The following is a 127449-nucleotide window of genomic DNA, read 5'->3' as shown; positions in this document are numbered from 1 at the left end:
TCGTCAGATATGACAGAAACATCACATTATGTGGGGTCTAACTACTCTATATAGAAATACTGTAAATTAAATCAATTATATTTCATATTGTACAAGTAACCAAAACAACAATACATTTTTTGATCGTTCAAACAAAAAATGTGGGCGGAACTGCATAATATAAATGTTGTAATGACTAGGAAATGTTATTAAATGAACATGGATTTTGTCCTGGTCTATCAACACTGGAATGGCATCATGAGAGGGTTTGTATTTGCCCCGTGTGGAGAGGAGGAACAATCACAGCAGTCAATGACGGCTTAAATTTACATATTGGCATGTGACTATTTAGTTTATAGGAGGAAACAGGTGCGCTTCTCCTGCACTAAACATTAGTTGGGTGATCTGCAAAAAAGGACATGCAAGTGTTGTTGTAAGACATAGTTTAAAAACATGACCCTATTCTTTAACTACTTATGTATTCAAGTTATTATACGTAGTCGTATTTCTGGCCACCCAAGTCCAATATTTTATAATAAGTCATTTATCAATCAAAGCTATTACTGTAACTGTGACCAATGACAAAAGCAGAAAGGCCGGCATGTTTATTACCAAATGACGACAGAGTTTTATATCTTTGAGAAGAAAATAAAGAAACATGAGACCAGGGTGCAACAGAAATTATTTAAGGCTCTGTTAAATCCTCAGCTTCAAAAACAAAACAATGTACCATATATCCTGAAAAGTCACAAAAAGCGAAAACTAGTAGTTTAAAAGTTTAAAACTGGCTACCCATGTCGTTAGTTTTTAATAAATATGTTACTATAAGAAAAAGAAAAATACAAAGTTAAATCGGATTAACTGTGCCAGAACTTTTATCAAACCACATTGCTGCGAGAGTTATTTGATGACAAGAAATCAGCGTCTCCTGAATTTAAAGCAACACACGTCATGAAGTCAAACACAAATATGCACTGTGAGCTTCCTTTGGTCGTTTCCAAAATCATTCTCCCACAGACTCCTCGAGAAAAACTGAAAATGGAAGACCTGCGTCCACGTGATTCATGCCTCGTAAAGACTTTGATAGAATTCAGGCTAAAAACAGTAAAATGGCTCTTCCTTATCACTCCAAGTTGATTTAGTAGAACATTTTCAATTTTGAGCATGCATGTTTTCAGATGAGTTTAGCTGCTTCAGGCTACTGATATAATAAAAAAGTAAATTCTTGATGTTACAGGTTTAATCCACAGAGTCGTACATCCTGTCTAAGTTTCCTAAAGCTAAAAAAACTCATTGTACACGCTGCTGTAGTTTGTGTCAGTTAGAAGAACTATTTCAGACAAGATTCGCAAAATAGAGCCAGCAGCATACCTTGGCAGAAAACTGGTCGAAGTATGCATGCTTAAAAGTCAAAATGTTTCAATGTTATGAAATACTTTGTCAAATTCCAAACTTCAGACACAATACAAGTAATAATAAAGTATATAATAGTGATTAGAGCAGCTTTAAAAAGAAGCTGCAACCTCACAAACACTCCTGCTTATTATATCAGGGATACTTCCGACTAAAAGGAGAAAAAAAAAAAGACTGAAATTCACAGATGGCCGTTCTTGCTCATTACAAGTCCGTCAGTCCGACTCCGTCCTGGATCATCGAAAAGGCCGTTAAGGTTGCAGCAGAAACGTCTTCTAACTGTTATGATATCAAAAATAGGACAGACGTCTTTCCTGTCAGATGCTCTGTGATAAGACGGTCAGAAACCACACTGAGCAGAAACTCTACCAGCTGCGGTAAGTTTTTGTCAGTTTGTCCCCAGGTTCATGGTTCATCAAAATCCTTGTGGTGATCCAGACAAATAAGCATCTATATTAAAGAAAAGAGAGAGAAAAGCAAACTGTTTATTAATACAACGATTACGTAATGGCTATATCTGGCATATTCAGTTTGCAGCTGTGTGCTTAACACTGGCAACACCTCTCAGAATCTAAAGTGAACTTCCTGTTTTGGAACATTATTTCTTTTTCAGGATGTCACATTTTCCTCTTTTTCCGTCTCTGTTTCATTAGTCTCTACGGCCCCTGAGCTGCTCATACAGTTGTGTTCTTCGTGCCACATACTTTCTGCGATCTTATGATAACAAGCTTAAACCAACGTTTTTTGCGGATCTGCACCGCCCACTCGTCTTTCTCACTTCCAACTGGACCTCTCCTCTCCCTCACACTGCACTGAAACGCCTCACAGTCATCCATTCGTCGCATTTCTCATCAGCTTGTGAACCATTTTACATTGCAAGGACATTTTAGCACATTTAGAAAATGAGAGAGCTGCCAACTGTACTGTGCTCATGAGCTCTTTGGGGCAGCCCGTATATGAATGCAAGCATGCAAAGGAGGATGAGAATGGCCGTGCTTGTACCTCTTTCTCACTGCACCACACAGGCTGTGCAGCACTGTTCCTGCTTCTCCGGCAGTGTGGAATAATTCATCTGCCGGACGATCTCTGCGAACAGCTCGTCCACCATAGTCTTGCTCTTGGCTGAAGTTTCAATAAAAGGGCAGCCCCACTCTTGAGCCAGAGCTCGTCCGTCTGCCCCGGCAACCTCACGCTCAGATTCCAAGTCGACTTTGTTCCCGACCAGGATCAACGGCACCTTCTCAAACCGCTTCACTCGCACTATTTGGTCTCGCATTGGTCTGATGTCCTGATAGATGAAAAGGGAGAGGATATGAGTGGTTTCTCATAAAAACCGCAGGTTATTTGTAGCAGTGAGAGAAATAGTGAGTTAACTAAGAGAGTGTGAAATGTTGATGTAAAAACAACACAATGCAAAAACCAAATACAGACATATTCACAGAAAATGTAAATAATCGAGTGTGGCGCTGAACAATTAAAGTAGGATTTTATTCAACAGTTTAATTGCAAACGGCTTTCCATAGTTGTCGTCTGATTTTTGGTATTATATAATTTACTGTTAGTAGAGAAGATATAAGTTTAATATTCTGCAAAAACAATATACAATAAGAAGTAGAAGAGCAGTATAGTATATAAATAGTATATGTATAAAATTAGTAAGTAGCATGGAAACTAGGACACACTTTAGGCCTTTATCATAAAATGTTCCCTTGTATTACTTCGTCATAACACAAGTAATTATGTCTCTTTTAAACCGGTAAATGGTCTTGTTTATTTTACAAGTGATTGTTGTTGTGGCAATTCACTATTTTGAGTTATCTGTTAAACCCAGTAAGTTGTGGTAACTACGAGGCCAAAGAGGTGTTCTGCTTTTCCTGCACACATTCTAACTAGGAACCAGTTTTGCACGCTTGGTAGCTCAGGCTGTGAGCCAGTTAAATAATGTAACATACTTTCACGTTTCTTGGTAGTTTGACAGAAAGTCTCCAAGATTGTAATGTCTATAAAACATCCCTCAAAACTTTGTTTGGAAATTCACCAGATACCTCAGAGAAGCCAATAATGTTGTCACATCACCGTTAGAGAATCATAATATTACTACATGTGAAGATTGTATTGCACTATACTTTTGCTCTGGTTTATGCTCTTAGATGCTTGTTTAATAAAGGAGATGCACTTATGACTTCTGGTGACTAGTAGTTCTCTTGAATACCTATGTTGAATACACTTATTGTAAGTCGCTTTGGATAAAAGCATCTGCTAAATGACTGTAATGTAAATATAATGTATTGAATTTCACATCAAATGATTGTCATAGAGTAATAAAGTAACATTTGAGTGCTGCAGGGCTCAGCAATTAGATAGTCACACCCTGTTTACATGTTATCTACCTAGCAGTGAGCGGTTTTAAGGTGTGCTGTTTAAGGTGTGTGTGGTGACATCAGGTACCTGGAATGACTGCTGGTTGACCAGGCTGTACACCAGGATGAAGCCCTGTCCGTTCTTGATGTACAGGTCCCTCATGGAGGCGAACTGCTCCGTCCCCGCCGTGTCCAGGATCTCCAGCACGGAGGGGGACGAGTCCACCTCGATCTCCTTCCGGTAGAAGTCCTCGATGGTCGGGTCGTATTTCTCGATGAAGGTGCCGGTGACAAACTGGACGGTCAGAGCGGACTTACCGACCCCGCCGCTGCCCAGCACGACCACCTTGTACTCCTTCATGGGGCCGCTGGAGGCTAACGTAGCGGCTAAACTTAGCTTCACTGCTACCCTCGCTGCGGACACATCTACGAGGCCCTTCAGAGAGCCGATGTGGGGGCAATACTCAACAACAGCTCCTCTGCTTTCACATGCACACAGGTGTGGCGCCGATTCAAAGTTGAGGTGAACTGGCGGGGTTATCTAGCTCGCTTCACGCGGTGCCATGCTCGAGCCTCCAGACTTCACATCGGATCCGACCAGCCTCCGTCACCCGGGACTCATGGACAGACTTGCTGTCTAGCTGCAGACAGCAAGAACCGGGGACACACACACTACACGTCCCCTGTGCACGACATGCCAATCCCTGCACACACACATATACACTCACACATATACACTCACACACACACACCAGTCCGCCGGTGTCGCAAAACGCAGCGCTGGTCGCGTCGGTCCGTCCGGGCCTTGTTCTGGTTCCGGCCCGGAGCCTCCTATCGCCGGACACACCGCGGGTTGAGCCTTGTTGTGTGAGGGTCCATCGGCTGCAGTGTGCGGCTGCTCCTCCGTACGTTCGTCTCCGTGCAGAGGAGATTTGATATCAGAAAGCAAAGCGTTTCTTTTTTTTTTCTTCCACCAACTGGTTTCCTGAAGCTAAAAGTCTGGTTTCCGCTAACGACAACCGGGCGTCCGGTGTGACTGTTGTCAGAATAAGAGCATCCTCTCTAAATACACGAATGAGCTTTACAGGTGCAGCAAAGCATGACTCCTATCACCAAGTTTAGTATAATCCCATGGAAAAGATCATTCCATTTGTAAATATAACATTTTACAAGTCAGATGTTTTGATTTAAGGTCATGCAATAAAATACAAAAAGTTGTGGTTAAGATAAGATAAAATAAGATAATCCTTTATTAGTCCTGTAAATTTACAGGATTACAGCAGCATAGAGGATAGTGCAAACAAGAGACATAGTAAAAAAAAAAAGTATTATAAATAAGCAAATGAGCAGTAAAAAAACTGAAATATTATATATACAGACAGAAACTATTATAACTATTGTATTGCACAGTGTATTAGTGTCATGTGGTCTACTGGGAGTAGGAATACATACTTGAATGAGTTTTACAGGTGCAGCAAAACATGACTCCTATCACCAAGTTTAGTATAATCCCATGGAAAAGATAATTCCATTTGTAATTACAGTACCAGTCAAAAGTTTGGACACACCTTCTCATTCAACTACTTTGAAGAATCTAAAATATAAAACATATTCTGGTTTGTTGAGCATTTGTTTGTTTACCACATAATTCCATACGGTACCAGTCGAACGTTTGGACACACCTTCTCATTCAATGGTTTTTCTTTATTTTTATTTTTGATTCCTATGAAGGAACACATATGGAATTATGTGGTAAACAAACAAATGCTCAACAAACCAGAATATGTTTTATATTTCAGATTCTTCAAAGAGAATGAGAAGGTGTGTCCACACTTTTGACTGGTACTGTATGTGTTCCTTCATAGTTTGGATGTCTTCAATATTACTCTACAATGTAGAAAAAAATAAAAATAAAAATAAAGAAAAACCATTGAATGAGAAGGTGTGTCCAAACTTTTGACTGGTACTGTATAACATTTTACAAGTCAGATGTTTTGACTGATTTAAGGTCATGCAATAAAATACAACAAGTTGTCTTAGAGTGGTTAAGACGCAGACCATGGAACTGCAATTTCCCTAGTTCGTTGTTATGTGCCATAGGCTACCAATCCTCCCACTCTCTCTCCTCTCTCTATATTACTGAATGATAAATGGCAAATGTATTTGTATTGCTAAACAATCATTTTGATTCAACCTATACCTCATTTATAAAAGCTAAAATGTTCAGATGTGTCACAAGTAGTTATTTAATCTATACTCTTAACACAGGCTGGAAATCATCGTTTTATTTTTGCTGTCCTCCAGAGTATCATCTTCTCTCACATAGCTACAGCGATGTAGAAGTGAGTGTGTCAGTACATCGTGACACCACAGTTGGGTGTGGTTTAAGATGCAACAGTATTGAAACTTGTGAAACACAGATTTAAAACCTGTTATTAATCTACAAAATGTATAATATGTACATTTTAAGGTTGATATGATTCAAGTTTTTTTCCTTTTGGTTTTCTTTTCAGCACATGATGCTTTAAAATGTGGCTCCAGAAGGATTTGGTCAAAAACAAGTTGATTGATTTGTTCTGATATGTAAACTTGCAAACGCCATAATTACTACTAAACATTGTTGACTGGAAATTCCTAGAAGGTGAAGGTATTGACCTTTATCATTTTCACAAGTAATCATCTAGACACTTGCATTAACGCTTTGGAATTGCAGTTCCTTATACAATATTTTAGTATACTGTAAGTCTATGATCCCAAGACATCCATGACTTTAACTGTAACAAACGTTAAGTCATAAAAATATCATCAAGTCATACAAAGGAAAAAGCTCACACTTCAGGAGATACGTGGAAAATGTCTCTTTAAAGGTGACATAAAAAGATAATAAACAAAACACACCACAAGAGGATCACAATTATGTGTTTTATTAAAGGTCAAACAGAAATAGCAGAACTCATCATAGGCACAGTAACTTACTCTTAATAGCTATACACTGCAAAATAAATTGGCATGTAGCACAGCAGCACATACAAGCACCACAAGCAGAAAACAGAGTGAAACAATAGATGACGAAACAGCAGTCACTTTCAAGTCTGTCCTAGAGTGTCAAGAGAGAGTATTTCATATGGCTTAGTCCTGAACAGTCTTTGGCCCTCTGTATCTTCCATGGGTTGCCATTCAGTCTGCAATTATACCCAATTTAATAATCACTCACCCTCCCAACAAAGGATTTAAATAAAGGGATACGTTTTACACACAATACACGTGCTGTTTAAAGTCAATACGAATGCAGAACGTAAAAGAACAACTACATCTCGCATGATAAAGGCACAATTACAACTTAATTGTTTTAAAATAATGGTGACAATAAATCAATTTCAAAACAAAATCACAGCCTTATTCGCTTGTTTGTAACTGAAAACCCACAGTATGATAATTCCACTCCACATGTGGAGTCAGAGGGCTGTGAACCGACTCACCAGGATGACTCAGTCAATCCACCACTAGGACTAGGTGCCATGGCAACAAAAACTCTGGCTTTAATAGCAAATGAAGGGCTTCACATGTTAAAATCTGCAGGAATAGAATTGCTTAATGATGTTGCTGCTGCTGCTGCAAGAATAACATGGCAAACCCCATCTTTTAGTTTTGTTTGTTTTTAGCAATTTTGACTTATATCCTGAGGAGAATTAATATTTATTGTTGTTTTGGATAATAACATCAAGGGAGCAAAGAATAAACCCATTTTTACAAAATGACAAAAGTAAAGTGATTAAAAACCCTGTGAACACATCTCACATACATGTCCCTCTGTAGTCAGATTTTATTATCTGCTCCACTTTTCTAACTGGCTGTTCTATTCAGCCTGCATGTGGAGACACTCTTTATTTCGGTGCATTTCTGGAGAGAGGAATGCACCTGCAATCATCAGTCTTTAAGGACAAGGTTAGTACTGGTTTATCATATATATATATATATATATATATATATATATATATATATATAGAGCCAAACTGACTATTTCATCTGATCAACCTCTCTTTTTTGATGTCAGGGTCAGATAATACAGTAAATGAACAGAAAAAAAAAGCTTTTTCAAAGCAAATCATTTGTGGTTTACAGCTAGGCATTGTCATGCTTGGCAAAGAACAGGGCTCTAGCAAACAAACAAACAAACAAACAAAAGGACAGATCCTTCAGAGCAATCTTTTTATACTGTAATAAAATGATATATGACATACTTGTATCATTAACAATACATTGATTTGATTTTTAATCAACTCTTTTATCTATATTTATTCAAAATAAATTTAGAATATTTTGACATAGTTATGTACATAAGTGCAAACAAGGTGAACATCACACATTCATATACACCTCAGCAAGGATCGACATCACCCAGCACAGCTGGGCAGAAAGAGACTTCTGAACCACCGTCTTGACCAAAACTGAAACAGAACTCTATGATGAAAGCTCAGCCTCCATACGGAGAAAACTGAGTGAGGGCCGTCCAGTCTGCAGGAGGTAACCAGTGAGGATCGCTGACTCGTTTGATTTTACAGAAAAAGAAGGTCTTTCTATTAGTCCACAAGTCTCTTTACCTTCCTGACAGATAGGTGTTCGCTTTAAAAGCCAAAGTCCATTATTATTTCTCAAAAACTCCATGTACAAGAACAGAAAAAAACAACATTTAAGTTCAAATAAACAAAACAAAAATAAACACCTGATCTCCCCTAAGGACCTTTGGATATTACAAGGACTTATTTAATCACGTCGCAATAACAAGACAAACTAATTAGACATTCCCTTTTTGATTAAGTTAGTGATGTATGTTATTTTAATTATTGTGAAAAGAAAAAAAAATCACAATTAGGGTAATAGAAAGGTAGCCATGTTGTCATTTTGTTGCCACAGCAACAACCATTACCAGTAACAATGACTCCGTCATTGTATACAAATGATTTTCATATTATATTCTTTTTCTTGTTGGTCTACACAAACTATTAACTATGTATAAATTAGGTTTTTTTTGTTATTATTTCCATGCTGTTTTTTATGTCAGTTAAAAAAAGCTTAACTTACCATTATTACATGTCACTTTCATACACAGCTATCACATCTTTATACAGTGATCAAGAAATAAGGCCCTTTGTTTGTGCCCCGGCAAAAAGAGGTATGCTCGGGACTTAACTGTCCACATGCTAAAGGATCTGGTCACTGGCCACAACGATCAGAGCATTTAGCATATTCCAGAGTTATGATTCATGACTGTATGAGAAAATACAGCGAGGCCTAAAGGAAATCAAGTACAAGAGAATGAGAAAGGGAAAGAGGTTAAAACATTTTTTTCTTGTGCCACACACTCTTTTACATTAATACATACATTTAAATGTAATTAAAAGTTCAAATGCCCTCAAGAGGCACAATTTATTAATCAAGTATTCTATTTTTTTTCTGCCTGACAGCATTTAGTGAAGGCATAATGATGTGAAGGAGGGAGGAGACGAAGGCTAGAGGAAGGGGGGATTCTCTTGGCTGAACTAAGTTAGTTTTTAAAAGCTGTAAGATTAAGACAAACTAAATTGTCTGGACAAGACTTGAGAAAAAGCAGCTGCTCAACATTCTCAAAAACAAGGAGACAACTTAAAAGGAGAAGTACGTTTCTTTACAGAAGTAAGCTAACAGGCATAAAACTGGCCAAGTAACGTTTGAACCACCACGTAGATGAAAAAGTAAAGGATTTGGGGAAACGCTTATTCACTTTCTTTTAGAAGGTTAGATGGGAAGATTTATGTCAATCTCACGTCTCTGCGGTATAAATGAAACTTGAACCAGGACACAGTTAGCTAACTTAGCATAAAGAATAGAATCAAGGGGAAAGCTAGCCTAGATCTGTCAAAAGTAGAGCGAGACCAATAAATCAGCCAATATTAGCTTATTATAGAAATATTGTATTTGTGTATAATTCAGATGATGAGTAAAAAACAATTGCAGTACACACATGCCAAATAAGGTCTAAGGTCATTTAAAAATAGGGTCAAAATGTTTGTCTTGTTTTTTTATGTTATAAAGTTATAATATGTTGATATATGTTATACATTTTTTAAACTCCTAAATGAGTATTAGTATCGCGCTGAAAAAGTACCAGTTGAGCTATAGTTCAAAGCTATAAAAAATATGCATGGTGACACTTCTACAGCTCACCAATTAACTAAGCTAAGTGGCTGCAGGTTCTAGCTTCATATTTTACACACAAACATCAGAGCAGTATTGAACTTCTCATCTAACTTGGAAAGAAAGTGAATAAGCTCACTGATCCTTTAAGGGTACTAAAGGTACAGTAGTGATCGGGGCTCCCTGGTGTTAAAGGGCATTCACCCACACAAACTCATGGTCCATCTGACTTGACCCCACTGAACACAATCGTCAGTGTTAATGTGTGGGAAGCCAGAGAGGGATTACATCCTTTTGCAGCACTAGCAAACTCGTACTGGATGGTCTGTCTACACTTTTGCTTCTATATACGGCCTCCCCAGTGGGAGTGAACAGAAAAAGGACGGCAGCACACGGAGCACGGACAAATCCACATTATGTGAAAAATTAAAAAGAAAAAGCTATAAAAAAGGGTAGCATGCTGATTTTCTCAATTTTGCCTCATGGTATACCATTGTTTATAGGTACATTTTGGGCACTTTAGGTACCTACAAGGGAGGGGTACAACAGCTGATTAGCAAGAAATGGTACTGTTATGTACCAGTACGGTGCACATCTGTACTTCAAAAAGTACAATTCTGCTCTACCTTTTCCGAGAGTAAAATATATTTTCTAAAAGTTGTCACACCATCCATTGACATTAAATATAAATCTATATAACAATACACATACTTTAATATGTCTTAGCACAGTTTCAGCATGGTACCTACAGTATGTGACCTCAGAAATAGTAGATATATAGTGAATCGTTACATTTCAACATGCCGGTCTTTTAAAAAGGGCATGTGGAGAGTTTTTGCATTAGATACATTCACGACACAATAACATTATTTAAAATTAATAATGTTCAGTGGGAAATGCCGTAATATCTGCAGCATTTACAACTAACCAAATGTGTGATTCCTTGTCTTTTTAAACACACCTAAGTATGCACAAAACTCACTGATCTATTTCTTTACATAAACGATAAGACAGCACAGCTGTCTCAGAGAAGAAACTAGTAGAGATGTGATTTACTGTTATAATAACGTACCAAACGACACATTTATCTTTGAGCACTGGTCTGTTCTTACAGAGTATTGACTGTGGTGGTATAAGGAGACTTGAAAGAGGCACATTTGAATTTGGATGAAGGTGATTTCAGCCTTACAGTCATTTGACATCCAAAATCCAACTGGTTTGTCATTTTTTTTTCCATTAGACATCAAACGGACGATCTATTCCTCCATCTCCTGACTTTACCATTACTCAATTATGTTCATAAGAGCTATTGATGCAAAATTCAGAGTCCTACTACTTTCGACAAAAAGGACACATCAGTAGAAAAGACGGCACATTATAAAGTCAGACAGCACATTTTCAAGTTCTAAGCTTTCTCCCTGAAGAGCCATAAAACATAAAACTGTTGTGCCACGTATTCAATCCAAAAGCCGCATGAAGGGAAAGAATTACTCAAACAAACTACCTTTTTAAAACACATCTCTGAGTTTGAGAGGGACACATACGATTTTCATATATTGCATTAAATGGGGCAGCTCCTAGTATATACCAACCACCACTTGGCACACACAGTCTTTAGGCACAACGTCAGGACACAAATCCAGCTCCCATCTGGTGCAATAGCTCTGACATCAGGTGTTAAAGTTGCCAATTATGAAAAAAAATTCGGACATATAATTTTGTCTGTATTATGTTTTCAGGTAAGTTGAACAAACACATGAAATCTGGGTTTGTGGCAAGTAGTAAAACTGACTTTGTAGATTTTACACCACGTTTTGATATCAAATCATGGAGGAAACGGGACAAACAAACCTTCCTTTTCAGTCATTAGACAATTACCCAGCACAGCCACGGCTAAAGATACTGAATCAAAATAAAACTATTTTAATAGTTTGTTTCCTAATTTAAGAAATTAGGGGCCACATTTTTAAAGATCACTCCATCAATTAGTTCTTTAATTTTGTTGCATTAGATGAAAAGTAACGTCTCATTTTTTGCTATTATCCTGTCAGCACCAGATACTGACTGTGAAACGGGGGGATTAAAATTTAATTCATGAAACAATGTAAAATTTAAATGTCGATCACTGTAATTCCTACATTTTCTTACAATAGGAGCTATAAGTTGATACATTTATGTAACAACAGCTATTGCCTTTAATAGAAAATGACGTATATTGATGTATGCTGTTAGTGTTTTGAATCATTTGTGGAACTAAGTCTCCTCTGCAGCTGAGCAGATAAATCAAAGGCACAAACAAATGAACAACAACTCATTGGCATTTCATCAGGCAAGATGAGGCCATGAGAACAACACAAATGTTACAATTGTAGCCATCTTGAAACGTAAACATGACATGGAATGAAACACTCTTTCATTTTGACAATACGTACTGGTTGTAGACCAGCGGCGGGTCCGTTTTCCGCTCGAATGGTCTCAATTTCCAGAATTAGGTTTTCAGAGTTCTGACTTTGGATCAGTCAAAAGTGTTGGGTCGCATCATGTGATGGCTCCATCCCATAAAGGGCATGTAGTCTTAAATGTGTGTGTGTGTGTGTGTGTGTGTGTGTGTGTGTGTGTGTGTGTGTGTGTGTGTGTGTGTGTGTGTGTGTGTGTGTGTGTGTGTGTGTGTGTGTGCATGTCTGCTGCACTTTTAAGGTGTGGGCATGTATGGCTGTAAGAACGAGGGAGCTCTATTGCTCAGCCTGATCAAGTCAGTATGCATCAGGATGGCTGCTGTAAAGCAACAGTAATACGTCCAGGCTTGTATTGCGTGAATCATCGCAGCTTTTCTTACGTTCATAACATCGTATAAGAAGTTTCACACTCAGTGTCAGTGTGCGCTGTAGGCGAGGCACATTTTTGCTGCATTCAGAAAAGATGACCGCCCTGGTAGTGCACATGGTTTTAGGGGCTTTAACTGGGGTTTCGGGAAAGGCTTACTGAGTTTAGGGTCACCGGAGCAGCCACCAGCAGTTTGGGGACGGGACAGTAATGGGTTTCCATGGGAACGCACTGGAGCTCCACTGGATCAGGAGTCAGCAGCTCGGATGGGTCTACTGGAAGACAGAGAGGGAGGGAGGGGGGAATTAATAAAGTAAAGCCAGTATTTACTTTTAACAAGTGAGCCAAAACAGGACCATATTTGTATATATTTACGTTTTTTGAATAATTATTACTATCGTTGCTGGAAATGAAGCCCCTAACAGCCATTACATACTAATTTCTGCCAAATTATGTTCGGGATTAAGATTCTCCCTCTTAAATTCATTCTTTAATCAAGATACAAATATAAACTTTTAGACCATGAAGAGAAATGAAAACTCCTTAAAAACCGTGTTGCACTGAAATCGGATTGGTTGATAACAACTCCTTAAAGTAAAAAAAATATGTAAACCTATCAATTGCAAATAAATCTTTTTTTATATCGCAATAGCTAACCCCCCTTGCTATTTGGATAATTTTACCATAAAATGTGCCCAAATCTGTGTGAAAGAGTGCAAATTAACACTGTTTGTAAAGCGGAACTATAAATTATAAAAGGGTTTCTACCAATGCCAGACCAAATACTGTTTGTCCATAAATTACATAGAAGACAGAGACAGACATTGTAGACAGACACCAAACTACGACATTTAGATGAAAACAATTGCCTATTTTAACTGTTATCATTTGCTCACACCACAACAGACTGGAAAGTGAAGACAGATGAAATGTGAATATAATAAATGTGACTCTACGGGCAGGTGTTTCTGTAACCTGATGAAAGGAGACTACGAACAGGACTCAGACCTAGTGGGCTAAAAACAAAAGAGAACTGAAACGAAGGAGCAAACCTGATTCGAGGCGGCGGATTCAGCGAAAGGAACATTGGTGATCGGGGTCGAAGCCGACGAAACAGTGGAGGTGGCGGCACCGTGCATCATGGGAACTTTTATTCAGGCGAGTCAGACGAAAGACAGAGGACGAGGATGTGGGCGGGGAGGAGGGGGGAGGGGGAGGACAGGAATGATATGGTTACCATGGCAAAATGTGTCGGATCAAAAGTCATGGCACAAGTCAAGTGATATTGCCAGGATGAACAAATATCAAGACACATGCAAACAAAATAAAAGATAAAGAAAATTACAGTTTTAATTAGCAAAAAAAAAATGCACTGTTCCACTAACAAATGGTAGTTTAACAAACAAGGCAATACACAATCATACAATCTAATCAGACTGGAGTATCTGATATATTGTATTCAAATGGACAGAGCATGTGTATGGAGGGAGCAAATGATCCATAAGACAGAAAAAAACCTTTCAATAATGTCACAGCTTTAATCTTACAGTAGTTTATCTTTTATTTAGAAAGAGTGGATGATCATAAAAGCTGTGATTTAGTTATTATATCAGATTTAGTGACTGACTTTGCAAGATAAATTTCCACATCTCACTTAACTTTATATTCAACTTATAAATGCCCTGCGATGAACAAATACAGCCCCAATATTTGCAATCTTTCACACTAGTGTGATCTGCTTTCTACCAAGAAACCCCTGATGATGTCAGCAGGGGTTATATCAGCATAGAGAACCTGTGAGTTCCAATACTCATACTACCCTTTCTATTAAGTATGCCAGAAAAGAGTCAGTATGCCTCAAAACATAGTATGTCAAATGCAGTATGCCAAAAATACTAGGATGTCCTACTGCATCTGGTCAAACTTTGCAGTATGCAAGCAAGCATGCTTTTCTGGCTATTCTGACCCACTATCCCCTGGCCAGTGGATATATGAGCAAGAGGGTCAAAGTTCAAAGTGCAATGTTTTGACAGAGTAGTATTGCTGCGTTCCATTTACCTCGGAAATCAGAAGTCGGAGCACGGAACAACGTCACACCCGATTTGAACGCGTTCCAGTACAACAATCCTGAAATACTTAACAGGGTTTGCTCCAGCCAGGTTAGCTATTATTAGCAATACCAGTTAATAACAACACATTACGTCTGTATTTTGCTCATACAAACACTGTAGAATGTCCACAGACAGAAGTTGGACAGTGCTTTATGTATGACTGATTTAATGAGACACAAATAGGACAGACGTACTAATAAACAGCATATTACTACAGGTTTTTAACAGGTGATAAAAGGAGAAGCCATCTTGGATTTTGAGGTCAGGGTTGGGTGGGTTCGTTCGACTTCAGGCTGGGTTTCAGATGAAATTTCCGACTGCAAAATCAAAAAACGTACAACTTCCCAGTTAAAATAGAGCGCAGCAGTTGTCCCAGTTGAATGCATACTGCATGCAACAGTACGTACTTCATAAGGGCAGATGAAGTATGTACTAAATGTAAAAAGTATGTGATTTGGAATGCAGTGTCAATATCTTTAAAGCTCCTGTACGCCCACACAGGTGTTTACACTTATGTTCCCTAACTGGTAATTTTCTAAGGACTGTGTGGGCGAATACAAAGGCATTTAATGGAAATCTCCCTCACACTTCTGCAGTATTTGTTGTCCTATTGAGGCCGGTCAACGTACACTGTAATCATTTCTAATAGTACATAGAGTTTGGTTACTTCCACCTGACCAGAGATCTTAACACCTGTGTGGGTGTGCAACCCCTTTAGAAAAAGCTTGTCTTATAAACTTTGCAAGATCTGTGCATTGAACAGTTAGTGGGTCAAATAAAATGATGCTCTTGGTTGCATTATGGGAAATATAGGATCTTGTGTTTTTGGGGCTAGACCCAAACACGGCACTAAAAATAAGGATATCTCAATTTCAGCTTCTTCATTTTTACGAGGACAGCTTTAAGCTGCAGAGTTCCTAACTGGGCCAAAATAAACAAAAATCAGAAAGCTGGACTCCAATGGTAGCAGTTGCTTTACCCACGAGCAGCAAAACACAACCTGGAAACTTAATTTCATTGTTAATTATAACAGAACGGACACGTTTGTTTCTGCCTCTTAAGTTTCTACTTTCACTGACAGGGATAATATATCACTGTCATAATATCAGCATGCAGCAGCGGTAAATGTGATGTGGATGGAGAACACAAAGACACACACACACACACACACACACACACACACACACACACACACACACACACACACACACACACACACACACACACACACACACACACACACACATGACTGCCATGATTTGTGAATGCGATTAAGATCAGCTTACAGCGGCTTCTTCTTTGTGTGTGTGTGTGTGTGTGTGTGTGTGTGTGTGTGTTTAGATATAGATGATCACAGATGAGAAAACCTGCCTCTAGATTCTATTTAGGTTTACAATTGTACTGATAGACTGGAATAAAAATGTAAAATGACTAAATTGGTTTAAAAAAAGATGCATTGGAAATCTTCCCATTTTGATGAAACAAAAATTGACTGATATTTTCAGTATCTGATTTGTAAATATTTTCATCACACAGCCACAATTAAAACTAAGAAACAATGCTCCAGACTTGGCTCAACTAAGACCAGCGTAGCTAATTTTCTGGGAGGTTTAAGGGAGCTCGTACAGGCCGGGTTTGAGCAGGAATAACCAACAGGGAGTCCCCTCACCACAGCCTCTGGGCACTGGGGTTTTCATAAGCCCCACTATGGATGCATGCACACATGTACACATACCAGGCTATCACAGATAAATGATTGAATGACTTGCTTAAACAAAGCATGACTCGTTAAACAAATAGGACATCAATGTGAACACAGACGAAACACAAAGACATGATGCAATAAAGAAGACAATGGGATGCAAGCTACAAGATGAATGTATTTACGGTCTTCAGCAGCTAATCCGATTAATCAATCAATCATCCAATAAGGGCTCCTGTCCACTAACACATACAGTATAGTTACTGATCTCCAGCTATGATACAGATAACCTACCAATGTCTCCTGAGGGCATCAGAACAGAGCCGGTCACGTTATGTATAGGCACATAGAAATGGATGAACGCGGAGGAGAAGGACAGCAGGAAACAACAAGCAATAGGGGTCGCCGGCAAAAGCAGGTTGAGGCGAATCAACGGGTTCAGGTTAGTGCAGGCAACACGGCCGACATCGAGGCCGTCACAGTTAGTGCACATGTGTGACGAAACGCAAGGACACGCAAGACACTGAAGCTTTGATCAGCATTAGTATCTTTTCGAAGTGGTATATCAAATCAGCAAGAAATTAAGATAAAAACATAATTTAGGCATGTGGCATATCAATGATCCAAGTCTGAGAGCCTGTTTCTTTACAGTTAACATGACATGACTGTAAATGTCCCCGCTGTGGGACTCATAAAGGATTATCTTATTTTATGACACCTGGTAATGTCAATTGTATCATTACATGCTAAATATATGTTAACAAAATGCATTTTCATAAACACTATGTTCAGTTTTTTCACTGGCACATCTTCAGTTTCAGCTAGGGCTGCTACCAATGATTCATTTTTCCATCAATCGATTAATTGCTTCATATAGAAAATAGTTTACTTTGACAGCCAGAGGTGCCAATTTCATACTGCATATCATTTCTGACCAACAGCTTAAAACTAACTTTTTCTGCTGTAATTTCTTCTTCTAAACCTGTCCTTCAAATCTAAATTAAATCCTTTAAATCAAGTCCCTCCTGATCAATTAGTAACAACCAGCTATTCAGTTTATTCAAAAACACATGAAAACCCAAGCACTGTAAAAATCACATCATGGGACCTTAAATAAGGTTGAAAGTAGTAGGACTGGTGTTGGATATCTCCTTTGATCGGTCTCACTTTCTTTCTTTATGCTGCCAGCTGCAACACTTTGCTTTTTAAAGAAAATAACCTAGAGGAACCTGCAATGCATGCACCCACCAGTCCATTCACAGACAGTCTCACATAATGGCTCAACTGTGATGAGTTTATTGTCTGTTTTTTGGACTGATTACTGTAACGTTACTTCAACAGCTCTCATCACACATCAAGCCAGAGTGAAGCAAAATGCAAGTAACACAACAGAAAGTGTACAGAAGAGAAGCAAGGCGTGATAGAAGAAGTAAAAGCCAGCAGTTAAGATATGTAACAAGTAGTAGTAGATCAGTAGAGCAGCCACAGCATGCAACTGTTACAACTACACCTGCAAAATAGGCGTATATCTGTATCCCACAGTATTACCTAATGGTCTCACATAAAAGCCCTAGAATTCGTCTGCCCACAATGAAACTCCATGACTCCAGTGTACCTCCTACATGTATGGTAGCTGTATGGGCTGTGTTTCAGTGTGTGTGGAGACTCACCAGTGGAGATGAAGGCTGGCTGCTGGAGCTGCATGTTAGCCAGCGCTTGCTGGTAGTGGAACATGCTGGGGTTGAAGACGGCGGCGGCAGCTCCGTTGCTCTTCTCTAAGATCTGCCTCTTTGGTTGCTGCTGCATGGCACCTGGAGGCAGAACCTGAAAGGAGAAGAAACCTGTTATCTGGTGTTTTCTCAGAATAAATACACAGTGGGCTCTGTAGACTCAACATCCAGTTGAAGTGGATGTTTCTGTTTATGACCACAAGAGGACACTGCAGTATCGCAGATAAGCTGAAGTGATGTAGGACAGACCAGAGGTCAGGCCAAGATCGAAATGGGATTGTTAAGTTTTCATTCACCAGTGCTGAAACATCAAACTACAGCCGAAGATAACCAAAATATTTTTTTTGTCACACACACATTAGGACGTGATTTCAAATTGCAATTTCAAAAATGTATTTGTTTTTGTTATACTGCCTGATTATCCTGATTAATTTAACAATAACTCAGTGAATAGCAAAATCAACAAAAACTAGATAAATGCCATAGTATATAAACCCTTGATGAGCTTCTGATATCTTTCATACTATTTTGAATCTTTTTTTCTAATACTGCGTTTCGTGTTTTTCAGCATCAGCACCGCAGATTGACCTGATTATGTTACAGCTGTTCTCAATGCTAACTTTAGCCCTTGTAGCTGAGAGTACAGGCTCAGACAGAGGCACAGTAGCAGACATTCATGAAAAAACATAATCCCCAGACTACATTATCAAATTTCAAGCTGGCTGAGGGATACTGCGATACCCTGATCCTTCATTGCATCAGTAAACAATATCCAAGTAGAGAACAAGAAAATCTTCTACAGTTTCACAGCTGTATTAAGAAGATATGGTGAATGTACCTTTTGAGAAGGTCATTATTGGTTTACACCTTCTGTGTTCAGCTTATCATAGAATAGCATTTTATGTGGTTTTTTTTGGTATAAAGAACAAAAAGTCCTCAGTTTTTGGACTCACCAAGCCTGCGGACGCTGTGTTGTGACTTGCTTGGTGCTGTGCAGCCTTGATCCTGGCCTGCAGGTGAGCTGGCGGATGGAAGTACTTGCACTTGTCTCGGCTGCAGCGGCCTTTTATGTAGTCCATGCAGACGATGACAGAGTTCTCACTGCAGTCCACCATGCCGGCCTCCAGAGGGTGAGCGTAGCGGCAGTCGCTCTCGCCCCGCGTGCAATTACCACGCTGGAATTCACGACAAACCTGGGAGGGCCAGCAGGAGCACTGATCAACATTTACCTTTCATCACACTTTGGCCAAACATAGAAACACAACAACTGCGCGCAGGCCGCATACCTCCAGCTTGTCTGTGCGCACATGTTTTTGTGCGGAGGTGCCGTTGCCCATGGCTGCCAGGCCGGTGGGACTCCCAGGGACCAGCATGGGAGTACTGGGCAACAGCTCAGGCATCAAGCCCATGCCTGGGCCCATGTGGCTCAGATATGGACTGAATGCCATACTGGGGCATGTTGCCAGGGAGGGCGTCATTGGGAATGTTGTCTGAGGGAGGGAGAGGAGGGCAGAGACGAGATCGACAAAACAAGTTATAGCAGAGCTTGAGGAGAAGATTTGGTGGTAACATAACAAGTACTGTGGGTTTTGTTACGTCAATGAGAACCATGCAGTTACCCATTGCTATGCCACTACTAGTTTAAACATTTAACTAACCTGTGCATGAATAACATGTAAAATGATCTGCATGTCTCTTTCCAATCAGCAAGTTTTACATTTCCTTTTAAAAGGTTGACTAATACAAAGCTACCTTCACTGTAGCTGAATATAACCTCTGCTGCATCATAATCTACTGTACGCAAGATAAAACAAAAATCAAACAACCAAATGAGTTATATCTGGCAGAACATACTGCATAGTTCTCACTGTAAACTGACAGGAAGACATATTTATATTTAAATAATAGACAGAAGAAGGCTAATTTTTTATTCCCTATTTTATCTTATTGGAGGATAGAAGATAGAAGAAATGAATTGCACTAGCATAAAGTCAAAATAACTGCCACTCAGTTGCTGGCTAAAACATCACTCACAGTACACGGAGTGCAGTTAGTATTTCAATAAATAAACCACATTTTAAAACATATTGCATTAATTGTAAAGATGTAGTTTTAGTGTGAGCTGCTCACAATGGGCTGCAACTGCGTTCCAGGCAGCATGAACTGCATCTGTTGAGCCAACATGGCTGCCGTGGCCTTCTGCTGGATCAGGTTGTTCCGCCCGTTAATCTCCAGCTGGGTTTTCAGGTGTGGCGGGGGGTGCAGGTATTTACAGTTCTCACGGGTGCAGCGCCCCTGATGAGAGGAGAGGAGGGAGGAAAGATGAGTGTGACAGCAGACAGCCGGTGTGACACTGAGCATAACGTGACACTAAATCAATCAGGGTGTGGCTTGACATGGAAAGCTCACCTTTTTGCTGCAACTGATCTGAATTAAGCAGAGCACTCCTCAGTATAATAAAGTACAATTTGTTAAACTAAGAATGAGGAATCAAGCGTGTTTACAGAGCAGAACTACGTACGATAAATTCTGGTGTAATAAAGCATTAATATAGTCCCAGAAGACTGCATTTCTGATAATTCATGAGATTTGTGAAACCACTTTCATCACCAAAAATATGCGACGCTGGAATCAACAACAATTTGTGCAAAACAGAAAAGTAGAAAATTGAACTGGCTGTCATGCATTTCTTGTTTTTCCAAGCAAATTAGTTAGAGCCATTGAGCCAGTCAAACTGTACTTTTCATTTTATACCGTAACAACTTATTTTATAGTAATGTGAAATGACAGGTGGAGTATTTGAGCCAGCTTCTGATATTTCCACAGAGGCACAGCAGATGTCAGATAAACCTAACTGACAAGAGATAAAGCTGGAGAGTAAAAACACATGCTACACTCTCAACGTCCTGTACAACAGACTTTGAATCTGTATCTCTACCTGGTACTTATAACTCATCAAAAAAGCTACAACATATATATATGACTGAAAGCAGCACATGCACTTGTTATGTTCAGAGAAGAGCTAAAATGGGATTTGATGGAAAACAGAGACCAGTGAGCTCATTTTATTCTAATATCAATGTTTAGTTTTACTTACAGTTGTACGGAAACTTGTATAATACTGTCAGTGTTGGTGGATATTTTTAGATCCTTTAAACACCACAAAGTAACTACACTGATACACAATGTAAGCGGAAGTCCTGTATTGAAACTAATATAAACAATATCAGCATAATGTACATAAAAAAGTATTTCATGCAAATCATATTATTAGATAAGATTAGATTATCGTTTTTTTCATGACCCTTATTACTCTTTATTCATTATAATTAACCTTCACAAGGTCAGAACATGTCTGGCTAACATGAGGTTTAACATCAAGAGAAAGTTTTTATTAAATGTTTTTAAATTTGAACATTGAACCCTCAATAAAAAAAAAATACATATGAAAAAATAAACATACTAATCTACTGAACACAGAGAACTGCAACACAACTACTGTGTTCATGAACAAATGAAGCATGTTGGCTGTGCAGCCATAGTCTTCTGTTGGGTATATGTGCATAGTCAAAGCATTCCTATTTGTCTTGTATGCAAAGCTTCATTCAGCACCTTCAGGCTTAAACAACGACGGCAGGAGGTTTGTGTGACTGCAACCAAAGTCTTACATATGAGGAGCAAAGCAGATTCCCGTTATAATTAATGTAAATAAAACAGCAAGAAATAGTTATAAAAACATTCGCAGAGGTCATATAGCTCAGCAATATTGTGGGTTATAAATTTAACTGAATATTGGATAAAAGTACAACGATGTAGAATTGAAGTTGTAGTTCCTCTACAGCTGTGAAAGGCTGGATGCAAAACAAGTGTTTCCCTAACCTAACACTAACTTAGGTTGCTATAATTCTGTATTTAGTCAGCTGAGGCTTCTTGTAATGAGGCAGCCACAAACCTTTTTAATCAGAAGTACCTTTTTATGATAATTTTACCACTTCTTGTCAACCCCTTAATCAGATTTTGAGCCACTTGTCTAAAAGCCATTCATTTTGTGCCAAAGCGTCGTTAAGGCAGTGTCCTTCCTCTCTTCCGGAGTCTGTGTGGAAGGTGAAGATGGTGCTGCAGGAACACTGCAGGTCAACACAAAAACTGCAGTCTCCATTAAACCCCTGGGCCGACGGCAGCTGTCTGGCCCTGCAGATGAGCCGTTAACCCGCTAAACTACCTCCACTGAGCGTCAGCCACATCCTCTGTCGTTAAACCACACCCTCACAGACCGGCTCATATTACGGGAGGGTGAGAGTGCCGCACAACTGGCAACGGAGAATAAAAAAAACTCTGAAGACAAACTGACGTCATGGTGCAGAGACTCTGACTGTGATGGATGATGTCGCGCTGAGATGAGGACACATAAAAAAAGGGCTTCAGTAGCAGGAATGCTATATAGGACAAACTGCAATGTCTCTTATACCAGCATCCTGAAGGGATTCACACGACCTCACACACCAGACAAAAAGCATACAAGCAAAACACGTAGCTGCTTGAAAAGTGGTCAGAATGGTACACGAGGCTTACAAAAACACTCTCGCCTACACTGGAGATACATGTGAGCAAGCTTTGCGTCAGCGAGCTGTGTGTTTAGGGATGAGTCTGTAATGAGGAGTGAGTCCCATGGGCCCAGCAAGACTGCTCAAACTCACAGGGAATGAAAAATACCTATTAATGAGCATAATGACGCACTTTATGCATCGTGTCCTACAAAATACAAAAGTTGGACCAAAACATTGATACGGAAACAAAACATTTATAAAAGCTTTGCTTTGGGTTGGAGAAAGAGGCCAACGAAACTTGGTGTTGAGGAGAGTAATGGGTCAGGAATCTCCCTTTGGTTGCCATAGCAACACACTACGCAACACAGAGAAAGTCCCCGTTAATACAGTAGTGTGCTGTTGATGGATTCAGAGAGCAGAGAGAGGTGAGACGTTGATTAAATCTAATGATGAATAAACAGATCTAAACTGTTCCCATATTGATATGGAGCAAGCTGGATCTTCAGTTAAAATCTTCCGCGGCTGTGGCAGAGTAGTGGAGAGCAAGGTAGTTCTCCAATCAGAGGATCGGTGGTTCGATATCTGGCTTCAGCAGTCGATGTGTCCTTGGGCAAGACACTTAACCCCAAGTTGCTCCCGAAGGCTTGCCATCGGTGTGGACTGGATGATGAATGTTAGTTAGAGTCTGATGGTGGCACCTTGATGGTAGCCTGTCATCAGTGTGTGAATGGGTGAATGATATGTAATATACTACTGATTGTAAGTCGCTTTGGGTAAAAGCGTCTGCTAAATGACTGTAATGTAAAATGAGTTCTGGTTCATTCTTACCTGACAATGACTCAGAGCTGAGACAAATAATCAATCAGTCTTTTAGTTGATCGACAGAAATTAAGTCGGAAACAGTTTTGTTAATTGACGAATTGTTTGACTCTAGGGATGGCAGACAATAAAGTCTGTCCTACACTTTGGTTCAGACTGTAATCTCAACAACTATTGAATGGATTAAGAGGAAATTTGGTACAGACATCCATGGTACTCTGCCGATGAGTCATAATCACTTTGGTGACCTCCTGACCTTAAACAGAGCCTCACAGAGCTGCTAGTAATTCTTTGTTTTGTTCATCAAAAAATGACAAAAATATGCTGAATCCAGCCTCTCAAAAGAGAAGATTTTCTGCTTTTACTCTTTTTATATGATAGATAGTGAGTATCTTTGGGCTTAGAGTTGTTTTATGGACAAAAGCAGCACTTTAGCATTTTAATCTATTTTCTCTCATGTTATACAGCAAAAGATTTATCGATTAATCGACAAAGTGTTCTTCAGATTTATCGATGATGAAAATAATTGTTAGTTGCAGCCTAACCATGTCGTCCAGAAGTGACACTGCTGTTAAATCTGCTGTACGTTGGGCAGATGTGATGTCCACACTAATCATTTGAGATGACAGCAGCACTCCGGTTAACAAGGTAAAAAGAACTAGGCGGTGAGCTCCCCCGCCGCCCACCCCCCTCCCCTGCAGCAGGTTCATACCAACGAGACGGAGCTAATGGACGAGCAACAGGGAATGACAGAGGTCGGCTTGGACCGGGCCGGAGATGCCAGATATGGGAGGCACAGAGAGGAGGGGAGGCCATTAGCAGATAAATCCATAAAATTAACAAAGAAGGGAGGGGTGGGCGGAGAGCAGGAGGAAGGAGTGATGCTGTAGAGCATCTCGAGCGAGGTGCTTCTTTGTTTTTTCCAGTTAGTCGACCAAAAAACGTCTGTCAGCTGAGAATAATCCTGACCAACAATGGGGATACAAACACCGCTGTAAAGAGGTGGTTGTTGACATACTGTGCTGGCAGTAAAGCCCTGCTGCAGCTCCTAATAAAAAAAGCAGCTTTGACCTTCAACTGTCACCAACTTCAGTTCTTTGTCTAACAACATGACCCCGGGGCTTCAAACAATCGAAAGTGGCCTTTAATGCTTGTTCATTGCCTTTGGTACAAAGCAGCTCGCCTCTTCCTCCCATCAATGCAACCAGTACAGAGCCAGGCTGTTGCTCTGTGCTAAAAACAGCCGTGCCACTCAGGAAGATCAAACTATCCAATGGGTACTCGCTCCTGTGCTGTTGCTAGGCCCCCCTCTCCGATTCGCTCCCTCTCTCTCCCTCTCCATCTCCCTCCTGCTCTGGAGGACATAACACAGAAAAATGGCTGAATAATAAATTCTAACTCAATAAACGAGGAGACAGCAGCTGCACTCAGACAGAGAGCCCCTTGTCTGGGTCTCACTTTTTCTCTGCATGAAAGACCGTCGAGAAAAACACACACGCTGATACAGAAACAGCATATTCTCTATTTTAGCGCAATCGGCCACTGATGGTCGGAGCTTTTCTAAAATGCAGAAAAGCATCATCACTTTTCAGACTGTTCGTTTTTCCGCTGTGTATGGATGGAGCTGGTGTTGTGGTTCTGTGGTGGAGACGAGAGTCAGGAGAGCAGCTGAAGTGATGTTGAGGCAGCACGATCCACAAGCCCACATCACTGATGGACGGGAAGACTGTCGGCAAAGTGGTGTCACCAGAAATTTCCATCACACATTAGCAAAATGCTTTTCATAACCAGAAGACTTCCCTCTGTCATTGTTTTAAGTATCTATATGTGGTTATTTTTAGAGAATCAAATGATGCCTGGTTTAAATTAGGAAATTTGACATTTATACCACGTCCAAGGAAAATCCCCAATTCTGATTGGCTATAGGGTGTGAATTAACTTTTTATAACCAGACATGATAATCAGCCTTCTATGATGCAGGTGCTTGATGAGTATCAAACTGTAGGTAAAGTTAGCAACAACAAGGCTTAACTGAAGAGCTTGGAGCTAGGGTTATTTGTGCAACTAATAAGAGTGAGAATTGAATTTCGAATGTGTTTCATATTTGTGAGTCTGGAAAGTAGGGAAATTACATCCAATACAGTCACAATTACAACTTGTCGGGTGTATATAAAACATAAGACGAAATGTGTCCAACATCAGAGACTTTTAAATACCATCTATACTGTGGTCACTGTCCCTTTAATATAACTGGTTGTATTACATCATTGTAGGCAAAGTTGCAATGAGCAAGACTGCTTTATGGCAGTAAAAACCCCTAACTTTCCCTTTTGTGTTTGTCAGTAATATGCCATCTAATAGAGAAATATTACCTTCAAAGAAAAGTATATAATAATATGCAGTATATAGCTAAATCATAATAAAAAAGCTATACTGTGTTAAAAGGTTTGATCCATATCAACCTTTTCATCACTTTGGACAATGACAAGACAAAAGTTTTATTTTCAGATGACATTCTCAAGATTTTTAAAAGAGATCATTCTGCGATATACTTTTTAAATTGTTAACAAACTTGTTCACCATAATTCACGATATTAAAAACCACATGATTAGAAGGATATATAGAGGAAATAAGAGAAAGTCTGATAAAAATGGCTTTGAAAAACGATGTGAGGGTAAAAAGGGTGGATCAACTGACCAACTGACATATTTGTAAGGTTTCCAGGAAGCTGAGGTTATGAGCCACCCGCACCCTGACGCATCTCTAGTAACAATTTAGGTAGTAAATGACACCCTCAACGAATGTCATGCTTATTTTATATATTTAAAGGGAAGGTGGGCCACCTCACCTGAAAAAAAGTACACCTTTGCTTAAAAAACATGACAGGAAGGTGTTGTGTGTTAATACTTTGCAGAGCCAAAAGGCATCAACTACCTTAATACAGCTCAAATGATGTGTTTAAACAAACACGATGTGTGATGTCTGGTGCATTGTTACCTTCAGTGAGTCAAAGCAGGCGATGACTCGGCCGTTCTCCACATGGCAGCTCCGGGAGGGGTGAGCAAACTTGCACTCGGCATCAGACCGCGAGCAGGTGCCTCTCTGAAACTCACGACACACTTCCAGGGTCAGCCATTTGGTGTCCCGTCCCATGGTCATGCTGACAGCCATCAGAATGGCTCACAAACACGGAGCGGCGATGAGGGCAGATGGACGGAAAACTGTCTGATGGGAGCAAAGGGTGACTAATAGTGATCCAAGAAAAATCCCCAGCAAAACAGAAGCAAAAATATTTTCTGTTTTTCCTCAGGGCAAATACGGAGCCAGTCCTTCTGGTTGGTGTATTTTAGGGGATGTTTATTAGCTCTTCCTGGGAAAAGTGGCAGCTGAAGTTTGAGATAGAGGGGGCAGACTTTGAGCAGAGGCCAGCTCTGTCTCTGAGAAAAAAAAGAAAAAACAGGAGCTACTCTAAGGACATCACTCTGGCATGTGACACTGAGCGTCAGGGCCTTCACCTGAACAGACTGACGCCCACCGTAAGTCCCTGTTACGTTCACGTCAACATGGCCAGGGCCGGGGCAGTCGCTGTAGTTACGTCTTAACCGTCTGAGAAAGAAGACTTCTGTAGAGCAAAAACAAAAAGCAGAACCTTAAAGGGTTGGTGTCCTTGCGGTGATGAGACGAGGTGGCGGCTCAGCTCAGGCTGTGTGGGGACTGCAGCTCAGCAACGTGGGATGGATGACTCTGTGGCTGTCAGGATAAAATATAGCCTCCATTCAAGGCCAAACACACACTGAGCCACGTCCTGCTCTCATCCAGCAGCCTAACAGCAGCAGACGACCCCTCGCAGTAGGCACTTTGGAGTTCCACTTCCTTATCTTATTTCAGTCTCTTTCTCATCCCTCCTTCGCCGTTGTCGATTCTTCTGTTGTCATCCTCCTCACTGGCCTCTCTTCTGCATGGCCTCGCTTGTTGTCTCGCTGTGGACATTAAAAACAGGACATTAATTCAAAGCACTAGCAAAAAAAAAAGCAGCCTGTTGAGGAGAAAAATGTTAATGTGAAGCTTACAACCTTGTGTGGAGGTTGTTTAAATCGAGGGTGGAGAGGACCACAAGGCAGGAGCGTGGAAGGGAAAGAGCCAAAGAGAATAAAGCGAGGACAAACAAATAGCGGAACAGAGCATACGGGAGGGAGGGAGGCAGCAATGAACAGGAAAGGGCAAGCTATGTCTTGATTAAGTGATACAAGAGAGAGAGGGAGAGAGAGGGGGAGAGAGAGGGGATGGAGGGAGATTGCAGGCAGGACAGAGACGTCACTTCAACTCCCCTGAGCTCCACGGAGCAGAAAGTAAATTGACAAACTTGGAATGAATCATGCTACAATTTACTGTAAAAAGCGGTGTCCTTGAAGTCGCACCGGCTGGCACGTGTGTGGTCGACACTGATGATTCCCAGACAGTTATTAATGTGAAGGGGAAGAAGTAGAGAAAGGGAGAGACAGGGCAGAGAGAGAGGGAGGGGGGGCTGTAGTTCTTCACAACTGCAGCTGCTGTGCTCAATGCAAGGCTCCAGCAAATCAGACAGACTTTTGCTGGCATGCAGAGCACGTCACCGACCAATGACAGGGCTGTTTCCACAGCGGCTCCTCCCTCCACAGAGCCCGTCCTTGTTCCTCCCAGGATTTTTTCACAGTCATGGCTGAGCCACATGCTTGTGTTCATACTGTACAACAACTCTGACTCCAAACAGCTTCTCACAGACGTTGAGGAGTGAGTCTTGTCTTATTCAAACATAGGACTATACTGCAGTGTGATGCAAGTAGAGGACATGCATGCAGCCTGCTGTGCAGGGAGCAGAGCGACGTGTCCGGACACTAACTGAATACAGATAACAATCAGTGATGGCTCAATAAAGATACACTCAGATAAGATAGTGTAAAGTCCAAACTGCATTTTAGAGCTGGTAAGAATTGAAGAGAAGACGGTCCTGTATGAAACATGGTAGTACATTAATGCACAAAGTGAATAAACAATAGGCGAGATGAAGGAGAGGAGGAGTACAAAAAAGTAGGAGGAGGAGAGGAGGGCTGGAGCAGATATTATCAGTCCCTGCGTCTGATGGCGACAGACACAGACGGAGGAACCGACAGGGGGGGAGTGTGAGGGAACGAGTGTTTGTGTGTGTGTGTGTGTGTGTGTGTGTGTGTGTGTGTGTGTGTGTGTGTGTGTGTGTGTGTGTGTGTGTGTGTGTGTGTGTGTGTGTATGCATGCAGATACACAGCCTAGAAGGAGAACACTGCAGTGGAGTGGGAGAAGGAGGGATAAGGGGGAGGTGGGAACTGAATTGATGCACCCACCTTCAAACACAAGAACAAAGACACATCCCAGCCCAAAACAAAAAGAGAGGCAGGAATGAGAGGTGAGCAGGTACCGCAAATGCTTTGCTTGCTTAACCATTATGCTTGTCTGTGCCTCCTCCTCCTCCTCCCAGCCCACCTACAGATCGATAGAAACTTTTCTCAGGGGGACAAAACAAGCACTCCTCCTGCAGCTTTGCCCGTCCGGCATTCAAGTCCACATCAGTGTCAAGTGCCCTTGCTTACGCACACCCTGACGACGCAGCTCAGCAATATGCAACCTGCATCATCAAAACGCTCCTCAACAACACTCTTCACTTCCTCGCCTCGCTCTCGCCAAACCAGACACCAAATGGCGCACAGTTGCCATTACGACAATTCTTGGAAAGCTGCGTAGCTAACGCTGGCTCTCCTCCAGTGCTGTTCTAGTTTATACAGCACCCTGCACCATTAAGTATACACTGTAATGACCTTTCAGTTGCTGGTATAAACTGCTGTGACTCTGCTTTCCAGGAGATTCACCTTAGGGAAAATTTCACCAACTGTTAAATCAAGCTTACACTTGTTATCTTTCTCTTTGGCCCCTAGCCTGGCCTTTATGGTTACTGGAAGACAATGCAGGCAGTTAAAAATAGAGAAATCATGCAACGGCGTGATGTCTACGTTGCCAACTTAGGGTTTGTGTTTGTTACAGCGTGATCATGAACAGACAAAATGACCCCTTATTGCATTAGTAAGCTAACAGATCTGTTTAATCAGTTAGTTTCTCATAAGTGGGTATAACATTGACCTAGGGCTGGGCGTCATGGCCAAAATCTTCTATCACAATATGAGTCATTTCATTTCTCCAAAACAATACATATTATGATATAGCATGTTTTCAGGTCATTCAAATAGTCAGTATTAAACAACCACATGGTTTTGTATACTCTTCTGTGAATAAAAATACTTGACAAATCAAAAGTACTAAATATTTTCTCATTTAATTAAGACCTTCAGTGCAAAATAATCAGATTTTCTAAGAAATCTGAGTAAAAAAATGCTTATTATAAATTTAGACAACATCATTTTGAGTCCCAATAACACGAAATATGATGATCATGATATGATTCCATTAAAATACAATAAAAGATCATATTGAATTAATGCCGAGTCCTACCTTAACGTTTGCATCTTTATTTTTTAAATATTAATGTCAGCATGCTAGCATGCTTATGATTGGCAGGTGAAATGTTTACCATGTTCCACGTGTTGGCATACAAACGTTGGATAAATTGCACTAAACAGAAAACTCTTAGTCATGAATCTAAATATTGGAGAAATGACTATTAATGATGAAGAAGAAAACGGAAAGTATCACCAAAGTTACTGTATATCATCCTGGGGGAGACGTGGATGTGTGTAACAAATTTTGTGACAGTCACACTTTAAAGCAGTTATGTCAACCTCATATTGGACTACAAGAAAAGATCACCAAAGTTGTTAGGATTCAACATCTGGTAACCATGAATTTACAAACTTTGTGTCAATCCATCAAGACGATGTTTCACAGCATAAGTCACAAAGACTCATCCTCTGGGGACCATGAATGTTTGTAAAAAAAACATCATGGCAATTATTTCATCCAGCATTTAGATATTTCAGTCTGGACCAAAGTGCACCGATAGATCAACAATTCATAAAGCCTCACCGCTAGCTTGGGTAAAAAACATTCACCCCACCAACAGTTTGGTTTGACTCCACTGTGTAAGTAAACCATGGGACTAATCTGCACATTAGTCAATGAATACTTCACAAACAACAGCAGACTGGTAAAAACCTCCACATTAAATCCAACAGCACAACGTCTTCATAAAAATGTAGAATTTATACAGATTACTGTCTTTAAAGATGTCACAAGCTTGTAAGAAACCTTCATGGGGAACAATAGAAACAATAAACATTTTTGCCAAACATGTACAAAAACAACACTCGCATGAATTGTCTGCTTTAAACAAAATATGTCTCCTTGCATTTCATTTATGTTTCATGTTATAACCAGTCGTATTTATTTAAGAGATAGCACTCTGTGGAAATGCAGATCCTTCAGTTTGGAATCAAACACAGATTGCCAAGCCGCAATATTGCACAACAGTACTCTACCTATGATAGCATAATAAAACGAGGAGGCCAATAATTAAGAGGCAGATGAAGTGAAAGGATACAAGTTAGAAGTACTCTTATAGCAAAACACTGCTGAAGAGCTCTGTTATTAAAGAGAGGCTTGATGCTGCATGCTTGAGGCAACATTATTGCGCTGTGTCAGCCCACACACCTCAACTATCTCAGTGTTGTCCCTACAACATGATGATTGGGTTAAAGCTTCAAAAACAAACCACATATAAGAAAGGATGAAAATAGGCCTCACTGTAGCTATATGTCAATACATAATTTAATCTTATAATATACACGGTTTGGTTGCAACTGATGATTGTTTTCCTCCAGTGAAAAATTCCCATAACAGCTTTTACCTCAAGGATCCTCACATTTGAGGAGCTGAAACCTGAAACAGTTATCACCTTTTATTTGTCATGCTATTCAAATGTTTTAATTGTCTAAAATTGTTTTATAAATTATTTTAAATGGTCTAACATTACCTAACATTTAGGGTATAAAATTTCGATCACTGTGTTTGTTTGACACATCTCAGGATTCAGTGTTTAAAAACTGTTTTTAATGCTGGCGTACCCGGCCCTGTCACGCTTTAATACATGAACCTGAAAATAGTTGCAGATTGTTTTTAGTTGTCAACTAATCCATAAATATAATAATAGTTTCAGCTCTAATATACTTTTAAAAATGTAATTAAATGAATATTCAACTTTATTCCCACATAGCTATAAGAACTGTAATAAAGAGTGTACATAGTATACAGAAATAATCCTGGCCTATTGAACTTGTCCAGCCTTTACAATGCAGCATAAACAATAATTTGCAGGGATGCGGCATGGTGAATAAATACAGAGCGCCCCAGTTATAACAGTCATTATGCTGCTGCCGGTCCACCAGGTGCCTGCAGAGAGAAGAGGGGCTCTAGCAGTCAGTAGGTGGGGGTCAACATGTAGGTGGAACAGGATGGGGGGGAAGTATAAGGAAGACAGAGGGGGGTTGGTTGCTGTTGACTCCGGCGCACTGCGTCCATCATCAAACACAGTGCACCAAAGGGCTACCGACAGTGTAACCTTCACCGGAGCTATGACGTCTGCATTATGGCCGGTGTGCAGGCTGGGTGCCACCTCCACAGACCGCACCTTATCTGCTCACACTAAAAGATAGCCTTACATCGATAAAACTGTTTGGCATGCATTAAGTCCTGTGTAATGTGACACATTAACAAATAAACAAATACAAAACGCATTTTATTTGTCCTCTTAGATTTTTCCGTTTGCTATTTTCTTTTGCACGATCATGGTATAGGCAGTGGGGTATATTAAGTGAGTTTTTTGCCAGTAGTCAAGAGCAATTTTGGTGGAGTAGAAATTTTAAAATTCTACTGTTGCACTTTTTTTGAATTCCTCTAATTTCAGTGCATTTGATAAATGGGACAAATGGGACATTACAGTATTATAGGCTAATACAGCAGGTTGACAGAGAGAAGAAAGGCGTTACAAACCCCCCAAAAAGCCATGTTATTAGAAGAACATTCATGTGTGCTTAATGCTAATTTGAAATAGTTCAGATAATTAAAGATGAAGTGGCAGTAGTAAAAATATCACATTTGGATACATCAGCTAAAATGGAAGAGGTGAAAGACCTTCAAGTTAAGTGCGAGCGCTAACTTTAAGAACTGAAAGAAGTTGAATTGTCAGTGTTTGGAAATATAAACTTGCTTCGTTATCACACTTTTGAACAATTGTGAATTTATCCAGATGAAGAGCATTTTGTTAATATGCAAAATAAGGTTTTTGGCTGATGATCATTGTTTAGTTCACTAAACAGTCAGCTCTTTTGGGAGAAGCGACAAAGAAAAGTACAGAACAGGATAACGTTGATGACAAGGTGATTGATTAAAAAGCACAAGGTGGAAGATTCATAAATCACAATGAGAGTGAAAGCTACCAGCCGGGAGGGAGGGAGCAGAGTAATTAGGTTAAGTATCAGTAATCCTTTCAGCTCATTAAAGCACCACAGTTCCCATTCAAGCAAACATACAACAAGCCTACCCTATCTAAAAGGATAACGTAGACCGCAGGAAGCATGCAATACTTAAAGTTTAAGTTTCCTGTTGCACTTTTAATTCAGAAAAGAAACTGCATGTAAAAGGTTTGCGCTGGAGCATTCATTTTACTTTGCTGGTTGTGAGCTGAGAGTTTCACATCAGTGGGATTATGAACGTTAACTGTGTCGATATCATAGTTGAACCAATAACGTATCATCCGCATAATATTTCTGATTCCTCATTGTGAATTGTTTTATTTCCACCATAAAAAAGGGCGCTTCCCAGACAGTTAATGTGTATCTGTGTGAGAGGGGAAACAGGTTATGTGGGAAATATGGCTGCATGCCCACGTGGGTTTGTCAGTTCATCAGTGTTTATATAAAGTGAAAAAAAACTAGCTAGACTGGTGCAGAGTCCACAGCCTGCCGGGCCCTGAACACGTCTTAACTGGCTGTATTAATAGATGAGCCAAGATGATGGCACTGGAGTCACGTACAGCATAGGTACTGTACAGGCAAGTATTGACAACACAGAATGCGATGGTGACTTAAGTATCTTGACCCCTGAGGGCACATAAGGACTCAACCTCCCTGCACCGCATGCATGCACTGAGGCTGGCTGCAAGATCCTGCAGACACACAGATAGATAACCAGGAAGGAATCTGCAGGTGCTCTTCACTTCTGCCAACTGTAATAAAAATATATTATTACAGTTAATAGCAAGACTTATAAACTAATTTCACACATTTTGTTTTTGTTTTTTTGCCCTTCATTCTCTGGCATGGCAACAAAAACACTTAGGAAAAAAAAGATATCCAATGAAATCCATGCACATTGCATTCAACCAAACCCTTGTGTGCAGATCCCACACTCAAATATGACAGGCGGATATTTGTATCCCCACAGCCGTCAGCTCTCAGCAGACCTACCCAAAGCATTTCAACTGAATATTAGCACTGTTGTGCCTGTGTGTAACGCCGAAATTACGTCCGTAATTAACAATAACAAAGGCAGCTTTTAGCTTCCACGCAACAGGCATTTTAAATGACTGCAACATGGCTTAAATATCAAACTAGGCAGCGGTATTATTGCTGCAAACTGCGCCAGACGTGCTCAGCCTCTTACCTGTTTTCAGTCCAGTCGGATTCAGATTTCTTCTCCTATATTTACGTCGGTTTCAATGTTTATTTTATGGCTTTATTTCCACAAAAGACGCGTATTTAGTCTGATGTACATTCAGTATTGCCTTGAAGTGAAAGAGGAATATAATCTGAAAAAAAGCGCGCTATAATAAAACCAACGTGTGACCGCGGCGGAGGGAGAGAGAGAAAGAGAAGAAGCAGCGTCTGTCTGGCAGATGAAATGTTTTGCTGCAACTCAAATTTGCTCGGCTGCAACACAGACTGAACACAGCAGCAAAAAAAAGAAAAACAGATTTGGAAAAAAATAAAGAGGGAGGAGGGGAAAACGGTGAGGGTGGAGTTGGGAGAGACGGAGTGTGTTTGCTTTCGTTTTAGATAACATGATTAGCGTTGAGGAGAAATCAAAGTCACGACCAAAGCACGGCAGGTTATCAAGGTAACAGCTCGGCGGACGTAAACACGGAGCAGGTAAGTTTAGTTCACCAATACGAGAGGTGGTCACGACATCTACACCTGCTAAATAGTCAACGATATGCAAATATAAAAGCTTCAATTGATCCAAACATGAATTGAGTTATGCTTGCAGAGCAACATGCTTCCCTATGAATCAAAGGCCAGAGATGGGCTACTTGAGTGTTATAATGGTTTTATATTTCAGTGCTTTTTTGGGGGTAAACGTTGAGGACTGTTTTTAGGTTTCTCATTGTCAAATTTAAATATACTGGAACTTGGTTTATATATTTTGGTTTATAGGATTAACAGCATATGCACCGTAATAATACATCTTAACAATGCTATAAGCTCCATAAAGTCTTGAGCTTTCATTTTTAGTATATTGCTAAGTAATTCTTCAAAATCTGTCCCAGCTGATCCCTCTATTAAATCCATTGAGGATTGCACTGAAAAATGTTTTAAATCCTATCCAGCCAAATTTAAGAATAAGCTTTGGTGTCAATTACCACCTCAGATTCTCCACCAAGATTTCATTTACATTATTCTAGCACTCTCTACTGGTGTTCCAGAGGTTTGCAAGTGCAAAACAAAAGCATGCAGCCTTTTTGCACATGATCAGACAAAAGGACATCAGACACAGAAAAACAATATATTTCAGTATGGAAAGAGTAGACAATAGTGCAGTGAATGTAAAATCATTTTTTTTTTTATAAAAAACAAAAATTCAGACTTAAGACACATTCAGTAATTTTACAAATGAGCAGTTAATGCTACACAATGAGGTATCTATGAAAATGCCTTTCTCTTTTTTATGTTACTTATAGGACACATAAAAACACAGGTACATTGTAAAATGTATGCATTTCAGACAGGACAACATTTTGGCAAACATATAGATTGTATATCACAAACAGTAGCATATTATTTAAAGATACAAGTATTAAATTGTTCTTTTTAACAAAAAAAAAAAAAACCTCACTCGAAGCTACATCTCAAGAGTTCAGATGTGTTTAAAAGACAGAAGAATAATCTAGAAGGCTTGTTTGATCACTGGATAGTAAAGCATTGCAGTTACCTAAACCAGCCTCTCTTAATGTCAAACAAATGTATTAATTATTCATATCAGTTGTGGCAAAGAAATACATTCAGTATCAATAAATAAATGTGTGTCAATGGTTCATGTTAAGAAAAAAAAAAAGACAATTTAGTGGAAGGCATATACTAAAAATAACTTTGATTAATGAACAGACAAGGCAGAACATGGCACACTTAGTATTAAGACATCCTGCTGCTTGTTCCAGTCACTCGCTACCACTGCTCCACATTGTCCATGTAGTCCTCCATGGTGCCGTTCTCATCCAGATCCCACCAGTCTGGGAGCAGCACTTCTGACTCCTCACCGTCTCCACCAGCCTTTCCCCTCATCTGCTCCTCAGTTATTACTGAGTGGCTCAGAGGGTGATGGGGGGCATCTGTGGGCTTCAGCTGCCTCCCCTGCTTTGTCGCGAGCCTGCCACGGAGCCGCCTCCTCTCCTGCTGCCGCCTCGCCCTGGCCTGCCTGCGCTCCTGCTGCCTCGCCACCTGGAAGCGCTGCAGGAAGAGGTCACGAGCATACTCGTAGAGCTCCACGTCCCATCGGTTCAGCTGGAGGATTCTGTGTTGGGTCTCGTTGGGGACCTCGACACCGGAGGCCCGTGTGCCGTTGAGCTGTGTGAAGGGTGCGATGAACTCCAGGTTGAAGGTACGCTCAAACAGATACTGGGTCTTACGCTGGTACTCTGTCAGCCCGAAGAAGGCCATCCCACGTAAGTTGCGTTTGGCGCTCTCCAGGAGCACTGCCCAGCGTTCTTCCTCACTCATGGTGGAGACGTTGTAGCAACCCACCAGGCTGAGATCAGCCAGCATGCGAGTTTGTCGGTTGTTGGCCAGGTTGTAGGGGCAGTCCATGAACTCCTGCAGGGAGCAACCCGACCAGTCGTCTCCTGAATAACAGCTCGGCAGCTCAGATAGCGTTGGTGAACGTCCATCACACACATGTAAGGAGGCCCTCCATGTAGCACCACGTTGCACGTGACGCCACTCGCTCAGGTAGCGTGATACTGGGTCTCTTAAGATGGTTATGTAGTAATAGTTCCTACTGGAGAGAAAAAAAGACAACATTATGTCTGTAATAAGCCAACCTTTAAAGCCTTGATGTTACCATCATAATGCTTGGAGAATAGATTAGTTCGGCAAGAAGTTCCTGCAACTGTTCGGTTTGTGTGTAATAAAAGTGTTTGTGGAGAAGGTTAAAGTAAGGTTTGTTATGAAGATTTGTTGAAAGAGCAAAACATTTTTTAAGAACCAGGTAATCACCACCTGCTTGCAGTGTTAAAACTTCCACCAAGGGTCACATTCACACCCTCTTCACTCTATGAAGGTGAAAAGCTACATCAATTGATCCAATTGTGTGCCATTAAATATGTATTACATCAGCAGCTGAAGCATGCAGCACATGTAACGTCAAAACGTATTATTACAATGCAGATCACATTCTTATATGCAGTAACACCCTGAAATCCCTCCTACACCAACCTGGGCAGGTCAACAGGAGCCTCTCGAGAGTCCATGCGTGACGGGACGCATCTGGTCAGCTCGGTCCAGTCCGCGTGGAGCCCGCAGCTCCAGCCGGTGGAGAACCGGGAGAACAGCCAGGTTTCCTTTTTACCTGGCCGGAAACAGGTACATTTCTTCTGACCCGCGTGACACTCGCAGGGCCTCTCGAGCTGAATATTTCGCACCAGGTGTCGACCAAACGTGGTGCCACCGGTTTTCTGAATGTGCAGAAACACAATCACATCATCTCCTTTGATGTTGAAGTCCACAACACGGTTTAAATCGACCTTGGTGAAATTGAAGCGAGGGACAAAGCGGACCAGAGCGCCATCTTCTGCGATATACGGGTCCCTCTGGAGCCCGTCGTGGATGTCGTTGCCACTGCTCCTTGAACCAGTTGCCCCTCCGTCCTTAAACCACGAGCCCAGCTGGTGCAGCGTCTGGCACTCGTTCCTGCTCGGACACACGTACTGGACCATTATGACGCCGAAGAGCAGCACCATGAGCAGGACGATCAGGAGCCGGTGGTGGCTGCTGCCGCCGCTGGACTTCTCATCCATCTTCTCTCGGTGAACAACACAACATCACTCAGGCGGTCCGGGCCCCCGCCGCGGCTGGGGGACCTCGAGTAACAGCGTGTTATGTTCGTCTAGTGAAGCGAAAACAATAACAATGCAGCCGAGCGGATAACTGCGGCTGCAAACACGGACGATGGCTGGTTGTGATGTTTTCTGTATTACAGTTGAGTCATGACTCATTTGGAAATAAAAGTAGCTTTTTTCCCCCGGTAGCATTAGTTGTATTTAAGCGATCATCTTCCTTGCAGCCGTAACGTTTAATCCTTGCCTCCACTGCCAGCGATTCTTGACCTTTCTTCCCAGCAGCCTCTGCGCTGAAAGTGGGCGTCAGAATTACGTCACAGTGTGGAAGACACCACCGTCCGGAGAAGTGCAGTTAACCCAACAACCGGTTTAAGGTTTTTCATGCTTTTGAGCTTTTAAACCTCAATCACAGATAAATTAAACACCGTACGACATTGCTGTAAGCGTGTCTTCAAATACCACATGCGGGTGTGTGTTGCTCTATCGCCGAAATAGCTCAGTTGGGAGAGCGTTAGACTGAAGATCTAAAGGTCCCTGGTTCGATCCCGGGTTTCGGCATTTTGATGCAGCCATAGAACCCAACTATTTACATTGGTAATTTTATGCAAACAAATCAAATGCTGATAGCCATTTATGCTACGTTTTAAAACATAAAATTACCATTTGTTGCACCGTACCAAATTGCTATTGTTATTATAATGTAATCTACTAAATTGATTTACCGTTTACTATCAATTCAATCCATTTTCTCCTCAATTCTCAACTTATTCTGATGAGCTATTTGTGATGCACAAATAGCTCATCAGAATACCATAGGGCCTTGTTTCTAGAAAGGCAGCCTTTCTTATATAGCAAATTTACGAGAGTGTCACAAACATCATGTTCATTCAATTCTGTGGGTATTAAATCCAGCACTATATGGGATTTTTGTGAGCAAGGTTCTGCATTAGAGCCAGATTTAGGTCTCTTACATGTTATCACTCTTACCATGTTTCTTTGTAACATTTATACAAGACGTTTAAAACCCTGCACTCATTTGAATCATCCCTTTAGAATAAATGCTATTGTAATTGGGATTTAAAACGTATATGTTGTCTTCCCTTTGTATACTATAAAGTCGATTTTTAAAAAATATTTCCCATATATAATTAATGTTTATTAGGCTACATTTAAGTGCTTTGTGGTAAAAGTCAATAGTTATTGCAGTTTACAGATTAAGCACTTGTATTTTAGTTTCTCTCATTTGCATTGTGTGTTCTCTTCTCACTCATTGATGTTTTTTTAATGGTCTGCATTAGCATCATAATATCTGAAGATGTCTCCACATATTTTTAGATGATTTTCAGAAAAATGTGCTTCGCTGATCGACTGTGGATGGGGGGTAGTAGGCTGATCTACAGGGAAGAATTTCACCCCAGCTCCACCCACCCACATTCCTGTCTAGCAAACACAGTGGCATCCAGTCTGGACCCCCATGGGGCTTTTAAAAAGACATACTTAAAATGCAGTGTGGACCTTAGTTCTATGGACTGGGGGCCTAATATCAGCCCTGGTCCTGTAAACTAGCAGCTTCTTTAACTTATAATATGATCTAAAATATCTGTGTCTGTAATGAAACCAGCATGACTTCAGGATTCAGGATGAGGAAAAGGTTGCTTTTGTAACAACTAGTTAGTGTAACAACTAGTTAGTGCTTTTTAAGAGTCTGATTAAAGTGATTAATCAGCCCCTTCATCAAAGAGGTCTACTGATAAAAAGAGGTCAGTTGGTGAAAACAGACGTCACAGCGTCGTCACTACGTCACTGCTGAACTTTCGAGCACCAATGATCGTTTGTGTGACAGATGCTTCCCTCTGCTTAATTATAAAAACGAGCTCTCAGTCCAAATAAAACGGGGAGTTGGATCCATATTTTTAAATACTGTTAATAGAAAGAGTTGGTTTTAGGCCCAGTTTGTTTGTCTGTTGGTAAGACATCTGAATGACTGCTAGACAGGTTTAAGAAATGATAGACCATTTCCATAGCATATGCTTGTATTGTTTTTGGTGCGGTTCGGATCCAGTAAATTACATCTTGTTTCATATTTAATTTGAAGCATAGAAACTAAATCATACTTTTCCTGGATTTGTTCTTTTAAAATGAATTTAAATGCCTGGGTTTTTTTAAAATCCAAAATGTTATAAATGTTGACTTCTTTTTTTAGATAAGATAAAATAAAAATAATCCTTAATTTGTCCCGCAGTGGGGAAATTTACAGGATTACAGCAGCATAGGTTATAGTGCAAACAAGAGACATAGTAAAAGAAAAACAAGATAAAAAAACAAGTATTATAAATAAGCAATAAAAACAGTAAAGCATCCACAGAAACTGAAATATTATATATACAGACAGAAAACTATTATAACTATAATTGCACAGTGTATTTGTATTGCACAGGTTTTTAGTGTATTAGTGTTAGTGTTTAGTTTACTTCTATTGTCACAAAGAATTTTTAATCAAGCATATATACATTATAATAGGTTCCCATTTTCTTATGGGAATGGCTTGAATGTTAACTAAATTATATATCACATATCAGCCTGAATGTGCATGAATCATATCAGCCTGAATGTGAATCCTGCAAATTTCCCCGCTGCGGGACTAATAAAGGATTATCTTATCTTATCTTATCTTATCTTATCTTATCTTATCTTATCTTATCTTATTGTACTAATTCAATTACATTTTATCTGTGTGACACTACATTAAGCCCAATAAATGAACATTATTCAGCAATAAGTGGTATAATATTCCTGGATATGAGTTCTAAACGGAGGGCGTTTCATACAGTTATTATCATGCTATATAATTATTAACTTGTTACTATTTGGACCATAATGGTACGGTGATGATTCGTCTTTTCCCGTCGGAGTGAGACCTCCGGCCCTGCTGCTCCTCTCTGAGGGGCGTTGTGTAACAGCTGAACTGCGGAGCCGTGACCCGTCCCCGCCCTGCCTCCTTTAAATACCCTCCACCACGTTGAACCGCTACACGGACAACAAACAGGGAAGTGCTGACATTAATGCATTGCATTGTTTTTAAATCATCCTACGACTTGCATCGTTTAGTTCTTGCTCGCCTCGTACCATGGAGCTGGACCGGCGGCTGCTGCTGGCTCACTGCACCGCTCACGCCCTCTCGATCGCGGCGGGCTTGCTGGTGGTCGTCCCCATGGCTCTGAACGGCTCCGCGTTCAAAGGCCGCTGCGCACTCTTCTCCAGCGGCTACTGGAGGACAGAGGACCGGGGAGAGCTGACGGGACAGCCGGGAGACGCCTCTCACCTGGTGGTGCAGCAGTGGGGCCCGCCGGCTGCCTGCCAGTTCGCCACCTTTGTCGGTATTTTCACGGTGCTGTACGGAGCAGCGCAGGGCTGGAGGAGCCTCTTCTATCTGCACGGACGACATGATGAGTGAGACAACACGGAGCACTAACCCTGATTACACTACACTTACTTATGCATTACTAAAGTTACCTGAAATGTTCTTTATTTGACCACTATTACATGTGCATAAAGTAGTCAAACAGTAGGGATGAAGGATGTAAACAAAGAACATCATTTTGTACACATCTCTTCATCCCAGTTTAAGTGGGTATGATGATTGATTAATCTATTTGTCTATGAAATGAAACAAATTGTGATAAAGTGCACATTCATATTTCTTTGAGCCCAATATGCTTTCTTCAGATGCCTTGTTTTTTTCTGACCAACACCCCAAAACCCAAAGAAATTCCTTTCATTATCTGATATGTTTTCAGTAAATCATTGCATTTGAGTTGCAGGACCTTTTTGCTTGAAAATGGCAATAATGATCATTCTTATCAAAACAGGTTTCAGTTAATTTGATGGAAATTAAACAAACAACCAACTAATCATTTCTGCTCCAGTGGGTGTGTCTTCCCACATATCCTACACATAGCTTTTATTTCTATGTTGATATCAATAGTACCGTTTGTCTGATGGCTGTCTGTATGTGTGTTTCTGCTCAGCACCCTGTTTTCGTCCTTCCTGACCGTGCTGCTGAGTGTGTGCGTGCTCTTCCTGTCTGGAGGGGCCAGTGTTATCTTGTCTCTGGGACTTGTCTCCTGGTGTGACACCGTGACTGATCACAACACACGACCATACAGGTACATTGTACGACGGTGGAACATCCTATATGTAATAAACTGATTTCCAAACCAAAAAAAGATCAAAACAAAACAGAAAAATGCTGTTTCTCACCCGTTTTGCTTTGTTTGTTTTCAGCTGTGCAGAGTCCCAGTCGGTCCCACTTTACCTGGATGTGAACACCTCCTCTTTCTACACAGAGCTCAATCTTGCACAGGTATGAGTGTTTACAAATACACACATACATACAATAGACTGCTAAAGTCCCACTTTTAAAGTAGTAAATGGCAGTAAACAGAATTTATGCTCATTCATACTTCTGTTTTTTTTGCATTTGTCTTGTTTGTTAAATAAGAAGCTCCCATTATGAAAGAATGTTGTTTTAACTTATGAATACTATAAAGAACATCCATAAACAGTATATCAATATTGACTGATAAGCTTTTTTTAATGTTGAGAATAAGGCAGCTACTATTTATATATGCGTCCCAGAACAGAACAGAAGCGGTTGTAGTTATTACCAGGAAATCAAATGAATATGCCAAAACAAAAGTTATTATCTCTATGAGTCGACCTACAACAACATTTATAGCTGTGTCAACCTCATCCACACTGGTTTCTGTGACACCTTTTCTGTTTTCTTCCAAGGCTTTTGTTGTTTTTACTTGCTCTTGCAAAGAACGATAACGTTCCTACTCTTAATCCCTTTAAAAAAGTTCTGATTAGCTCTTTATATTTACACACACATCAACATTCATAGCCTTGATTTTGTCATTATATAAGTGTTAATGTAAGCTTAATTAATCACATTTTTGTTCCTCAGGCCTCTCTGTGGTTAGTGTCGGCTCTCTGGCTGGCTCAGTCCATCCTGGCGTTCCTGCGGCTCTACCACTCCCACAGCCAGCACATCAGCGGGCCGTGTCGTCCCCGAGAGAAGGAGCTGCTGCTGGGACACAGTCTGTCCGACAGCGGCTCCCCGACACCTCCACATCCTCCAGCAACACCCACCATCTTTGTCTAACTGAGAGAGATTGAGGTAGTGATAAACAACGTTACAGTTAGCTTTTAGATGATAATGTCTACCCTGTATACAGTTCTCCTTACTGCATGTAGAATATGGACATGGCAGTGTGGCTAAGGATATAATAATCAGTGTTATATTTCGATTTAAATCATAATTCATCATCTTATGTAATAAGAGCCTGACCGATAAGTGGTATGGGCGTATATGACAGCTGATATTTAACAAGAAATGTCAGTATAGAAATGCCAAAGAAATGTTTTAAGTGATTTATAAACAGTGTCTCTGTTATATATCTTGTGATCCAGAGCGCACTGACACATTTATTTTTACCATCCAATAAGCAGTCAGGCTATATTATGTAACGACATGATGACGTTTGAGCAGAGCCAAAAAAAAACGTACTTTACATTAAACTGCCACGTCTCACTCAAGCGCCACAACTTTAGAGTTACAGTTTGTGCCTCTAGTATTTATTATATTTGAGTAACCGAACTAAGCATCTGTTCTTCTGAATGATCATAACCAATTTCCAAAATCCTTGAATATTCAGTTTGCTTTGAGATAAAAAAAAAAAAAAAAAAGATTTTAACTGGTTTACCTGTCTAGATAACCGGATAACAGGTAGAGCACTTGTTGATGAACTGTTCCAAATATTAAACACAACAAGAGAGGCTAATTTAGGCTTTTTTTTATTTTGGAATAATGTGTGATCGCTCCTAGATCGAAATATTGAAGGTTGTCCTGTTCTTCCCATTCTGCTGAGATTACATAATTGCATATCTCTTACTTGTTTTGTGTTACATAAGAAAAATATCAATGCAGTAAAGTGTAAAATTCAAGCAAGGTCAAATGTAATATCCAGCTAAATTTTTTTGTTTGGAATTGGCAGTAGAGTTTCAACCTTGAAAGCATATTTTTTATCGTGCAGCAGACTGGAAATCTTTTCATCTAAATGGTTTAAAGGGACTAAATGATTCAGGAAAAACCCTCTGAACAGCACTTAGTGTTGTTAAACAAGCTTCTGTTTTTTTCAAGGCTGTGCGGGAATTTGTTTATTTGAAGCTCCGATGTAATGAGGATACATGAGAGCCACTAACTGGGACTAACTAAACTCTTTGCTGGAACAAAAGGGATTTTACAGAATAAAAAAGGCACAGAAGCAGATGTATTTATTCATCTAATAACCACAGTGTTATTTAGAAGCTAATAATCATTATGGTCATTTGACTTAATGACTTCACAAGGAACCAGATGGTGTTTTTTCTTTCAGTCCGTTTGGAATATATTTAATATGCATGTTGTTTACATGTCTGCTGACATTTTGCACAGTTGTGTCGTCATCAGGGAGAAAACACTTTGTCGACTGTTCTGAGTGTAAAATTCAACTGTAGCACTGAGGCGCTTTTATTGTGAAGCATGTGGTGAGAGTGTGACTGAGCCACCAGTAACAGGCTCACTGTGTGAGCATGACCCAAATGTTCTGTTGTGTAACGGAAGAAAATCACTGCTGACCGTCTCTCTTACTGCAAGGATTTTTATCATGATGTCGTTTGTCTTGAAGCAGCCGCTCGCAGGGCGTTAATGAAGCAGTTAAATCGTCTCAAATGAAACTTGTAGAGTCTGCAGAGAATAATTTGGAGGTAAACCCTAAAGGATCTGTGGTAAGTTTCATATTGAGATAGATATGTGCGGAGCCCAGAAGGGTGAAGTGAAGAGGAAAGAAGTTTCTGACTTTTGTGAGGTTTTTTTTTTAAAACAAATGATTTAAAGTTAAACTTCCCTCCTATTATCATTGAACCAAGTGGTTGTTATGACACACGGACGGCGGAGCAAGAAATCTGAAGTAAAGAGAGATGAGACAGTAATGTCATTTGAAATGTATTGTAATATAGGAAATGTTTTGTATTATACCTGACAGTGGTCTTGCTTTTTACCTCTTATACCTGTTTGTGCTCATTCACATTCATGCTTTTTTGCATTTGTCTTGTTTGTCAAAAATAAAAAGCTTCCCACTATGAAAGAACGTTGTCCCAACTCACATACTTTATAAGAACATCCATACGCATCAATGCTGACTGATAAGTTTGCCTTTTATTTTAAGTTGAGACATTCATCTCTAAAGGAAGGCTGTGACACACTTTATATCTCTTGAATTTTAAAAAAGGAACATGACTAGAAAAAAACTGCCTTTAAATATACAAAATGTAAACGGAGCAGATAAGGTCAACAAGATTAATATGTAAATTCAATCAACTTTTACATTTTTCTTATTATTTCTACCTCCTCACATACACACAAAAGTAAAACATTTTTTTATTATTCTCTGAAACACAGGGGCCCATATTTCTGCAAAAAGGGTACTTTAACTTCTGACATACTTTTGTACTTTTACTTGTAATAGAGTATTTTTACATTGATGTGTTGCTGTATTGGTACAATTACTTCAGTAAAGATACCGAACACTTCTCCCACCACTTTCACTGTCTGACAAAAACAATTGCTTTATAACAGGATCAGTCTTCATCAATTCACAGCACATTAAAGTAGCCTTCGCATTTTAACCTGAACAGCATTTGTGGAAACTAAGTACATTTAGTGAAGTACTGTACCTAAGTACATATTCAAGGTACTTGTACTTTACTCAAGTATTTCCATTTTATACAATTTATCAATTCCACTCCACTACATCTCAGTGGTATATATTGTACTTTTTACCCCACTATATTTATCTGACAGATTCAGTTACTTTTTAGATTACAGTTTTTTATCCACTCTGTGTCCAGTGAAAACCATGTATCTCCAAATGTGGTGGTTTTGTATTTTTTCTGAAGAACTGAAGGATTAAGTGTTCCTTTATGGGTTGAGAAAATGATGATACTTCTTAATAAAGATAAGGTATTTAAAAAAAATCTTGAATCAGATGGAAAATGCAACATCACAAAGCTGAAAACAGGGATGTTTTGTCTGAGCATGAAAATTTGTGTTTTCGGAGATATAAAATGAGCACTCCTTTAATCTATAGCATTGAAATGCATCATACACATTAATGCAGCTGTAGTTATAATCCAAAAAAAACCGTCATGCGTTATAGTGAAACACTGACATAAAAGTTTTAACAGCAGAATGAGTACTTTTACTTTTGATAGTATACTGATAATACTTAAATTATGGATTTGAATGCAGAACTTTTACTTATTGTGGAGTATTTTTTACATTGTGGTATTGGTACTTTTTCCACCACTGCGGAACAATACATCTGGTTATTGTGTTCACAGTTTTGTTTTACTTTATTAGTAAATAGCGGTGAAAAAAAAGAAAAGAATAAAGCCTAAGAAAATGTGGATCATCCATGTTTCAACACCGGGTGTAGTACCATTCTTAACCATTTGGTGGCAGCATAACCCCTCCGAGTGTCTAGTCTACCAACATTTAAAGTGAAGAAGAAGAAAAGAGCCAATCACAAACCAGGGCACCACATTGAACCAATGAACTGATGTTTTTGATCCAAACCTCTTCTCTTATGTTTCAGTTTACTTTTAGTCCCTTTTTTCTTTCCTGAAGTTGTCCTCACACGGTAGAAATGAAGCTTACTGACATCAAAAAGTTAAAAGTGCCCGAGCTGCGGTCCAGACTCCAAGAACTCGGGTTGGACAACAAGGGGCTGAAGGCTGAGCTGTTGGGCAGACTGTGGTCCGCGTTAGAGGCAGGACAGGGTGAAGAGCTAAAACTACAACATGACCGCTCACCGACACCTCCAGCTCCGGAGGACGTCCACAGACCGACAGGAGCTGTTGTCACGGAGCGATGTGGACCAGACTTCACCCGAGACTTCACAGACAGCTCCACCCAGACAGAGACCCACACCGGCGTGCCTTCACCACAACACGACTCAGAGAGTGTGTCAACTATACAACACGACTCAGAGAGTGTTTCAACTATACAACACGACTCAGAGAGTGTTTCAACTATACAACACGACTCAGAGAGTGTGTCAACTATACAGCACGACTCAGAGAGTGTTTCAACTATACAACACGACTCAGAGAGTGTGTCAGAGTGTGTAGCAGGGTACCAGGCGGAGGAGAGAGGAGCTGAGGTGCAGCAGGGAGGAGCAGAGGATCCTGGAGGAGAAAGGAGATCATCAGAGGAGATGGGCAGAGGAAGAGCTTTCTACGAGTTCAAGGAGGAGATACGATACAAAAGGTAACACTAGAATAGATTTCAGATGGCAGTTTTGTAAAGAAGCATTTAAAAGTTTCATGCTCACCCAAAATATGCACTTAAAGTATACATTTGGATTATACTACAGGTATTTGTGGACTGTTGGTTAGGTGCAGAGCTGGAAAGTACACATTTGAGCACCACTATTCACTCTTTAAGAGCAAGTTGAAATACTCAATTATAAAATAGTGGATTTTGATTGACCAATGTCCCCTAATATTTAAGGTTCCCTCTCCATAATCATTTTATATTGCACCACTACTGTGGGGGGATCTATGTATAGACGGGAGGATGAAGTAAATCTTTCAGTTGTACCAGAAAAGAAGAACAATGTAGAAAAGATAGGCTGTCTGAATATGCAGATGAGACAGTGTGGGAATTAAACATTTTGACAGGGTTTGGATTGAAACATAGCAAAACAATACTAAACTTGTCTTTAAAAATCTCTTTAGGGACTTTTTATGTAAAGGGTGTTGTAATGCAGCACATTTGTCTCTTTCTCCTCTCAAACCAGAGCCAAATCACCTCCAGCTCTAGTGGACAGAGAGGAGGCGGAGAAGGAGGATGAAGATAAAGTTAGACTAGATCCATGTAAGTCTTTGGACAACACGCACCACACCAACATGAAACAGACTTCAGTTAGTGAAATTGATTTAAACTATGATAAGCATGTTGAATCCCTGACATTCTGTTGTCTGCACAGACGACAGTCACCTCCACTTTGAGGTGGGTCCTGATGGCTCATGTGGCCAGCTGCGGTTCTGGGCCCGATTCCCCTCGCTGTGGTCAGGATGCAGGCTCACCCACGGGGTGCTGCAGGGCAGGGTGGGCTTTGAAGTGAGACTGGAGAGGAAGTTGTTCACTACACAGCTGGAGGAACAAGAGCACATGGATCCTTGTGGCCTGAGAGTGGGCTGGTCTATGGCCAACACCTCTCTAATGCTGGGTAAGAATTAGATTCATTATTAGGTTCATTTTAGAATAATGGATTTGAACATAGCAACTTTTGGAGATGTGTTATTGTTGTTAATGTCCCTTTCTTCTTTCCCTTTATTGCTATCTAACTGTCTCATACCAGGTGAAGATGAGTTCTCTTTTGCTTATGACGGGCGCGGTAAAAAAGTGACAGGTGGGAAGGAGGAAGCGTTTGGAGAACTCCTCTCAGAGGGAGACATCATTGGCTGTTATGCTGTAAGTCACACATTTCTCTTCAATTCTTCCTCTATTTGGATTCTTTGAAACTCTTTCTGTCTTGCTGTTGTCTTGTCACAAAAAAATAGAAAAATCTATTTTCTAAAAGTTTGAGTTATTTTTTTCTGATCCCAACTGTTTGTTGTGTGTGTGTCCTGTTTACACATGCACATCGACAGTCCTTCTCCACAGACGGTGCCGTTGAACTCTCTTTCCATAAGAACAGTCGTGTCATGGGTGAGGCCTTTTCCCTGGAGGCCTCTGTGCTGCTGGGTCGTCCTCTGTTTCCTCACGTTCTCTGTAAGAGCTGTTCAGTCAGAGTCCTCCTGGACCCCACAGCTCCTCCCTGGTACCCTGGTCCTCCAGGGTTCACACCGCTGGCAGCTCTCTCTGCTTGGCAGAGGGTGCGCACCACATTGCCTCCTTCCTCCAGAGCACAGTGTGAGGTGAGAGACGGCAACTATCCATCCAAAGTATTTCAATTTGGCCAAATGCAGAATTCACATTATCACATGGTGTTTTTTATGCATCCCTGTGGGGCTGTATATCTTAATTCGATAAGTTGACTAATGGGTTGTTTTGGTCTTAGTTGACTTAGATTTCTTAAGATGATTAGTTGTTTTTTATGCTTTTTCGTGCTAAATTACTTATTTCCAAGAAACTTATGAGCACATCTCCAAGGGGTGCTTTTGCATAATTCTTTGTGGATAAACTCCGTTTTACAGATCTGAAGATTAAATCAACTCATCGATTAGAATTTTTTTTATTTAAAAACATTGGTTCATTGGTTACTCCTTGTGGTAAAAAGGTTTGTTGTTTATGGACCAAACGACAGACAGACATTACCATCCCTAGAGCCATGCTTGCTAGTGTGGCTACAAAGAACATCTTTTCAGAAAGTAAATAAAAGTATTCATTACAAGTTGTTGTATTGTAATCGTTCTCCCCCTCTCCCTCCAGGTGTTGTTGATGGTTGGTCTTCCCGGTTCTGGGAAGAGCCACTGGGCCAGGACTCACATGAAGCAGCACCCTGAAAAGCGGTACAAGCTGCTGGGCACTGAGGAGCTGCTCGCATGCATGATCGTCAGTCAAAACTCTCGTCTTCACTCTCGTGCTTTATATTCACATTCAAAGGTGATGTTCAACTTCTGACCAGCTGGTGTGTGTGTGTGTGTGTGTGTGTGTGTGTGTGTGTGTGTGTGTGTGTGTGTGTGTGTGTGTGTGTGTGTGTGTGTGTGTGTGTGTGTGTGTGTGTGTGTGTGTGTGTGTGTGTGTGTGTGTGTGTGTGTGTGTGTGTGTGTGTGTGTGTGTGTGTGTGTGTAGAGTGGTGGACAGAAGGACAGCAGGCTGCAGCAGGCCTCTCAGTGTCTAACTGATTTGATCAAGTTGGCTGCTCAGACTCCGGGCAATTACATCCTCGACCAGGTAACTAACACTTCCATACTGAACACATCAATTTAACTCTGAAATCTCCTTTTAAATGATTTTATATTAACATATTTTCAAATATCTTTTTTCAGTTTGATAGCTGTTCAGTATTGTTTTAACAAACTCGTCATATAAGCATAAGCGTGTGTAATTAATTATTAATTGAATCATTGAAACATACTTGGCCATAACAGTACTTGGACTTTGTATTCCACCTCCTCAGCTCTCTTATCATATTCTCTTTTTCCCATCTCTCTTTCTAGTGTAACATCCTCTTCTCTGCGCGGCGTTACAAGCTGCAGCTGTTCACAGGCTTCAGGCGGCGGGTGGTGGTCGTCTTTCCCTCAGCGGACGAGTGGAAAAGACGACTCGCCCTGCACCAGATGAGCAACGGGGAGCAGATCCCTGAGACCGCCCTGCTCAAACTCCAAGGTGTGACTTGTGCACATTTTATTAGGAAGAATACCATCTAAATTAATCATAAGAAGATACCTCAATGCCAATTTAGGGACAAAGAAGATTTGGGTTGAACTGGTTTCAGCAGGTGATCTGAAAGACGTTTCTATTGGGGATGGAAACTATTCATATTTACATTAAGATATCATCTCATCTCTTTTGGAGTCATTTAATTAACTCCCCAAGGAGAGAAACAAGACATATATTTTGGTGGGTAAAAAGAGGTGTATTAGCCTGATCATTTTGTTATCATTATTCTATTTGAATGCTGGATATCTTAAGGGATGTGGGAAGCCAGTTAGAGGTCTTGAACCAGGCTTGACGTGTTTGAAACTTCACTACAAACTGGAGTCTCTGGTAATGCTGACAATCAGGTAAACCAGGGACGGCACAGTCATATGAATGGGTCCCATGCAGACTGAACACCACATACACCTTGTTTTCGTCTACTACAACTAAACCTCCCCCTCTCGTCTCCAGTGAGCTGCAGTCTTCCGGAGCAGCACAGCGACCTGCTGGAGGAGCTGCAGTACGTCGAGCTGCCTCAGGAGGAGGCACAGACGCTCCTGCAGGAGTACAGCGATGAGGCTCGCAGACTGCTGCCCCCCGTCCCCAAACAGGAGAAGAAGAAACACCGACTTCAAAAGAAGAGACCCCACCCTCACGGCCCTCCATCCTCCCACAAGATCCAGTGGACCGGACATCACGGTGAGCGTGAGAAATGGCGGGCAACATGTTGGGAGACTTGATATTTTAGGATGTTAGTTGATCTCTTTGTTGTCCTCGTAGGGTGGAACGACACAAGACTCAACATGCAGCCATGGAGGCAACAGCCAAGATATGTGAGTGTTATATGACTGGGAAATCCTCCACAACAACCCTCACTGTAACATCATTTGGGGCTGTTGCTTTGTCGTTAGCTAAGATGCACTTTAAGGTTGAAGAGGTTGTGGTGTCCTGAACCTCATCGTCTTTTAGAAATCAACCAAGTTCAGTATAAAGGAAGATTTTTACACTTAATTTGAATTATATCTAAAATTTCTTATTAAGGAAACTCCATCATGAGTATCAAACTAATGTAGTATTACATTTGAACCGTAAAAATTGCCATAGTTCTTTTCTTTACTTGGTTTTAGGCTGAAGAGGTCAATTTATAGAAGCCACGGCTTAACAAATACACCAGTGAGGAGGTCATAAGGTCAGTAATGTAGGCACTAACTTGAGGCTTTAATTTAGTCAGAAGAAGATAAATTATAGATGTATTGTAGGAACAATTCCTACTGCTATTTTAATCTATATAATAACCTTAATCACGATTTATTTCTTCGTGGAACGTTTGGGTTAGCTGAATCTAAGCAGTCGGATCAAATTTGAGCATTTAGCTGCTTCTTAAACAGCTGAATGATTCTTATTACCTCAGCAACAGCCTCCTTAAGTTTTCCTTTTTAACCAAATCTCATTGTCTTTTTATGTGATTTTCATTTCAGTGGAGTGTGCCTCATCAGGAGCAGGGCTGCTACTACAGAGACGCTGGTTACAGCGGATATGAAGGTTACTGGTGAAGAAACAGATGCCGCTGCACATCTGTGTTTACAAGGACAATCGTTCTACTGATGTCACTTCCTAACTAAACCAGCAAGAAGTTTTTTAAGAACTAGAGACTACAGAATATGTTGCACTCCCTGCTTTGACCAATCAAAGATAATCAATTTTGAGGTTTTTAATCATTTCTACTGGCAATAACGACATCACTTTTAAGGATTTTTTTATTCAAAATATTTTTTTAATTCAGTCATGTTTTTACAGTTTACAAACGATGAATCATACACAGTATTTTGTGAACACCAGTATTGGTCAGAGAGTCAAAGAGTAATAAATCCCTCAGCTCTTTGTGTTTGTACACATTTGGTTATGTGGATGTATTTTTATGATGCGGTCGGCTGAGCGTCGTGTCGTCTGCTCTGGCCTCGCTCGCCGTCTGGCTTCACCGTCTGATAAAGCAGCACGGCTCCTTTAGCTGACGGACACAACTCCGACCACAGAGGGCTGCTCCTGTCCAGCTGCATCAACTCCTACAAAATTCAGGGAAAACACGATGCAGTCCTGTGTATCTTTTTATAAAGCGTACTCTGCTTCTAATGCGACTGCCAAAACAAGAAAGCTCATTCATGAGTTGATCTGTAACTTGAGCTTACTCACCGTTCTGCCTATAAAGATGATATCTGTGGACTCACTGGCCTCCGCTCCTCCTTTCCAGTACAACTTTCTGACTTCATCCGATGTCAACGAGCAGCTGAGGACATTACAATAACATAGACTCTACATTATATATTTATAAAGGTTTTCAAATCAAACTTCTATCCTGTAAATCAAAAGCGAGGGAATGAGAACCTGACGTAGAACTCTGCACTTGGTCTGCCGGCGCTGGTGTGATTCAGAGCGACGCCCATCAGGACCGGCTCTCCGAGGGAGCTCAGAGGAATATTCACCTGCAGAAGGACGGAGGGAAGCTTCTTAAGTTAATATGGTATAATGTGGATTTTCTCTATCTACTTCTAAATTGTATTAAAATGCTGGCCGGGCTCTTCAATATTTTGGAAAATGTGAATATTGTTTCATATTTCCTTTACATTAATACAAGAAAAACAGGTTCAACAATCAGTAAGGTGCAATATCAGCACAGAAAGTCAATTTTCACCAATAAATGCTTTCTGATAAATTTGAATGATGTTATGATCACTTATTATTCTACACAGAAGTTTCAAGTGCAGCCACCACAGTTAATCTGTCAGAACAGTTATTTTTCCTTGTTTTAATGATCTTTCAACGAGTCATTTGCATTTGTCTTAAACCTGCTGATTTCTTAGTTTATCACTGAAGGACAGAAACAGTCTGACCCTGAACTTGCTGAAACAGCTGAAACATTTAAATGATAAGTTGATCAACACAGTATTAATGAACAACAATTTTTAGGATTAATGAATCATGTAATTCATTAAAACGCAAAATATTTAAATATTTGCTGGTTCTAGGTTTCCAAATGTGAGGATTTGATGCCTTTATTTGGCTTATGTTGTAATAAACTGAATATCATTTTTTGGATGATTGGAGAAGTAATTTGAAAATACTTTTTTGACAAATTTCTGATATTTCAAAGACTAAATGATCAATCGAAAATAAATCAACAATATTAAGAGATTACAAAATGTTAACCCATTTGTTATAATCATTGCATTTATTTACTAACAACTTATCAGGAAATAAAGAAGCATTTAAAGCTCTGCACCTTTTTTTTTATTCTATTAAAGGAACAGTGTAGTATTTATTTATTTATTTAACCACCATTTTTCTACAGTAGCTCAGAATGGATAAATAAAACACTGGTTATAGATAGGGAAATTTGTGTTTTTATGTTTTGTATTGGCAGCCATAGATCTCCATTCTGCAACCTCACTGTTGGATGCCGCCAGATCCTACACACTGCACCTTTAATCATGAAAGTTTCTAAACATTAACTTGACATGAACTAAAAAGCTGAGAGTGGACTTTATTTCCCCCCACCTCGTCTCTGATCTCGGCGCACACGGACGAGAACAGCTCCATGACGACGGCCCTCTGCTGCATCATGTCCACACTGATCTGCTCCTCACACACAGCCTGGCCCAGACGCTCACACACCACCTGAAGCGGTGCAGCGATGGTGTTAATAATACATATTTGAATGACACTGAATTCACTTTCATGTACTTCACCTTTGGCTCTGGGTGACCTCCGGGGATGTCCAGCTGCCCCCCTGCCTCCGCCACCCTCTGACTCCTCCTGATCAACACCACCTGACCGTCGTCTGTACACAGGACGCCACCCACACCCAGAGGCTGAGCCAGCAGAGCCAGAGGATCCCCGAACTGCACCTGTCCACGCTGACGAAGCTCTGCCACGTGACACGACCAGTTTGTTCCCAGGTAATCTTTGTAGCAGGTAAGGCCTAATCTCAGAGTGAGGAGCGGAGCGGTCTCCTGGTCATCTGTGTTTTTGGATGGACGTTCAGCTGAGATGATCTTAGATTCACTGTAAATGGAGGAAGCTTGTGAAAATGCACCAACACTATCTACAATTTCTCTCTGATTCACAGGTCTACTTATTTTGTCCAAACTGCTCTTCTGAACAGCATCATGGAGAGAATCATTGATGCACAAAATCTCATCCATCCTTTGTCGACTGTGTTTAAAATCCCCTCCCTGTTGCTCCGCACAGTCTAAGAGGGGCATGGTTGGTGGATGAGTGTTGGGTGGACGTTTGGGAGAAACAGAGGACGATGAGGCCGAGCAGAAAGAGTGCAGTCTGAATTTGGACCCATTGAAAAGCCACGGCTCCTTGGACACCCGCTCCGTCCACACCTCCTCTATTTGTTGCTCCAGGGACGGATCCGTCTGCCTTTTGAATCTGTGTAGACGGAGAGGAACAAAACAAACTCTTCAGGTTAGAAACATTTTGTCCAGTGTCATACTGATGTATTTAAGGACAATGCTTGTGTTATTCTATATTTCTTATCATCAACAAATCCCATAAAAAACATTAAGCCTGTCACATGATATTCAGTCATCGACTTATCGTCCAGAGCTCCGATGTGGGAACATTTTGCAGATTTAACCGAATGAGAGAGAGGAGTGTTGATTTTACTTTATCTAACTTATAGCTAATATGTTGTTACTTTTTTATAACAAAGGTTCAGACTATTAAGGAGACTGATTGGCAGGATAATGCCTGCTAAAGAATGAATGACTCTTTATACCCCTGTGACAAATATTTAATATTTAAGTGGAAATGTTGTGAAAAGAGCTCAAGAGTCCATTTCATTAATTGTTTTGATAGTGTAGTTTTATTTATTTAGAATATTTTAATATTTTTTCACTTTCAAATGTCTGAATATTCTTAAGAATTAGAAGCTTGTTTCTCTTTGAAATGGCATTTTTTCATTATTATGTTATTATATCATCATTATATCAGTGGCATAAAATGGTCTAAAAGACAATTATATTGTTTATTGTTCTTATTTTTGGGACAATATATCGTCCCACAAGTGGCTAATAGCATCATTACAGGTCTACTATGTCGGTGGCCCACTGGGGCTGAAATGAATCCCAGATCCCAATATCTATGTCACATGTTTAAGCCATTGTTTCTTTTAAGTAGAAAGGCCTAATAATGATATACGTATATGGTTGACGTTTCTACCTTTCGGAGAGCTCCACTTGTACTTGAGACTGAAGCAGGCCCCTCCAGGCTGCACAGTGCAGCAGCACAGAGACCTCAGAGTCCGTCATCTCTCACTGTGGATTATCATTGAAGCCTTTGATTTGTGTCTTCACTCGCACGGCTGCAGCTCTGTACGCCTTGTTCTCAGCTGTTAACATTTTACACAGGAAAGAAACAAAAAACTGTAAACATGTAAAGAGCTGAATCAGAAACCAAAGTAAATAACTCCATCGAGGTCAGGAAGCAGACCTTTGTCAGGCCTCTTCACCACTCCTCATACACAAACACACACACAAAGTACACATGCACATATTCAGAGATTAGTTCTGGGCAGCACAGGTCATTGTTGATCAATTTATAACGAGCCGGCCAGTAACAAACCAGTTAGTGTATTTCTGCACAGCATTATCAAAGAAAGACGATACGATGAGCCCCAGTCTTGGTTGTTGTTTCTCATTCGTAATTGTGCAACAATTTACACCTTTTAATGTTGTAATGAGCTTATATATTGAGACAATTACTTCATAAAAAAAAAAAAAAAAAAAAAAAAAAAAGTGTTACAACTGTGAGACTGTGCTCTAAATTACTTTCTATTTACTTATGTTGACTCCTGGCATGCTTAATGTTAGTTTATTTTATTTCGTTTTATATTTATTTGTCATTTCCTTTAAATACATTTAACTATGTTATTTTTTATTTGATGCATTCTTTTTTATTTGTATTTTTTGTATAGTTGTATTGTTAAATGATTTAAAACAAAAAATAAAATATCTTATTTAAATCTAAAAACAGGCATCACCTGCAGTGACATCACCAGCTGGGCTGTGGCCAGAAGTGCAGCTTGTTAACCCGAAGAGCAGCATTGAGTGGTTTACTGCTTACTTTATAAAAAAAAACAAAAAACAACATCTTATTGATTTTAAGTTGGTGTAATGCGAACTAGAGATGTTTAGTCTTTTAAAAAAGAGCAAAAAAGCGAAAAAATCCTATTGTTTCTGTTTGCAGGCTGGTGTACAGTTTCTCTTTGCTGATTCATTTGAGTTACTTGAGTTCCTGTTGTTAACTGTTCCGATTGTTAACTGATAACATCAGAGACGAACTACTTTCAGTTCATCCAGCAGCTGAGCACAGACACAAGGAACCTGAGTATCAATCACAATGTATCATGTAAAGTGATACTGCCGCCTGCATTTTACTGTAACGTTACAAAATGAGCATGTGTTACTATTATAATAAGTTAGATTTGGGTACAAAAGTTGTTTGTATCTTACCTTCCTATGTGGAAGCGTATGCAAGGCAAAGATGAACCAAGTGAACTTTCTTCCTCTTTATTAGACAGACTGCAAACTGTGTTCATTATCACCATCCAGTGACCAAGAGTCCAAACAACAGGTCATCAGATATATGATACTGACAGCTGTATAATATACATTCTTACCTATATTTAAAAAAAGTACATGTGTTTGGATGTTTTCTATGGAGGACGAAAAATGACATAAGTATAAATAAATAAATGAATAAATAAATGTAAGTGAAAAGAAATGTAGAAATAAATGTAGGATATGTATTTATGTATGTCCTGTTTGATAATTAACTTTTATTTATTTATCTATAGATTAATGTATTCATTTCTATATTTATTTCAGCATTTACTTATTTATTTATACTTTTATTTATTTATTTCAGTATTTATTTAAGCATTTATTTATTACTGTATTTATTTAAACATTTATTTATTACTGTATTTATTTCAGCATTTAATTATTATTGCATTTATTTATTTCTGTATTCAAACATTTATTTAAGCATGTATTTATTTATTTCAGCATGTACTTATTTATTTATACTTTTATTTATTTATTTCAGTATTTATTTAAGCATTTATTTATTACTGTATTTATTTCAGCATTTAATTATTCTTTTATTTATTTATTTCTGTATTCAAACATTTATTTAAGCATTTATTTATTTATTCCTGTATTTATTTATATAATTATTTATGCATTTATTTATTTACTTATGTCATTTTTCGTCCTCCATAGTTTTCAGGATATAGTGGTTCGATAAGTAAATTATGTATCTCACCTCTGTAGGTGAATACGGAAACGATAGGGTTAAATCTCGGGGAACGCGTGCATGGGGCGTGTTTGTTATTGTGTCAAGCTGTCTAGAAGCAACAATAACTTCCGCTCATAATCAAAATAAAATTCCTGGGCAACGAGTTGGAAGAACAGTCTATGGTTGCAAGTCACAGTTAAAAGCAGATACTGCATATGAAAACGTGATCTTGACAAATAGTGTAAGTGTAGTTGTAGTTTTTTCTTAAAGAATATAACATTGTATGTAACGTTTTATTTTGAAGGGTACATCTTCTGGCTTCCGGTTTCATCGCAGCTAGCTTGACGCGGCTGAGTTTACGCAACAGGCCCACAGGACATCTACTGCTACGGACTGAGTCCTGCTGGGATCTCACTCTTGTTTGTTAAGTTCCGACTTTAACGCATTGTTCAGTGTGTTCTGCATCTTTCACACAACACCGCCAGATAAATGAGGTAATTATTATCAAGCTAACACTAGCACTGAGCAGCTGACGGACGGCTAACAGCTAGCATTAGCTCTGCTGCTCAGGACAAAGTGTCCCTGCTGGAGACCCCGCAGCACTGTGCGCTCTATTGGATCGATTATTTCATGTATTGATCCATGTGCAGTCTGCAGCAGCCTGTAGGTGGTGGTGTGGCTTATGGAAGTATATACAGAAGTACTTTTTAAATTCAAAGTATGTTTACAACTAACTATACAAAGTTGCACGAAGTGAATGATAAATGTTGTTTAAAGTGTCAGAAGACAGTAAGAAAGGTGCTGTGACCAGCTGCTGGTGTCTTTGATCAAATACATTTACTTACCTCATCCCGCTGTTGTCTTGAGTCAGATCACGTGTCAGCAGATGAGGGGAAACCTGCTGACTGCATCGTTTTTCAATGGAAACACACTAAAAGGTAAAAACAGGAAATTTGTCTTAATAGCAACTTTGACCTCTTTTTCCATCAACAGTGTATCTTTTTTATTTAACATATCAATATGTTTTCAAGCTTAATAAATATATATTACCTTTTAATTACATTTACATTTTTTGAAAATATGTAAATTTTTCCTCCTATGGCTAGTTAGTCCATAAAATCTATTTAACATATGGCCATGGTTGGATGTCTTACCACTGTGGTGGAAATTAATGGACTGCTTTAGAAAATATGAACATGATCAGCCCTTTTTTAAGCATACTGCCTCCAGTGTTGGTTTTGAATAAATGTAAACTTTAGATAAAAAAAATACCAGACTGTGTCCTCCCAACAGAAGTAGATTTACAAGATTTATTTATTAAAAGTGCAACATCTATATTGTAATATGCTGTGAGGCTGACCACTTGGTTAATAATAAGTAGAAACATTTAAAGATTTAATGCTCTTTGTATCATCAATGATTTTAACATCTTTCCTCTTTGCACAGGTCCTCTTTGTGGAACCTCAGACATTTTCCATCATGCAGTTGGAGGCTCAGCTTCGTCTTTGTCAGAGTTGTCTTTGGTGCTACAAGAGCGGGCTGCGTCTGCTCTCCCAGAGCTACGCACACAGGTAGACTTTGTGTAAATGGGTTGAATTGAATCAGAATGACTGAAAACATCTTAGTGATTGTGTTCAGGTTCTCTGCTTTGTATTTTGTTTGGTTTTGAGTTATTTGCTCTCTCAACCACAGAAAAGCTGTGAATCACTACGATCGCCTGGGAGTCAAATCCAATGCGTCCTTGGAAGAAATTAAAAATGCATTTTTTGACAAATCCAAGAAGGTAAGTTACTATTTTATTAACAACAACATGTGTCGCCACATGGGGGCAGTCTTTCACAGCTCAGTTTCTACTTTTGAAATGTTCCCACAGTGGGCTTCCTGACTGTTTGTTTTCATGTTATGGCTCCCACTGTAAATAAGGATGTGCATGTGTATTTACCTTGTGGTTTTGGCATAATTGAGGGTTGAGACAACTCTCCCTTTAGAGAACATAAATATGGATGTATGTACAACTATGCATTTGTGTAATAGAGAAACATCCCAATTAGCACCAGATGTCTGCACCAGAATATATATTGTGGTTAATTGTTTGGTTTATACCTCGTTAATGTAATTGACCCATTCATCATGCAGCTGCACCCAGACAGCGACCCAACCAACCCAGCGCTGCACAGCCAGTTTGTGGAGCTGAACGAGGCCTACCGAGTGCTGAGCAAAGATCCGAGTAGGAAGGAGTATGACTTTAAAATCAGACATTCATACGGTGGTGGCCAGGCCTTCAGATCTGACTCCAGTCACAGCAGCTACAGAGCCAGGTGAAGATTTACGCAATCTGTCAGTTTGTGCTTTCTTATAAATCTCACCTAACCTGACCTTCCTCCTCACTCTGTCACATGTTAATGCAAGGGGGAAAAAACAATTGGCGGATTCTTTGTCAAGAAGACATGCAGTTTCAACTTCAACACTATGACATTGTGGGACATTCTTTGTAACACTCTCATTGGACCTTAAGTGCTGCAGCCAAGCTGAATGAAGAATTTATCTCTGTACCTTCCCAAAGAAAATAAACTACCCCTGCAATTATTGACCAGATTTTTGTATTTATATTTCTAGATAATCCTTAATGGAGGTTACGTAGTTTAAAGGGTCAGGTTATTCTCAACCTTGCGCACAAGTCCATAAACTTTGCTTTCCACATTGTTTCTGCACGAAGCATAAACCAATCTTCAGGAAACTGTGTTTTCGGGTCGTTGTTTTTTTTAAAATTATTGTTCAAATAATTTTATATTCCGTTAACCAGTTGAGATTTAACATCTCAAGTTTTCCTAGTTTTTCGGAAAAAACAAATCAGTGAGAGTTTACTGCCACACAGCCAAGTGGAAGAATCAGAACTAGAAACGGTTTCTTGTCCATAAGAAGTTGGTGCAAGTTCACTAATTAATAATCCTTCAGACTTTCCAAAGTAAAGACTCAGTTAAGACTGCTTTTAACATTTGTACCGTCTGTCACACCTCCAGTTTTTGACTTCACCAATCATGATTAATCTTGATCCACTTCACCATCAGTACGAATACCCAGGAGAACTTTCGTTACTGGGAGCAGTTTCGACAGTCTCAAGCACAGGAGATGACGGCAGAGGAGTGGCAGAGGAGGAGGACGAGAAACTTTCGCCTGGTGGGCTACTGCTTCCTCACCATAGCACTCAGCATCGGAGCCCACGTCGTCTTCTTCAGGTACAAATCCGACACACAGTGAAGACACTTTTAAAGGGAAAAACTATAAAGCAGTTAAAAGGTGAATGTTAGAAAGACAATAATATCCATCCATCCTATTTCCTGACATCCCTCTCTGCTCCGTGTTTTTCTTTGCTGCACGTTCACTTCCAGGTGAATGGGGTTATTTGTTGACATGTCTCTGTGCCATGTGTGTTGGCACAACCTCGTGACATGTGACCTTGTATTTGTTTTCACACATTGACTCTGTGCCACTTTTGTTTGTGGAGATTCGCTTCTTTGTGATCCGAAGAGCTGTTATAACAGCTGTACAAACTCGTAAAGACAACGGAGCATGCAGAGTGCCTGCTGAGCGACGAGTTTTTAGGCTAAGCAAAGTTATTTTGCGAGTCATGTCTTAACTAAAGTGTTTTTCCGACTCTCTCAGGAAACTGGAAGAAGTTCACAATAACTTCATGGACGAGAAGGATCGAGCCATCACAGAAATTTACAATGAATCCAAAGAGAAGGCCAAGTGAGTGCACACACTTCATTATTTTTTTCCTCTGCTTGATGGCACATTTGGGTGGTATCAGTAAATTTGTTTGGGTTTTGTGACGTCTATTTCTGGAGCTGACTGTAAAGGTGTCTTCTGTGCTGTTTCTCAGGGTCAACGGTTTTAAGAAACAGACAGAAATCCTGCGGCGGAAACATGCCGAGTTTCTGGAGAAATACAACGTCCGCAATGATGGAGACAGCAAGTAGGAGACTCTCCAACTGTGCTCCGAGATGATGGAGTCTGAACTGCCAGCAGGTGGAGGGCTGCTGAATCAAAGTGGTACTTGTTTGTAGGATTTTAAAGTTTATTTATTTAAAGAAACATGTTGATGTGTTGGTCCTCAGGTGTGATGCTGAGGACTTGAAGACACACAGAACATGGGTGTGATGTGGGAGGGTTTCATCTGGTCGTACATGGGTTTCTTCATCAGACTGGACCTGGTCTGTTGAAACATCTATACTTACGAATTAATATTTGAAGTGATGTGACGGTCAAAAGGATCCAGCTACAGCGTGCACACAAAGTTAAGGATCCATAATGAACACATTTAAACTGCCTCTAATGAACTCACCGGGAAATGATCGCTGTTAGTCTGGCTCACAGACAACAGCGAATTAACGCCAGATGACAGTGGATGAGTTGATCTACTCAAGACCAAACACACCAGCTGCATTGCCAATAAGTTTCTTGCTGAAAGAGACTTTTATGGATATAAATAATATATTAGTTTGCACACAAGAACATTTCGGTGATATTCTCTAAGGTTTGATAAGGCTGTTCAGGGGGAGATTGAGGAGGTCGAAGTGTAACACGTGCAAAGTGAAGCGTTTTGGCAACAATAGTTTGTCAAGCAAATTCGTTAAAACATGCTACAATGCCTGTTTACTTCCGACAGTTATGGATCTTGGAACATCACCATCAAACTCCTCATTGTTCCCTCTGTTGAACCAGGGTGTTACCATGCATAATGAAAGGTCCTCGGTTTATTAGAAACAGTCAGAGAAGAAGGAGGTCAGTGTTATGACTCATAAGGAGTGGTGCTGAGTAATTTAAATATAGTCCCAACTATTGTATTACAAATGAGACTATGAAAATGTTCACATTAAATGGAAAGAAGTACACTGGTTATTTCATCACTTTTATCCTCTCAGTTTTTCGATATAAGAGATTGTTGCCTTATCTTTTACTTGAAGGGACGTCGGAGGGAAATTATTAAAAGATAAACTTTTTCTTATCAATCATTACTTCTCTGTGTTTTGTCTCTCATTCACATATTCGGCTCTGGTTTTTGTAATACAGAACAGACTACAGACACTGTGTGTGTGTGTGTCTGTCTGTCTGATTAAAACTATTTTTCTCCAGTGAACATGATTTCCTCTGAAGAATCTCAGACATCCAGATGTAGACAGTTGCCTTTTAATGAGCAACCACACAGATGAGTCAGTACTGTTGTAGACAGATAGTATCTAGACAATAATTGATCATTCCGTCAGAATTCAGAAATCTATTTTCCGTTATACTCTTTTAAAGTTCATTTGAAGAGCGCTTTTAAACCTCTTATCTCACATTTCGGAGCTGCAGATGGGATTAACTGGAAAACTGACTTTACCAATACAGTACACAGCATGTTTATTTACATATTTACATTCACATGAAAGATCAACTTCTATGAAACGATTCATAAGAACATCCTGGGTGCACAACATTTGTTTGCTGCTGACATCATGGAAAAATGCTTGGTTTCTAGTTGTTCTTTTAAAAGAATACATGCACAAGTGAACCTATGAAACTACTGAACAGAACTACCATGTGAATTGTGTTTTAAGGAGAGATATTGCCTTTTTCCTTCTCTGTGTTCTTGTCACCAGCGGCCCTTGTCCTGAGACTTCAGCTGGAGATAACATAACCCTGCACAGTTTACAGACACTCTCACCCTCATGTGGCGTGTGAGTGCCCTGTCATAACCCAAACACACTATAATGACTGAGATTCTGGCATGTCTCCACACACACACACACACACACACACACAGACCGCAAAACCAGCTATGAAAACAGCTCTAATTGTCTTTTATCTTCATTTTAATGAGCTGCATAGGTAGATGTGTCAGATTATACTCCTGAAATAATACCCTGTGTGTCTCTCACATGCATGCCCTCCTATTTATCATTTGGAAAACAGTAGAACGCGATACGGAGTTGAAAATAAATCATTGATAGAAAAGTGACCCTCAGACTTTTACACCATGCTGCCTCATTTTAGATAATTCTGTCCCAATACAAACATTTGCAATGAGTTTTAATTAAATAAGTAGATAGGTAGGGCAACTTCATATTTACTGTGGTAACATTTAGAGGGTCAATAATTAATGTAAGAATAATATTATTTCCTCACCAGGGCCGTAGCAAGGATGTTCGAAATACCCACGACAGCTTAATATCAAACCATCTTCTGACATCAAAAAGGTTGAAATTATTAATTGTTTGAGAATTTCATATTTTATAATTATATTGCCCATACCAGAAAACTAATAAGTCTGCAACTGACAATTCTTTTTCTCAATTAATCATTTTGGTCAATGAAATGTCAGAAAATAAGGAGAATCCCTACTGGAGTACTCAAGGTGACATTGTTTATTTTGTCCAAAACCATCAGATCACCACAGATGAAATAATAAAAACTAGTGAGCACCAGTTCAATTTTTCTCAGCAGATGACTTAAACGATTTATCAATTATCAAAAACGTGCAGATCCATTTTCTCTGAATAAAATAGCTGCTATTCGACCTATTGTTTCAGTAATATACCAGAATCATTAGGAGAATATAAGCCCAACTTGTACTGAGCAAAACTAAAAACCCCAAATTTGCAGAAATCAACCCGAGGACATGACCTCAGTGTCCTCAGTAGCAGCTATACGTCCCTGTTCCCCACTTGCAGAGGGGCCCCTGAAGGCCCCCCCACTGTGAGACCAGCAGAGACGCTGCACCTGTATTCAGTCCGCCTGTCCCGTTTGGAAAAAGTTGGCAGCGCAATGGTTACGCTGCGTGCGTCTCAAGGGCAGAGGAAATGAGGAAACCGATCACAACAACTAATGAAGATACAAGCCACTCCAGACCTCTCTGTCTGCGGACTATATACCCTGCTGCTCCGGCTCTGCTGTAGCTGTGCTGCCATGTCAGCGGAGGATGTTATTCCAGTCATATTTATAAGAGGATAAATAAATAAATTTTTAAAAAAAACGGGAAGATCATATTTTTTCCGTGGGAGCGACAAATGTGGAGAGACTGACCGAGCCGGGGAGCGGAATATGCGCCACTGTCGGGCCAAGGCGTCGGATGTTTTAGCGGATACATGTCCTGTAGCTGGATGATGTGATTTCTCTCTCAGCCACACAGGATTTTAATGATCGCACCACGTTTCAGCGGGAATCTGGATGCTGGATGCTCCTCATGTCACGCCACCCCGGACCCCCACGCTGGTTCATTGGGATCTGGACCAATAGACAGACCTAGAATAAATATAGGAAGGCATTCAAAGTTTTTTTTTTATAAAAAAAGAAATCTGGATTTTAAGCTTATGGTGCCACCATTAAATGGAGAGGCATATTTAATTATTACATGAGAGTGGCAGATTTTAAAGTCTGAATTTTTGAATTAGTGGAAGGAGGGTTATTCTAGAAAACAGCCTATTAAAATATACAAACTATTATTCGAGTTTAGGTTGGGAACAGACTCCTTATATGATCATTTAGTCTCAAATGCAACAAGATAAAGTTATTATTCCAACACTGAGGATGCCACCCTGGGCGCCCTTTCAAGGAAGGGAGTCTGGAGAATGAAATGAAAGCGGGATTTCTGCGTCTTTAATCGGACACAGAGTCAGAGGAAGGAGATAGTCGGCAAGCCACCTTTCTTTTTTCCTTTTTTTTTTTTTTTTTTTTGGATTGGTCCAAAATATATTTTTGTGTTCCCCTTGGACTCCTGCACAATGGGGATTATGCTTCAAGTTATTCTAGGAATGTTTCAATTCCTCCTGCTAACCAGAATACCGACATCCCATGCCAAGGTATGTATGGGCCTACATTTGACCCTAAAGTCTGTGTGTCTGATGGTCAGCCTGCCATCAGAGATGAGCTTGTTCGGTTGATTTCAAGCTTTATAGACGGTCACTTGATGGACATAAAGTCACATCCTTCTGAGTGAATCTAGTCTGGTGGAGAACATGTGGGACTTTCAGCTGTGTGGAACTTATCCTCTCCTAGGTCAATGACATCTGTCACCTCATTCCAGTGAATGATTCATTTACTTTATAGCGACTTTGTGGTATTTATTGTCTCCTCTACATCACAAGTCAGTGCCAGACATTCTATAGTGAGTCACCCTATGCAAATAGTTTATACACTAAAGAATAATTTACCAAAGCTTTGTAGATCAGTATAAGCCATTCAAAAGACTAACTTTTGGGTCGCCAGGTTTGTTGGAAAAATCCTCCTCCAGCATGTCTTCTTAGGTAGCTAAATGCATCAGAGAGGCAGGGCAACAGTACAGAAATGGATTTATTTGCAGTGTTGTTAATTAATGTTTTATTAGTAGACTAGATGAAAGGAATAGTTTGACATTTAGAGAAATGGGCATATTGGTGCCATTCTTTGATGACAGGATACCAATCCGGTTATTTCAGTTCAGAAAGAAGGTTGAAATCAGAATACATAGCCTGCTCTGTCCAAAGGTCACAAAAAGTATTCAAGTATACAAGTGTAAAAGCAATGTTTTTTGCCAGTAACTTCTTCGAGTCTCCTCTGGTTGCCCAGCAACTAGAGAAATATTGGGGCACATTAATGTTATGTGTCGCACTTAAGGCCCAAACAGCAAATTGTCATTCTTACAATAGTAGTTTTTAGCACCAATTGAAACAATAACATATTATATGTTATTTGGTAAGCTTTAGAGGTGCTAGTAGGCACTAGACCCATGCTAGTTGTTTCCAGTCTTTGAGCTAATCTAAACTAAGCTAGCTAGGCGTGGCTTCATATTGAACAGGCATGAGAGTGGTGGAGGGTTATTTTCTATTATTTGTGGCTGCGAGTTTTCTGCAAGTTGACTTGTGATTAAAGGACTACTTATTTCAAGTGAGGGCGTCTCATTAAACAGTGGTACCAACTATCCTTTATGGACTTGAAGTTTGGCTTTGTGTCATTTAAAAAGAGGGTGGATATTATTATTTTTAGTTACCACTGATAAGAAATGTTCATGCTGATATTTTCCACACACAGCAGCAGGCCCACATATATGGAGAGACCTGCATATTCTTTATTTATGTCTGGAGGCCTGTATCAGGAACAGGCAGTGCTCTGCAGCAGCGTGAGATCCAGCCCTGACTTTGTGCTGCTGTAGCCAATGTTTTAGTAATGCATTATCCTAGACGCTACATGACACACAGCGGTGTGACTCCTCACCTGCTCACAGCCGCTGTCTCTCACCAAAGGCTCTCTGCTTTCATGCTGTCTGCTTCACCGGCAGATTATTGGGGGAAGAAAGGGGTCATCCTTATTTCTACTGTAGAGATGAGGCACAGTCTGGAGGAGATGGTGTTTAGCTGTAGGACACACACATTCTTGGCCCATCTGTGCTCTGGACGTGGTTGGGAGTTAGATGTGTTAGACGATAGACAGACAGCAAACCAGTGCAGATGTCACTGGGTTGGCACTCAGGAGTTAGTGTGTGTGTGTTTGTGAGTGTGTGGCTGCCAAAAGGAGGTAATCTTATCCCTATTTTAAAGACTGATACAGAAAAGACACACTTACTTAAGCTCACATCCTACCAGTCACAAAATGGCCTCAGTCCCAGCTTAACTCAGAATCAATGTGAGCCAACCAAGTGTGTGTGTGAGTGTGTGTGTGTGTGTGTGTGTGTGTGTGTGTGTGTGTGTGTGTGTGTGTGTGTGTGTGTGTGTGTGTGTGTGTGTGTGTGTGTGTGTGTGTGGCGTGTGTGTGTGTGTGTGGGCGGGGTGGGTGGGTGGGTACAAGGGGGTGGAGCAGCTAAAGGGGGGCAACTGGACAAAGTCTACATTCCCTTACAAGTGGCCTTGGTCTTCACACACACATAAGTCCAATAACGGCAGTGTGTGTGTTTTAGAAAATTCTGTTCTTTACTACTTAAGTAAAAGTACGAAGTAAGTATCATCAGCTAAATATACGCTAAGGTCTCAAAAGTGAAAGTGCTTGTTCAGCAGTAAAATGCCTCCTGTGACTGATATATAATTATATATGACATTATCAAGTTGTTGACAATGTGTGAACACCATTTTTTGGGCCCCTCCAAAGGGTGAAAATGTAAATCTGAGGGGTCATGAGATGATTCATGGGAGAGGACAAAACAAAGAAAAAACTAAGTTCTACAATACAAATCTGTTTTCATTTTTGGACTTTCCTGAAATCTTTGCTGTCATATGTGAAATTTGGGCCTCAGACAGTTATTCAATGAGAAGTTTTGAGGGTAAATCTTATCTTTGGTAGATCTGCTAACAACTCACCGACATTTAAAACATGACAAAGAGGCCCCAACTACACAACAAGTTAGGAACAACTGGATTCATATTTAATTATATTGTTTATTTTAAGGTTATCAAATGTTTTTCTATGTAAAATCTTAATCTTCAAATTAATGAGTAACTATATCTGTAAGTGGAGGAAAAGTACAATTCTTGCCACTGGAATGTTGTGGAGTTGAAGTATAAAGTAACAGAAAATGAATTTGCTCATATAAATACCTCAAAATTGTTATTTTCCCTCCCAGAGTTGATTATAGGAAACTTTATGTGAGTTTTAATTGCATGTAGACCAGTATAATACCAGTAAATTGTATTATATATATTGGGTTGATATAAGATCAAGCACCCTTACTCCCTTCAGCTCATTTTATGAAATAGTATTGGGTCTTGCTTGTCAACTCAAAGCTATAAACTGTAACAGTTATTTGTTGAGTAATCCAGTGGCAGATACGCTCACTATCTACCACTGCACGGCTACTGAAAGCATTTCAAATGCGGGTCAGGTAATGGACTTGAGGGCAAAGGTAGCAGGTACAACAAAAATCCAGCAGCTCCCTCCCTCATTCTGTTCAGTCAGCACAGTCATGTTGTCGAAAATATGGTTGAAAGGTAGACATGTTTATTTACATGCTTAAAGGGACCAATGGACCCGATGCCTGCAGGAAATATTTGAAAATAGAGCCCAGAATGAGGCATGTTTTATTGAGCCCTCAGACTACTGCAGGGCTTGTTTATCAAATTCAATAATCAAGTTCTTCCTTTCTATTTACCACCATGCATTATTCATATAGTCATATTCAGATGCCAGCTGTGAAATATTGTAGTGGTTTTTACTATGAAATACTTTGCACCAGCAGCATTTGTACAACAATGTCAAACAGGAAGTTGCAGGCAACAGATCAACAGTTAGATTACTGTTATATAACAATAAATTCAATTTTCTTTGTTGATTATTGATCAATAACAGCAGATATATGTTGTTACATGTATCACATGTATTTTAAGTTTAAAAACATAATGTTTTCCATAAGTCTTTTCATACAAAAGTACAAATTCACCCACCTTTTGACTGACTACTATTAGATCTAAGATTTTTGCTGGACTGAAATTCAACCACTTGTCATGACTCCAAAGTGCAAAGCTGAATGCTATCTAACAGGTCAACTTGACATGGAAATCTAAACTTATTGAAACTGTGCTTTTCAGAGGTGCTCATTACTTTTATATTCCCCCGTCCAGCTTGCTCACTGGCGGCCGGCAGACTCCCCAAAATCCAGGGAAGGTCGAGAAGGTAGGCTGTCCCTGTTTCTACAGAGACCCCTGCACCGCTGCATGGAGCTGATGGTGAGAAATAATAAAATCATAACTGCATTGATTTATCTCCATCAGTGCGGCGGTGGTTGGAGGTTTATTCACGCAGCGGCTGCGAGCCTCGGGACACTCTGGTGGAGGTCTGGAGGGAGTTGCCAGGGGAGACGCACCATCTCTTCGTCCCGTCCTGCGTGTCGGTGAGGCGATGTGGCGGCTGCTGTTCGGATGAGGCCCTGGAGTGTTATCCCTCGCTCACACACACAATCACCATGGAGGTAAACACACAGAAAAACACACACTAAATCACTACCTGCTTCAGTGTAGATGATGAATGTTGGAAACAGTGAGATGATGTGTAAATATTTTCTGATCTGTGTGCAGCTGATGAGAACCTCCTTCATGAAACATGAGCTCATTGAGCTGTCATTCGTCGAGCACAGTCAGTGTGAGTGCAGGTAATAAAACGCACAACGTCTGTTTTCAGATATACATGGTATACCTGTTTATGATGACCTCACTGCACCTTTATACTGACACGTCTGTTTTATCTGTGAGCAGGTTAAAAGAACAAATCCAGCCAACACCTACAACAAGGTAACACATTATGTTCTTCATGTTTTTCAGTTCAGTAAACTGCTTTTAATGTATGATTCATGTTGTGTTTTATATATTGTGTTTATTTTAAATCTCTTTTTCAAAGTGTGTTCATAAAAAGCTCTTAATGAACCAAATGTATTATTATTATGGTTATTATTTCCCCTTCCTCTTCCTTTCTTACCATTTTAATCTCTCCTTGTCTGTTCCTGTTAAATTGTGCGTGAGTGAGCTGTTGTTGTGAAATGTCATGTTCCATCGTCTCTAACGTGAAGTTCACTAATGACGCTCTTATAATTCTGCTGATGATGTTATTGATGCAGAGGAGGTATTCAGAGGATGAAACCCAAGTAGCCATAAGTGGCAATATAGTGTTGAAAAAAGGTTTCTTGTTATCGTATTCATTATCTGAGGACAGAAGGCTTGAAGCATCGTCAAACATCAAAACAATACCATAGTCACCTTTAATCCTTATGACAGATTATGTAAGGGTGAGTTATCCACGTTGAGGTTCAGTCAGGACTGACAGCTGTACACTGTGAGAGAAACATTTCAGTTGGATCCCTGATGTTTGTTTGTGTGCCTCGTACTGGCAGGTCCAACCACACAATCATATGATTGCATCTTTAATGTTTATGTCCTCCTACTTCCTGTTAGGATGGGGACATAAATAAAGGATTCCAATGTATGTGTGTATACAACGTTGTTTTCCCTTGTTCAGGTCTCTTGTGACATGTGTGTGACTGGTGACTTGGTAAATCTTTGCATGTATTTGCACATGTGTACATTCTCTGTGTGTTAGTATATGTGTGTGAAAGTTTGTTTCTGTGTGTTTATATCTGTGTGTGTGTGTGTGTTAGTGTGTGTGTGTGCCCATCAGTGAGTTAGCATCTGTGTGACTCTCCCTGCATCCCCTGGGACGGCCCGCATCCTGTTGTCACCATAGCGATGATTTTATCTCCCCTGCCATGTGCTCTCTCACAGACCGACGGAGCAGAGTCACGCATCCATGATAGTAAATCAGAGCTCCAAAGACAACAACAGCAGCAGTAGCACACTAAATTAGTTTATACCAGATGAGATTAAAGAGAAAGGAAAGTTACTCCAGTAAAGCCAAAAACCAAAGCAGTGAGCAGAGCCACTTTGTTGTTGATGGCACCAGCATACATTAAAGCAAATCAGATTGTGCTCAATGAAGACGAGGCACTTAAAATGATAAGGAAGATTGGGAAATGATTAGAGCTTGGTAAACGTCAGGCATTTTGGACATGACGCCAAAATTCAAAGCTACAGTTATTAAGTGTAATGTATCCAGAACATTGTCTCTCTATCTCTTCTGTTGGTAGCCCAAACTGACATCATTTCTTTGATCGATTTTTGTTAATGGCATGTGAAAGATAGTAATCAGCCATTGTTGGAGCCTCCTAGTCAGTGACTTGTATTTAGTATTCAGATATTTTACTTGAGTAAAAGTGGCAATACCAGTCTGTGAAAATACGTCATTAGAGGTTTTCAAAATGTTTTTTTCTTTTTCAAAATGACTTAAGACTCAAGCTGCTGAATAAATGTATTGGAGTGAAAAGTGCAATATTTCCCTCTGAAATTAAGTGGAGCAGAAGTAAAGTATAATTAATCTAAAATACTATAAAGTTAACTACAAGTACGTTAGAACTGTATAGAGGTACAACCCTAGTTGAGTAAATATACTTTCCACTACACGTCTTTGAAATACACATACTGGTATCAAAAGCACTCAATTATGCTTAATTTGGGATTTTTTTTTCAACTTCTGTCTTTGATACTTGAATTGACTTTAAATGATTGCAAATAATAAGTATATCATATGAGAAAAATATTCAAAACACACTGTTGAGTAGCTACAACAGAACCTATGATACTCTATGATATGACGAATAAAAAGTATTGCAAAATCGGTTGTAAGATGCAAAATGAAATACCGATACCGGACAAATATCATAAGATACCTTAGGATTTTTTAAAGAAATATTGTACCAATGCTAGAAATTATACACCATAGAATGTACAGTATGTGAGGTTCACTTGAACATCTCCACTTTGAGCTTACTGTTTTGAAAAGGAGATTTATCATGTTTTTTGAAGGCCTATATGTTTGGATTAGAGCATTACTATGCGCTTTGTGAAAACAATATTTTGAGATGAAATATATATTTTTTCTTAGTGCAGATACGAAACATGACTTTTGGTAAAAACAATAAAATATAACCGTCTTTTGATCCCTTTCTTTGAGAAATATAAACATGTTTTTCTACAAAACCCTTTTATTTTCAAAAAAGAATACAAACCTCCCAAATGTTAAAATCTGAACTTTTCCTGAAGAGAATACAGACTAAAGTTGCCAAAATTATGATCTAAGTCAGAAACAGTTTGCTCGGAAAACAAGTAAAGAAATACAAAACTTAGCAAATATTCAACTAGGACATGCAGCACATTGGGTTCATCCAAGGATACATTCAATATATTATCTGGTTTTAGTTTGTTTTTTGATGTTGCATGCATTTTTTGATTCGAAAAGGTGTCAAAAATATATCACCTGACTCCTTAATGTATGACACATTTTGTTTGTCTGATATTCCCAGGCCCTATCTGAAGCCGACAAGAACAGACAAGAAAAAGGAGAGAGGAAAGTCCAGACAGAAGACAAGTGGAGCCATCGGAGCTGCGTATGTTGAATATTCATTACACACATTTATTAATATATATTTTTAATCTAAATTATAAGCCTTAAATTTATTTTCTTACTTCTGTTAGTATTTCCCAGATACCATCAACTTAAATGTGAATATTTGATTAGAACAGAAACTAGGTTATGTGTTCTACATTATTACTGAAGTACAATTTGTTTTACAGCCACAGCAGTCAAGGTCTTCCTCGTGCACACAAACACACACACAGACACACACACGCACACTTACACACACACACAACCCTGGGACTCATGTCTGTGTAGAAAGATTAATCAGCTATATAGTAACAGTATCTAGCAAATATTCGTTGCTGTGATCAGTTACATTACATATTTGTATATTTCACGACACAGGCTGTTAAGAAGGTCAGTTAGAATCCTTCAAGGTCAATGAAAACATTTTGAAATAAGTAACCGTTTACATTGTAATCTTAGAGGAACAGGTGGGTTTGAGCTATGAGTGTCTGCTTCTGTTTTCTGCTACATGTACCATGATTCCCATGAGCAGTGAAGGATGAACGAGTTGGCTCTCTCTGTTCATCTGCTTCCTCGTCTCTTTGCTGTCAGTCATTTCCGGCCTCCGGGGGGCCAGAGGTGACTCGGTTTGGGTGTGATGTCCCTCAGCACCCATCCATCACTCAGAACCGGCTTTATTCAGACTCTGGCAAGGGTGAAATCTGTGTAATTTGCTCCCGAATGCCACCTCCTTTTTCCATGCCAGTGGCAGGCGTGGTCATCGGGGTCTGGACAAAGATTGCTCCTCTCTGCCTCATTAAGTAACTTCATTAAAGCCGCCAGCCCCCCGGGAAGACTGAGGCAGAACCAGCTCCAGTTAATGGAGCAACTGATGCAGGCAACTTTCTCAGACTCAGAGAAAGTACAGAGCGTCTAGAGGAGAGACTGAAAGCCTCATAGGCAGCTATGTGACTATTGCCATGGCAACGGACAGAAGCACAGGCCGACAGAAAGAGCAGAAAGTTTGTCAACTGCAAAGGAAACAGTATCCAACATTAGTTACACATCTCCCACACACACCACATTGTGTGGGTTTGTCTCAGTCTGGCACTGCATGTTTAAACAAGCAGTGCTTTTCATTTTTAGTCATGCTACCGCCGGGGTGTTGGATCAATAGCAATAAAGCTAAATCTTTTAGACCATGTAGCGTGGCTGTAGTCGTTTTGTCCGTGTTTCAGTGTGTCGATCCATCACTATATTACGAATTGTCATGAGTTATACAGACATTAATTGTCCCTCAGACTTGATGATCTCTTGATCTTTTCTGTACTACCACTATAAGGTCGCATATTTAAATAAAGTGTCTTAATAATTATTGGATGTATTGTCATGAAGTTTGGTTCCAGTCCCCCTCAGGATAAATTTAAAACCCTTCACCCCTAACTTTCTTAATCTAGCGCTACAATTAGGTAAATTGATAACATTCGTATGAACCTCAGCTGTACTTTGTGTTTAGTGCTTATTAGGAAATGTTAACATGCTAAACTAAGATGCATGTTAGCATGTTGACATTAGCATTTAGCTCAAAGCACCACTGTGCAAAGTACAGCCTCACAGAGCTGCTTGTATTAATGTAGGCTTGTTAATCAATGTCTGAATAAATCCTGCAACTAACAACACTGTTCCTTCCCCCTCTTCCCTCCATCCAGGACCCATGCTCCCCCACGTCTTCCTCCCCCATCCTCTCCTCCTCCCCCATCCTCTCCTCCTCCTACATCACCTCGTCCTCCATCACATCCACCAACCAGCATCTCTCCCTCTCCGTCGCCGTCTCCGACACCTCGTTGCCGCCCCTGCAGAGGGAGGAAGTGGGCACTGGATGCGACGTCTTGCCAGTGCCACTGCACCATCAGAGCTGAGAGCTGCAGCCGGAAAGACCGTATGCTCAACGTTCGCCGCTGTAGGTCAGTTCACACGTGACCAAAACAAAAAAATCTGTGGGAATTTAATAAAAATAATCTGTTTAATTGTTTTTGAACAGAATGTAACTAAACTACAACAATACACTCACAGGGTTAAAGTGTATTGAAAATAGAGCTCTGAAAGGGGAGTCATTTAGAAAAATGCAATCAATGAAACACCTTGAGCTGCATCAGGCAGTCTCTGGTATAAATTTAAGCTCCTATTGTTCCTCTTCTATAACCAACCAAGAGATTATGCAAGTTGGACGGTTGATCAGATGTTTGGGCTTTTGAGGAAGTGAGAAAGCTTTGTTGAGAGAGGCTACAGCTCAAGTTGTAGAGTGGGTTGACTATTAGTTGTAGCGTTGGTGCTGATTCTAAAGTTTAGGAACCTTAAATTGCCCCAAAGTGAGCAATTAAAATGTGAGTCAATGGGAGAATCCACCATACATGTGTGAATCAGCCATAAAAGCTTGAATCTAAAACCTTCTTCTCTTTAATCTTTATTGTTCCAGGTGTGATGCCATGAGGACTTGATGTGTCTACTCTACTTTCCTTTCACCTCTTTTTTTCCACCAACCCCTGCTGAATTCATCGCCCACTCTCAGCATCAGTGCCATGGAGCATATCAGACGCTTGGACATCCAGCAACCTCAGACTGAAGGAAATATTAGCAGAGGCACAAACAAGAACATGTAGCAGCGCTCTTAGTTAAGCCACAAGTGCAGCATTACAGCCTGAATATAGATCTACGTATGCGTGTGCAGCCGAACATCCTACCACCTCCTCTGCTTCTGTGGCAAAGCTTTTGTCAGAACACATGAACATGCGTGTACAGACATGTAGAGTCACAAAACACATCACATGAGTGGAGGGATGAAGTGGCAGCTTAACGGCAACTTTGAGAGACATGGATTTCCGACAAATTCTGTCTCGATGGACACGATCACACAACTCCTGCTCTGCTGTGGTTTGGAGGTTCTTTAGGTCTGAACATATGATACAAGATGAGCAGTGGAAACATGACTGATTATACAAGAACAATGGATATGAAGTCGATTGATCTTACGCAGGAGTCCTACATGTTGACACTTCAGTGGAGGTTGTGATTTGTTGAGATGGATTCCAGGGTGAAGTCAAGGCCAATTTTTGTGTGGAGGATTTGAAAATCAACAGCAACAGATTATAGATGGACATTCACATTCAGACATACCAGAAGGACATTGGATATGCACATGAACTGGCACCCCAGTGTGCATGGACCTAAAGCTGAACTGAATGCTGGGATGGAGAGTATCTGTGTGGTCTCCCCACTGAAAGACCCAGATGGGATATCCCTGCTGCCGTTTTCTCTCATTCAAAGTGTATGACCACGGGCTGGCTCTCCAAGCCGCTTTCCGGCATTTGTTTAATTTGGGTCTTTTGTCTCCATCTTCCCTCGGCTTCTGGACTGAAAGCAGCCGCTTTGCCTCTCTTTGCCTCTCTTTTAGGCAGTGAGGAGAATGACAATAATGAGGCCTGGCGGCTGTCCACTGCTTCACACACACAAACATTCACACTTATAATACTAGGAACACATTCGACACTGCAAATGCAGGCACACACACAACCTCACTCACTCTGTGCTATAGCAGGCACACATACATTCATATTTACACACGCACATGCAATGTGAAATTAATGCAGGTAGCCATACGCATTTGTTTGTGCCACACCGAGTGTTCAAATATACATATGTTAGTTGTTTATATTTGCAATTTACTGCAAAGTCTTCATTTAATATTGTATCATATGCCTCTGTTTTATATTTTATTATAATTCTTTCAAGTTGATTGAAAATTCTATATTGTAGAATGTGAGCCTTTGTTTTGTTTGTTAATCTTTAATCCGTCTGCATAAAGAGTCACGCTGGGTGGCCGTCTATGTATACAGTCAGCATTTAAACCGATACCCAAATGTATTGAATTTCAACAGACACGGCTCACACAGGCCACAAATGGGAGACTATATACATTATAATGTGTAATTCAAACAATCAGCTGGGCAGTGTTGTCCGCAGCACACAGAAACCAAGCAAATGGCCATTCCCAGGGCCGTGAATGAAAACATGGCTGTTTTTGTTTCATGTAAGAGCCGGGATGGAAAGAAGTATTATTCGTTTGGAACATAACTTGTTTGTATTCTGACTGAATGTCACGGTTTAACTCCATGTTAGTTCATGACTGCTTGGCTGTTGGGTGGGAATGTCAGAAAGGACGAGGTCTTGAGCAGCTTGTCAGTCAGCGGGACAGGCTAAAGCCAGAGCTCAGGGGACCCATTATGGAGGGTCACGGAGTTCAGACCTTTTGTCCTGTGCTCAATTTCACTGGGAACATTTTACCAGGGATGTCTTATCTTCATGACAAACAGTAGCTTCCAAATTCCCATAATTAATGTCTGTCCTGTACTTAGGGTTTATATGATCCTGCTGATTAAAACAGCCCAGCGGCTGAATTATTTGTGTGTCAGCCTTGAGCTAAAGAACTTTGTTTCGGTGGCTGGTGTGATAAGCTCTATATTTATTCTATCCTGAGATGAGATTACTTTTCCACGCTTGAGTCCGTTCAGTGTTTATTATTCCTATCAATCGATGCTTCAATCACTACCTCTATATCACAACATATTAATGACCAAGTATTAGAGCATTGTTGTTACCTTCTCTGTGTTATGTCAGACCTCTTTTAATATAATAATGTTTTTATTTACATTTAGCAATAAGCACAGTCTAATGTAGATATATGGAGCTGCAGCAGATCTGTAGTGATAATCGCTGGTTTAGAGGAACTTATAGGAGTTTTATGTGTGTGTCTTAATAATCAGATGGGAAGCATTTTTCATGTGAGGAGAACTGAACTGGTCCTCTGAGTACAGACCAGACACTGTGTGATAATGTGGATCAGGAGAAGGTCTCCCAAGGCGTTTGTAGCCTCAAACTATTGGTGATGTTGAAGTCTTGGCTTTAAACGCGAAGTTTGGCATTTTGGGATATACACTCATTCCCTTTCTTGCTTGGAGTTAGATAAGAAGATTGATTCCACACTCATGTCTGTAAAATATGAAGCTGGAGGCAGAAATCAGTTAGCTTAGCTTAGCATAAAGACTGGAAACAGCTAGCCTCAATTCTTTATCTATCCTTAATTTCTTGATAATGTTGCATTTTGTGGACAATTTTTTGGGGAAACCTAAGAGTCCCTGAACCTCAGTACAGATTGCACTTTGATATTGAGCTATTTGAGATCTTAAAGTACATACTTTACATTAGTACACTGAAGAAAAAAAAGCTGAAAGAGCGAATGGATTTAGATTGTAAAGCTCCACTCATGCAGACGTGTACGACATATTCAAATACATTCCACCTAAAAGAGTTGTGGCGCTGACATCTCCTGTCCAAGTTTTCTAATTTCAAAGTGCAAATTCTGAACAATAAAAGCGACTACAGCAAATTCCCTTTAGAAACCAATAGTATTGGGAGACCAGGCGTCCCATGTACTACGGCTGAGTCCGAATTCGAATCCAACCCATGACCATTTGCTGCATCTCGTCTCCTCTCTCTCCACCTTCAGCTAATAAATAAAAAAAACATTATCTAAAAAAGAGAAAGCATTAGTATCTGCTGTTGCCTCCCATCCTTTCAACATCACCACTTTTTAAGATGAACAACTTGGACATATTAACATCCCGCTCAATTGTCTTGATCCTGTGTCAGTATCAAACATCAGTAGTGTGCGTTGTATCTGCACAGTCTACATCGTACTGTAAATGTAGCCCTGTTCTAGCCTCCAGTGTCTTAGCCTTTAGAGACCCCTCACTAAACTATATAACATTTTATAATCTCTAACCTGAATTTGTGTACGACATAGTGCATACTTTACAGATGTATTTGTACCTTCATTTTAGCTAAACTTTGCAATGAATCTCTTCTCTGCCGATACATTGTACTACTGTAGCCGATATAAAGAAAACACTCTTTTTTTGCTGCTACACCATTTGTGCCCTATTATGATGTCTTTGTAGAAAACAATGCAGTCTTATGTTGTATTAGTATATAAATGCCAATTAATCAATTCAATGTCCACATAAAAGTCTATACTGCATCGTCAAATATATTGAAAATGATACCAGGATACAACCGTGATGTTACATATGTTATTAAAGGAAATGTCTTATTTTTCGTATAAAGCTCTTGTTTTCTTCCTGTCACTGTTGATGCACTCTAACATCCATCTGCTCTGACCTCACCTCTCCCATCTCTTTGTTTTAATCTCTCTTTTGACGGTAATGAAAGGTAAACAGACACTTTTGATTACGGTGACACCCTGGGAGTTGGGTGCAGAGAAAGTGTGCGTATGTGATGTGTCATCGTGTTATGAGACATAATATTGTTCCCTCTCCTCCTCTCGTTTATCTGCTGAGTCAGAAGCTGGTTGAGTACAAAGGTGTGCAGCCCCACACAAAAGTTAATTTACTCAAGTTCAGCTATGAGTCCCTTCAACTTACTTAATACTTCTACTTTCACTACATTTCAGAGCCAAATGTTGTTCTTTTTATTTATTTGAGAGCTATTGCTAGTCGTTACTTTGCAAATTAAAATGTTTACATACAGAACACAAAACAAGTTCAACTTAAATTTAACCTTATATGGTTCTTGCAGCCATTTGAAACATGGGCTCACACATACGATACATAAAACAGGATTAAATAAATAAAAAAAACCCAGCTCACATAAAACAATGTATATCATGTGACAGCATTGCATAAAACCTGGAGTACATTCATTCAATAAAATATATTTATTTCTGTAGATTAAAGCAACACAACAGTGTGTAAAACAGCTACCTCAGCCAGCTACATCATCAAAAAGCTGCTTAACGCACCAGTAATAGTAATAATACAGTTATATAATATATCATGTTTTAACACTTGAAGAGGTCATTCTGCTGCTTCAAGATTATGAGTACAACATTCTTTTTTTTATTGGTGCTGGTTATTTTTACCTAATGGTGTTACTTATTTTACTTTTACTTACCAAATTTTCCATTTACAGATGAAAAAGTAAAATTCATAAGCAATAATTGATCCGTTTATTACATTTAGGAGTTTTGCTGCTGCAGGCTAGTATGACCAGTAGGCTATGGCGCTAATGACGTTAGCAAACTTTAGATATTTCTGTGTTAATGAGTCGTTTTAACCTTTACTTTTGCTATTGTTACCTTATTTTCAGAAGTTACCCCAAGTTGCCAATTGTGGACATAATAGTCGCTGCTCAACCAAAGTTTTAGTGTGATTTGTGTTTCTGTGAGAGATACAGAGTCTGGAGGATTAAGATTGTGTCTGTTTATATCATGCATTTGTATTGCTGGGCACTATGGCTTTAACCCCCCCGCATGGATTATGATGGATATGACGATGATGATGATGACGAAAGTAGCTGGCAATATGATGTTCAGCCCTCATTTGTTCCCAAATTATCACCTCACATTACAGAGCAGACTTCAAACCAAAGGACGGGAGATATGTTAATGACCATGCCTATTTGTATTAACTATAAATTGATAAGCTTCCATGACAGTATTATTGTATTATAATGATTGATGGCATCTATATTAGCAGCAATTTAATTTGGCCATAGTTAGAAGAAGAGAAGAGAGGAAGAAAGAGGAGAGGAGAGGAGAGAGGAGCTGAATGCTGCTGCCAACCTATCTGTCTGGAAGGGCATTATGCCAGCACTAAATATAGCCGCAAGATTAGGGAGACAGAGAGAGAGAGAAAGAAAAAGGACGCAGTGAGTCATCCATCACGATACAGAAAAGATGCCTTTACTCCAAAATCTGCTATTTAAAGCTCTGCGCACGTCAGAAACCCCCCAAAATATGTCTTCGTATGGGTGAATAAATATGGAGAGGCAGACACGCTGCACAGACTTTCGTGTGGGTCTTTGACTATTTATCCTTAAAATCTCATTCATTTCATGCATTAATTTGACTTCCTATGTGTATATTCAACCAGTAGCTCACATGTCGGCCTCCCTTCATCCATCTGCACCCCTTCCCTTCATCCATCTCCCTTTGCACCTCTCAATCTTTGCACTTGTATCAGGACTTCCTGTATTTTTCCACCTTGCTCTATCTGCGTTCAGAGCCATGTTTGTCTAATAACTCCAGCCACGGTGTCCTCCCCACTTTTGTAGCAGCAGCTGTGTTGGAGCAGGTACTGGACGCTATCTGGCCTGCAAGTGTGTTTTTTTAGATGATATCAGCACCCATGTGTGTGTGTGTGTGTGTGTGTGTGTGTGTGTGTGTGTGTGTGTGTGTGTGTGTGTGTGTGTGTGTGTGTGTGTGTGTGTGTGTGTGTGTGTGTGTGTGTGTGTGTGTGAGAGAGAGAGACAGAGACAGAGATAAAAGACTAGGAGAGAGAGACTGAAATTCAGTTCAATATTTGCGGTGCAAAGACAAATCATGTATGTTCGCTGGTTTCTGTTAAACTGACAGGAAAGTGAGTGTTTTCTTGCATCTCTTGTGAATACAAAGAACTTTTTATTTTATTTTACAAAGTAAACAAACAGTGTTATCTGCAACAGAAACATGGATCCAACCGGCCTCGTCTGTCTCAGTCCACTGAAGGACATCAACCTTGATAAAAGATTTACTGCTCTGTTACCACATGGGAAAAAAAGGGTTTGATTTTTTTATCTGATTAGTTTCGCTCTATTGTCATGACTATAATTAAGTCTAGTTTTGGCCAAAGCATGTTGTGCAACATTCACGACATAAATGCAAAATATCAGAGTATAAAAAAATAAGACAACAAATGGTTTTACATTAACACACTCACATACATGATTTAATCATTAACAAGGCTAAGAGTCAGTCTTGCTAGCAGCTCTGTGAGGCTACACTAATGCACAGCTGTGATTTGAGCTAAATGCTAAAGTCAACATGCTACTGTAACATGCTCAATGACGATGTTAAGAAGCCAACGTTCAGCAGGTACGATGCGTACCATGCTCACAATCATAGTCTAGCATGGTAACCTGCACACAGTATAGCTGAGGCTGATGGGAATGCCATTAGTTTTGCAGGTTTTTAGTTATAAACCAAACTATATGATGGAGAGTCAGAGGAGCATCAACATTTTTACTATTCATTCTGAGGGAAATGTGTGTCTGTGTGTTTGAAACCGAATTTCACGGCAACTTATCCAATTGTTTTGAAATATTTTACTCAAATCCTCAAATCTCATAGTGGCACTAGAAGAAACGTCTGAGGATCACCAAAGTCAGTAAGGTTCATCCACTGGGGAGCATGAATGTCTGAATTTGGGACGCCAAACCAACCAACATTGTCATTCATAAAACGACGAATGGATAAAAATATAAACAACATATGATGAAATGAGATTTCGCTTAACAGTTGAAAGTAATGAACATAAAGATAAGAGATAAAATGAAAAACTGTTTTGTGCTGATGTTCCGCAAAGATATCAAACATGTGTGAAAGCATAGAGGTAGGTGTTTCAGAGGAAGAGATAAGAACGGTGGATTATAGTGAGGTATAAAAGGTGAAAGGGAGCATAGATAAGGGGTGGTGCAGGGCAGGTGGGGCGGGTGAAGGGTTTTTTGTGTTTGGGGGTCTAGCAGGTAAAGAGGCGAGGGCATAGTTGTGGTCGGGGCGTGCTGGAGCCCGTCGGGCGGAGGATGCGGGTACCAGTAGGAGTCAGCAGAGATCAGAGAGCCGGCTGAATGTTATCTCTCTGTCCATTCCATACCTGCAGGTCGACTCACCTGAGCCAGCAGCCAATCACATCCTCCGTCTATCCGTCTGTTCATTCCTCCTCTGCTCCCTTTCAAAAAACTCAAAGGTTCAGTTCCACATCAGCATAGTATCACTAATGACACATCATCTTTTGGTTGCAGCAGGCATCAGCCTTAAGCAACCAATGGATAATTTTGTTCCTCTTATGATTCACTAGGTGCACTTATATGTTTATCTGTTAATAATATAGGTTTAATAGCATACAGTTATGTGGTCGTTTCTTGTGTTGATTCTAGATCAAAAGGTTAATCTGTATTTGTTCTGCAGATGATGTGTATAAGTGAACTGAGAACTCCTGAAAACCCCCAAAACAGAAAACTTCAGGTGAAAGTCCACTTTTTGGCAACTAATTGATGTTTTGTTTGGGAATACAGGAAAATGCACTTCTTAAGCACACTAAACTAGCATTAAAACGACCATCAGGCAGGTTAGAACCTGATTTAGAGACCCTATGTCAAAATCTAGTTATAACTCCTTAATTTAATCAGTTTACACTGCCCTTACATGAGGTTTATATTTTAATAAACACCTGAAGCACCCTCTAAGGGCAGGAATGGGGGTTACTGTGGGCCTAGATTTTCTTTTTTTGTACTGTGGGACTCGCAGGCTAATATTGTCATGTGTTCCAGGATTTAAAATAAAATACTTTTGCACGATAAAAATAGGGCCACCATCATACCAAAAGAAGGCCAAAAGTGACAAAATTAAAGTTTTGGAAGTGCTGTTAGACTTGATTTAGTTTACTGATGATAATGTAGGTTGGCTATTTATCTCCTGTGGTCACCATGGCTCCTGTTTCCTCTTTTATTCTTCCTGTTTTACACTTTATTGTGACATTTTGTAGTTGTTTTTTGATTCGCTGTCACTTCTCTTAATGCACTTGCACAACCAGCTCTGCTCCCAGCAGACCACAAGACACTAAAAACCTCTGCAACACAAATGCACTGTGCAATACAATAGTCATAATAGTTTCTGTCTGTATATATAATATTTCAGTTACTGTGGATTCTTTACTGTTTTTTTATATTTGCTTATTTATAATACTTATTTTTGATCTTGTTTTTTTTCCTATATCTCTTCTTTGCACTATCCTCTATGCTGCTGTAATCCTGTAAATTTCCCCGCTGCGGGACTAATAAAGGATTATTTTATTTTATCTTCTGTCTAAATAATTGATCACACTATGGGATCAAACTAAACCGCAAACAGGAGTTGTGGCGCCCCCTGGTGGTGACGCGTTGCACCGGCAGGGATTTTCCGCCTCTGTAAAGTAGACGTGGCAGTGACGTCATCTCCGGAAAGTACCCGGATCGGAACTTTAACTCCTGGGTTGATTAGTTCCAAGCAGAAACATCGAGGGGCTCTCGAAATATGATGTAATCTCGATTCAAGTGAGTAGGAACGCGTCGTTTTGTGTGTTTTGGATGTCATACCACACCACACGGTTAGTTTAGGTCGTATTTTAACACGCTGGAGCGGGATTTACCGTATGGAAAGCCCGGTTAGCCTCCTGAAGCTAACGTTAGCCTGTTAGCCGGCCGGGCCCGATCAGCTGTGTGTCGTGATGGACGGCCTCTCCTCACAGAGATGACCACTGGTACCCAGTATATGTCGACGTAACTACCTGTGGCTCTATGTGTGAGTGGTGTGGGCTGTTTATTATATAGTGTCGGTTTTATTGTGGTTCAGTTTATGTCCTGGTTGTGTTGTTGGTGTCAGAAAACCAGCTGTTATTTAACGACGCCTCCATTAATGTTTATTTATCAGATAAACCTCAAACTGTCTGCTCACACGTTGTTTTGTGCCCCGTGCAGACATGTGTGTACAGATGCCCATGAAGGACACCCCACCGTGGATGTGAGTTTTGGGAGGTCTCCTTGTTTATCCATCACGCACACACACGCACGCACACACACACGCACAATAGAGGAAACAGGACCCGGCTGCTGACCCTTTACCGGCGGCAAGATGACGTGCCGCGACCGGACCCTCGAGTTCCAGTCCGCCTGTAAATCTCTCCAGGGCAGACCGGTATGTAAACACCTGCACCACAGCACAGTAACGGGATTTATGTCAAAAAAAGTCATTAAATATCAGCAGTTCTTTGTAGATTTGTGTTTGTGACTTTTGCTTTTGCTTTCTTGTTTACTTCTCTCTTTGTGTCTAGTTTTGGTTCCATATTGCATTAGTCTTGTGTTTATTTGTAAATGCAAAGATATAACAAAAAATATGCAATCTTAGGGTCAAGAAAAAGCAAACGTTGTGTTTTCTTTTTTACTTCTTTCAGTCCCGTTTCAAGCCTATTTTAGTGTAAATCCCCATGTGGTGACAACATTTGATTTTCAATCTCTAAAATAATGGTGAAAGGCGGTCAATTAGCTCTGCCAATGTATTCGCAGATATTAGTTATCACAGAGATTATGAGGTCTGTGTTGGCTGATTATAAAACAATGCATTGCAGTATAGAAATGCCAAAGATTAGGTTGTTTTTCATCTGCAACTTCATTTACAGTTATTTGTCAAAAATACAATCCAAGGGATCCTTATTAAACTTGCTTGTTTATGTTATTTGTCAAAATGGTGATATTCATAAATTTATCATTATCTGATATGTTTTTAAACCCTCAAATGTCATCATTGGTATCAGCTTCAATAATCCAGTATCATATTGACTATAATCATAGTGCACCAGTGCACACAGTGACACCATAAAAATGTCAGTTACATTGTTTGACAGAAGGATGCGTTTGATCAGGAAATATTTAGACTTTTACCAAATAATTGACTACAATGGTTAGTAGGTCAACAAGATAGGAATAAATTAATTCCCTGTCTGTTCCGTAGCCATATTTTCACAGTCACTCCTCAGCCTCTTATTTTAATGTATCTCTCCTTCTCATACTCTCTACTTTCTACCTCTCCTGGCAGAATGGAGTCCAGCCAATTAAACCAACCCTCAGCGCTCTCAGGCAGCGCAGTGACTTCACAGTTATGGCCAAGTAAGTTCCTCATAGTCTGTCTTCTTACGTGTTTCACAACCTTATAAATATTTGCTGAATGTATTTGTTCTTTTATGGTGATTTTGGGTGTTGCTTTATTTGCATTCACACATTATTACCTCCTCCTCCTTTATTGCATAAAGAATGAGAAGATTTAAATACATTTTTAGTGAAGAAGCTGGTTCAGGGCTTGTTTGGCCGAGCAAAGCACAAAGTATGTAAGCAGGGAGACACAGAGATAACATTGATATGGTCTTATTCTCTGTAAGAATGCAAACAAGCGTCCTTGATAACATGCTTGAGTACTTTATTTAGTTTGTGCATGACAAAGAAAGCTACAATTTTTTGTTTGTTTGTTTCCTTGTAGGAGAATTGGAAAAGACTTGAGCAATACATTTGCCAAACTGGAAAAGCTCACTATTTGTAAGTGTTCCTTTTAATGTTATTTTAGCATAAATCATCTATTTTTGTGTCATATTGTTCAAAGTGCTGATTCTACATGCTGTTGTTGTAATATTTTAGTGGCAAAAAGAAAATCTCTATTTGACGACAAGGCAGTGGAGATCGAGGAGCTAACGTACATCATCAAACAAGTGAGTTGAGTTGTTAAAATCCCATGAAATGTGGTTTTGCAAACCGGTACGTTATTTATAAATAGTGCAGCAACATTTATTCCTGTAATATCTTGTAAAACTAAACACCCTGGTTTCTATCTCTCATGTTTTTAGGACATCAACAGTCTAAACAAACAGATTGCACAGCTGCAGGACTTGGTGAGGTCCCGCGGAGCTCCCGGTGGCCGACACATCCAAACCCACTCTAACACTATAGTGGTGTCTTTACAGGTATATATATATATAAGGTCCAATTCATAGTATATCGTATCTGCATTGAGTCAAAATTTTGTTTAACCCTGCTGTATCTTTTGTTGTCCACAGTCCAAACTGGCTTCAATGTCCAATGACTTCAAGTCAGTCCTAGAAGTCAGAACAGAGGTGAGAGATGTTTTTCATACTTCTATCATTTATCAGGGCAGACAATACTAAAAAGCTTTGAATCATGAACGGGTTTCTTCGCAGTCGTGTTAACCTCCTCCATCATTTGTCCCTTTTCCCTCAGAACCTGAAGCAGCAGCGCAGCAGGAGAGAGCAGTTCTCCCAGCCCCCGGTCTCGTCTTCTCCTCTGATGGCCAACAACTTCAGTAAGTCTGTCCACATCTGAGCTTCACACTTGTTGTCACTCACTAGGATTTTTACTAGGGACTCACAGTAAAGTAATGGCACAAACGTGTAAACACAGAATGATGTTGCAGTTTCATAAGGGCGTGTTCACTCTTTACTGATTATTGTTTGTGGGAAAAGTTTTGACTCAGCCACATTTTGTGCTGATTAAACACTTCACGCAGCAGTTTCTCATTAAAATCAAACCTGAAAATTAAATCTTAAAGCACAGTAGATGGTGAAAGGTAACTGTTTCATACTAACTGGTGTAACCTTAACATGCAGCACAAGTTATATCCTGGTCATCTTTTTTTGTTTTACATTTCCCAATAATAAAAAAAAGAGATTACCCAAAACATTGCCTGCTGGTCATCTCCTTATCTAACATGACAATTGTGCTGGCAGTTTTCAAAAAGCGTAATAGAGTGAACACACCTTTTTATTGAGTATTTGTTTTGGCTAAGAGGCAATAATCGGCATGTCTGGCTCCTGCTCAGTTCACCCTTTTTTAAACAAATAGTCAAATGTTGTCCTTAAGCGAGCTCAGATGCTTCCTCTGGGGGCATTTACACTGCCAGTGAAATGTTTATGAACCGGCTATATTTCAGTGTTTTTGGTAAAACCTCAAACACTGTGCTCGCTGTTGATATCTTACAATAAATTATAGGTAACAAATTGATGTGTGAATTAACATTTTTTGTATTGTTTTATTTTTATTTTGAAATATATTTGAAATAACCAACAAATATTGAAAAAAACGAGTTTGATTATTATCACTGTAATTAGCAGACAACATTAGAGTTCAACAGTCTAGCCATAACTGGTTGACCTGTCCAGTGCCCCTTTAATTATATAGATAATATACGTTTATGATCAAAGTGCTTTCCAAAAAACGGGTACTTGAATAGAAATGTTTACATTTAAATATATCCTGACTGTGGGTTGTTTACAACGAGCAAATTAGTTGAAATTTAGCCACAAATGCTGTAGATGTACAGGAAGATTTTGACTGGCAGTGTACTTCCCTAGCAGCTGTTGTGATGAGGAACTGAGTCCTTGTGAATGATTATTATTGTATTTGGTCATCTATAATGCAAAAATTAAAAAATATTTTAGGGAGCCGCAAAAAAGGGGCCCAGGAGCCGCATGCAGCTCGTGAGCCGCGCAATGGTTACCAGGGCAATACAACCTCAAATTTAAAAGGTATTTCCCTGGAACGCCTGACTCTCCCAGCGGGTATCACTAGCTACTGTATGTGCCCGCTGGTCTTTCTGTTTTTCCCCCCTCTTCCATTGAGGATTTCTGTCTGATCTTGTTGAACATGTGTGTGTGTGTTTTGCTTGTTGTCTCCCTTCAGAGAGCTCGGTCCTGATGCAGGATGAGTCCAGGAGTATGGGGGACGTGGCCATCAATATGGACTCTCAGACCAATCCCTTGCAACTCCAGCTTATCGATGAGCAGGTAGACTGTTGGTGTATATTTGTCAAAGTCAGGCAGATGGAGAGGAATGTGTGCGTCTCATTTGCTAGCACAAAGCATTGGAAAAATATAAATTATTATTCATTTTTAAACGTAAACTTTGTTGGACTAAAATCTAGCAAAATAGGTAAACTGTGCATTTATGTGATGTAATGTGGCCCTTTTTGAAATCTCGCTGGCTGTGCCATTACAGGACTCGTACATCCAGAGCCGTGCAGACACCATGCAGAACATTGAGAGCACCATCGTGGAGCTGGGCTCTATATTCCAGCAGCTGGCACACATGGTCAAGGAGCAAGAGGAGACCATCCAGAGGTAAGACGGTGCAAGAATTGGGGGCAGGGTCGAGCAGGTGAACTAGAATTTATCCCAAACTGTTAAACTGCTCTTTTAATAAACAAGCAATAGGAAATAGGAAACTATAAGTAAAGAAGGCATGCTTATGCATTTGGGTGTTGTCTATTTAAACTGATTTCATGCAGAATTTGGGTGCTTGTGGTCAATTCACATTGATATCTTTCACAAAATGGAATCGTATATGAAAATATATATGACATATATACAAAACTATATAACTTGCCATTTATCTGCAGAACTGACTGATCTGACAGAAACAGTATTATAGTTTGGATAACGAACATCTGATTATAAACTGAACCTCCTGCTCTTCTCTCTCAGGATCGACGCTAACGTGGAGGACACCCAGCTCAACGTGGAGTCCGCCCACACAGAGATCCTCAAATACTTTCAGTCAGTCTCCTCCAATCGCTGGCTGATGATCAAGATCTTTCTCGTCCTCGTCGTCTTCTTTATCATCTTTGTTGTCTTCTTCGCTTGAAGAAAAGAGGAGCAGCAGGAGAGGAGGAGAAAATCACAGAGAATGAGGTGAAAGAAATTAAAGCTGGACTGAGACAACACGTCCAGATGATGTATTTGAAGGAAAGACTTCACTGTCAAAGTGACACTTTGATTGAGACCCGGGACCCGCTCAGATTAATACAGACTTTCCGGTTATTCCCAAGCAACAGACTCTTGATTCGTCAATTCAGTGAAGAATGAAGATGTCGAATTCTGTCCAAATGAAAGAATAAATTATCTAAAATCCCCACTTTGTATAGAGAGAGAGAGAGAGAGAGAGAGAGAGAGCAAAGTTGCTCAGTATTGTACTTTGACCAATTACTCATAAGCATTTAATCAAAATGGCTATAATTTAATGGTTTGATTCTGCAAACTGTCTTTTAACTTTGATTTTCTTGTTTACCCCATCTACTATTATGATTATTATCATAATAATAATAATGATATAATAATCATACTATTTCAAAGCCGAACAACAGAACTGGAGTTTATCCTCAGAGCATTTTGCTTCTTAGTTTACTTACCTTTTATAAAGAGCATGACTGTGCCCCTTCTTTATCAACAATTCATCACTTCAAGATATTTCTTTTATTCTGTTATGTTTTCAAACTTTATTTGCCAAATGGGTACTCGTATAGAACTGTGACACAATTCGAAGACACTCGTTGTGGTCCAGCATTTCGTGTTCTGGAGGCACAATAAGGTACAGACATCTGAAGGGACTTTTGCTGGTGTTATTCAGATACAAGCTGTACGAAGTCAAAAGATATGTCACAACACTGTTTTAAATGAAACGGTTTGGCTGTTAGCCTTCAGGCAGGTTGGAAAAAGTGTAAACATCAAGTGCTGCGGAAAGATTTCAGCATATGAGTCAAGTATCGGAAGGATCCAGGTTGTTCATCAGAGCTTATGAAGGGGTTAGAATGGTTGTGGAGTCTCTCTTATGAAGTGACTCAATCAGCCAGATTCCCTGGAAGTGTCTGGTCGGATGCCACTGTTGTCGTTGCGTCCCCTCTTAATCTTTCCACACTTATCGGGTGTTACTATAAATGACCATAGCTTTTTAAAAAGAAAGAGAAAACATTCTTCCTATTTTTTTCCCTGTCTGTTCTTTTTTTAGCCAAATGCCTTGACTTCAGTGTATAAAGTGCAAATAGTGATAATGATGTATTGATAAGAAAGTGCATATTAATAAAATGATAATGGGGTGCTGGCATTCACGGCTGAGATTTTCTTGGGATAAAAGGATTAGGCGGCAGTGATATAATTAGCCGTGCTGGGAGGCTAAGTTTAGCTCACAGAGACGTGCTAAGCAGTTACAGCTTTGTGTGACATATTCAACATATTTACACCAGAAAGACATATTCTACTTATATTTATTTACAGGTCTCAGACATATTTACATAATATTTAACCTTCTCAACCACAATAAATTGATAAAGGTCCGTGTATCTTTCATTCCTATTTTAGAAGAGCTTCTAGACTTACAAAATGTTGACATAACTGATATAAATGGGCAAAAAAGCAAGATTCACACTTTGTCTCAAATGGATCAAAAGAAAAAAACACATTTGTTGGGGAAAAATGTTTTTAACCACAAAGAATAATGACAACATTGTATATTTATTTCCCCAAATACATATCATATTCACAATAAAAAAAAAAAGAAGATCACAGATGATCCGTGTTATTTTCTGCTTGCAAGGATTTGCTTTATGGATACACTATGAGAGTAATCGATAACCTCCATCAGCAGCTTTTTGTTTTTAAGGAAACCTGAAGCATGTGAAGGTCAGCAAGAGTTTACTCAACTAAACCCCATACATCTCATTTGATTTATCAACCATGCTAGTGTTGTGGCTCTATGATTATTTAATATCTATATCACAACAACTGAAAGATGGATTGCAAACATTCATGGTCCCCACACAATGTATCCTAATGACTTTGATGATCCTGACATTTCCTCTAGCAAACTGGCAGGTTGGTGGTTTTGAGTAGGAAGACTTATTAAATATTGAACACAATCATGTTCCACTTAGGGGGAATTCATAATCACTTCCACCCAACTTCACATTTTGCACAGTCATCAGGTCAAACATTTAATTTGTTAAATTATTTTGCTTATGACTACGTACCTGCAAAACTAATAACATTCCCATCAGCCTCAGCTGTATTCCCTGTTTAGTGCCATTAGCAAATGCTAGCACGCACTAAACTAAGATGGTCAATATGGTAAACATTACACGACTTCACAGCCTCACAGAGCTGCTGGCAGTCTGTAGACTCTTGGTCTTGTTGCTGTCAGCACATATAAATGTTAATCACATGTTTCAGAATCTTAAAACCAAAACAGCAAATGCTTTTGGGGAGACCTCAAGTTCATTAGCAATTACACAGGTTTCCTGAAAGTGAAGAAATCATTCTAAGCTCACTCTTTAGACTTATCTTCTCCTTTTGAAATGATTTGGAACGAGAAAAAACCTCCCCATATTTACATTCATCTGACCCACCTCCCTACTTTCCCTCCTTCTCTTACCCTTCATTTTCTCACCCTCATCAGAACTTCTTTCCCTCCCACCGTCCCCTCTGCATTGTCTCTCCCCCGACTCTCTCACCCATGGGCACTCTGCTCCATAGGGCTGATCTCCGGCATGCTCCTGCTTCTCCCCTTCCTCGCCCTGGCCTTGATGGCCTCCTCCTCCTCCTCCTCCTCCCCTTCCACGTCCTCCTCGTCGGACCAATCCACCTGCTGCTCCAGATTCCCCCTGGAGCCTCTCAGGTTGCCTCCCCTGAAGAGCTGACCCGTGCGGAACTTACTGCGGAAGGTCACGAAAGAGAGGCTCTTGCTGCGCTGCTGCTTCTCAAAGACGGCGTCCTGCGTCTGCAAGTCCTCATTTCCGTTCACCTCGTCCATGCACTCGCGCAGCACCGAGCGAAACAGCCGAGGGACCTCTTGAACATCAGGCTCCATCTGGGACACCAGCCTCCTGAACCTGGGAGTAATAACAGTCATTACATAAACAGCCTGATATAAAAATAACACAAGCATTTACAGAGAACTTTACAGTCAAGACAAAACAGAGGAGGAGTGGGTTGTAGATTTAAGAATGGAGGTGCCATCCTGACCAGGTGGGCAGTGCAGTAATTTTAAAGGGATGCAGAATCCCTGGCTGTGACCCTGTTGGGAAATGAACCCTGATGGGAAGGGGAAAACATAAAACCAGTACCAGTCTGTCTCACCTGACGATCAGAGGGCCGCACTGCGCAGGAGGGATCTTGGCACAGAGGTCCTGCAGCTCCAGCAGGTCGTTGGGCGTCAGCTCGTAGGGCTGTGGGGTCGGGGGCGTGGCCAGCCAGCTGTAGTCAGCTGTGGAGGAGGAGCTGCGACGGCGGCGTCGGCCCTCCGTCGCCCGTTCCAAACGGATCCGTTCTGTGCGTTTCACCATGGCCCCCAGCTCTAACATCAGAGTATTGGTCACCAACTCCTCAGAGCTGCGCTGGCCTGGCACTTTGGGCTCAAGGGAAAAAACAGCTGACCAAGGAAACATCTGGGAAGAAAGGAAACAGTCATTAATATTCCCAGACCATTATATATAACCTCAGCTCTCAGTCTGTTTTTTTACATTTTGGAGACAAAGTTTATCAGATGAAGGGGCTTAATCTTAGCTACTGTAGTTGTTTAGAGAATGTAAGCTTCAATATTCAAAGAAAATAAATCTCAGAAACACTGTATAACCTTTATGCCAGATAAATCTTATCAGTACAGTTTGTTCAAGTAAAACAGGACACACAGTAATGTGAATGAATGGCTAACAACTGATATGGCCGATCAATATAAACCATGTTTTCTTAAGAAGAATGTTATCACTTGTTATTCTCTTGCTCTAAATGCTCTCATAAAAGTTTAATTCTTGACTTACCGTCATGAATCGGGGTTTACAAAGCTGCGGTGTATTGTTGTCGGACAGAAATCCACCTGTTGTCTGGTGAAGCCTCTGTTAGCAGCCAGATGAACGGCAGGTCTCCATGAGCTCGTGACATTCAAAAAGGGTAAAAACTCCTGGGACTCCAGCTGGTGGCACACAGCTACCTGACTGCCGTGCTACCTTTGACGGTCCTTGGCAGATAGGGTGTGTACTCTTGTGAGGAGCCCGTGGACTGTGCGTTTGTGTGTGTGAGTCTGGGATTGAGAATAAATGTAATCCTGTATTAATAAGGAGCGAGTGATGAGAGGAGCTTACATCACATGAGCGTACACCTGGGCGAGTGGCTTGTGTTGGTGTGTGTGACTTACAATGTAGGTGGGTTTATATAGGTTTATATAATGGCATGGGACTGTTTGAAAATTAAATTACTTTCATTTAATGTCACTTTAACCAGTTTTCTTTTAACTTTCAAACTATAAACTGCAGCTTCCAGCTCACTAATACAAGCAGGGTGGACACTGTTTTGCTCAAAGGTACCTTTAAACCACTTCCACAGTGTCTGACAGAGATATTCCTGGGCAAGTCATGAAATATTAACCAGCAGACTTTCTGGTTTCAAACGGTTATGCTTCTGCCACTACACCCAGCTTAATCCATGAAAATAACTCTGTGTACGTCTCCAACTTCGCAAACAATAATCCTTCAGGCACACCTGTAATTGCCAGACTGTTATGGACAAGATTACATAACTACCAAAGTAATCTCTCTTTCTCACACATATAAACTCTCTGGTCGGTTTTGTATGTATGGTTTTGTATGTAAGGTAACTGCAGACTGGTTCCTGGGTTTTCCGCACCACTCAGCACTGAGCCATCAAATCCCAGATTACATTCAAATCCAGAGCCTACCTGGAAGAATGAGGGACTATAATGACTATTATAATCTAATTACAGTTGCATACACTGGATGGATGCTGTTCTTGCTGTAAATACACAGAACCTGTCAGTGATCAACAGTGTTTACTGCTTGAATGTATGTATTTATAAAATGATAGAATGCTGCACAATAGCCACAACCATCAGGCATAAAACTAATTAAAGGAGTATATCCATTGTGTTCCTCCAGCATCCAATAAACAACACAGGATGAAAACATGACACCAACCAAACACATATGCAGAGTCACTAAGCTCACAAACCACCTTTTGGAGGCCACTTTCTAAGTATTGCTCCACTTTAGACCTGTAGACAACATATTTCACTGTGCTGCAGCAAAGTAATTAAATTTGTATTTTTTCATTTTTTACATATCAGACCCTTAAAATGAAACAGAATCTAATGTGGAATTTCTGTCTTTTATCAGAGAAACGTAGTTCAATAAACACACTGGCACCACTTTGTTTAACAATTTAAAGTTGCATAGTCAAAGTGAAAATGGAACGTTAGCAAGAATATGTTCAGCTGTCCTGTGTAAGAAAATGCTTTACTGGATACAAATATAATCCCAAGATTCACCTTAGAAAGAACAGACTCTGATACATATCGGTGAAGTCACTTAGATATGTTACACTGCACTCCTTTTACAAATAAAGAAGTCTTCCAAAAGTGCTTACTTTTTAAAGGGCCTTACTGAGAGACTGTTAGACTCTTAGACTTAATTTGTAAAGCACAATCATCTGGAAAAATGTCACTAGAGCAGAAACTCATTCAAAGACATTCAAAAGACAAAAGGACCCTGAGCGACTTTAAAATCAATACTTGTTACACAATATATGTTTTGTTTACCGCAACCACTTTGCCCAAAAACATTTTATATTTTTTACATGGCCACCAACATGAACCTTTTATTTGTGATGGGTAATTCGTTCCTTGCTCATATCCTAATTGCAATGGTGATAAAAAATATTTGAGTAACAGTATATGAATCTCATTTACCGATCCAGCCTTCACAATGAGCTTCTTCATCCTCAATGAGTATTTGTGTGAGGGTGTGTAACTGTATGATTTATTTTGTCTCAGAGTGTGTGTGTGTGTGTGTGTGTGTGTGTGTGTGTGTGTGTGTGTGTGTGTGTGTGTGTGTGTGTGTGTGTGTGTGTGTGTGTGTGTGTGTGTGTGTGTGTGTGTGTGTGTGTTTCCAATCAAGAGAAACTTGAGACGTTCTTTAAGACCAAAATCTCTTCAGTGTCCCAGATACGGCACAGAACGTCTAAATTAGGTTAATAGATGAAAAGTAGATTAATAAATGTCAATGTCCCCATCAATATTGAAACTGTGTCTTGGTCAATTCCATCCATTATTTATGTGGTGAGCCCAGTGAAGCATAAAATTTAATGATTATGGTGCCCCAGAACCATCTGTTTAAATGGTTGTATGAATAATGTTGTGTTATGTTTTAAGTACATTTTGTACAGTACCTTTAAAATCATACACCACATTCTTATTGCCAGAAGTGTTCATTTTTGGGGTTTGCAAGGTAAAATCAGATTTTGTTTATGCCACCAAAATCTCAAAAACATTTGTCAACAGCATACTTGCACTAGGTGATTGAATCTTACTTAATCGAATGCAAATCTCAAATTTCTGTCTGAAACTAATCTGGGGAATTTATGGCTGGTAGTTGAAAAACAACTGTTGCTGGAAACATAGACAGATTGAACCGAAGCGGAAAATTAGCTGTTTGGCCCCTATGAAGTCCTGTTTCCTCCTAATCTCTGTACATAATCGTGTTAAGAATTTCTATTCTGAAGCAAGTTTGATTTGTGTTGATTTGAATAAACACAACATGTATGCACGGTATCAGCAGTAATAAAGGAAGTCGTGAAACCAGATTTTCACTCGGAGAAACTCACCAAGACTGTCCTTCAATTTCTGGTATCAAAGCATGACTGCCTCAAGGCTCTATCAGTTTATGATCGGTGTTTATTTCAATTTTTTTACCAAAGAAAATGATAAGGAATCAAAATAATTGTAAAACACTGACTGTAAAAAAATATGGTTTAAAATATTAGCTTGACAAAACAAAAAAAACTAATAATCTTAAATTAAGGTCCATTTACCAGCTTTTCAAGCAGCTCATTCAGACAGACAACTCCACCACAGTTGAAAAAAAAAGTGGCCCTGTAGTTAACTGTTCTTTTATATACCATCAACTAATTGTCACTTTGAAAACCTGGGGCTTTTGGGGCCCAGAGGTCTGGGAGCCAAGAGCAGTTTTACGGCGCTATTTAAAAAATGCACTCATAATTGAAAGTATCAGATCATTTAGGCTATTGCAAATACCTCTCTTCTGTATGAAAGCCCATTTCCCCCACTGTGATGAAGAAAATAAAGATCCCGTAAGTCATTATAATGAAAAACATTCTCAAAAGAATGACTTACTATCTGATAATTATGACAAACTATCTCATAGTAATAAAAACTATTTTATAATTATGACTTACTATCTCATAAATATGATTTACTATCTCAGAATTATGAGAAACTATCTCAGAATTATGAGATAGTAAGTCATATCTCATAATGATGACCTACTGTCTCAGAATTATTACTATCTTATAATCCTGAGATAGTAAGTCATATTTATGAGAAAGTTTCTCATTAAAATGACTTACAGGATCATTATTTTTGTCATTACAGTCTGTCTTGTCCTCTGTCAAATATGTCGGCTATCCAAACTTCCTGACACATAGACCACCTTATTTGTTTTCAAGTAACAATAATGTTTACATTTGCATGTGACTGAAGACAATATGGCGGAGGCTCTGCGTTGTGTCTGTGTGTTGTCATCTAAAAAATATAAAGAAATAAATACAGTACCAGTCAAAAGTTTGGACACACCTTCTCATTCAATGGTTTTTCTTTATTTTTATTTCTATTTTTTTCTACATTGTAGATTAATATTGAAGACATCCAAACTATGAAGGAACACATATGGAATTATGTGGTAAACAACCAAATGCTCAACAAACCAGAATATGTTTTATATTTTAGATTCTTCAAAGCAGTTGAATGAGAAGGTGTGTCCAAACTTTTGACTGGTACTGTATAATGTCACTAAGCTCACACAGTTTAATTACACCAATTATTCTGTCTGTATATACAATATTTTTAGTTATTGTGGATTTTTTACTTTTACTTATTTAATATTATTTCCTGTTTTTATTAATTAATATAATACTATGTTTTTTTAATATAGTACCAGTATAAAGTTTGGACACACCATTCATTCAATGGTTTTCTTTATTTTTTTTTTTCTACATTGTAGATTAATATTGAAGACATCCAAACTATGAAGGAACACATATGGAATTTGTAAACAAACAAATGCTCAACAAACCAGAATATGTTTTATATTTTAGATTCTTCAAAGTAGTTGAATGACAAGGTGTGTCCAAACTTTTGACTGGTACTGTAATATAATATAATATAATATAATATAATATATATATATAATATAATATATATAATATAATATATATAAATAAATAATATATATATAAATGAAAAAACCATTGAATGAGAAGGTGTGTCCAAACTTTTGACTGGTACTGTAATATAATATAATATAATATAATATAATATAATATAATATAATATAATATAATATAATATAATATATATATATATATAAATAAAGAAAAACCATTGAATGAGAAGGTGTGTCCAAACTTTTGACTGGTTCTGTAATATAATATAATATATAATATAATATAATATAATATAATATAATATAATAAAATAATATAATATAATATAATATAATATAATATAACTTTTAACTGGTTCTGTATTTAGATGGTAAGAGGCCGCGCTGTTTACACATCTGGCCGCTAGAGGTCATCAGAGAGTCACACCGCCGCGAGGACTTTCCCCCGACCCTTCCCGTGCTACGTCACGAACCCATACCGTCCTCGTGCCACAACCACTCTGTCAGCTGCAGGAGACGCGCGCGGCAGCTTCCCTCCGGTATGAAGCTGTCAACTACCGGCAGTCTGTGAGCGACAGTCGGCCCGGTGTGCAGTGAAGACCGGCCGGTGTTACTTCTAACAGAGCACCGGTGAGTAGCTGTGTGTGTGTGTGTGTGTGTGTGTGTGTGTGTGTGTGTGTGTGTGTGTGGGGTTAGCATGTAGCATGTAGCATCAGGTCAGAGCTGCATGACAGTCACTGACCGCTGATGGACCCGCACCAGGAGTCAGTGTGTGAGTGTGTGAGTGTTTCAGTGACTGTGTCCTGGATGGAGGTTACATTTAAATAACTTTTCGTGTTGTTTGGAAGTTGTCAGGTGTCTTTTGTTGTGTTTGAACCTCGTGACCACACATTGGTACAGACAGGCCACGGTTCATCTGGATCCCTGTCTCCTCCTCTGCTGTCTGACGTCCTGAGCTGTTACATGTACAGTACCAGTGAAAAGTATGGACACACCTTCTCATTCAACTACTTTGAAGAATCTAAAATATAAAACATATTCTGGTTTGTTGAGCATTTCTTTGTTTACCACATAATTCCATATGTGTTCCTTCATAGTTTGGATGTCTTCAATATTAATCTACAATGTAGAAAATAATACAAATAAAGAAAAACCATTGAATGAGAAGGTGTGTCCAAACTTTTGACTGGTACTGTACATAGTATGTGTCTTAGGCTACTAGACACATATGCCTCTATATTAATAAGTTAGTGGACTGTGAAAATATATAGGTAAATATAAAGTTTATGCACGCTGCTTTTGTGTTTGTTGACTCAAACACAAAAAAGCAGTTTGATCAGTTATGATTTTTTATCATAACTGATCTTCTGATAAAATAAACAATTTGAGGTTTTCAGCTAAGGCTCTAGGAGATTGTGAAAGGGATGTTTTACAGCCTAAACTATGAATGGATGAATAATGAAAATAATTTATAGATGAATCTGTGATGAAAATAATTGATAGTCACAGCTCTGAACCAGATGCAGCTTGTTAACCAGCATCATTATTGAAAGGCTTAGCATGTCAACCTAAGTTTAATCACACACACTTGGAAGAAGAGTATTTCTGCCTCTCTAGTTTTCAGTAGCAGGTTAACACGGATACATAAACCTGTGAGCTATGATAGAAACTGACTTGTGTTACAGCCTGGAGGCTGGAGTGCATGTCTAAGCTAAGTTAAGAATGAGTCAGGCTTTTCTTCATTCCTACACTTTCATTTTTAACTCTGCTTTTGTTTGTGTCCGTTTGTTGGTGTTCACCCATAGTATATAAGTGCTAGTGCAGATTTAACTTTAAAACAATTGCATTGCAATGTGATTTAATTTGAACCAACCATTTTCAGTTTTTGAGTAAGCATATAACTGTTGTTATTGTTGAAGTTCGAGAGAGAAGGGGTTTATTTTCAACTTGAGAACATGCTCTTGGAACATTGCAGGCGTTCTGTGTTGGAAAACATTGAGTCACAGCTGCCCAGCGGTGACAACCAGCGTCTCCCTGAGGGATCAAAGCCTTAGCAACATAACATATTCTTGACAGAACACACAGCCACAGGCACAGATGATTGAAGCATGTTTAGATTCATTTGGTGTGGATTGCATCCTCTGTCACAACACTAATGGACAAAGAGCTCCCTGCACCTTACTTAACAGGCCTGTGCTCTTTGTTTCAGACTCTGTGTGTTGCTGGTTTCTTCACTCCAGCTACCGACTCCCATGGCTTCAGGAAATGCCTGATTCAGAATCTGTCAAGCAGGAATAGAACAGGTGAGCTAGCAGGTTTTCTCATGGAAGCATGCATTTGAATACAAATGGCCAACCCAAATCCTCAGAAACCAAGTTGCCTTTTGAACAGGAAGAAATTGTTTTCTTCAGTGTCTTAAAACGCAGGCACAAAGAAAAAATCCAGAAGTAAACCTTAACTTGTATTTCATTTTTTTGTGCTGATGTTATTTTCCCAACCTTTCAGGTCCAGGTATAGAGACATGAGTTGGGCTGAGGAGGACTGGACGGTGGGGCTATCTGGACGGGTTCTGCAAAAGGTGAAGGAGCTGCAGGTCCATCAGGAGCAACTGTCCAGAGAGAACAAGCAGAAACAGCTGCAACTGGACAAAATCCAAACGAGCCTCGAAAAACAGACTGTGAAGGTACAAGAATGCAGCCATGTCGAGAGCCACATCCAAGCCTTCAGTTCAATACAACACTATCATAATCCTCTTTGGGATGACCAACATAATGTTCTTCTTCTTTAAACAGCTGTATGAGCAATGCAATTGAAAATGACACATTTTTGTAAATGATATGTTGTATAAATATTTGATAACCTGTATAATCCTGCCAAATGTTGGCATAGTCCTAAATCCTAATCCTGAAGTATGTACCTCTTCCTCCTCTTCCCTCTCAAGTATGAGGAGGTCCGTGGGGAGCTCCAGTATCTGCAGAAAGAGCTCCGGGGTGTTCGAGATGAGGCCAAAGCAGCAGTGACCAGCAGCGAGCGCCTGACCCAGGAGCTTCAGACTAAGCAGGCCAAAGTATGCTCTTTGGAGGGCCAAGTAGATGCTGTACGCACCCTCAACAACAAATTCACCCAGGAAATCAAAAGGTTAGGACCTTTAAATGACATTCATGGACATCAATAAGAATTGTTCATTGTACTTTTTATTGTTTTCATGGTTTTATCTACACATGGGTTTTGTTTGTTTAGTAGATGTCATGAAGCTGTAACCATTCACATTGGTTAATGATGCCATATTATAAGACAAATCCTTCAACTGTGTCTTCGTGCTTTACTTTCTTCCTGAACTTTACCTGTTCCTTGTCCACACTGAACTCTTTCCATTTGGTTCTTCTTTACCTCTGGCAGGCTGGAGGCAGAGCTGGAGAAGCTGCAGAACAGCAGCAGATCGGCAGATACTACGCTGTTTTCTACACCCTGCTGGAACACAACATCGCCCTGGGAACACAATGGTACTGTCTTGCAATACCTATGTTTATTCTTTCTGGTGGGATATATATTTTCATTAATGGACTGTATAATGTAGAAAATGAAACGGAAAAAACAAGACTACCAAATGAGCAGAGAGGTTATAAATAAACTCCCTTAGCTCCTGTCCTTTATCGACCCTTCACTCTCTGAGGACTTTTGTATTTCTCTTTTCTCTCATGTCAGTAAACCATTTGGGTCTTCACTGCTGTTGCTAAGTTCAGCTTTTTTGATTTGCTTTAGGAACCAAGTCAATTCCATATGCTGTGTTTTTGTCCTGTAGGGAGCAGAAGGGAGGAGAGGCCAGGTAATAGAGATGAACTTCATAGTCGAGTAAGTACCTGCATGTTTTTGTGTTGAGCTATGCATTGACTTGTTCAAGAACAATGTGGGTTTTTAAGTTAAAGCCGGAGTTCTCTAGTTGTAGGAATTGTCTCATTTCATGCAAATTAAACAGAACTTCTTCAAAATAATCTTTTGTGTTTTCTTTTGTTGTTCCTTCTACAGATTAACTAACTAATTAACAGCTGTTTTTTATGCTTATTTTGCACTTAAGTTCTTAATAAAGTGAGATAATACTCAGTATTTAACTCACACAGGAGGGAACAAAAAAAGCTTTACCATGTGGTTATTTCATATAGACCATTTATTTATTGGATTATCAGAAAATGTGCTATATTGTGATATTGTTATCAATATATGAAATTAACAATATCAGTGAAAGGCCAAGCCCTACTCCAGATTTAATGTTTAGTTTTTAGGTAGCAGAATTGCACATGTGGGTTTGACTTAAATAACCTACAGTGCCCATGTTCATCATCATGAAGGAACTTGTCACCCAGTACACCGATGTGGCTGATTGATTGTTAAGAGCATCTGATTATTGTTGGTTTTGTTTACCATAGGAAAAATATAGAATATCACCAAACTTAAACTTTAAGACAAGTTTTTCAATTTATGAGCACAGCTAAACTCCATTATAGTGTACTGTGTTTGTTTGTGTTTTACTTCTCTTATGTTCAGAAAGAGGTGCGACTGTACAGAGTCAAATTTATACCAGGAAGAAGAACTCGTGAACATAACAGCAATGAGTCATTCTACAGTAAAATGCTGTTTAAGTGAAATAACTTTAAGCCTGTTGTTTGTAAATCCTGTTGTTCTTTGTTCTTTCTAGTTTGAGATCCTGTTCACACCCTCCTTTTTATTTTATTCCCCGTTCTTTTCTCCTCCCTTCTGCAGCGGCTCCAGTTCTCTGAAGTTGGCTCAGCTTCGTTACCACGGCACCAACACAAGAACACACCCAAACGGCATTCATCCGACCAATCGGACATCTTCTCCACTCCCTTGGCTGCGTTTCCGTGGGAACAGGATGACTCGAGGCCAGCACCCAGGAGACCGTCCCCGATCTCTCTCCAGACACCCTGCAAGGATGTGATCAGCCAAGGCCAATCGGAGCAGAGGGTTTGTGGGAAGGAGAAGGACCACAGGACAGAGACAGACAGTGAGTGATGTCAATTGGTCACCATGGTAATATGGCATGACTGGGTGTCGCCCATTTGTAGTCTGCAAATATAAATATACAGCTCAACCCGGCTGCATGTCTCCTTAAGTAAGGTTAATTAAGTTATGTGGATAACTAACTAAGACACGGCAGGAGCTGAAGTAAACATAAGTTCTGCTGTTTTCCATTTAACTGCTTTGTCAGACCATCCCTTGATTTTATAATGTTGTTTGCTCCTTCCCTGGAGGCTACATCAGCAAAAGCTGGCCTCAAATTTTATCTGAGAGTTGGAGAGCAAAGTCTGGTCATAGTGAGTATTGCTAATAAGCCAAAGTGTGATTTTGGAAGGCTGGTATTCTTTATATTTTTCTTAATGTCTATTGTCAAAATATCCCATTAAAAGAGAAAAAACTATAATATGTTAGCCATCCCCACCCTTACTGTGGGCCTCAACCCTAAGGCTATTGTTTGCAAATCTTTAAAACTGGGCCTCAGACATTAAGCTTACTTAGAAAGGAAAAGCTCGGCAGTATTTATTAGGAAATGTTATTAAAACAGAAGCAAACAGTGCATGTGTTGGTGACAAAGGGCTAAATAACTACAATGCTTATATTTAAATGTTTAATATTTTTTTTGTACAATAAAATAAATAAATAATAATAATAATGGTCTTTGCCAACAAAGTCAATACTTGTTGGAAAGATCAATTCATTGTTTCTTTAAATATGATTCCGTAAAGTAAAAAATTGGCTACAATTTTTATATTATATCAAGGCTGATTCATAGGACCCTTATCTTGAGCTCCGATGGGACTACCTCAACAAATGTCATGTACTCTGTATAACCTCAACAGTTACATAATAATTGTGTCGAAATCACTGGCTCAGCCAGAGACTCTGCTTCCAGGCAAGTTCCATTATGTACAGTGGCTTTTAGTACACTAATTGCCATATAACCCTCCTGTTTCCCTCTGTTCCACTCTGTTCAGAGTGTTTGTTCAGAGGAGGAAGGGGTATTGATCAATGTGAAACAATAAAGGCTTCTTCTAGCTGCTGGGACACAGAGGGGGAGGGAGTGGTGCACTGTTTACATTAGGTTTGCTTTTCACTGGCCTTCTGCTGCTCTGTTCTTTTATTATGCTCTTCTTTACTGTAATCTCTGAAGTCACAAATCGTTCATACACCTTGCTGGATTTGCTTGTCAAGGTTGTATTTGGTAAATGTAAATCATAGAAAGCAACAGTAGGTTATTTTTAGATAAGTAGTACAAAAAAATGTGATCAATAATTGATTTATTGTGATTCATTTGTTAAAGACTAATATATTTTTACGGATTTTACGGTAAATGGTAAAAAACAGTACAAATATACATTTATTAGTAGATTGTTGTTTCTTGAAGTGAAGATAGTGATGAGGGTAATAATTATAGATACTTCTTTTTGTAGCGGCTCTTCACTTTGAACAGTATTGTTAAATTAAGGTAAAGGAAAAAGATACAGGACAACATATTGGTCAGACATTGATTTCATCTATGGTTTTGGAAACCAGCAGCCTGACATCCACAGGCTTTGTGAGAGTATCATACAGAGTTAAAAAAGCTGTGGTGATCAATGAGCCGGTCTGAATGGATTGACCCCATTAGTTGAGACCTCAACAGTGTGTTACTGCTGAGTTGTTGACCATTAGTGGTCAGCAATAAGAAATCAAGGTATTCCTGCTGGTAATGCCGATGCTCATTTTGAGTGAATTTGTTTTCCCAATACTTATCCTCCCTGTTGTCTCTCTGTTGCTCTACACCCACTCATTCACCTTTCCCTTATTTAAAGTTGAAATACTTCTATTTCTGGGATTCAAATAATTTTATGACTGAGATTTCCCTCAAATATTTTGATTTACACAATGTAATCAATAATTGTGACAGCTGTTTTCTTCTGCAACTTGGTGGGAACACTGAGATTTACAACACAGATTTAAAAACTGTGTATGTGCAATATGTTCCAATTTGTATTCACTGATCATAACATGACTCTTTGTTCCTCAATATTTGATTTCCTGTTGTCCTTTTTCTTAGCCCACTCCTAAATCCTCAATTGATGGTTTCAAACTGCGTGGACATTTTGCTCAGGTTTTTAAAATCGACTTATTGGTGTACCTAAAAGGTGTTCAGGAAAGCTTATGAGCATATTAACCGGTATGTCTCTCTGTCTGGTCCATTCAGCAGCATCTTTAAAGGATGCATGGAGTCGTGTGACTGCTCTGGAGGAGGAGCTGTGTGCGAAGGCCGGGGCGCTGAAGTCTATCCAGAGCGAAATGGTGCAAAGCAAGAAGGAGCTCGGGTCCAGGGAGCTCAGCCTTCAGAAAGCCCACAATGAGCTCAGCCTGGCACAGGCACGCATGGCCCAGGAGAGTGAACGGGTAAAAACACCCACTATCACAGCTGATTCAACTGGTGGTACTACTACTGAAAAAAAATGTGTTTCATACCAGTGCTAATGTTCTGTATTTTCCAAGATGGGTGTCGACCTCATTTGGCAAAACATTTATCTTTGACTTTCCTGAAATTAACAAACCTGTTGGGAATATTTTACATGTCACACAATCGGTGCTTTGAAGTGAGTGAGCTGGAAAAACAGTGTCCTTGTTCTGCTCTGAGCTGTACAACAGTCCAGCTGATATTTTGCAAACAGTGTACAATGCCAGGGAGGGACTGGGAGAGGCTGACAATTGTCTCATTTGTTAAGAGTGTCTAAGCTAAGTTCTTACAGTGTTAGTGTTTTCCTTGTCTAAGACTGTCAAATGCAGATCCATAATTAGCACCAAAAAATAAAAAACAAGGTAAACAAATTGAAAACAATATAACAAATCTGTTAAAACACATCATGTTGATAAAACAGGATTTGAGTTTGAATTACTTATACAAAGACACAAACATGCCCACATTTTTTTACATGTACACTAAAGAATAAGTGACTATTCTTTATCAGGGTACACACTGTGATGGAAACGAAGAAAGTTGTCTTATTGTCAGTTTTAAAGAGAACATGTCGCGTGTGTTTGTGTGGCAGGCATCAGGAGCTGAACAAAGGCTGAAGCAGCTACAGGAAGAGCTGAAGTGTCAGAGGCAAAACACAGAGAGCAGCCGACTGCAACACCAACAACGCTCAAAGGAGCTGGAGAAACAACACCAGAGGGTGAGATAGGTGATATGGACAGATGAAAGACTGAGAGAAAGAAAAGAAGATGCTTGAAGAAATGGCTAAAGGAAGCAAGAGAACATTTAAGATTTTTGTCCACCTGGCTTTTTGTTTCATTCAACTCTTAGAAAACATCATTTTTTTACACATTACAATTGAGCATAGTGGCTCAGATTTGGTTGTGTATGTTTCCAGGATTTGACAGAGCTTCAAAAGGAGAGGCAGTGTTTGGAGAAACAGCATCAGCAGGATGTGAATAAGCTCAACCAGGAGCTCCAGCAGGCCAGGACGCTCCACAACACCCTGCAGGCCCAGGCTGACAAGGTAAATATACACACAGGGTACATGCATATGCACTCATATGTTGTTGTTTTTTTTATACAAATACATTAACCAAGATAAAGTTTTTAATTCATATCTGTATCAACATTGGAGGAACATGTACGTATTGTTTATATTTTGGTTCAAATGTCTGCTATGTTTTTTCAGCTATTCCCTGTTTCTCTTTCTTGCTTCCTCGTCTCTATTCATTCTCCTCTCTTCCTCTTTCTTTTTCCTGGTACTTGTATTACTTAAAGCAAAGGTCAATACACTTTTCTCGCTTGTCCTCCCACGCTTGCTCCCTTGTTGTTTTCTCTCACTCTCTGTTTCACTCTCTTGCCCTCTGTGTTTCTGTTTCCTTTTCCCCACCCGCTGTCCTCTCCGCTTCGTCCTCTTCTCGGTTTCTCCCCAGTGGAAAGGTTGAGCAGCGAAGGTAATGACTGTGTGACTACGTCTGAGGGTGTATAATGCTTTGGTCATGGGAGCGTAAAACAAACTCATAACTTGTGTGTGAGCAATGCCAAAGAGTTCATAGTAAGCGAGGCGTGAAGGCATGGCTGCGGGATGGAGGTGAAGGTATATGGAAGCTGCATGACTGAAGAGATGGAGGAGTGCGATTGTGCTTGACATTCATGTTGTCATTTTTTTTTTCTTTTTCTTTCCTTTATGTGAAGAAATGCTAATACAAGTCTTTTGACTTAAAAAAAGAAAATCCTATGCATTTAGACATGGTGTAAAAAGAAAATTAGAAATGAGCATTCATTCTACCCACACTGTAAGACATTTGTTAACCACACAGATGTTATCTTGTTATATCTGACAAGGTTACAGAGAGTAAACAGTAGAGGCACAGTTTGTGTCGAATCAAATCGCACATACAACTGCTGATAGTGCATATTTCAGTTTACACAGCTCTTAATGGAATTTGTGTTGCAGTTTTGTAAGTTTGCAAATGCGTGTTTCAGTCATGATTAACCCATAACACTCAAGGTTTTAATAATTCTCTTTAAGATATTTAAATGCAGTTAATGGACTGATTAAAGCATTTTCAAAACAGTAAATCGCAACCTTGTGTGCCCAAGGTAGGTTTGCAAGTTGTCTGAAAAACCGGAGAAAAACATTAATTTTCAAGAAGATTGCTATGATCGAAAACTCAAAAAGATCAGCTGATTTGATTTGTATGTAGACATAATTTATGAGCTGGTAAATTGTTGCAGGGAATAGGTAACAATAGAATAAACAGTCCCTTCTACGTCTCTCATTAGTAATGAACTACATCCTCATAAAAGTATCTACAAGTGGTTAAACTGGTTACACTACATATGACATGGACTTTTGTCACTGAAATGACTCTTCTTAGCTTACTTGGATAATGGATAAACCAATGTTGTAGAACTAAGCCCATATTAGTTCCAGAATTTGTCTAATAAATAACATCCACAAAAACAGTCAAACAGTCAAAGCCTACAACATTAAAACACCATCGTATGCTTTATTTACCACCTTCTTCGTTACTTCAGGTACATTGAACTGTACATGTTGCTATTTCTAACATGACATGAAAGTAGCATAAGACACAAGAATAATGAATCCAAAAAGGTTGAGCAAAGTAACTCATTTGTTGGATTAGTAATGTAATGTAATGTGATTATTAAAAGTGGATCCGTAGTGATCTAACACAGCACTCTACTAAAACAAACTACCTTAAACACTCACGTTTACCATGACATGAGAATTTTGTATCGGCACTGGTGGGAAGCCGATCAGCTTGTTAAGTCCTCCTCACTTTCCCCACAGAGATCTCCACTTATGGCATTAAACACAGCTCAGGCCCGTTATTGATCACTGATTGCTCTCCTGCTTCCTGTTCCCTTCACTGGTCCTGATTCCTGCGTCTAAAACTACAGACATTTATTTATTATATCTCTTCTTTTTTTGAACCTCCTACCTTCACCTTTTTCTTATATCTTTTCCCCTCCAATCTTATTAAATTGAACGACCCTTTTTTTATCAGCTACTGAGTACTTGTATCCTGTATCAGCTGTCTCTACAGAAGCAGGCGTTGGACAAGGATCTGGACACTCTGAAAGAGAAACTAAAGTGGACCGAGGGACAGCTGCAGGAGAGCCAGAAGAAAGAGGCCCAGACACAAGCCAAACTAACGGTAACACACGAACACACACACACTAGTGATGGTCCTCAGTCTAGAGGCAGTGTCTCACTTTATTTAATTATTCATTAGCTGACTCTTAGCAGTGGATGTAAAATTAACTCCATACATTTTTAAACAACATCTTAATGTGCCATATGTCAGTCTGAAATGAGTGAACTGTTAATAAATGATAAGTAAATTGTGGCTTCTTCAATCATCCAGCTGCTGCATTAATATGTTTTAATAAAGGTTTAGCATTAGAGAGCATTTCACAGAAATAAAAAGATGAGTTTTCTGATATTGATTTCTTAAATGGCGTCCCCTTTCAGACACTATGGCAAGAAATGAACCTTCATATCCTACTGTACTCGAAGAAGCCCAACTGTACTATAACTAATACTGATCTGGATGGTGAACTGTTAAACTTGCACACAAGGACTATAAGAATCAGACCAAAGTTTGATACAGTCACATTTTAACCCTCCAGAGTAGTTTGTTTGTGGCAGTTCATTACATGTATACCAGCTTGCAACATCAGCATAAGATGCATTTATCTGTAGCTTGTTTGTCTGGTTTGTTGCTGTTGTGACATTATGATTTAGTGTAGCTGTCAATACATGACTCTTACATAATTATTCCTTATCTGGAGTTCCTGCTGCACAAACACAAACATCTCAGATATATATCAAAAATAGACTTTGGGCAGACTTATATACTTGTATACTTATACACGTATATAGTTATTAGGGGATTGGTTTTAAACTGATCAGGAGATATTAAGGATGACTCATCACAAACATACATCTGCTAGACATATTATAAAGAGGCTGTTGTAGAGGTTTTAATGTCAACAGACATATTTCAGAAGTCTGTCTCAAAACAGACTATTTATATGGATAATACAGGTTCAACTGAGCACTCCTTTTGGCCGGATTCAATCCACCTTATTTGTGTTTTTACCCTCCCATTAGGAAGCGCTGCGTGAGGCAGAGGGTGTGGCAGTGAGTCTGGAGCAGAGCAGGAAGAAAGAGCGAGCTCTGGAGGAGGAGGGGAGGAGACTGGCAGAGGAGCGAGCCGACGCCCTTCGTCTCCTCAAAGAACTGCAGGGTGAGGAGCCAGCTGGATTCGGTGTTGACATGGTCTTGAAACGTGTTCAATCAACTTGCTGACTTAATTTAGAATTTTATAAAAGGATATGGACATTAATAGTTTGAGTGGACGAGTCCTTATGAGTGTTTGACATTCATGGATTCTACAAAACATGCCATGTCAATTCCCCTACAATACATGCAAAAGTCTCTTATCCCAGTGCTGCCCCCTGCTGGTCATTAATACACAATCCATTTTCTCAAATCAAAGTGATGCATTTAAGATAAAGAAAAGCTCTGACTCTACTGCTTTTCCTCCAGCCTGTGATCGCTTAGTGCATGAGTTGTCTGTTGTTAAAAAAATCTGCTGTTTGTATTCTTTTCTTTTAACTCCAGAGCAAAAAGCTGTCCCAGCAGCCCCTCTACAACCTGTTCAGTTTTGCCCTGTTGGGCAGAGTTTCTCCCCTCAACCTTCTTACTCTCTTCAGTCTCGACCATCAACTCCCATGAAGAGGTCCAGTGTCACCACCCTAGCAGAGCAGAAGAGAGAAGAGGATGTGGATAAGAGAAGGGCAGAGATTGCAGCATCTTACCCGTCTGACAGAGAGCCAGGAGAAGGCATCGACTCTGAACACATCACTGACCTTATCTCCTCACACTCTGAGTGTTTACAAAGTGGAGGACACAGAAGTAACGAGGTGGAGAATAAAAGTAGAAATGAGGCAATAGAGAGTGACAGCTCTGGGACAAACAAGCACTCCACATTTGATCAAGTGCTCTCTACTTCCTCTCCTTCTGCTGCTGGTACGCCCACCAACACCTCTATGGATTGTGATCGTTGCAAGTCTTCTGAAGACCTCAAGAGGGAGAATGCCACACTGCGTTCAGAGCTACATGATGCACGTGAAGAACTGCAGAAACGACTTGAGGACCTTGAAGCCCAACGTCGTGCTGAGACGGAAGCCAGGACCCGGCTCAGGCAACTCAGCCGCAAGCGTACCAGCCAGGCTGTGGAGAAGGACGAGCAGGACAAGGAATCGAGGGCACAGCTTGAGAGTGAGAGGGCTGAGACAGAGAGGTTAAGGAAGGCCATGGCTGCTTTGGAGACAGAGATGGCAAGGGGAAGGGAGGAAAGAGACAAGAGGGAGAGAGAGGAGCAGGAGGAGGAGAAAAACAAAGCACTGGAAGACCGGGAGAGTGAATTGATAGAACTCAACATCCAACTAAAGAAACAGCTTGCGGAGCAGAAAGCCCAGCTGGCTTTAGAAAAGGAAGAGAGAAAAAGAGAGGAAGAGGGGAGGAACCAAATAACAAACACATACAAAGATGACAAGACAGAGCTGAGAACGAAACTTGAAGAACTTAAAGCTGAATTGGAAGAACTGAAGCGCAGCAGAGAAGAAGACTCACAGGAAGAGGAGAAACTCTCAGTTGCCAACAGTCCGCTGACCTACTTGACCCTCCACGATGATGAGTTCAACTCCAACGTCGTTCACTGCGACAACAAGCTGCTCCCTTCTCCAGAGCAGCACCTCCTCTTCTGCCAGTCCACCAACCAACGCAACATGCTTGTATCTCAGGCCACAGCAGATCTAGTTCAGGAACAGGGAACAGTGATAGATCCTAAACACTCACCTCAGTCAGATGAGGAGCAAACGGGTGTAGTTGCCTCTGACATAGCAGATGACACACAAAACTATCTGGCAGGGTCTCCCCTGTCAGACCACAGAAGGTCACTTTCTGACCTCCAGAAGTTTGAGCCTGCCTCCTCAGATTTGACAAAAGAGGTAGAGCGCCTACAGAAGGAGAATACAAAGGAGACAGAGAGAGCTAATCAGTACCAGGTTAAACTGGAGGCCCTGCAGAGCCAGGTAAGAAATGGTGGATATACAGTTTAGTATATTAAGGTCGTCCAGCCACAGTTAAACAATTTATATTGATACAAAGAAAACTATTTTATATACAAAGTCAACACTTTGATTTATGGCTAAACAATTTTGAAAAAATATATAAATGTGATTCTTTCAGATTCAGATATTAGAGGGAATGATGATGTTTACATAATCCTTATTTTCAATGAAAATTTTGCGGGGTCTGTTTTCTTAAGTGAAGAATATGATATGTAGATGAGGAAATCGTTAATATTTAAGTTAAAATGGTAGTTTGAAACACATTACGCCTTTAACAAATATTGGGCCTCATGCGATGTGACAATTTTGCAATTTTGATACAGTTTTGTTTCATTGTTAAGCTCTACTTCGGTCGTGAGTAGTCAACTCAATCCAAGTGTTTTACTTGTCACTTATTGACCGTAATGCTTGGGTTTCAATAGGGGAATGGTGTGATGTAGAAGAAAAATATTTAGGTAGTTTTGATGGAGGCACTCTGGCTTAAGTACATTTTCTCTGTTCTTCTGTCCTTTTCCTTTCTTTTCAGGTGACCCGTCATACAAAGCAGCTAACCACAGCCTTTGAGAAGCAGAGTCAGCACATCTGTGGTCTTTTAGTTGAGCTACAAGAGAAGGAGAGGGCCCTCCTCATGCAGGAAGAGGAACTGCAGCACTACAAGCAAGAGCTGGATGCACACAAGGCCGATACAGAAGGAGAGGAGGAGAAAAGAAGAGAGGAGATGACGGTCAAGGAGGTCGAGGATGGAGAACAAAAAGAAGAGACACAAGATGAGAGGTCTGTGGAGATCTCAGGGCTTCAGTCAAACCAGGAAAATGAGTGTCCTCTCACCGTCCTCAATACAAACCCACTAGCTGACAGTGATTATAATGCAAAGAGAGATACAGGTCAACAAGAGGTTGTGACATCTAATGCTGAAAGACCAACACCTATTAGTGACGATTCAGACAATGAAGCCCTATCGACAGGGGAACAGCATCCAGGCTCTCAGGACAAGACTCCGAGTGACCACAACTCTGCTTGTTTGATGGGTGAGACTGAGGGCAGTCAAGATGGAGGTACAGCTGACATGGTTGCAGAACTGCTTGCCCTCCGACAGGAGAATCAGCTGCTGAAACAAGTAATAGAGGACTCGACTGTCTCAGACACCAGGACCCCAGCGTCACACACTGACAGTGAAAAACAAGAAGACCCAGTCAAGCAAAGCCAAAACACAGGAAATGCTGCTCTGTCCTCTTTGGTGGAGCAGAGGTCGACTAGTGTGCCGGATGATATCACCACTGACGCACAGCAGTCTCTGCTTCAGGATGTGAAGAGGATGAAAGATGAGGGAGATTCAGGAGTGGGAGATTGGAGGACTGCAAAGGCTGAAGAAGAGCTGGAGGCAGCATCTGAGCTTGAGGTCAACCACCTACAGCAGCAGGTAGTGACAGCATAGTAGCTCTTATTATCACTACAATGACATGACATGTGTTACTGAAGAAGAGTGACAAAAAAAATAGGTTGTTAAATTAGTCACATACACAGGAAAATGAAATATATAATTTAGAAACTATAAAAATGTATAGATTTAACTTATACTACATCAATCAAGGAAAACATTAAAAGTAAGAGGTACCTATCCAGAGAACCAGCGGAAGCAAAGCAATGTGCTACTGTGGACGGGGGCAACATTACAATATATTTTTATCTACCTAAAGAAAGGCCAACCTCAAAAAAAATGATATCCTTAAGTGTGTGATATATATGTTGAGAACATTTCCCAATAAGGGGAACTGAACTGAAAGTAAAACTTATCTTTACTGTTTTTGTCAATAGATATGGCTTCAATATGGCTTTGAAGAGAGCATTGATAAGTTTCAGTTCAGTTCCCCATCAGAAAGTGTTTATTTTAGGTGGTTGAAAAACATTTTGCAACAGTCCCCGTCCACAGCAGTACATAGCTATGCCCCCGTGCCATTACTATTGTCTGCTTCCCCAAACTGGGGTCTTGTCAACTTACATCTAGTTAATACTTAGTTTTTAGTTATGACCATGGATAAGTACCTCATACCATCCTCTTCAAAAGACACAAACTATCCCCTTTAATTTCTTCCACCAACATAAACATTTCCCAGTTTCTGAATTACTGCCGTACAGTTATGTCACTTTTATGTTTTCCCTGTTAAGTTTTATTTGGAATATCAGTTTGATTCTGTCTGTCCTGTCATTCTCCTCCTATCCAGGTGGAGGAGCTGCAGATGAGGTTACGGGCTCTTTGTGCAGAGACCAAGCAGCAGGCCGAGGAGCTTGTTATGTGGAGACTGGCCTCCCAACCAGACCCAACGTTTCACCAGCTCCTTCCCAACACAGACAACCAGTCCGAGACAAAGGACCAGATTTCTGCTGTCACACAGTCCCAGTCAAACCAGCAGCGGAACGATGAGATGACCCAGAGCCAGGCTTCGACTGTGACTGTTCAAGCTGAAGATCATTCGCCTTACCTGGATGTTCAGGAGAGCCCTGGTATTGTGACAGTCGTCAGAGAAGATGAGTTGTTCCTCTCCTGCTCCTCCAACAAACTACAGGGCCGCATGTTGTTCTCCAGGTAACACTCCTATACCAGGGCCAAAGAACCAATGTAAAATATGCCTTAACTTTCATTTGAAGCTTGGGTTAAATGCATATAGATGTTTATGTTTACTTGTAAAGCCAACACAATGTATGTCTGTTTGTAGGTTTCTGTTGTCTTCTGTTGTGTATGCTTTAAACTTTTTTGTTCTTGTTTTACCAAAAGACTTCAGCACAGCAACCTCCCTGAACCAAAGAGTCTCCATCCCTCTAAAAAGACTGCGGAACTTCAGGAATGTAATCAGATTGTCCAGGTGATTTGTTTTTAATCACTCACTTGTATACCAAACCATTATATGTGTTTCATGCTTGTTTATGTCGAGGTTTTTTAGTAGAAATACCTCACTAGCTATATGACTGAAGTAGTTTTTCTAGTGAAGCTTAATTTAACAAGTCCTTAATGCCCTAATAACTTCCTTTTTTAGAAGATTTTGGAAATAAATGTTATTTGGTGCAAATTATAGTGAAATAATAGAGGGGTTGAATTGTAACACAAATGAAACAATTCCAAGTCACTGCAGTGTAACCCAGAGTAAACAGTTCAACATGTACGGAAGATAATGTTTTCAGTAGTGAATAAATAAGGATTGTGTTGAGATGAAGCTGTTCTCTCAGGAAATCACTATTTTCCATATAATTAGTACCAAATTACAAATTTACCTCCAAATAACTTCTAATTAGATTATTAGGAAATTAAGGAAAAAAAGTGTTTCCATTACTTTGTATCAGAACCCAAAACACCTGCCTGTCTTCAGTACCTTTGTTCACATGTCGAGTTAGGCCTTTAATCGTTATGTGTTTCTCTTGACTCAGGAATCCGAAAAAGAAAACCATGAGATCACCCTGTTGCATCAGTTAAATACCTGTCAAGGAAACCACAAAGATAAGAGAGACTCGGAAGTTATCCAAATGTTATCTGAGAAAACTGGTGAACCACATGCCACCAAAGATTCTACCAAAGTCTCGAGACCAAAGCCGACCAAATCAGTTGACGGTTACACAGAGAATCCTGAGGCCATATCTAATGCTTCAAGACAAACCAATGAAATACAAACAGCAAAGGATTCCTCAGAGAAAGATGTCCGGACAGAAATGAAATGTGTCAGCAGTCAAACAGAGGAGAGTTTGTATCTTCGCAGTGCTCCAACCTCTGAACTCCACTGTGCATACACACAGACTGAGGAGGAAGATGAAGACGAGTCGGTGGACTCCCCTCCTATCTCTCCTGTTCCATCATCTAAGGGGTCAGAGTTAGGAAACAAAGTGCTGTTTTCAGGTTCCTTCCCCATCCCAGCTGATCCGGCCCGTCTGGCTGAAAGAATCCGACGCAACAGAACGCAGCTTTCAGCCGCCTTCGACGACACCGAGTATGAACCCTATGGACTGCCGGAAGTTGTTATGAAAGGTAACTTTTTTTAACTGCAGGTTTAATGGGTGTAAAGAAGGAAAACATCAGGCTTGTGTAATTTCAATTTTGGGTAAAATTGCTTAAAATGAGTTCAAGAAGCTTCATACCTACAGTCTAAGTCCTATTTTTGGCAAACTCCTCAAAGGAAAATAAACAAAATATGTGTCTTGTCCTCAGAAAACATATATTTTTCTCTGAGACTAGTAGTTTCCCTCTCCTTCCAGTCTTGGCGGTAAGCTCACGTAAACATTTTCCTGGTTCTATCTCAATACTGGGAGCATAGATGTGAAGATGACATACAGTTCTTATTGAGGGTCTGATTGGTTGAGTATCATTAATAGTGTTCATGGGGGCAGTCTCTGAATATCTGAATCTTTCTGACCATGTAACAAACAGAAAACTGAAGTTCCTGCCGTTGATGATGTTTTCTCTTATGTGCTCTTTATTGTTTTTACACTCCACATTCACATCTGCTCACCCCTAATCCTCTGTCTCCCCCTCTCCTCTCCCCACCCTGCAGGATTTGCTGACATCCCTAGTGGTCCCTCGTGTCCCTACATTGTAAGAAGAGGTTTGTTAGGGACAACTGCCGTACCTGTCCCTCAGAAGGACCAGAGACAGGAGGAGGAGACGGATTAAAGTACAGCTACAGGTAACCTCCAGAGACACGGATAGACTTTATGTCTCAAGAACTAAGAAATCCAAAAGACATGTTGAGTAATAACAAGTTAAGTTTACTTTAAACTTTAAATACATTTTCTGAATCGAAAAAGACCAAAACAAACATAGTGTTAGTTTTCCTCTCTGTATTTTCCTACATTCCTGGTCAGTTTGTGGCATACAGCCTCTTGTTTGTTCTTTATATAATATGTTTTTATACCCCAAATAAAAGACCATCATATAACCAAGTGCAACAGTGTGGCACATCGATAATTGTTAGTTGGATCAATTAATTGTTAGTTGTGGAAGGACTTTGATAGGATTTATTCACAACAAGAAAAAATAAGAATATCACCAGATTTATTCTTAAAAAAATATAGTCACTTTTATTAGTGAAATGTTGTATTTAATTAATACTTTTTCATTGGGTTATGTTAACATTTCGAAACTATCAAGACAAGTGTAGAGTCTTACATGTGTATGCTGATTGTCTACAGATCTGGTGGAAAGAACCAATCACTGGCTTGACAATGAACCTCATTGATGGACGACAGAAGCTTTGCAGGGACAATCCAGTCACCAGCAACCTGAAGCCTTTCAGACCTTCAAACAAACACGAGACCAGTTTTAAAAGTGCTGCTGTCGTGCATGAACTTCTGTGTGTTTGTGTGCAGGTAGCTGCGCCTGCACCAGTAGAATAAACACTTCCACTGTGGATTTAAAATGTCTTAATGGTCACTAGTTTATCCTCTAATTGCTGCGTGGAAACTTTGCTGTCCATCACAATGATGTCACTTTACACCCGCCTGTATATTTAGGCACAGAGGCAGTGATTTAGTGATGTTTGTTGGTGTTTATTTGAAGTTTACTACCACTTTTCCAAAGGGACTGTTTCATTTTAAGTGACTCAGCATTAACCTTTGGGTCTAGCTTCAGCCTGCTTTGAATAAATCAGTGCCTAGTTAGTGCTTTTTTAAAACAAGTGGTGTCAAGATAAGTTTGACTTGTTTTCCAAAAGGGTGAAGCCAAGAGAGGCCTGTTGTGAAAATGTGATTAATATATATTTTCTTCTTTTTTTTTTTTTTTTTTTTTAATCCCTGAGGAGGCTTATTTATGGACACTTGATTGTGTTTTGGTAGAAGGCTGGTGTTTACAAAACTTGCATGAAAGCACAGAAAGAGTGTGTGTGAGACGTTAGCTGTGAATATGGACATGTGGGTCCTCATCTTGACGTTACTGTTTGTATATATATATATATATATATATATATATATATGTGGGTGTGGGGAGAGAGAGAGAGAGAGAGAGAGAGAGAGGGGCGAGCACATGTCTATGACTCAGTCTAACCTGTGTTGGTTTCCGCTCCATGTATGGTGAAACACACTGCGCTCCCTCTCCTCATCCTGCGGCTGTGCTTCTCTGTCTTACACTAACAAGCACTCACTGGTTGAATTTACCAAAAACTAATCATTTAAATCGTTATTTTATTAGCAGAGCTTGCAGATACATTTAGTTGGTTTATGATATTTAATCATATATAATTTATTTGAGTGACTTGACTTGATGTTTTTTGATAGATTTTGGTTCTTGCACATTTGTTACTGTGCCATAGACAACAGTAGCCCACATGTATGTACACTGTAGAATTTGTAGATACATTTGTAGTTGATGTACAGTTTGTGTTATGACCAATAACAGAGGATCTCACCGCGTTGTTTGCCTAAAAGATTAGACCAATAAGTTATAGGATAAGTTCATATTTTTCAATGTACATAGAAAGAGTTAGTGGTCGTTGTAGAGGCAGATATGAAACTTTAGGCCTGGTCACACCAGAAAGTGGTACAGTGAAATATTTGGTGTAAAAGTTTTGTGACGAAGTGACCCGACCTGCAGTTTGAAGTTTGAGCTAGTAACGATGGCTCCTGGAGATTTTCTCTAATTTCTCCAGTTTAGCTCGGTCGCTATCTTCTAATGGGACGATAAATTCACACAGTTTATTCAAAAGGCGTATTTGTACAATCGATTCTTGTCTGACAACTGTCCTCAGACCGTCACCAACCACAGTGGAGTTTAAATAAAAGAGAATAGCTGCAACACATCCAATAATCAGTGTTTACTTATCACTTCTTATGGACTTCTTCTGAGTTCTTATGGAGGACTGCCAACACAAAGAGGGAATTTTGATACTAAAAAGATTAACTTAGTTAAGTCTCATGTTCATTTCAGAGATAGGACTGTGGGTTTTGTCTGTGATTAACAACACTGAAAGGGCTTTAAGAAAGTTTACTTTGTGGCCAGTATGGACAGGAAGAACAATCATACTGACCATTAAATCTTTCAACACATATTGGTATGTGAGTATTGTTTTGAGAGAGACTTGGAAAAAAAAGTCAATCTATTCTTTAAAACCTTGCTGAGCTGCATTTCAGTAACTTCAAAGTTTATTTCAGTTTCAGTGTTGTGACATATATGAGTTGAAAGTGTGAAGTGATTCCTTTTTTTTTTTAATGTTTACATTTTATTCTCACACACACACACACACACACACACACACACACACACACACACACACACACACACACACACACACACAAACGTCCCCTCCCTTTCAGCTGCCTTCATATCTCTGGGATCTGTAGTCTTTAGACAGTGAAGGACTCACTGTGTATTTGTTGCCTTTATTGTTTTGGACACTTTCATGTGACATTTTCTGTGTTTGCAGCAACAATAAAAAGCTTGCTCATAATTTAACAGTTGCCTCTCTTGTGGATTCTATTTATCTTTGAGCGCCTCTGAGTCAAGGCAGTTTATTTTCTATCTCATTTTGTGACATTAGTCCTGTTTTGTCTGCTGTCAGCTGAGTGCGAAGAGTTGTTAGCTGCTGGTGGACATTTAAGTCTAAATGAGGAGAGCCTCAGAGTGTTTAAGTGGAATATCGCGGTTAAATCTCATAAGTATTTCCGCAATTACAGAAGTCCTCTCCCTTTGCCTCTTGGTCATGAACACATTATTGAGAAGGCACTGAAAGTTTTAAAGGACCAGACTTGGATCAAAGAATTAAAGAGACAATGGAAGAGTCCGGCTTTCAAACCTTACAGTCTGTTTTATTTCTTTATGCAAATCCTCCTCAAGTGCAAAAAGAATTGTGTGCACCAGAAGTCTGACTTTGTAGGAACAAGTGTGACTTTTTACTTCCCAAAAAGTCAGAGGTTGGAAAGTCAAGGATTTAGAGAGTTAAACCCCCCCCCCCTCCCCGTCCAGCTCAGGAAACTCCGAGGCCCTCTGCTCTTCCTCTGCAGTGACGGCACTTAATCACACTCGCTGCTCTGTTATGGACTTCACATGCCTCATCCCTTTCTTCTCCTCCTCCACATCCACCTCCTCGTCCTCCTACGATCTGCTATCCTCTGGCAGAGTGATGTAGGGTCAAGAGAATGGGGAAACACCTTCCAAGGAGAAAACACACATGCGCTTTCACAACACACACACACACACACTCACACAGAGCTCCTCACTGAGTGCTGGATGGTGAGAGAACGGCTCATGCTGCATGAGACTAACTTGGATAGCAACTTTCTCCAAACTGAAGGTAAGACATGCAAAAAAATATATTTTTTTCTGGGGGGTTACTGAGAGTTATAACGGAAGTTTTTGTGACGTGACTGTTAGTTGTTTATTGTCACTTTAGAAGCAGAAATGTGTATTTTTTTGTCATGCATGCTGCTTGTTTTTAGATCAAGTTTGCATGTGTTGTTTTCTCCAAAATTCCTTTTTTCTTTTTAATTAAAGGTTACCAAGTATAGTAGCAGACTGTCACACTGATTTAAAAAAAAGATGATCAATCCCCTGCTCCAACATTCCTGCCAATATAACTCCTCTGAACCCTGACACAGACAGCACAGTAATTTAAGTGCAACATTTAGAAAGGAACATAGCTTAAAACTATATTTTAAGATTCGGGTATTTGTGTGTTTTTAGGGATGCGGCTGCATTTGATAAGGATTTAATTGTAAATATTCTTTTTTTTTTTTTTCAGATTAAAATGTCAGCTATTTTATCTTTTTCTATGCAACCTCTGTGGGACAAACAGTCTTATCATTATTGTTGAGGAACATTCTTTCCCTGAGCATAAAGGCAGAGAACCAAAAGTTGTAACCTGTGATCTCTCTGACGTCAGCATTGGCTCTCTAAAAAAGAGACAAATCCTTTGGGGGGTAATTGCATCTATAGAAGCTTTATTTTTCTCCCAGCACTGTCAATTATTAAGTAGATACAAGGTCCTCATCCACAGTTAGTAGTATTCATCTCTGGAGGTTTGTCGGCACAGATAAAGGCGTGGGACTTTTCTCGAGCTGTGGCAGACGGTTACGTTCACAAACAGGCCTCTTTTTGTTTAAATGGTTTACAGTAGAAACAGTACAGTCGTTAAAATGCAGGAGAATACACTATTCTCCTAACATAGCCTCAACATTTCTACCAGGGAGTCCTGATTTAGGAGTGATTAAGGAAACTTCTAGAGCACCAAGGACGGGACAGAAATTTTTGTCTTCACGAGGAGGTATGACGCATTCTTTTAAAGAGGTGTGATTGGTTGATCCCCAAAAAACGAGAAATCAGAAGATTCATACTAATAAGAATGTACAGTGAAATTGATAAGCCTAATCATAGATTATAGTCTCTATTCAAACGGTGGAATTATATATAAACATTTATATGTAATGAACATTTTGGTTGAATCAATTATAAGCCATACAAAGTGTATGAAAACAGGCCTAGTTGTGCAGTAGCCCGTTCACATGCTGATGGTTGTTATATTTATTTACCTATGTTCATTTACCGTACTGAGGATTTTAGTTCTCAATATATGTGATATTAACTGAGCAAGAATGGCTCAAGTATAGAGTTCGCAGGCATGTAAATCTATAAACTAGCAAACACTGTTGCCTTTTTCCAGTTGCCAAATATCTCAGTGTTGTGATCACTTTCATTTCTGTCGTTATAGTGTTAATGTGTTGGGTGGGAGATGTAAGAGCATCTCTAACCTCTCACATCTCAACCACAGACATTATCCCGGCACAATCTGTTATATGTTGCGTTTCATTAACTCATCTAACTTTCATATTTACAGGATAACTTTTAGGGAAATTCTTAGAAAACATAATTATTCTTAGGATTTTCTTATTCACTAGGAGCACCTCTTTGTACTAAGAAGCTTTATGAATACGACACCAGTAGCTTTATTTCATAGTGGTTTGGAGCCTCACAGATCCCTCTTCTGGTTATGAAAATATAATATTATAAATAACAAAACAAAGTATCCTTTCTTCTGACCATAAACAAACAAATTGTAGAAAAGTGTGGATGTGGTAACCCTTTCCTTTGTCACAAACTAAGCTTACACATTTGATGAAGGAAAATATAGATATTACCATAAAACACTATTATTGCATCATATAAGGAAATAGTTCATGTTTTATATATTATTATTTATATTAACTATGCAAAAACAAGTGTACAATCCTTTTGTTTGGCAAAAAGTAATTTGCAGACTAAGAAATACAGCAATGCAATCATAGCAAAAATTATGTAATTTACATTTTATTGTGTTATGTTATTAAGTTACTGTTCAGCAAGTAATTTAACATTTGGAAAAGTGATTTTTATGTAAAGTATTTTATGTTTGAACACATAAAATACTTTGCTCTGAATGATAAGATGTCTGTAACATTTTCTTCTTACAAGAACGTTCAGTTATCTAGTTACACCTAAAATCACACCTATTTCTTCTCCCTCATTATAAAGTCCAGAATATGAATATGCTAATATTGTTCATATTAAAAGTTAGATGTAAGGTGTCTCAGTGTATGTGCACTAAAGGTTTCAAGTTTCCAGATCATAATCTTCATACTGGACCACGATTAGCTATATGTGCTAAACTCAGATTGAAGCCCAAACATCCCAATGTAGTAACAATAAGCAAAACACGTTTGAGTGAAGGGTAGGGGGCCTTAAAGTATGTTTTTGTTTTTTTCCCAAACATGTAATCACGTTGAGAGGAATGTTTGCAAATATTTTTATTCTTATTTTTGTTTCTGTAGTTCATCCCACTTTGGTGAGATTTGTCTTACACACCTGCCTGAGAATAGAGAGAATGTACATCTTCCACCAGCCCAGGTCTTCTTTTCAAACAGCTCACGTCATGATTTATTTCCTCACCTGCCTCCACTGTTTAATTTAAGATTATCTCACCGCCCGTCAGCCACAGTTGTGCTCTTTCTAAGCCCCTCTCACTTAGTATCTTAGCAAAATATCAAAATATGCCAGCGCAGGTTTAGACAGTGATAATCACTAATAATATCTGTCAGTGTTGAAGCCGGGGGCAGAGAGCGAGACGGCCCACACAAACCAAAGCCAACAGTCCATTAGTGCAGAATGCTGACAGTCGGCTGGGAAATGTCAGAACATTGTCATGGTCCATGTGGAGACGACCAGGATCGGCTGACCCGGAGCATGAAGCTCCTAAATCCTTGTCTTCTGTCTGTGCGTGTGTGTCAAAAGTAAACACAGCTCAAAGAAAACATTACAAGCCGAATGAAGATAAGCGCTGTTTTCGATTAATGTCGAGATGTATGTTTGGATTTTTGGCAGCGTGTAATCACTTGAGAGACCGCTGGCAGGGCGGTCTGGAGTGTGTCAGTCCCTCCATGGTTATTATGACAAAGCCTCTACAGGGTGAACTCTTATTCAGTGCCACTCACACCCTGTTAAAACAAAGAGAGAAACACAAAAAGGTGCCAACTTAAAGTTCATCTATGCTCTTATCTACATTTACACTTTTACATGCATGTGTTTGTTTCGGCATTTTTTGTAGTGCTTAAGTCTATCAGGGGCATGAAGGAGAAGGAAATGGACCCACAATCCTCCACTCCTGAACATTGACGTCGGGAGTACCAGAGAGAAAGCAGATCAGAGAAACAGAGGAACGTAGTGATTTCTCTGTCACCTGATTTGTGGAGCTAATGGGATTAGCTCCTGACGTCAGTGAGTTAAGGTACTGTTTTTAATCATCATCATCTCACTCATAAAACATTCTTTATCTATCTAAGTGATCTTTAAAGAGTGCTCGAAGAATAGTTTCTTTCAATATTACAATATTGCTCCATTTGTATGTGATCCCAATGGAACGCATTTCTTAACACGCTGCACTCCAGTTATTTGTTAGGTTGTGAAATGAGCTTGAAAAACGTCGTTGACATTTACAGCGAGGGTCTGATACCACATTCATGTGATTTGTACGGGGTCAGATCAGTATTATAATGAATTAATTCACACAGAAAGGTTCAAACATGTATTTCAGGATTTACATATAAATGACTCTCCACAAAAATATTTTTTAATGCTCACAAAAAATGTTAATGTTATATATAACAGTAAAACACATGTAAAAATAATAAGTTTCACAATTTTTTTTCTAATGCACACACAAATCTGATAAAAAAAATATGTAGTTAAAATCTACAAACATAACATAGGTGGGGCACTCTCATGTGATTGGCTAAAAAGGAATGAGACATCTGGCTGGCTACAGATTATTCCCTATTAAAAACAGGCTTTTGTGAATCCAGTGATGTCAGGGGAGTCTGGAATAAAAAACACAGATGCAAAAAACACAAATGCAGTGAAGTAGTATGTTAATGCAGGTTCAACAGTTTGTATATAAATGTAACAGTATCCAGATGTATTTTAATCATACATTTCTAATCATTTTAATACATATATTAGTGGATTTTTACTGATTTATTTAAAACAAGAAATATTTGTGTGTTTCAGAAATATATTTGTGAACCTTATTTATTTAGTTTTACTTTTATATACAACAATGACTACTTTTGTGTACATTGAAAATATTTTTGTGGAGTCATTTATATATAATTCTTAACATACATTGTGAATCATTTTGTGTGCATCGTCATGATTCTAGTCTGACTCCATAGATTTGTGAGAGATGGTAGAGATGGGAAAGATGTCAAGGCGGTTGTATGATTACAGAGTTGATTTTGTGAGTATTAAAATACTTCACATCATATCCATTATCAGTGGGTTTAATTATTTAAGAGGCACTCCACTGATTTTACAAACAAGTCTGTGTACAGTTCATGAGGGATTGCTACTATATATGTAACACAAGTTTTATGAAACCTTTTTGTGTCTCCAGAGGGACCTGTGTGAAGTATGGTAAATTGCCTCAAATGATGTCACTTGAGTCAGTGTGGGTTGGGGTGTAGTGTAAGAAAAAAGTGAGCTTACCAGACCTTCTGTGGCTGCTCCTGACCTCTGCTTGAGGCCACATCAGCAGCTACTAGCATAATGAATTAAATCTGACTGAGCTGTCGGCAGTCATGTTGCATTATGGGAGTTTTTGATCACAGAAGAAGTTGTGGAATAAAAAGAAAAATAATATCTCTGATTCAACTGCATTGATCGTCCACTGTGAGTCTGAAAGTGTTACAGTAGTGCAATAATAAATCAACATAGTTCTTTTTTAAGTGCCAAGTCAGATGATCAGAGCTTTCAGAGAGTTTCCAATTGCAATTGGAACTTGGACTTTGAAAGCATCATAATGAAAGTCGCTATCAAACTGCATTATGGGAAATGTAGTTTTCAAATGTGTGCTTGAACCATACAAAAGCACTAAACAAGAAAGGCTCCCTCTGCTTCTGCTGCTTCAGATTTAACCTTTTTTTTTTATCTTCTTTTGTGAGCTCATAGCTTGTAATGGAGAAGTACGTAAATAAAATACTGGAGCAATCCTTTAACAGCTCTTGACTTTTCCTGTCAGTGACCGTCTCTTTGGTTTGACGCACAGATGTATAAATAAAGGTTGTTGATGTGTGTTAGTCCTCCAAGAACACTTGTGTTGCTTGTTGTTTCCGCACTCACACACACAGTACATCTCTAAAGGAACTTCCTGTTTATGTCCAGCTGTGCCCCGGTGTATCCTGACTGAGAGCCTGGCCTCTGAGCTCTGACCCTCTCACCCTGGAGGGACAGGGGGGGTCGACTGGGAGAAAATGCGGTGTACCACCCTCCTGGCCCTGCTGATTGGGGTCATGCTGTACCTGGTGATGGGAGCCCTCGTTTTTGGAACCCTGGAGCGTCCCGAGGAGAGTTTGGCGTACAAAAACCTTCTGGCTACCAAGGATACCTTCCTCAATAATAACTCCTGTGTCACCGAGCTGGACTTCAACAATCTTGTGAAGGTATCATCGGACTCACTAAACACACTCTCATCACATAATCCAACTCACACTTACTGTGTAAATACAACCACAACTTTAAGATTTATTTAAACACAGAAATAATGTATTTCTTTTGCTTTTTTTGTTTTTGCTCTTTCTGATTTTACTTGAGACACAACATACAATGTCCATTTGTATCTCCAACTATCACTGATAGTTAAACCAGTTCAACCAGGTTTGTTTCAGTGAATCAGGCTTATTTTCAGATAATTGCAATCTCAAATCATTTTTCAATCTTTGCTTTATTCAAAATAATAGAGTTTGTGCTGCAGTTAATATACTATTTGAAGAAAATTAATAGTAAGTAGTATTTTCACCCTTTTTTCTCTATAAAAGTCAGCTAAAAAAGCTTCTTCTTTCCCTTCACATTGATCATCTTGTCACCCTTCAAAGAGGCCCAGCCCCAGTTTTGGAACAACTGCACTAAACTAGCTTAGCTGATATAAAGAAAATGAAACTCAATCTCGACCAGCACTAAAATGCTCCTTTTGCATTGATACATTGGATTTTTAAAGCTAATTGTACTGGTACTTTACATAATTAAAGGATCTCAGTACTTCTTCCATTACTGGAATTCCCTGCATCACAATCCAACTGACAACTAACTTAAGTCCCTGGAAAAGATACATACCTGTGTTGTAAGTTAAATGTATAATTAATAAATACCATACCTCACCTGCAGGGAGTGGTGTCTGCAGTGGAGTCAGGACTGAATGTGAACAGCCTTTCTGCAAACTTCTCCACCCGCTGGGACCTGGCCTCAGCCTTCTTCTTCTGTGGTACCATCATTACCACAATAGGTACAATGACATTTTTTATGACATACTATACTGTGACTTTTTACATTACATTTTTCAACAACATGCTATATTACGACTTGTTATGACATATCTTAACAGCATACTAAATTATGACTTTTTTATGACATTTCTATGACACACTTTACTATAATCTTTGACATTACTTATTTTATGATTTTTCTTCAACACACTATACTATGACCTTTACATGACATTTTGTGACATACTATTCCATAACGTTTTACGTGACATTTCTATAACATATACTTTGACTTTAAACATGACACTTTTTTAATGACATACTTTACACTGACTTTATTTTGACATTTTATAACATTCTATACTATGATTTTTTTCAACGTACTAGACCATGGTTTTTTTACCAAAATAGATTTTTCATAACTTTTCCGACATAGCATAATATGAGTTTTTCAAAATACTTTACTATGACTTTTTTCGACAAACTAAACTATTACTTTTTTCCACAAACTATACTATGCCTTTTTTTGACAAACTATACTATAACTTTTTGATGATTTTTTTCAACATACTATACTATGACATTTTTCAGCATACTATGCTATGACTTTTTTCCACATACTATACTATGACTTTTTCATGATTTTTTTTGACAAACTGTACTATGATTTTTTTTTCAACATACTATACTATGACTTTTTTATGAATTTTTTCAACGTACTATACTATGACATTTTTCCACATACTATACTATGACTTTTTCATGATTTTTTTCGACAAACTGTACTATGATTTTTTTCGGCATACTATACAATGACTTCTTTATAGTTTTTTTCAACATACTATACTATGGCTTTTTCATGATTTTTTTCAACGTACTATACTATGACTTTTTTCAACATACTATACAATTACTTTTTTATGATTTTTTTCAACATACTATACTATGACTTTTTTCAACATACTATACAATTACTTTTTCATGATTTTTTTCTACATACTATACTATGACATTTTTCCACATACTATACTATGACATTTAATTACTTTTTTCAATATACTATACTATGACTTTTTCATGATTTTTTTCGACAAACTGTACTATGATTTTTTTCAACATACTATACTATGACATTTTTCCACATACTATACTATGACATTTAATTACTTTTTTCAATATACTATACTATGACTTTTTCATGATTTTTTTCTACATACTATACTATGACATTTTTCAACATACTATACTATGGCTTTTTCATGATTTTTTTTCGACAAACTGTACTATGAATTTTTTCAACGTACTATACTATGACTTTTTTCAACATACTATACTATGACTTTTTTCAACATACTATACAATTACTTTTTTATGATTTTTTTCAACATACTATACTATGGCTTTTTCATGATTTTTTTCGACAAACTGTACTATGATTTTTTTCAACATACTATGACTTTTTTATGAATTTTTTCAACGTACTATACTATGACTTTTTTCAACATACTATACAATTACTTTTTTATGATTTTTTTCAACATACTATACTATGTCTTTTTTATGAATTTTTTCAACGTACTATACTATGACTTTT

General features: G+C 39.5%; 12 protein-coding genes and 1 non-coding gene across 22 annotated transcripts in view; 8 read left to right on the top strand and 5 right to left on the bottom strand.

Annotated features, from left to right (window-relative positions):
• Positions 1-551: 551 nt before the first annotated feature.
• On the bottom strand, positions 552-4776 carry rap2c (RAP2C, member of RAS oncogene family). The gene is made up of 3 exons (XM_054597074.1): positions 3841-4776; positions 2395-2680; positions 552-1842 (listed from the first exon to the last, which is right to left on the bottom strand). The coding sequence occupies exons 1-2, from the start codon at positions 4111-4113 to the stop codon at positions 2402-2404; spliced, it is 552 nt and encodes a 183-aa protein (XP_054453049.1). The 5' UTR covers positions 4114-4776; the 3' UTR covers positions 552-1842; positions 2395-2401.
• A 7770-nt stretch (positions 4777-12546) lies between these two features.
• On the bottom strand, positions 12547-34501 carry mbnl3 (muscleblind-like splicing regulator 3). 3 transcript variants are annotated; one of them, XM_054596957.1, is made up of 8 exons: positions 34340-34501; positions 26657-27639; positions 20423-20587; positions 19579-19782; positions 19246-19485; positions 18233-18386; positions 13802-13896; positions 12547-13024 (listed from the first exon to the last, which is right to left on the bottom strand). In XM_054596957.1, exons 2-8 carry the CDS (start codon positions 26828-26830, stop codon positions 13022-13024), a joined length of 1035 nt encoding a protein of 344 aa, XP_054452932.1. In that variant the 5' UTR covers positions 26831-27639; positions 34340-34501; the 3' UTR covers positions 12547-13021. The 3 variants fall into 3 exon arrangements, with proteins under 3 accessions (XP_054452932.1, XP_054452933.1, XP_054452934.1); XM_054596958.1 differs by lacking the exon at positions 34340-34501 and adding an exon at positions 28049-28134; XM_054596959.1 differs by lacking the exons at positions 12547-13024; positions 13802-13896 and adding an exon at positions 15110-15177.
• A 1051-nt stretch (positions 34502-35552) lies between these two features.
• On the bottom strand, positions 35553-38314 carry hs6st2 (heparan sulfate 6-O-sulfotransferase 2). Of its 2 annotated transcripts, none has more exons than XM_054597730.1 (2): positions 37384-38314; positions 35553-36946 (listed from the first exon to the last, which is right to left on the bottom strand). In XM_054597730.1, exons 1-2 carry the CDS (start codon positions 37962-37964, stop codon positions 36118-36120), a joined length of 1410 nt encoding a protein of 469 aa, XP_054453705.1. In that variant the 5' UTR covers positions 37965-38314; the 3' UTR covers positions 35553-36117. The 2 variants fall into 2 exon arrangements, with proteins under 2 accessions (XP_054453705.1, XP_054453706.1); XM_054597731.1 differs by having other exon boundaries at positions 35553-36943.
• Positions 38315-38491: 177 nt separating this feature from the next.
• On the top strand, positions 38492-38564 carry trnaf-gaa (transfer RNA phenylalanine (anticodon GAA)). Its single transcript has one exon. It is a non-coding gene; the product is annotated as a tRNA-Phe (tRNA).
• Positions 38565-41029: 2465 nt separating this feature from the next.
• On the top strand, positions 41030-45184 carry zgc:153018 (Transmembrane protein 179-like). The gene is made up of 4 exons (XM_054597764.1): positions 41030-41456; positions 42035-42172; positions 42291-42369; positions 42976-45184. Exons 1-4 carry the CDS (start codon positions 41134-41136, stop codon positions 43171-43173), a joined length of 738 nt encoding a protein of 245 aa, XP_054453739.1. The 5' UTR covers positions 41030-41133; the 3' UTR covers positions 43174-45184.
• Positions 45185-46654: 1470 nt separating this feature from the next.
• Positions 46655-52051, top strand: si:ch211-107m4.1 (heterogeneous nuclear ribonucleoprotein U-like protein 2). Of its 2 annotated transcripts, none has more exons than XM_054597460.1 (11): positions 46655-47379; positions 47912-47988; positions 48101-48343; positions 48476-48588; positions 48768-49034; positions 49549-49671; positions 49924-50013; positions 50280-50448; positions 50953-51180; positions 51262-51314; positions 51960-52051. In XM_054597460.1, the coding sequence occupies exons 1-11, from the start codon at positions 46757-46759 to the stop codon at positions 52032-52034; spliced, it is 2061 nt and encodes a 686-aa protein (XP_054453435.1). In that variant the 5' UTR covers positions 46655-46756; the 3' UTR covers positions 52035-52051. The 2 variants fall into 2 exon arrangements, with proteins under 2 accessions (XP_054453435.1, XP_054453433.1); XM_054597458.1 differs by having other exon boundaries at positions 49912-50013.
• A 331-nt stretch (positions 52052-52382) lies between these two features.
• Positions 52383-58688, bottom strand: nudt22 (nudix (nucleoside diphosphate linked moiety X)-type motif 22). 3 transcript variants are annotated; one of them, XM_054597461.1, is made up of 7 exons: positions 58632-58688; positions 55708-55876; positions 54225-54915; positions 54034-54153; positions 52864-52961; positions 52672-52765; positions 52383-52544 (listed from the first exon to the last, which is right to left on the bottom strand). In XM_054597461.1, the coding sequence occupies exons 2-7, from the start codon at positions 55794-55796 to the stop codon at positions 52398-52400; spliced, it is 1239 nt and encodes a 412-aa protein (XP_054453436.1). In that variant the 5' UTR covers positions 55797-55876; positions 58632-58688; the 3' UTR covers positions 52383-52397. The 3 variants fall into 3 exon arrangements, with proteins under 3 accessions (XP_054453436.1, XP_054453437.1, XP_054453438.1); XM_054597462.1 differs by lacking the exon at positions 58632-58688 and adding an exon at positions 57000-57067; XM_054597463.1 differs by lacking the exon at positions 58632-58688 and adding an exon at positions 56528-56599.
• Positions 58122-62856, top strand: dnajc4 (DnaJ (Hsp40) homolog, subfamily C, member 4). Of its 3 annotated transcripts, XM_054597466.1 has the most exons (9): positions 58122-58280; positions 58658-58724; positions 59233-59357; positions 59479-59569; positions 59923-60104; positions 60855-61022; positions 61450-61536; positions 61670-61815; positions 61905-62856. In XM_054597466.1, exons 3-8 carry the CDS (start codon positions 59266-59268, stop codon positions 61764-61766), a joined length of 717 nt encoding a protein of 238 aa, XP_054453441.1. In that variant the 5' UTR covers positions 58122-58280; positions 58658-58724; positions 59233-59265; the 3' UTR covers positions 61767-61815; positions 61905-62856. The 3 variants fall into 3 exon arrangements, with proteins under 3 accessions (XP_054453441.1, XP_054453439.1, XP_054453440.1); XM_054597464.1 differs by having other exon boundaries at positions 61670-62856; XM_054597465.1 differs by having other exon boundaries at positions 58654-58724; positions 61670-62856.
• Positions 62857-64671: 1815 nt separating this feature from the next.
• On the top strand, positions 64672-78847 carry vegfba (vascular endothelial growth factor Ba). Its single transcript, XM_054598063.1, has 8 exons — positions 64672-65627; positions 69351-69402; positions 69501-69697; positions 69804-69877; positions 69981-70016; positions 72635-72718; positions 74406-74660; positions 75173-78847. Exons 1-8 carry the CDS (start codon positions 65550-65552, stop codon positions 75192-75194), a joined length of 798 nt encoding a protein of 265 aa, XP_054454038.1. The 5' UTR covers positions 64672-65549; the 3' UTR covers positions 75195-78847.
• A 4961-nt stretch (positions 78848-83808) lies between these two features.
• stx5a (syntaxin 5A) lies at positions 83809-90842 on the top strand. Of its 2 annotated transcripts, XM_054597394.1 has the most exons (12): positions 83809-83898; positions 84322-84538; positions 85436-85506; positions 85874-85929; positions 86029-86099; positions 86235-86351; positions 86445-86501; positions 86626-86707; positions 87843-87929; positions 88084-88187; positions 88399-88520; positions 88884-90842. In XM_054597394.1, exons 2-12 carry the CDS (start codon positions 84476-84478, stop codon positions 89041-89043), a joined length of 990 nt encoding a protein of 329 aa, XP_054453369.1. In that variant the 5' UTR covers positions 83809-83898; positions 84322-84475; the 3' UTR covers positions 89044-90842. The 2 variants fall into 2 exon arrangements, with proteins under 2 accessions (XP_054453369.1, XP_054453370.1); XM_054597395.1 differs by lacking the exon at positions 87843-87929 and having other exon boundaries at positions 88884-90840.
• Positions 90843-91677: 835 nt separating this feature from the next.
• On the bottom strand, positions 91678-92614 carry zgc:162144 (RD3 domain-containing protein). Its single transcript, XM_054598246.1, has 2 exons — positions 92307-92614; positions 91678-92059 (listed from the first exon to the last, which is right to left on the bottom strand). Exons 1-2 carry the CDS (start codon positions 92612-92614, stop codon positions 91678-91680), a joined length of 690 nt encoding a protein of 229 aa, XP_054454221.1.
• Positions 92615-97941: 5327 nt separating this feature from the next.
• On the top strand, positions 97942-117038 carry si:dkeyp-115e12.6 (centromere protein F). The gene is made up of 19 exons (XM_054597123.1): positions 97942-98047; positions 99627-99720; positions 99923-100100; positions 100359-100555; positions 100817-100920; positions 101220-101269; positions 102176-102437; positions 104655-104851; positions 105502-105627; positions 105826-105954; positions 107993-108115; positions 109075-109210; positions 109588-111062; positions 111628-112521; positions 113324-113685; positions 113875-113962; positions 114522-115113; positions 115637-115768; positions 116274-117038. The coding sequence occupies exons 3-18, from the start codon at positions 99939-99941 to the stop codon at positions 115753-115755; spliced, it is 5016 nt and encodes a 1671-aa protein (XP_054453098.1). The 5' UTR covers positions 97942-98047; positions 99627-99720; positions 99923-99938; the 3' UTR covers positions 115756-115768; positions 116274-117038.
• Positions 117039-124847: 7809 nt separating this feature from the next.
• Positions 124848-127449, top strand: part of kcnk4a (potassium channel, subfamily K, member 4a) — an 11910-nt gene continuing 9308 nt past the window's right edge. The window contains exons 1-2 of the mRNA XM_054597122.1: positions 124848-125036; positions 125758-125875. Coding sequence (XP_054453097.1) covers positions 124848-125036; positions 125758-125875 — 307 coding nt within the window. The remainder of the gene's footprint in view (positions 125037-125757; positions 125876-127449) is intronic.

Source organism: Anoplopoma fimbria, chromosome 4, assembly GCF_027596085.1.
Source record: "Anoplopoma fimbria isolate UVic2021 breed Golden Eagle Sablefish chromosome 4, Afim_UVic_2022, whole genome shotgun sequence".
In the NCBI taxonomy this organism is placed as follows: domain Eukaryota; kingdom Metazoa; phylum Chordata; class Actinopteri; order Perciformes; family Anoplopomatidae; genus Anoplopoma; species Anoplopoma fimbria.
Note: the sequence above shows the minus strand (reverse complement) of the source record. Positions and strands in the feature narration are given on the sequence as shown.

Coding starts and splice junctions, on each gene's coding strand:
- rap2c (XM_054597074.1), bottom strand. CDS start 4,113: ATGAAGGAGTACAAGGTGGTCGTGCTGGGCAGCGGCGGGGTCGGTAAG. Junction 2,681..3,840: donor TCAACCAGCAGTCATTCCAG/GTACCTGATGTC, acceptor TTCATCTATCAG/GACATCAGACCAATGCGAGA.
- mbnl3 (XM_054596957.1), bottom strand. CDS start 26,830: ATGGCTGTCAGCATGACCATGGGACGGGACACCAAATGGCTGACCCTG. Junction 20,588..26,656: donor CCTGCTTTGACTCACTGAAG/GTAACAATGCAC, acceptor TCCTCTCATCAG/GGGCGCTGCACCCGTGAGAA. Junction 13,897..18,232: donor GCCAGCCTTCATCTCCACTG/GTGAGTCTCCAC, acceptor CCTGAATAAAAG/TTCCCATGATGCACGGTGCC.
- hs6st2 (XM_054597730.1), bottom strand. CDS start 37,964: ATGGATGAGAAGTCCAGCGGCGGCAGCAGCCACCACCGGCTCCTGATC. Junction 36,947..37,383: donor GCTCCTGTTGACCTGCCCAG/GTTGGTGTAGGA, acceptor TTTTCTCTCCAG/TAGGAACTATTACTACATAA.
- zgc:153018 (XM_054597764.1), top strand. CDS start 41,134: ATGGAGCTGGACCGGCGGCTGCTGCTGGCTCACTGCACCGCTCACGCC. Junction 42,173..42,290: donor CACAACACACGACCATACAG/GTACATTGTACG, acceptor GTTTGTTTTCAG/CTGTGCAGAGTCCCAGTCGG. Junction 42,370..42,975: donor CAGAGCTCAATCTTGCACAG/GTATGAGTGTTT, acceptor TTTGTTCCTCAG/GCCTCTCTGTGGTTAGTGTC.
- si:ch211-107m4.1 (XM_054597458.1), top strand. CDS start 46,757: ATGAAGCTTACTGACATCAAAAAGTTAAAAGTGCCCGAGCTGCGGTCC. Junction 48,589..48,767: donor ACATCATTGGCTGTTATGCT/GTAAGTCACACA, acceptor GCACATCGACAG/TCCTTCTCCACAGACGGTGC. Junction 50,449..50,952: donor CGCCCTGCTCAAACTCCAAG/GTGTGACTTGTG, acceptor TCTCGTCTCCAG/TGAGCTGCAGTCTTCCGGAG.
- nudt22 (XM_054597461.1), bottom strand. CDS start 55,796: ATGACGGACTCTGAGGTCTCTGTGCTGCTGCACTGTGCAGCCTGGAGG. Junction 54,154..54,224: donor GAGGTCACCCAGAGCCAAAG/GTGAAGTACATG, acceptor GCACCGCTTCAG/GTGGTGTGTGAGCGTCTGGG. Junction 52,766..52,863: donor AGTGCAGAGTTCTACGTCAG/GTTCTCATTCCC, acceptor TAATGTCCTCAG/CTGCTCGTTGACATCGGATG.
- dnajc4 (XM_054597466.1), top strand. CDS start 59,266: ATGCAGTTGGAGGCTCAGCTTCGTCTTTGTCAGAGTTGTCTTTGGTGC. Junction 59,358..59,478: donor TCCCAGAGCTACGCACACAG/GTAGACTTTGTG, acceptor TCTCAACCACAG/AAAAGCTGTGAATCACTACG. Junction 60,105..60,854: donor CACAGCAGCTACAGAGCCAG/GTGAAGATTTAC, acceptor CTTCACCATCAG/TACGAATACCCAGGAGAACT.
- vegfba (XM_054598063.1), top strand. CDS start 65,550: ATGGGGATTATGCTTCAAGTTATTCTAGGAATGTTTCAATTCCTCCTG. Junction 65,628..69,350: donor TACCGACATCCCATGCCAAG/GTATGTATGGGC, acceptor TCCCCCGTCCAG/CTTGCTCACTGGCGGCCGGC. Junction 72,719..74,405: donor AGTGGAGCCATCGGAGCTGC/GTATGTTGAATA, acceptor CCCTCCATCCAG/GACCCATGCTCCCCCACGTC.
- stx5a (XM_054597394.1), top strand. CDS start 84,476: ATGACGTGCCGCGACCGGACCCTCGAGTTCCAGTCCGCCTGTAAATCT. Junction 85,930..86,028: donor ACTGGAAAAGCTCACTATTT/GTAAGTGTTCCT, acceptor GTAATATTTTAG/TGGCAAAAAGAAAATCTCTA. Junction 87,930..88,083: donor TACAACCTCAAATTTAAAAG/GTATTTCCCTGG, acceptor GTCTCCCTTCAG/AGAGCTCGGTCCTGATGCAG.
- zgc:162144 (XM_054598246.1), bottom strand. CDS start 92,614: ATGTTTCCTTGGTCAGCTGTTTTTTCCCTTGAGCCCAAAGTGCCAGGC. Junction 92,060..92,306: donor TGCGGCCCTCTGATCGTCAG/GTGAGACAGACT, acceptor TATTACTCCCAG/GTTCAGGAGGCTGGTGTCCC.
- si:dkeyp-115e12.6 (XM_054597123.1), top strand. CDS start 99,939: ATGAGTTGGGCTGAGGAGGACTGGACGGTGGGGCTATCTGGACGGGTT. Junction 101,270..102,175: donor GAGATGAACTTCATAGTCGA/GTAAGTACCTGC, acceptor TCCCTTCTGCAG/CGGCTCCAGTTCTCTGAAGT. Junction 104,852..105,501: donor TGGCCCAGGAGAGTGAACGG/GTAAAAACACCC, acceptor TTTGTGTGGCAG/GCATCAGGAGCTGAACAAAG.